This window comes from Pelmatolapia mariae, linkage group LG6 (genome assembly GCF_036321145.2).
Source record: "Pelmatolapia mariae isolate MD_Pm_ZW linkage group LG6, Pm_UMD_F_2, whole genome shotgun sequence".
Classification (NCBI taxonomy): Eukaryota; Metazoa; Chordata; class Actinopteri; order Cichliformes; family Cichlidae; genus Pelmatolapia; species Pelmatolapia mariae.
Window position 1 is genome coordinate 24,618,526 of NC_086232.1, and position 101,819 is coordinate 24,720,344.

The window sequence follows — 101,819 nt, forward strand, 5'->3', positions numbered from 1 at the left end:
TAAACAAATGCCCGTAAAACCTCAATGACTCAAGCTAATAAACAGTGGGCCAAAATTTCTCCACAATGATATGAGGGACTGATTAAATCATATAGAAAACCATTACTTCCAGTTATTGCTGCTAAAAGTGATTCTTTAGTTTTTCACAGGACTGCATATTTGTATGTGCTTGTCATCCTTAAAGATTAGACTCTCTTTAGTTCAGGTATTTTCAAAAGAAATTTAACACTGTTTTATGTGATTACTCCTCTTGATAATTAAATCACTTATACAAAAAAATACGGGTCCTTATTAATATCAATTTGAGGCTAGACTGGGTAAATAAAGTAGATAACTTCCGACGTTACAGTATTTTTTGACATAAAATTCCCTCATTGTGTTTTTGCTATATGGTTGTGTGCAACCCACCCACCCCTTACTGTAGTGTTCCGGTCACAAGTGACCAGTCAGTTTTAAGAACTCTTAAATTAACATAAACATTTTTCAACAAGAAATTCAGTTCAGTGGGTGGGTCAGTGGGTCGTTCAGTGGTCATTCACTTGGCCATTCAGTGGGTTGTTCAATAGGTCGTAAAAGTGGGTCTTTCATTTGGTCATTCAGGGGGTCAGAGGCCAAAGGGGCGTGAGGGGTGGATTCCCATTAATTTCCTAAAAAACTCAAAATTCAACGAAAGAGGTGCTCATCACTTTTAGATGTTCAAGTGCATAGTGTGGAGGATGCCACAAGGCCTCGAGGCAATCGGATGTAAAAGACAATAGTTATGAGTTTTTACATTTGTAAATCGGTCAGATTTGACCCGAACACGGCAGGAAGGTTTTAAATAGTCTATCTCTAATTAGCCTTCTTGCTACTTTTAGATAAACTTTGGACTATAAAACTATGAATCATGTCACTCAAGCACTGAACACAATAGTTTAGACTTTTTTAATAATTAAATAAACAAACATATTCCTTCCGAAACAAGTCTTGTCCTAAGTCTTCTGAGCATGCGCAGTGCTAAAACGGAACTGTCCGTCTGTTTCCCTGGGTTACCATCAACAACTTCGCTAGCCCACAGTATCTTCAGTATGCTAGCGTGGCTTTAGGGTCTCGTGTATCATTATACATCGGCATAAAAATATGTATAGAATAGGTGATTAAGCTTGAAGAGCAGCACGGGAGGTTAATAACGTGTTTAGAGGCTAATTAGCTCGAGCGAATGAACCCCAGCTAGCATTTTAGGGAGCTGTTTACAGCTTTAGGATGACCGAGCAGGAGTACGGGACTCTTGCTTATTCAAAAAGTCCGAAAACATCTAAAAGAACAACATTTCAGGTAAACAAAATAAGAAATGAGCGGCTCAGTTAAACCTGATTATTAAAGGAGAATCATGTTAACCTGAAATTATGTCGCTTTAGGATGAACTCCAGGCTGCTGTCTCTGCCAGGGCGAGCAAAGCTAAGACAGATCAGTACTCCTACTCTGACGACTTCGAAGAAGATGAAGATGGTATAACGAAAAAGCGTTATTATATCTAAAAAGGACTTTAAGTGAATGGAGTAGGTCATTTGTGACAGAGGGATAGTAGCGAAGGTTAAAGGGAAGGCTTAAAAGATGGAAGTAAGACCTGCTGTGATGCATGGTTTAGAGACCGTTATACTGACAAATAGACAGGAAGTGGAGCTGGGGGTGGCAGAGCTGGAGATGTTGGGATTTTCAATGGGAGCGACTGAGATTGACAGCTTGGGTTAGGCTGTCAGGAGACAAAGCTAGAGAGAAGGTTGAGATGGTTTGAAGACATGCACAGGAGGGATAGTGAATACACTGGATAAAGGATGCTGCAAGGAGAGCTCCCTAGATGTAAGTGAAGGAGGACATGTAGAGGGTTGGTGTGACAGAAAGGGATGCTAGGGGTAGGGTGGGAGGGAAGAAGATGATTGATAAAAAAAAACCAAAGAGTTTGTTGACAGTTTATCTTTTTGTTTTTCAGATTTTTTAAACAGACTCCTTAAATTAAGAAAAAAGAAGACAGATCCTCTCAAAGCTGGGAAGAATAAAGCCAAAATCATTAACAACTTTGACCTCTCAGATGATGAAGACAAACACAGGAGGACAAAGAAGGTTTCATTCCTGAAAACACAAAGAATCAGCTCTCCCTCCAACGGCACCACTGCGTCAGAGTCACAAGAAAAAAACGAGCCCATAGACTCACACACGGCTGCACGTGATAGTTCTAATGGGTCAGCATCTTCACAACGCTCCACAGATGACGCACAGTTTAAAAATGCTCGTGTGGATTCAGCTGATCCTCAGATCACAAGAGAAAGCTCAAGTAAATCTCTGTCATACCAAACATCAGACGATACTCTCCTGGACATGCCTTTACCGTTACCATCTGACAGCAGCGTGGTGGAAACTCCAGGGCCAGAGCAAAAGAGCAGCTCTGCTGCTGAAGAAAGCTCACAGACTTCACAGTTATCAACATGTGACCTGAACCACACAGCTTCAGCAGGTCTGTTCAGTTTAATACACAATACTGCTATCAGGAATCAGTGCAGATTTTACATTTAGACTTACACCTGTCACTATTCAGATAGTGTTTCAGAGAGGGAGCCACCAAGACCCAAACCCCGGCAAAGGACCCTCGGATTGAGCTTTCACACTTCAGAGAAGCCAGCTGAAGACTTTCAGGATCTCAGCAGGCCTCAGACTTCTTCTGTATCAATTCCTCTCTCAACTGATACATCTGGCACCATAGCTGTAAGGAGCTGCAGTCCAGCTGTGCTTTGTTAATCAGTGTTTTAAGCTGCAAACTAAAATGAAACTTTTCATAATCAGGGGATGTTTGTGATGTTGTTTCATCATAGTGGACAGAAGGAGACCACACAGTTTCACCCTCTTCAAATAAGAGTGCACGGTCTGCACTCCTCACAAAGTCCACTGTTGATTCTGGATCGAAAGGTAATGATCATAAAAAAAATCTTCAGAACCTTTTTTTCTTTTTATTCAGGAAATTTTAAAAAAAGGGCAACTACAGATAATATGGTGTGACGTTAGCAAATCGTAAGGAAGACGAGAATAAAAATACTTTTATATTTATAGGTATTGGAGTTTGTATGCAATTATTGATTAGTTATGCACTGACTTGTGCAGCATAATTTAACACAAAAAATATTCATTAAAATCTGGACTTTAGAAAAATGTGTTGTTTAAATATTTATTTATTTTTTTAAAACCTACTGTGGGAGAAAAATCAATAAATCCTCATTATAATAATCATTAAAAAGTCAAAAGAAAATAACCAATATTTTTGCTGTCTAATTAATGCTCTTAATATTTGTTTTATTGTTTTAGATGGCTTTATTTCTGATGACAGCAAAGAGCAGGAGAGGAACTACTCCACATCATTTGAAGAATTTACTGTAAGACATATTCTGCACTGTGTAACTCCGCTGTGAAGTTTAGTTTTTTTTTTTTAATGAATCACAGCTTATTCTGAGGAGAGCTCCAGCTTCAGTTTGTGTGGGTTTTCAGTCACTCGGCTGATGGTAGTCTTAAGCGCTTGAGGCAACAGGACTGTTTTGTAGGTTTGTGAAGATGTTACACATGTCATCCAAGAGGCTTCTTATGTTCTAAAAACTGATGGAGAATTCTTTGTATTTAACCTATAGCGAGGTCGTCCTCTTGGAGGTGGTCCTGAGAGTTGTTGACCCACCTTGTAATCATTAAAGGTCACATGAGGGTCTGAAGGTATGAATCAAGGCATGCGTCATTACGCTGCATTCCAGACACATAAGCCTAACACATAGAAGAAGCCTTGTGGATGAGAGGTCAAACATCTTCATGAACCAAAATCAAGTCCAGTTGCTTCCATTTCAAGAGTCTAAGAGCTCAGTCTGTGCATTGTTGTCTTCCAGGGATGCTCAGGAGATCCCTCAGCTCATCTCTCTCATGTCTCTGAGGAATCTGTTGAAGCAAGGTTGGTAATCAAGCTGCAGTAGCAGAGCTCTATGTGTGAAGCAGACCTGATCACTTAGCTGGCCTTTCTGTTGTTGTTTTGTTTAAATTAGGACTTTGAGTTCTCACTCTAAGACCACTCCAAGATCTCAGAGTGCATGCTCCAGGAAAGTGGAGTCCAAGTATTTGGGGTCTCTCAAAGTTCTGGACCGTAAAGTCTCTTTACAAGAGTCTCAGCCACAAGAAGCAGATTCCCTCCGAGCTGCCATTTATCAGGTCGGTGTGGTACTGAGGGTGTTGTCTTTTCTATTTTTTTTTACATTGTCAGCCATGCAGTGGAGAAAAGCACTGTGACGCACCCTTATTTCTACAGTTAAAAGTCTGTGTATGAAAGACAATGAAAACCTTACTCAGCACTGCTCCGAGGAACCATGCAGCTAAATATAGAGTAGTAGTAGTTTTACTAATCTAAATTAAAAGAGTGTTTCATAATCGTGTGAGTTGTTGGGAGAAAACAATGTACTGCACATTGAACATTTAGATTTGAATGAATGTGTGTTAAGAGGGCCTCAGAGTATCAAAAGCACATTCTCAGTCCAGTAAAATCCACCCTCACTTTTACAAGGAATGGCTCAAAAAGAAGAAGGAAAAGTCGAGGGAGAACATGCAACTGAAGAAGAAAGAGGCCATGTTGAAAGAAAAAAAGGAAAAGGTGAGTCATCTGTGTTTTAGACAAACTACAGAGCACCTTACAAGCTTCAAAGATTACATGGATGCTCTTCAATGTTTTTCAAAAAACAAACAGGAAGAGGAGGCTAAAAAAGAAGATGCTGTTGCGTTCTATGAGGCTTGGAAGAAAAAGAAGGCAGAAAGCCTCAAATCTAAGGCCAAAGAGAAGGAAGCTGTGATTAGAAAAGAAGAAAAAGCAGCTGAGGAGAAAGAAGAAAAAAGGCAGACTGCTCAACAGGTAAAAGCATATATCACTCTGACACCTATAATGAGATTGCTTGTGTGTATCCGTGAGGTTAATTTGGTATTTTAATAACAATTAAAGGTGTTTGAGAAATGGAAACGTGAGCATGATCATCTGCTAAAAGAGAATTACAGAAAACAAAAGGAGGCTGAAAATAAATTGAAGCTTAAAAAACAAGAACAGGAGGAGGCAAGAAAAAGGGACAGCAGGTCTGCCTTTTCTAACTGGTGAGTGGAAATCATTCATTATTAATTTGTCCCATTTATTTAAAGGTGATGAAAAGAGATATCTCTTTTTTTAAGGCACTGAGAATTCATTTTTTGCAGAATGGTCTGAACAGATCCAAAAGATGACTGAGCTTTGCTTTTAGTGGTGGTAATACATAGATTTAAATGTGCATATATGTTTAATAAAATTTGTAACAGCTGTGGTGCCGGGTTGAAAAATATCGCCCACTAGATGGCAGTCAAAACTCAGATTTTCATCCACTGTTTATTTCTCAAAAAACCCCACAAAAAACCTCACAGAAAAGTCATGTATACTGATTTTTTAATCCTCTTTTTTAACATGATTAAGGTGTGAAAAGAAGAAAGAAGTTATCGATGACAAACTCACGTCAGAGCGCACAGAAATCAAAAATAAAGCGGAGGAGGAGAAATACATGAAGGAAGAAAGAGATAAAATGGCTTTAGAGATGTATGAAAACTGGCTGGTAAGTAGAATTATTAACCATTATTATCAGCATCTGAGGTGCTGCTCGCCACATGCTTTTTTGTTCATGAGACAGATGGTCTCTCGCTTAGCAGTCACGACCAGGCTCCAGTGTGAACTCTTCTTTTGTGACTTCTTAGATGGTACTGACAGATTTCACTGCTCAGGAGGGGAAAATCTGAACGTTCGACCAACTGTTTCAGCATATCTTTAATGAATATTTAGTGAATTGCTTCTGATTTAATGCTTTTACCTCATTCTGTTTCTGAGAATTTTTTCTGAAAGTTTTTAAAATAAAAAAAGTGTGATAGCTTAATAAGATCAGAACCTTACGTTATATAGATGATAGATTAAATCAGCATCTAAATATATTTTTTTTGTTTGTGTAACTTTTTGGCCAAATGAGCCTGCATTGTACACATAAAGCTCAAATTAAATATGTACAGTACTGTGCAAAATTGTTGATCCATCCCTCATTTGTTTATATTTTGCTTCCAAGGAGCCAGTCTTGGTGTTGAGTGATAGTTCTCCAGGCTCTCTGAAGGTCTGCTGGACATTTTTGAACTCAATTTTAGAGGATTTCTTTGTTTTTTCTTGTGGATCACCATGCAGTAATAAAAGTATTCGTATGAAATATTGACTTTCAAGCTTGTTGGTATTGCACCAGCTATGGCTCAAGACTTTTGCCCAGTATTGTATATCCAGCCTTACTCCCTCTTTGATTAATCATTTCCTGACCTCGGAGTTTTATGTTGTGTTGCCTTGGATGTGCGTGACTCGTAGCGCAGTAACTCTCTCCATTTCATAGAGCTTTTACAGCAAGACCACAGTTATGAAATTGTACACGTGTCTTGAGATCATAATGGGTGTGATCTTTGACTCAGAGCTTTGTTTTGTCTGCCTGAAGTCCATCTTCCCCCTCGATGTTCAGACTAATTTATAGAGACGAGATCACATCATCCCTGTCACTACCTGTTACATATATAATTGATTTGAACTTTTATTAAGTTAAATATGAGGTTCACACCACTGTCCCACGGTCTTCTTAATTTCTGGTTGTATAAGGCGTTGTTATCAGGTGTACAAATCTAGTATTTTTGAATATACTGTAGGTGTGAGCAGTCCTTGTCCTTGTGGCTGGTGTCACAGATTTTCTTGTTGTTCTTTAGGCAAGAAAAGATCTAGAGCAGAAGAGACGCAGAGAAGAGAGACGGATACGAGAGATACTCGGAGACAGTCCACCTCCACCATGGAGCCCCCCAAATAAAACCATACCGTTTCGAAGATGATGAATAAAATGTAACATAACATCCGTGTAATGTCTGTTGGTGCTATGTTACATGTTTTTGCAAATGTAAGTTTTGTAATGTATGTTGTCCCCTGAGAGCTACTTTCATATGATTTTGTATTAGACAGCAGATCTAGTGTGTGTTTATATTTTTATATGTTTTCTAACTCAGATGTTTGCAAAATTGGAAACAATTGTGGCACAGAATAATTTTGTGATATGTCAAGGAAAAATTCATGTATTTAATTTTTTTAAATTGTATTTGATTATTTTTATAAATATGTTTATGCTTTAGCATGTAATAATAATAATAATAATAATGAATGTATTTAAAGGCCCTTTACAGGCACTCAAGGACATGTTACACCCAATTAAATATCATAGTATGATTGAAATAACAGTTGAAAAACAACTTAGAATTAAAAGTTAAAATAACATTTTCAATAAAACAGTAGACAATTAGGGCTTAACATGAGAATGTGCAGTAAAGCAGTTAACATTGGTTGTTGTTGTTGATTTTTTTGCTGATTCGCTTTTAATGTTTATTTTTGTCTTCAGGTTAAGAAGAACTCACAAACCTGCAAATGATTATTTTTTTGTATTGTAAGGGCATTTCAGTAATTACTTAATAATTCCTCACCCACAGTTATGTTTATAAGTATTTGGAGGAAGACAGGTTTTTGTATTTTGCCTCTGTACACCACCACAGTAGATTTTGAGGTGCAGACTTCCTGTTTTAATTCTGGGGGTTTAACTAAATATTTAATAATTGTTTTACACAGGCTCCTATTTTCACAGCTCAAATGGAATTAGAGAATTAACTGACGAGCAGTTTCCAGGAGAGGCCGGTACCCCTGTTATTTGATAAGTAGATAAAAGATTGAGAGTTTATTTCAACTGTTGAACTTCTATTTGGTGTCTGTCAGTGTAAATCTGGCCATCGTTAGGCAGAAAACAAAAATAAATCAGAGCGATCAGAATACTGTAGGAGCAGCCCAGCAACACTAAATCCATCTACTGTTCACTTAAACGTCATCAGAAATGATCTGAGTGAAAGGGTGGCTGTCAAGAAGCCATTCTTAACGTACTGAAACAGGGAGAAAATGCTGAGGCATTTGAAATGTTTGGAGGAGGTCAGAAGAGAGGTACAACAGTGAATGGTAAATGGCCTGTATTTGTTTAGTGCTTTACTTAGTCCCTATGGACCCCAAAGCGCTTTACAGTACATTAAGTCATCCACCCATTCACACACTGGTGATGGCAAGCTACATTGTAGCCACAGCTGCCCTGGGGCGCACTGACAGAGGCGAGGCTGCCGGACACTGGCGCCACCAGGCCCTCTGACCACCACCAGTAGGCAACGGGTGAAGTGTCTTGTCCAAGGACACAACGACCGAGACTGTTGGAGCCGTGGCTCGAACCGGCAACCTTCCGATTACAAGATGAACTGCCAACTCTTGAGCCACGATTCCCCCATTGGAGCTCTCCAGTCATCTATATATCTCTGTGTTGTATCCTCGCCGATGTTTCAAATAAAGAGGATCTGTGACATTAGTGCGGGACATGTAGGAGGCCCAAAATGCAGAGTCATCGCTCAGATGTGCCCAGAGATCACGGTGACTGTTGTCGAGGTCAATGGGTCCCGTTAATTCTCATTCATGAAACCATTATCTAAAAAGCTGATCTGAGGATAGTAGGACAGGATTAATTGTTAGAGATCTGGTAAACCTTTAACTAGCAGCAGTTGGTCATAGACTGTATTGATATGCTCACCTTTGAGATTCAAATGCAGCATCTCAGAAATGCTTCAAGCTTCATTCGTTTATTTGACAGAATTCTAAACATGGTTTAAAAAACAACTTTAAATTGGTTGTTTTCTTGGCATGGAGTTGGCTTTTAACTGTAGTTCACAAATTTTCAACAGGGTTGAGGTTAGGGGTTTGATATTCCAGCAGTTCTTCATGGCAGGCTTGATTCTTAGTGGTCTCTGGGTTGTTGCTGAACATCCTAACCAATTTCATCTCATATAGAGGGTGACAGTTTGGGTCTTCGTCCAAACCTTGGCAAAGTGGTGACACATTTGAATAATTTGTACAATTGTTTGAACTAATGACCCTGGAATCTGCAGTTGTTTAGAAGTGGCTCTAAGAGACCTGTTGTGGAAGTTTTCCATTAAATAAAGCCTGCAGACGAGCGGTGAGCGGTAGCTAACATTCTTTAATCAAAACACAAAGAACAGACAAACCCAGCTGGTGGAGAGCCTGCATGATCAAATTTGGGATCAAGTTCTGGATGGCCACGGATTTGGAGACAAAATATGTCTCCAATGCATCTTACTTGGGAAAGGACCCCTTGGGGTGAGAGGCTGGCAGAGAACGTGGTCATGAAACTGATGGAGCTGTTTTTGACTTTCTGAATCTCTCCTGGTTGGGGGTTGGGGGAGGGTGTGTTTGCACGACAAAAGCAGGAGAACAATGGAGCTGAAGGCCTCTCAGCGGGGTGCTAGGAGGTGTTAGGTTCAGGGGAATTTACGCAAATTTGCGCAGGGGCAGACGGTCAGCAGAGTCTCCCTGAGTCTAACATGGCTCTCAGTTAAATACCTTCTCCAGGAACAAAAGGCAGTACACAGCTGTTTCACACCTTAAGGTTCACACTCCCTTGCTACCTCACAGATTCCTCGAAGAGACAAAAGACTCTTCCTGTGGAGTTGTCTGCTTCCCCCAACTTCCTTACTAGACCCCCACCATTTGGCTTACTGTATGAGTGTGAGACATGTTAAAATTCAGTGGCACCAAGGCATTATACAATAAAATAATGTGATTAATATATAAGTAAAAGAAATTCCTATACAGACCTTCCTGACTATGAAGCTATGATTCTCCCTTTTAGATCTCCACTGAGTTCCTTGGAGCTTTGCATTGTTCTGAGAATTGGTCAGTCGAATAAGTACTGTCTTAAGTCATGAAAGATGGATACTATACAATTATTTCATCTCGGAAAAAGAACAACTACCATGACATTCATGTCCATGATGATTGTAAACTTGTAACCACAACTCTAACGGTGTAAAATGCTTTTACTTTGAAGGTATGACGCCGGAAGTCTGACCAGTAAATAAATAGTGGTTTCTCCGAAGAAGCGCTTCACTTTAGGTTGAGGTCCAGGTAAGGAAAGTTGTTGCAGAGATTTCATTGGTGTGATTATCCGTCGAGCTCTGGTCTGCTTTCATTTATCGCGTGTAACGGAACCGTGGCTGTGGGTTTGACGCCGGGACAGGACACATTTAGCGGAAGAGCTAACACAGTCTGCGCATTACTGAAGTTCAGAGACTGTCGAGCTGGCAGAGGTAACGAACCGTTAGCTAACCCGCTGACTGCAAACACTCACCCACTCATTCACTCACTCACTCATTCTCGTGTTTAGTTCTCCCTGTTTGAAGGAACAGAACTTAAAGTAGCTTCATCGTTCTCCTGTCGATGTGCCACATCAACGCGGGGCAGCTAACGCGAACTAAGTGAAAGGCATCACCGATAAAGGGCTCATTTTTCATCTCTGCTTGACGTGGCTGAGCTGCAATAAAAGGCTCTTTATATTCCACCAGGCTACAACGGTGCACCTGGCAACTATTACCGCGGCACCACCGAGGAGGTGAAGTACTCCCGCAGGAGGATTTTAGACAGAAAATCTAATTATTTGGGAGGAGCCACTCCCCTCTGTGTGTAACAGGGAATCAGCTTACCTGGCTTCCACTTGCAAAGTTGAGGCATCAGCAAAGCAATTATTTTCCTGTGGTGGAACTAGTCATTACTGTAATTTTCTGTTATTTTGATAGTTGGATGGTAGCGTTTTACTTGCTTCTTATTTACTAATATTCCAGTCATCATCTGCAGAGAAACTGGATCTATAACGTTTAAACTATTAGAAATATGTTTGAGATGCTGTTAAAATGGTTTGTCCTCGACTATTTGAGCCACAGTTTTTTCATATACATACCGACTTTCATGATAGCAAATTCATTTTTAAAAAAAGATTGTTGACAAAGATTGTATTGTTATGAAGCTGAAATTATGAGTGAGATAATTGATTACTACTTACTCTTCAAATCCTTATAAATTGTTTTTTTTAAGTGATTTGGAGCAGAAGCTGTCCAGGACTCCTTGGGACCCCCTCCTCTTATTTTCTTATCTGGCAAACCCACTGATAAGCTGTTGGCAGGCTCTGAAATGTGTACAAATAAGGCTTGCTTGATGGGTACTTTATCTCTTTATTTGCAGGGAAGTGCGTTCACTTGATAACTTTATAGCTCTGTGTTGTGTCCTCCCCAGATGTTTCAAATAAAGAGGATCTGTTGCATTGGTGCGGGTTACGTAGGAGGCCCAACATGCAGCGTCATCGCCCAGATGTGCCCGGAAATCACAGTGACTGTTGTGGACGTCAACGAGTCCCGAATCAAGGCCTGGAATTCTGACACTCTGCCCATTTATGAGGTAGCGTGCCATTATTTAAAAAAAACAAAAAACGTGGCGCTGAGGATAGTAGGACAGGATTAATTATTAGAGATCTGGTTAAACTTTAACCAGCAGGAGTAGGTCATAGGCTATTATCCTGATATGCGCAGCTTGAGATTCATATTCAGCATCTCAGAAAAGCAGTAAAGTGTTCAGATTCATTAAAGTGTTAAAGGAGTAGGTGTAGCCAGGCAACAGTTCCAGGCAAATGTTTTTGTAAAACATTGCTCCACCTCATGGACAAAATGAAACCTAAATTACTTCCAGACTGTGTTGCAATTTTTCTACGTCAACTCTGACCACAGTGTATTGCATCATCGTGAGTAGTTTAAGGGTAGTCGGTGGTCACTGTGAGCTCGTTTATTTTTCCTGCTGTCTTACTAACACGGCCTCTCACTTCCTCCCATTTCAGCCTGGACTGAAGGAGGTGGTTGAATCATGCAGAGGAAGAAATTTGTTTTTTTCCACAGACATAGACTCGGCTATCAGGGACGCAGACCTCGTCTTTATCTCTGTGAGTCCATCATTTGGCTCCACACACACACAGACACACACAGCCTTAGAGCCCGACTGATCCTGGATATTCGGTGGTTGAATATAAGTGAAAGATGTCTGTCAGTTTTCAGTTGTATTTAAAAGAGGAGATTGTGGCCTTATTATTTAACTTTTCAGCAACGTATGTAACATGCTATGCAGAACACGTTCTGCTCAGTTGTGATGTGTAACGGCTCTGTAATGACACAGTTTCTAATTTACTCCAATTTTCTCCTTTCTGCATTAAGTTTCTATCTTGTTCCAAATATATAGTTCAACACAGGCCGATAATGATCGACCAAAATTTCATTAGGGTTCTCCACCACACACCATTTTTGCTTGTTTGGTCCACTGACATAATTAAACTGCACCTCTCCTTGCACTCCTTCTCCAGGTGAACACCCCAACAAAGACGTACGGGATGGGGAAAGGTCGCGCGGCTGACCTGAAGTTCATCGAGGCGTGCGCCCGGCGCATTGTCGAGATGTCCGACGGCTACAAGATTGTCACGGAGAAGAGTACGGTGCCAGTGCGCGCTGCCGAGAGCATTAGACGGATATTTGACGCCAACACCAAACCCAGCCTCAACCTGCAAGTGCGTACCGTCACGTGAACAAAGCTCTCCGACCTTTGCTGAGCTGCTTGTTTCTAAAGTTGTGCTGCCGCTTCAGGTGCTGTCCAACCCAGAGTTCCTCGCAGAAGGAACGGCGGTGCGGGATCTGAAGGAGCCAGACCGTGTCCTGATTGGTGGAGATGAGACGGCTGAAGGTCAAAAGGCGATCAGAGCGTTGTGTGCTGTATATGAACACTGGGTCCCCAAGGAGCGCATCATCACCACAAACACGTGGTCATCTGAGCTCTCCAAGCTGGTGAGTGAACCTCTGGGTGAGGTCGACCACAGAGAACGGTTTCAGTAAATCTGGATTTATCAATGGTTTGCAAAACAAGGCCAGTTTTCTTGGAAAATATAAGTCATAATCTCTTATGATTAATATTTTTGATATTTAACAGTCAATAAAAAAATAAATTACCAGAACTACATAGATTAGATTAGTGTTTATTAATCTGTTTCCAAATAGCTGCTCTTTATTTAATCCGTATATTGAAGGGTATATAAAACATGGAAAAAAGGTCAAATAGATGAACTCTGCTTGTACAAAATAAACTGCGTAAATTATTAAGACATCAACTTTTACTTTGTGCTGTCAATTAATTTCTATAATCAGTTTTAATCAGCTAGTTGTTACTCATCTGTATATGAAAATCAGAAATGTGAAACGTCACATACAAGTTGGTGGAACCAGCGAATACGTTGTATTTACTTATTTATTTCATGTGTGTGAGACGATCCACTCCACCCTACCTTTCAGTCTTGTCTGTGAAGCGGTTCTTTTATGCAGGAAATTGAGAAGTGCTCTGGCTGAATGTTTCCATTCAGTAACATCTTTGCCCAGTGCCAGTGCTCTATAAAAGCTCTTAGAGTTAGTTGCTGGGCGTCTCTCCTGCCCTGAGTCACATTTGATTTCTGTGGCTTCTTGGTTTGCTTGTTGGACTAAATGTCCTCAAATACACCATCTCTTGACTCATGCATTCACTTGCACTACGGATCATATTGATTACACACACCACGGCTCAATTTCAGGTCTTTGTTTGTTCGTTTGATTAAAAAATATCCTTCTGTCATCACTGAGCGACCTGGTGTATGAGAAGTGTGTAAGTGATTATCACAGTACTTGTCCTTATCACAGAGCTAAACGAGTATTCCTGTGTCTGTGTGCAGGCAGCTAATGCATTCCTGGCACAGCGAATCAGCAGCATCAACAGTATCAGTGCTCTGTGTGAGGCCACTGGAGCCGACGTGGAGGAAGTGGCCAAGGCGATCGGCATGGACCAGAGAATAGGGAACAAGTTCCTTAAAGCCAGCGTAGGTGAGAGACAGTTTGTTTGTTTTCACATCCGCTGAACACGTACGAATGTTTCCCGTTCATCTCTTTGCTTTTTCTGATGCCTCGTACAGGTTTTGGTGGAAGCTGTTTCCAGAAGGATGTGCTGAATCTGGTGTATCTGTGCGAGGCCCTCAACCTGCCTGAGGTGGCTTCCTATTGGCAGCAGGTGAGAGCGACGCTCCTTTAGATGTGGAGGAGTAGTGGCTGAAGTCAGAACCCCTCCCGAATGACTGAACACTTCGCCTTAGGCTAAGGGAGAGCCCATCCACCCGTTGGAGAAGGGTGGATGGGCTGCTCCATTTTGTGGCAAAATCAATGCACAACATTTTGGACATAACGGTTTATCTCCAATTAAACAACTTGTACATCTGGTACTGAGTAGTGACAGTAGCGCTTATTTATTTATATTTTTTAAGGTGATCGACATGAATGAGTACCAAAGACGACGGTTTGCCTGCAGGATCATCGATTGTCTCTTCAACACTGTTACCGGCAAAAAGATCGCCCTGCTGGGCTTCTCTTTCAAAAAGGACACAGGTGACACGAGGTGGGTCTCCTCCTTTTATTTTGGCCATTTTTTTCCGTTTTGATTCACTTGAAATGGCTTTGTTAAACTTTTGTTAATCATAAACCTCAGTGTGTGAAAGGATAATGAAGAGCCCAAAGAGTTTGCTCTTTGTACATACAAAACCTGCAGAGTCACTGCTGATTGCTTTTATGTGCATCTGTGAACTGTAACCTCGATCGGAGCTGACATCAAGATGTTTGTGTGTGCACGTGTGTTGTGTAACTCCAGGGAGTCGTCCAGTATCTACATTTCTAAGTACCTGATGGATGAGGGCGCCAAGCTGTTCATCTATGACCCCAAAGTCCTTAAAGAGCAAATCATTCACGACCTCTCCCAGCCCAGCATCTCCGAGGACAACCCAGAGAGAGGTGTGCGTGCGCTTCAATACATTTGTGTGTTTACCAAGGTTACAGTTTCCAGTGCAGTACTGAAAAACTCATTGTGTACTTTATTTTTGTCAACACCCTGATTAACTTCATGTCTGTACGAGTGAACCAGGTGGTTTAGTGTAAATACACCTTTAGCTCACTTCAGTACCTGGCTGCAAACAGCTTAAATAAACATGACTGTAATGTGGTGATAAGTGAGCTATAGAGATGCTGCTCTGTGGGTGGTGTTACCTTTGTACAGGGCATTGCTAAGCAAACTGGTTACAGGCTCGAGCTTGACACTTGCAGACAGGAGTGGTAATGATGTTATAATCAAACGCTTTAAGATTAAAACTATTAAATGACTACTCCTTTTCTGATAATAAAATCTGATAGGACTTGAAAATAAACCAGAATTCCAGGATGTATTTAATAAGATTTATAAAACTGTAACTCTGACTGTGCTGTAATAGTTCAAATCTTCTGTTGGGGAGAATTTAACTCAACAAAGTATATCGTGTCCTTTACACCCACCCATGTTATCTTTGGGTGGGTGTAAAGGATATTTTCAAGAGAACCTAAGATAGGATAGGGACACACCATGTCAGAAGGGACTAAACTTCTTAAACATCGCCTGTTTTTTGCTCCATTCCTGCTCCATATTTTCATTCTTGAACTTTGGTACAATTCACATTTCAAAATGATCATTGTTTGGCTTTTACTGGGCCTTGGTGCAGAAAGTGTTTTAGTCTTTCCTCTCTTCTGATTGGCTGTCCCTCACAAACAGAAGGTGTGAAGAGCAGGCGGGCGTGGCAGCTGTAGCAGAGAGAACCACATTAGATATTGCTTCTCTGTCACTGAGATCTCAGTAACTTTCAGTTGCTTTATCAGTAACTAAAGTAGCAGTCGCTAACACCAATTTGTTTTGACTGTTCTTCATTTTTAGTGTCTGAGTTGGTGACTGTGACATCAGACCCTTATGAGGCTTGCCAGAGCGCTCATGCATTGGTCATCTGCACAGAGTGGGACATGTTTAAGGTCCCAGTTACATTTTACTACTACTTTTATTTTTTAAATGCTTCATATTTGAGGAATATGTGAGAAAACATTTTAATAGTCATATCTGCTTAATCCCACCACAGGAACTGGACTACGATAAGATTTACAAGAACATGCTGAAGCCGGCTTTCATGTTTGATGGCCGCAGAGTGCTGGACCACCTTCACCCTCATCTCCAGAGCCTCGGCTTCCAGGTAAGATTTACAAAAAAAAGAAGTTCCAAACCCTCCATCATGTAAAATTCCAAATCTGTGTGAACAAAGAAAGTACTTAAGTTTTTTTTTTTTTTTTCCTGTCTGCAGATCGAGACCATTGGTAAAAAGGTGACACCGGCACGAATCCCCTACACTCCAGCAGCTGCTGGTCCTCGAATCACTGCCAGCGACGTTCCCACCAGCAAAGCAAAAGTCTGAAACTCATTTCTTCATCACTCAACATGCAGCAGATTCCTCCTAGCCTTTTTTCCCCCTGTAGCTGGTGAAACAATCCAGATCCTTCTCCCTCAGATGCTGTATCATGCCTGATGAACAGTGTGTGGGGGAGATTGGATGAGAGCTGCTGATCCTTGAATCCAAAATTTGTGAATGATTGTTTTTTGTTTTTGATTGAAGCATTCCTTATGTGGTTAGTTTTATACATTTCACATGTCAGGTACACCTGTTGTTGGACTCTTTTCTGATGAACACTATCAGCCTGAGTGCTATATTTACTGTACAATCAACTATTGTTCTAAATCACAAATTTTATACTTTTTTTTTTTTGAAAGTATTTTTATAAATCTACTGTATGTTAGTCTGTCCTCAATATCTGTGGCTGTTTACTCAAAAGGGCCAATGCAATAAAGCAAGTAAATTCATTTTTCTGTTATTTTGTCTGTTTCAAAAGTAAGGAAAAAAAAAAAGTAAGAAATGACAAAGCGCAAAAAATGTGACCTTTAAGACTTTTATTTCTATAAATATCAATGTACATTTGAACTGATCGGTGTGCAACACAAACATCTTTCTTGTCCAGCTGTGACATTTAAACTGTTTTACTCTAGAAAAAGTGCACTTTCTTCCAAATTGGCTGTTCAGCAAATACACGGGTATCAAAAAAATCTTTTGCCACCCGTTTACCTGCTGGGAGGCTAATTGCCCTTGCTTTGTACCTTTCTTACACACTGTACAGGATGGATGGTGCTTCTTGTATCACAAGACTTCATTAAATCAGTTCTAAAGCAGACATGAAGGTGATCATGAACAGAGCCCACTGTTAAAGGTCAGTAGCTTTTTTTAAATCCAAAGTTCACTGAGACGAGGGATGGGATTTAGGAATCCCCAAGGAGCGGAAGCAAATTACAGCCTCTGCTCCTGACAGCTGGGCGAGTTGGTGGACACTCGGGTTATCCGACGTGTCCGTTTGTTCTTTGATCGTCTCTTTAAAATGCAGCCCTCTGGCTTTTTCTCAGGGAACACAGAGCAGCAGTTAGAGTATGGTCCCTGTACTTACAAGTCTGTTATTGTCACTTCTGTAGCTTTATTTAATGCCTCCCACAAACATTGTACTAATTTAAGCAGGTTTCCTGTGCTGCACTTTAAATCGGTGCATTACGTTACAGACGGACGAAGCGTATTTTGTCACTGCGTACAGCTGAACGCACACAGCAGGCTCCTCATTCTGCTGCTTCTGCTTTCCTCTTCTTCAGTAGATTCTTTAAGAAGAATTCGCCTGTGAAGAAAAAAAAGAAGAAGAAATGCACTGAATTCATCCATCCTCTGCTTCTTGTCCCGTTCACAGGAGCAGCAGTCTAAGCGGAGATCCCAAACCTACTTTCCCTGCCCACTTATCCCAGTTCTTCCATGGGGGACCCTGAAGCATTCCCAATTCACCTGAGAGAGATAACCTCTTCAGGCTACTGTGGGGTCTGCCCCAGGTCCTCCTCTAAATAGGACATACCTAAAATACCTCATTTAGGAGGAGGAGGAGTAGCAGCTCCACACCGATTCCCTTCTGAATGACTGAGCTCTACATTCCTGTCTCTGAGGGGGAGCCCACCCGCCCTTCAGAAGAAGCTCATTTCCACCACTTGAATTGATCTAATTTTTATTGAGTGATTTGGCCCGAGTTTTACTGCTGAATTTGTCTGAAAATGCAAAGCCAGTCCACACAAATGGTTTTTAGGCTCTTATGTGACCTTTGTCAAATTCTTCGATTTTCCTTTAGTCTCGACGTTTAATAACATATGATTTCTCTTCTTAACTGAAACAAATTAACTGTCTCTCTTTTGTTTTTGTAATCATATAATTATGCTTATAGTTGATATAATCCCTGATCACAGTGTTTTGTTTTTATTTTTTATCTCTGACCTAATATCTCCACGTTTATTTGACTGTTTTTGGCTTAGTTGGCTTTGGACAGTCATGAGGATGATTTGTGCACTTCATTAGGCACTCTTTTCCCCACCTGATCATCTCTTTAAAAAAAAAAAAAAAAATTGCAATGTTTATTTGACAAAGTCTATAATATGTTTCCAGAGGTGCAAAGTTGAAAATATGTAACTAAAATGATTTCATATAGAGATTTAATATTCTTTGCACACTGGCTGGACATGTTGAATAATAATATAACCAAAAAATACTAATAAACATTTATTAACATCACTTCTCACCTGCTTTGTAGGAGGATCGCACCAGTGGTCCGCTGGCTGTGTAGGTGAAGCCCATATCACTGCCAACTTTCTCCCAGTGGGCAAACCTCTCTGGAGTGACATATTCCTCCACCTAAATCCCAAACACACACACACACAGAGTCAGAGTGAATGTGTCTGTAGCCAGCAGCACAGCAGTAGGAGTGTTTACCTTTAGGTGGCGTTTGGTCGGCTGCATGTACTGCCCGAGTGTTAGACAGTCCACTTCTGCCTCTCGCAACTCTGTAATGACATCCTGTCAGAAAACTGTAGAGTTTGTCTGATTTTTTATCATGTGTGTGTGCGTGAGACAGCGGACTACACACCCGTCATAGTGTTGATGATCTGTTGGTCAGTCTCTCCGAGCCCCAGCATGATGGAGGTCTTGGTGAGCACCGTCGGTTTGACCTTTTTAGCGTGCTTCAGGACGCTCAGAGACTGATCAAAGTTTGCTCTGGGATCACGTACATGCCTGTAAATACATGACAAACATCACTGTGCATCTGAGAAATGTCTCTGCTGCACCACCTGCTGGTCAACACGTGTTACTGCAGCGTAACGACCTTGCATATTTTTATTAACTTTAACAATACTTCACACGAGCCTGCTTTATAATGTGTGTTTATGACCATGAATTTAAGCTTTCTAATGGCAGAACCAGAAATTAGATGCTCAGATTTTGACTCTGAGGACTTACAGTCTATTAAAAATGCCTCAGTACCTTTGTAGCTCGCGCACTGTTTCCACATTGTGGGCGTACACGTCTAATCCCGACAGGGCGATCTTTTCCACCGCTGCCAGGTCTCCACGGAAATCAGGAGTCAGGCATTCAACCAGGATCTGAGGATTTCTAGCAGGAAGGATCAAAGTTGCTTTTACAAAGACATTCAGATAATGTAATAAATCCAAAAGGGGCGGAGTCGTGTTTACCTTTCTTTCAGGTTAGTAACCGTCTTAGCAAAGTGCTCTGCTCCACCATCAGCAATATCTGCACAAAAATACAGAGAGAAGAAAAAAACGTTTTATCAGAAGAGATAATATTTTGAAAATGCCTTGAATTTTATCTTTAATTTGTGGACATTTTTGTATTTGTAAACTGAAAGTTAAAACCAGAACAGTCTGATTTCTTTACAGCTTTATGTTATTAAATTCTACAAATGTGCCTTTATTGCAATGCAGTTGATCGTCACTCATGTAATTCTTGCTGATGCACAACAGCAAGAGACTCATGCAGATACAGTCAGGTAACAAACTAGTACCGTCTCTGTCGACCGAGGTGAGGACCACGTAATCCAGTCCCCAGGCGGCGATGGCTTTGGCTGTGTTGTACGGCTCGTCAGGGTCAAGAGGCGGCGGCTGACGTGCCGTCTTTACTGAGCAAAACCTGCACCCACGGGTGCACGTGTCTCCCATCAGCTACACACACACACACACACACACACACATTATCTTGCTAAAATAGAACAAAGAATCCAGACAAATACAAAACACTGATACGGCAGCGCCAGTTCATAAAAGAACAGATTAGTGCTGGGCGATATGACGATATATATCGTGTGGACGATAGAAAAGTGTCTATCGTGCCATTTGTCTTCTATCGTTTATATCGTACTAACCCAAATTTTATAAATTATTACATGAAATATATAATTAACCCTTTACAACCGGTCGGAGCAGGTACACTCCGTTTTACCTAACTATTTTTAAATCCCTGTAAAACTGGAACCACATAAGGTAGTGCAATAATTTTTTTTTGCATGTGAAACCGGAGTTGTACTTACATCTTATTCCATTAGCTTGTCCAAAGTCACGGTTTCCTTCCACATATAACTTTGCAAAAATTGCATAAGAAGCACTTGCAGCAACAAAAACACAATATTCCAAACTTGCAGCAACAAAAACACAATATTCCAGAAACAGGCTTTGCCGATGTTCATAAGACTTCCTACGTTGGCATATACAGTTAAGCCCATAATTATTCATACCCCTGACGAATTTTGACTTAAAGTTACTTTTGTTCAACCAGCAAGCTCTTTTTTGACCAGAAATGACACAGGTGTCTCCCAAAAGATAATAAGACGATGTACAAGAGGCATCATTGTGAAAAAAAATATTTCTCAGGTTTCATTTATATTTTAGCAAAAAGTATCATGTCCAGAATTATTCATACCCTTCTCAATAATCAATAGAAAAAAGCCTTTATTGGCTATTACAGCAATCAAACGCTTCCTATAATTGCAGACCAGCTTTCTGCATGTCTCCACAGGCATTTTTGCCCATTCATCTTTAGCAATGAGCTCCAAATCTTTCAGGTTGGAGGGTCTTCTTGCCATCACCCTGATCTTTAGCTCCCTCCACAGATTCTCAATTGGATTCAAGTCAGGACTCTGGCTAGGCCACTGCAAAACGTTAATGTTGTTGTCTGCTAACCATTTCTTCACCACGTTTGCTGTATGTTTTGGGTTATTGTCGTGCTAAAATGTCCACTGGTTCCCAAGGCCAAGTTTTTCTGCAGACTGCCTGATGTTGTTGTTGAGAATCTTAATGTATTGCTCTTTTTTCATGGTGCTGTTTACTGTGATTAGGTTCCATGGTCCATTGGCTAAAAAAACACCCCCAAAGCATTAGGTTCCCACCACCATGTTTGACAGTGGGGATGGTGTTCTGTGGGTTGAAGGCTTCTCCATTTTTATGCCAAATGATCACAATGATGCCAACATCATTGTGACCAAATAATTCAATTTTTGTTTCATCTGACCATAACACTGAAGACCAGAAACCTTCATCTTTGTCCAGATGAGCATTTGCAAAGGCCAAATGAGCTTTTGCATGCCTTAGAAGTGCCTGGAGAAGTGGCGTTTTCCTTGGTCTGCATCCGTGGAACCCAACAGTGTCCGTTGGACTGTCTGGCTTGAGACATTGCCACCAGCAGAGCCCAGATTCACCAGAATGGCCTTGGTGGTGATCCTTGGATTCTTTTTCACCTCTCTCACTATCCTCCTGGCCAGCACAGGTTTCACTTTTGGCTTCCGACAACGTCCTCTGAGATTTTCCACAGTGCGGAACATCTTGTATTTTTTAATAATACTTTGCACTGTAGCCACTGGAACTTGAAAACATTTGGATATGGCCTTGTAGCCCATTCCTCACTTGTGAGCAGCCACAATGCACAGCCGCAGGTCCTCACTGAGTTCCTTTGTCTTAGCCATGACTGTCCACAGACCACCTGCAGAGAGCTGCTATTTTTCACCTGTTGAGTTGATCAAAACAGCTATTTCCAATTAATCAGGGTAATTAGGATGCTTTAGAACAGCTTTGACTATTTGGAATGGTATGGAACTTTTCCCAGAGACTGTGACAGTTTGTAAAGGGTATGAATAATTCTGGACATGATACTTTTTGCTCAAATGTAAATAAAAGCTGAGAAATGTTTTTTTTCCACAATGATGCGTCTTGTACATCATCTTATTATCTTTTGTGAGACGCCTGTGTCATTTCCAGTCAAAAAATAACTTGCTAGTTGGATAAAAGTAAATTTAAGTCAAAATTTGCCAGGGGTATGAATAATTTTGGGCTTAACTGTACGTCAGCGCGAACTATCGCACGTCCGGCATTACCTGCCCGAACCCGGAAGTGACGTCATTTTCGCGAAAGGGCCTTATAAGCCTATGTTGGTGTTTTTAAAAGACATGTTTGACTTTATGTTTTTCTGTATCGTTTCTGGGATGCTTAGAACTCAAATTACACTGTTGGAAATAGTTTATTTTGATGCATTATAATATTTATTTTCATTTTTCCTGTAGTATATAAAAATTAGTGTATCTCAAAAATAAAACTATGAAGACACTCAAAATAAATTTCTCGTGGTTGGAAACTTTTGTATTTACAGTTTTGAGGGATACACCTCTTAAATTTTTTTAACTAGAAATATATGTAAAAAACAAAAAAACGATTTTCAATTTTTTTGTAGTTTATTGCACTACAAGTTTTTGCAATTTATGTAGTTACTATGGACTTAATGCATACATATTATTAAAATTTGGGCTATAACGGTTGTATTGATATATGGAAACTTGAAATACTCCCACAAATGGCACTACAGCATGTAAAAACATAAAGATAAGCTCTGGCGGACTTGGTTCTATGGTAGGTCTTAAAGGGTTAAATAGCCTGTGGCAAATATATTAGTGTTGTCTTCTCACTATACATGCTCTTAACTTTATGCAAGTAAATAATATGGTATAAAAAAATTATATTTTTCGCAAAGAAACTCCGTCTCGTGGTTTGCTGCTGTACGTGCACCCGGATTTGCGACATACTTTACAGTAACTCAAAACAAAGACTGCACCCTCGGCACTCGCTGTTTACAGACTGCGTACTTTCCAGATGACCACAGGTCAGGTCGTATATCGTGATATATATCGTTATCGTGATATAAAATAATTCATATCGTGATAAATATTTTTTCCATATCGCCCAGCACTAGAACAGATGGTGAATATTACACATCTATGTCCAATCAATCAATACGAGACTGACCTCTGTACTTACTGCAAGCATTAGTTTAGTCAGACAGTTAAACACAAACTACAGCTTAAAGTGCTTCTTTTCCCTCTTCAAAAACTGGAAGTAAATTCAGAGAGCAGCAGAGACTGACCATGATGGTGGCTGTGGCTGTGGCGTACTCTCCTCCTCCCCAGCATTCCCCGATGTTCGGACACCTGGCCTCCTCACACACCTGAGATAACAGACAGATTATTTATAAATCACAACAACAGTAATCTCAAGACGCTTTATATTGTAAGGTAAAGACCCAACAATATTAGAAAGAACTCCAAAACCAGATGACCCCCTATGAGATAGGACTTTGTGACAGTGGAAAGGCAAAAAAAAAACCCCCACAAAAAACACTTCAACAGGAAGAAACCTCCAGCAGAACCAGGCTCAGGAAGGGGCAGCCATCTGCTGTGATTGGCTAGGGGTAGGATTAATAATAACTAATGATTAAATGCAAAGAGGTGTATAAAGACACAGAGAGTGGAAAGGTGAGTGAATTTGAATGTTTTAAGTCTAATCTTAAAAAGTAGAAAGGGTGTCTGCCTCCCAAATCCAAACTGGGAGCTGTAAGCTTTGGAATTTTTTTGAGCTATCCTACTGCATCTAAACTGTTTTCATTGGCTGTTTAATGTTTTGGCTGCTGTTACACGGGAATTTCAAAATTTCTTTCTGATCTTATTAAACATTTTTCAGCCTTTCTGTTGAAGGTTGAATAGTCAAAAACGTAGCATGTACAGTTCAGTGAGACAGCGTGGGAGTTCAGTGAGCTGAGAAACTGCAATATTTTGATAAGTGCGTCAGTGCTACAGCAGTGTGAAGGCGAATCAGCAGAGACCTTCAAAGATCACATTAGTTGCACCTCAAACATTTCTTTAACAGCAGCCAAAATGCAGCTGGGGCTGCCTAACAACTTACAGACGTAAAACTTACTGTGTGAAGGTTGAGATCTCTCAGTGTATTCTTCAGCCTGTTGTAATTCTTTCCAATGGGGATCTCAGTCTTCAACCATGGAGGAAGCCGCAGCCTGACAGGAACAACAGCAGAGACAGCTCGGTGTCTAACAGTGCTCTCATCTCTAAGTATCTGTGTCTAAGTACTGCTAAAAACGTTTACTGATAATAAAGAAACCTGGTAGGTCAGAGGCTGCAGTGTGGAGAAGAGCTCATTGAGAATTAGGCTACGTTCACACTGCAGGTGAAAGCGCATCAAATCAGACTTTTTTGACCCTATGCGACCCATATCCGATCATGGTATGACAGTGTGAACAGCACAAATCCGATATTTTCAAATCCGATCTGGGTCACTTTCGTATGTGGTACTGAATCCGATACATATCTGTTGTTTCAGAAAGCGACTGCTGTTTGAATGATCATGTCGCATTAAATCCGTCTTTTACGTCACTGACACAAGACAGACTCCAATTATCAGCGCCGGAGAAGCGCCCGAGAAGACATCGCGAACGCTTCCTGGCCATCCAGTGTAGATGTTAGTGAAACTGTTGGGAAGACAACATTGGAGAAATGTGAACATTTTATTTGTACTGTATAATCTGCAGATTCTGACAGAAATCTGCAACTATCCTTTGAAGCACCGCTCCTCTCTAAAACAGCAATAAGGATAATTATTAGGCCGTATGTAAATAACAAAATAACTTTACAAGTTAAAGCAAAATTGGGAAACGTAAAGTCCGAAACAAGTCTTTATATTAAGGGCCATCAGTCAAACAGTACTGTTGGGTCTGGGTCTAAACAGAGCGCGTTGTGTGTGACGTCTTCTTTTGCGCATGCGGGCCGCTTTGAGGTTTCACACTAGAGCGCGTTTGCTGTCACATTTTATTTGTAGTGTGAACAAGCAGTCAAAAAAATCGGATATGATAAAAAAAAAAAAAATCGGAATTGAGCATTAAGACCTGCAGTGTGAACGTAGCCTTAGTGGCAGGCTCTCAGGTCTGCCTGTTGCCCCTACATTTAATAACTTTGTCCTCATCTGTATTTTGAGCTCTATGATGAAAAATCCTGCATGCATTTAGATGTGTTTTGCTACTAAACAGTTGTTTTCTTAAATCCATCTCAACCTCACTTGCTTCTTTTGTGACTGGCTGCAGGGCGCTAACCAAGCGCCCGTCACTTTGTGCATGTGTCGACTTCGCCTTTAATGCTCATTATGGTGTTGAACTGTTCTCTATAGCATGTGTCTGCACTTTTATGTTAGAGCCGAGCAAGCCAACAGCTCATTATCCAACAAACACTTTTATATTTCCTCTGACATCCATTTTTCCATTTTAATGTTTAATGTAAACATTTTGACTAGCTTTACTGAAGCTTTAACAGCATTGCTTATAGCAGTGTTTGTAATGAAGTTTTGGACTCAGAGACTCAGCTTCTGTTTGTGTGCATTAACAGAACAAAATAAACGTGCAGATGCTGATTTCTATACTAAATGATAGTCGACCTGTAGAATAATCCAACAGCTGCTTCAAGTGAAATGCAGTCTGTTTATTTTTGTCAGGGATCATGAGTTTAAAACTCAGACATGCCAGCATCTTAACATGGACTCAAACCTCCCCGGGCCCTGAAGCCTCACCTCTCTCCCTTCTGTCTCTTCAGGGTGCCTTTGTACTCAGCCCACTTGCTTTTTTCAGATAATTCTCCTGAAATAAAGTCTTGCAGGTCAGGCCCGTCGTCTCTGAGCAGCCCCTTCTTTCTGTCACTTCTCTCCGGGGAGGATCTGGTTGATAAGCAGCTGGTGTAAACCTGCAGAGCAACACTGACGATTAGTTCAGGGGCTTCTCTGTGTTTCTACACACGGCAATTCACACTGACAAGGTGGTCACGACTCCGGCTACTAAACCACATATTCGCTTAGACACATACAACCTGTCAGTGGCCTCCTGACAGACCCAGCTGGGAGGCCCGCAGTCAGGTTTTTTCGCCGGCTGGAGCCGTTAATAGACTATCCGAGTCAAAGTTTGTTAGACTGAGTTGTGAATTTAACTACTCACGTGTGGGATGCATCTGGGACTCAGCCACAGGTGGTTTGTGGAGAAACGACCCGCTACGCAACAACTTTGCTTGAGTAGCGCCATGACTTTGGCTAGCAGGCGGTTAACGTTGGGATAGCACCTCGGCGAATGACTGCTTTGGTCTGGTGCTTCACGTGAAGCGGACAGAATTGGAAAGTATTCTAAAAGAAATGAGCTAAAATTTCAACGTAGGTGATTTTTTTTAAGAACTTAATGGGTTTATAGATATATTTTAAAATGAGGACTAGACGAGCTGGAACATAACATTATGGCAGCATTAACAAATTTCTAAAACAAAATAAGGCAATAGATGGACTAAAAGATGGGCATTAATGATGATAATTTGGAAGGGACTTACATGAAAACATGTTTAAATACTATTTAACAAACTGAATCAGATTCAAATTGAGTGACAATGCTCAATATTATACAATACTTAAGTAAGCGAAATCGTCCATCAGTTATAATCTTGAAATTCCTTTGCAGCGAAGTGACAGTGAACGCGTCTCTGGGAGTGCCGAATGCAGTCTGTACGATGCCACTCGAATGCAGCAAAGCTAAATAAAATGTTTGAAAAGTTTGCAGTAAAAAAAGAACAACAACAAAAAACGCTGCTCCTTAATTTTTGGAATTTTTTCGGTGGTTTGCGACACTTCTGTCCAAATATTTACATCCAAACTATGCGCTCCTCGATCGTCTGGTAATGCCTGCTGGTGGCACGTACAATTGCGTGGTGACGTCGTCCTTTCCTCCTTTCCTCTGCTACCGGCGAGGTGAGGATAACCGAAAAATTGTTGCCTTGCTTTCATCTAACTACATCTATGTCTCTTAAACCTATATTTCGCTCGATTTTGAGCCATCACACTGAGAATATGTTACACTTCTCACCATAATCTGTATTTGTAGCCTACTTTAGCTCTGTTCGGATATATGATGTTAGTTTTAAGCAGGTTTGATGCTTGAGGCCTGGCGCTCTGTACCCGCTGAGGCCCGCAGCGGATTTAACAATGCTCATATTAAACATGGCGTTTGCGCAGCTCCAGGTGTTATTTAACATCTTCTAACGTTTTTACTGTATCGGTATCTCATGAAAGGAGCTGGTCGGCTATTACAGGCTGTCTAATGCTTACTTCTGTTAGCATTGTAGCTAAAGCTTGGTGACACCAGTGTGGTGTGGCTGTATCTCACAGTCCGAACTTTAGTAAACAGTCATTGTGGAGCTGTTACTATCACAGATACAAAGGCCCACACGCTTTAGCCTGAATCTCAGAGCCTGACAAACTTTTCAGAGTTGAAAACAGGCATTTTGTCTCTTTACAGAATGAAGACCATTCTCAGCAGCCAAACTGTCGACCTCCCCGACAATGGTAAGGGGAAAATCAGTTTTCCACACAGATGTATTTATGTCCTGTCTGTAGAGTAGCTTCTAATCTTTCTTTTTTATATTTGTGCTTGTTGTGCGGCAGTCGAGGTGAGGCTGAAGGGCCGAACTGTGACTGTCAAAGGCCCCCGTGGCAAGCTCACCAGGGAGTTCAACCACATCAACCTGGAGCTCAGCCTGCTGGGCAAGAAACAGAAGAAGGTATGAAAGAGCCAGAATAATGCACAGTTACTTAAAGTGAAGTTAGCAGCCCCAGCCTGTGATGGCAGGAGGGTATCACACATGTTTGGCATTAAGGATGTGTGATTTTAGAGTGTATAAGTTTTCAGATTTAAACAGTAGTGCTTTAATTACCCAGTGATCACTGGTTAATTAGAGTTCTTTTGGTTGAGGTTGAATATGTAAAATTAACAACTGCATCATTTAGAACAGTGCTTTAAGAACTGGTCGGGTCTCCAAACTACTCTGCTCAGTGCAAAGTTTGTAGATAAAGGGCTTAAAATGTCAATTTATTGTCTTAAAATGGGAATAATCCTAAAAGCCAGTTATGTGCTTTGCCTAAAAGTGCCATAAGTGGTTTGCAGAATGAGTGTTTGTACAGGGCTGTTTATATGACAGTTGAAAAAAGGTTTAATGCATACAAGGCTGGTGTCAACAGTGCTAAGAACAAGTTGTAGAAAAAGTCTTTAATTTTAGAGGGAAACTATTGAAATATCTGACTGGCTGTGACTGAGATGATATCAGCGTTTGAAACCATCCAACTGTTTTCTTCAATTGATCCAATCCAGGTTGAGCCTTTCCCAGCTGTGATAGGGTGAGAGGCAGGGTACATGAACAGGTTTTCAGTCTATTGCAGAGCTAACACAGAGAGACAGACAGCTGTTAATGCTTACATTCACGCCTATGGCACACTTTGTTATTAATGTAACATGCATATATTTGACAGCAGCACTGTTGCCACACAGCATGATCCTGAGTTCAGTTTCACCATCAGGCTGGGGTCTTTCTGTGTGGAGTTTGCGTGTTCTCCCCGTGTTTGTGTGGGTTCCCCCCAGGTACTCCGGCTTCCTCCCACAGTCCAAAGACATGCAATTAGTGGGGATAGGTTAATTGATCAATCTAAATTGCCCATAGTTGTGAATGTGAGCGCGAATGGTTGTCTGTCTCTGTGTGTTAGCCCTGCAACAGACTGGCTACCTGTCCAGGGTGTACTCTGCCTCTCGCCCTATGACAGCTGGGATAGCCTCCAGTGCCCCCCGCGACCCTGAAAAGGAGAAGCGGATGGATGGCATATATTTGAAGTGTGGGACGAAACCAGGGTACTCTGAAAGAGGGGCGATCGTGGCTCAAGAGTTGGCAGTTTGTCTTGTAATCAGAAGGTTGCTGGTTCGAGCCCCGACAGTCTCGGTCGTTGTGTCCTTGGGCAAGACACTTCACCCGTTGCCTACTGGTGGTGGTCAGAGGGCCCGGTGGCACCAGTGTCCGGCAGAATCGCCTCTGTCTGGGCACTACAATGTAGCTTGCCATCACCAGTGTGTGAATGTGTGTGAATGGGTGGATGACTGAATGTAGTGTAAAGCGCTTTGGGGTCCTTGGGGACTAAGTAAAGCACTATACAAATACAGGCCATTTACCAAAGAACAAATATATTCAAGGGGAGAACGTACAAACTCCACACTGAAAGACCCTGGCCGACCAGTGGATTTAAACCCAGGACCTTCTTACTGGGCTAAGCACCACACCTCAGTGCTGCCCCTCGTTTAAAACCATAAATCCTATAGAATTTGTCCAATAGTGTGTGTGGTTTGCACTTGCTGTGTATATATATACTAAGGAAACCCTGCAGTGGCACAAAAGCATGAGCAGCACTGAGTGACATTAATGCACTTGGACGACAGAGCAAGCAGGTTAAAGGCTGTTTAACCCTTTATTGACCGGCCTTTCAAATTTACCTGTAAAGTGGGCCCATGGTCAATAAAGGGTTAATGTCCGACTACATTGGTTTTTGGTGTTCTGACATGTGCTCCTGTCAGATTTGAGGCTGTTAGCCAGGGTGTAGTTAGTGTATCGCAACAGGTAAACAGCAGTTACAGTGGCGGTCTGCAAGGCCAGTATTTCGCCGCACACGTGGGCTGATTGCTTTAACACCTGTTTCATGGAAGTGATTTGAGCTGCTGTGCTTTTTTTCCTCAGCTTCGTGTGGATAAATGGTGGGGAAACAGGAAGGAGCTGGCCACAGTCCGCACCATCTGCAGCCACGTCCAGAATATGATCAAGGGAGTCACTTTGGTGAGAGCTCAGATCTGCTTGTTTCAGTCGGCCCAGTTATAAACCCTGTGCACGCTTCTGGCTGACCCTGCCTATTGTTTAAGCATCAATTCTGTTTGCTTTGTCAGTCCAACTCAGTGCCTCTCATGCTTTTGTGCAACTGCAGGGTTTCCGGTACAAAATGCGTTCCGTGTACGCCCATTTCCCCATCAACGTGGTCATCCAGGAGAGCGGCACCCTGGTCGAGATCAGGAACTTCTTGGGAGAGAAGTACATTCGCCGTGTCCGAATGAGGGCTGGTGAGTCTGTCTCACATCATGGAAATGTTTATGAGAATGGCACGTGTGAAGTCCAGAAATAGTCAAAGTTTCTGAGGTGTGGCGTAAATGACTTTGTCAGGAGAAGTTGGAAATTATGGATAACTTCATATTGGGTCTGCGATTAGACACAAATACTTGTGACACATTAAAAGTTGAAATTATTTTGTACAGATTAATTGGTGTAGTGCGTCTCTGAGAAGGGATTTAGAATTGGCAGAGAGTGAGGCACGTGTAGACTTGGTGATGTAATGTCTGAAGCTGGATATTTATTATTTGGTGGAACTGTCATCTCATTGGAGGGCCACTTTAGTGTTCAAGTAGTACAGAAAAAAACAAACAAGAAAACACTGACAAATATTTCTGAAAATGTTTTGGTTTTATAAAAACCAAAACATTTCTAATATTGTATAAAAAGACTAAACGTTTGTCCTTTCTCTTTTTCAGGTGTGCTGTGTTCAGTCTCAGCCTCACAGAAGGACGAGCTGGTCCTGGAGGGTAACGACATTGAGCTGGTGTCCAACTCTGGTATGTCTGCCTGCTGTGTCTTCTTTAGGTTTTCTACACAATAGGATGAAATGATAACATTATGTCAAGCTCCACCAGCAGATGAGGAGTTTTTCATTATTTCAGTCGCACCCTTCCTGAAACTGATTCAGTGTCACCTTGATGCTCGGTGTAGATAAGAATGAATAAAACATCAGAGGATGTTTGTCACTGACCTTATGGTCGGAAAACTGGACTCTGTGGACGTTTGTTGCACATCATCTGAAGACAGTTGGACTTCAGTGGAGCTGTTAATCCAGTTAAATCCAGTTGTTATGTAGAGCCCCTCACCTTCTTCCATTCAATGAGAATAGATGACTATCCCTCTGAACTATCAGTTCATCACACTTATCTGCTGATCAAGTTTCCCCTCACCTAAAGTCCTACTGTTCTCCTTACTGAGGTGCAGTGAGGGTTTTATTGATAAGTGTTGTGATGGACATGATTGTCTGACAGACGTGAAGTTCAGGTTCTGAAATGAAATTATGGAACGAGGATAAACTCAAATTACTCTGAGAAGAACAGCCTCTCTGATCTCACCAGAGTTTTTAGACTATTGTAAGTTTGAGTTTCTCCTTGATTTGATTTTTCACCTTCACTCCTGTACATTAAGGACTGAGCACGGTCTCGTGTTTGCACGTCTACTTTGATGAACAAAAACACCATCACTTCACCTCAGTGGAGATTTTTTTGCTAGGTGTAACATTCTCCAGATTCTGTATTTTTAGAGTTTTTGTCCCTATTAGTCGTTTTTTTGTTTTGTTTTTTGGCTCAAATTTTTTGAAGACAAAGCTTTGTTATAAGCAATGAGGATAAATATCATATTGATGTCAAACAAACGCCAAAAACTGTCACCTGACCATAATCCACTCAAGGCTGTACATAATTTCTGAAAATGAGTTTAAAATCAAAATGCTCCTGCAGGTGGATTTTCCTGTAAATCCCTGATGGAGCTGTGAGATGCGAGTGTGAGATGCCTTTAGACCTTTTTAACTACCTTTTGATTCACATGCTACAATCCAAACAGCTAGACCTGCATGTATAAAAAGAAGGGTCTGTATGAGACCGGTGCCTCAGGGAGATATCAGGCTTTTCTGGACTTGTATCCAGATTCTTGGTAAACGCGTTAGTGCTAAAATTTGAACTTGATGGAGCCAAATCCACAGCAAACAGCGTGCCACATAGTCCTTCCTGAATCTTGTGTAATCCTGTTGTGACGTGCTACTTACCACCCCAACTTCTCTGTTGCAGCTGCTCTGATCCAGCAGGCCACAACCGTCAAAAATAAGGATATCAGGAAGTTCTTGGACGGCATTTACGTGTCTGAGAAGGGAACAGTCTTGGAACCGGAACAGTAAAAGTTACACCTACACTCTTGGAGGTTAGACATCACCATCCTCCTGTCCTGCATGCTCTGCTGGTTTTTCTTCCTTTTAATGGTTTCATTCTTTCAGATCTTTTTACACAGTGTGCTGCTGCTCCACTTTATTTAAACTTATTTGTTGGGGCTCATGTATGCAGTTACATTATTTTCCATTAATAAGTTCTCCTTATAAGAAGTTGCCTTTATGTGTGACTCAATCTGCAAAAATCTGACTGGGCTTTTAAGTTTATTGGCAGTTTCAGATCATTAACAGTTTCATAAAAGCTGTAACTGATATGAACTGTTTTCCAGCCCCATGTGGTGTTTGTGTGGATGCTTTTGGCATCACTGTCTGCATGAATGTGCACCACAGGGTGCGTCTGTGCTCCTAAAGCTCCCCATTATTTTTCAAGTAAACTCTTCATTAATCCTCACACTCAGTTGATCAGTCCTCACACTCGGCTCCTCTGTTTGTTTCCAGCAGCCCTGATCCAGCAGACCACCACAGTCGGAAAGAAGGACATCAGGAAGTTCCTGAATGGCACAGTGGATTTCCACTGTGGTGGAGCCCATCAACATCTAAAATCGCTATTAAGACCAATAAAGCTAAAGTGTTTTCCAGTTAATCCAGTCTCTGCCTCCCTTCCTTAATGGTTTTTGAGATTAGTTCAGTAAAATCTTGATATTGTTATAAATTGCACACGAATGAGAGTCACTGGTGTAGTTCTACCCATCATCAGAAGTTTAGCATTTGAAGGTTTTGTTTAGTTTCACTTTGTGTTCAGTGGATTTCCTTGTTTTAGTTTAGCTTCACTGTTTGAGTTCTGTTTCAGAAGAAAGATTTAAGAAATTCAGGATGAATATTAATATTCAAACAGTGCTTGTTAGAGTTTGTCTCACCAAGCAGGTTTTGAATACTAAAACTAAAGATATCATCGTAATCACCGATGAACTTCAGGGCTGTGAGTGGGCTGGATCAGGGTGAGATACAAAGTACATCATGGACAGAACGCTGGGAATCATGCTCAGCGACGGTGTTAAACACTGCAGTGTGTAACACAGTATTTACTTATACAAGTATAGCTGTTTTTGTTAAATTTCTACTAAATTCATGTTCAGTTTTTCCTTGTAGTTCATTATAATAACAATAAAACTGATGGATCAGGTTCACTGAAGAGCTTATGAAAATACTGAGATTTCTTGAGGACCAAAGTGATTCACAGACAGTTTCCAGTACATCCACTGGTTTGTTGCCAGAATGGCAAGTTTTAATTTTGAACATGTAAATGAACACAGGCTACTAAAAGCAAAAGATATAACCCTAAAACTTGTAAAAAATTTCACATTTGTTACCTCGATTTTTACTTCTTGTTCTTAGCACAGCATTTCAGACACCTCACAGCGCTGATACTTCAGTCTAACACAGACTGAGGTGGTTTGCTGTGTGAGGCGTTTGTCTGACCTCAGGAACATCTTCAGGAGGACCAGGAATCAAACCGACAACCTGTTCTAAAACCAGAGGAACTCAAATACAACCTCACCTGAAGGTTTTCATAAACTCACCATGTTTGGTTTGTGTGAAAGTCTCAAGTTTAAATGCAAGAGGAGCAGAAAAAAGATTGAACCTTCATTCCTCACCTATAAATTATTTGGGTTATACAACGTGGATTAAATACACCCAGATCGCTTATTTATATAATATTTTTTTAAAGAACAAACAACGCGGAAGCAACAAAGTGGATTTGCTGGGGGAAAAATGGAGTGAAGCAGTTTGAGTGGAGTTTTCCTCCGGGAGATTAGTTTTATTTTTTTTAATGTGTATTTGCATTTTTAATTAAAATCTGTAGGTTATTCAGGTTTTAAACAATATTCTAACAGTGCAGACACTACAGTTTCTTTTTATTTCGTATTAATTACTCAAACCATATGTATATTGGTCATTTTTTGAGTTCAATTTTAGTTAATACACTGGCTGCCTGTCCGTCAGAGGATAGACTTTAAAGTTCTGATGCTGGTTTATAAAGCTCTGAATGGTTTAGGACCAAAATACATCAGTGACCTCCTGACCCAGTATGAACCTTCCAGATCCCTCAGGTCATCTGGATCCGGTTTTTTATCAGTTCCCAGAGTCAGAACCAAACACGGAGAAGCTGCATTCAGCTTTTATGCTCCATATATCTGGAACAAACTCCCAGAAAGCCTCAGATCAGCTGAAACACTCAGTTTATTTAAATCCAGGTTGAAGACTCACCTATTCTGAGCTGCTTTTGAATAAAGCACCAAATCCACACTTTTAAGCTTAAATTTCAAAACTTACATTTTAACTACTGACTTTATCTACTGTTCTGATTTTATCTACTGTTTTGATTTTTGATTTTAAATACTGTTTTGTTTGTTTGTTTGTTTGTTTGCTTGTCTTAATCAATTTTAAATCGTGCTTTTTATTTGTTTTTGTTTTTAATGTCTCTGTAAAGCACTTTGAATCACCTTGTTGTTGAATTGTGCTATATAAATAAACTTGCTTTGCCTTGCCTTAATATATTTATTTATTTTACTTTCAATTCTACAATTATGGATATGAAAGTTGAGCATTACACTAATAAAGTGAATTATGTACACATATCTGTGTATTGTTTTCCACATTATTTCAGAGTATTATCAAATCAGTGATACACCTCATTGCTTTCAGTGATAAAAGCGCGCAGATTTTACCGGAAATTCTTCACAATAAGAAATTAATGCAAAAAAAATAAATAAAAAATCTGTTAATTTATACCACGACAAAAAAAGTGGTTATTTATTTTTCGAAACTTTTTTTCATTTATTTATCTTGACATATCTGTAAACATTTAGGTTTTCTTTAGTCAAATAAAAAAACGTACTCGTGGTGACGCGGTGACGCACGCCAACCAGCTGCCGGAGCGTCATTTCCAGGCGACCGCGGACTCTTGCTTCGCGCCAAGCAGTTGAAGCTTTTTCTTACTTTTTTTTGATAACAGACCAACACAGCGAGAAAGCGCGTTCATAATGGTACGTGACATATTTCAGCTGCTTTTTCACTCAAACTGGAGCCTGTGTGCATAAACACAGCGGGTAAATATGGAGGAAATGATGCTGTTGTGTGGTTAAACCTCGCTGCTGCTACTGATGATGATGATGATGAAGCGCAGTTAGCTCCTGCTAAAGAGGATAAACTTCAATCCTTTGGTTCAGATGAAGCTTTGAGCAGCAGGTGAAGAAGGTGAAATCTGTGAAGTGTAAGAGCGTTCAGTTTGTAGTTTGTGTAGCTGTACGGTCTGCTGTGGAAGCACACTGACTAACATGCAGAGGGGGTGACAGTTTAAAGGAAAACCATAAAGCAATGGGTGTAGAAGGACACACAGGTGCAGATGCTTCCTCACAGCTGCACTGCAGGCTACAGTGAAGCAGCAACATCTGTCGCATGTGTGAAAAGACTGAGCTGACTTTGAATACGTTTGTTTTTGTTTGGGTGCCAATAAGGTGATTTTAATTCACTTAAATAAAACTAAAGATAAAAATTGTTTTGTTTTGTTTTTAAAAAAAAGCAAAATTAACTGACGTAAAATCAAAAGTTGACTTGTGGTGTAAACTCATAAAACCTAGCATAAGGAAATGTCCTTATGCTAAGATATTCACTGGGAGTGACAGGCTGAGGGAACATTCATAGGACATGCAGAGGGTTGGTGTGACAGATGGTGGTTATGTCCACTAATGGTAGCAGCAGAGTGAAGAGGATGGCTCCTCAATTAGGGAAAATATAGGGAGGAACTAGTGGGTATGAATATATTATCAAGACAAGCCAGTCGGTTTTAATTTATGTATCTGAGTAAGCATAATAAAATGGATTTAAGTAAAATAAGTTATTGGGGAACCAAAATAACTACAAATAGGTATAAAATAAGTGAGCTAGTCTACAGATAAGATTAGTAAATAATTAAAATAATAAAAGATTTCCACTTTGGGGGTGAAATAGTTTTGTTGCAGAGAAATAATCTGCAGGAAGTGAAACCTCAAAATAGCAAAGGGTCCCTGAAACCTGTCCACTTTACAGCAGGAACAAAACGTCTGGCTCAGATTGGACACATGATTGGACCCATGACATCTGTCATATTGGTCATTTATGTTGGAATGCATTTTTGACAGTTGAGACTTTAAAAGAATCGACTCTGTTTAATGTCTTAAACCGCATGAGTTGCAGCCTAGTGCACAATGTATTTGAATGTGTACTAAGGATGGATTTATCCTGCCATTTGCATTCATAGCTCCTACTCCCAGGCACTTTGACTGCAGTATGAGTCCAGGGCTGTCAGGATGTTGTATAGTTTTGATAAAAGTGATTTTTATTTTGTTATTTTAGTCTAAAAGCCAGACGACTGTCCTATTGCTGTTCAGTAGGGAGCAGAGGTTACCAAGGAAAGAGAGAAAATGGAAAACATCTAACCTAAAAATAAGTAAAGAAGCAACAAAGTCAGACGCATTAAAGTCAGATGATAAGTTGGAAAAAATTGCAAATACACAATTTTTATAGAGAATCTATTAACTAAGCCTTGAAATGGCACCTAAACTGTCACCAAATCATAAGCATGCACGGAGGAAAAAAACATCTTTTCAATAGAAATCATCTGTTTTTCCTTTTACGTAATTCTGTAATTCTTACATTTTGTACTCTTCTGTGTGTGCAGGACATCAGGCGGTTCTTTGCACCGACGTCGGCTAAGCCTGCGGTGCAGAAACCTGCCCCGAACGGAAATGACAAACAGGAGAAGAAGAAGAAGAATTCCTCGTCAACGGACGAGGAGGTGAAAAAGAAGAAGAAAGAGGCCAACAAGGTGAGGAGCTGCCCCCTCTCCTTGTCTCCTTTCTCTGTTCCTCCTCATCCTGTTTATCCGGCTTTATTGTGGTTTCATGTTCTGTAGGTCAAAAGCAAAAAAACTGAGGAGCAACGCAAGGATGGGGAGAAAAAACGAAAGAAGCACGCAGTCATAGCCTCAGGTAGGCATTTCCTCCACAGTGATGTCTCGGTATCACAGCATTGTTATTTTTCTGAAGGTTTTTAAAGGATTTGTTAAAATACATTATTTTAATGTAGTTTATTGCTGTTTTGGGGTTTGATGAGATGTGTGCAGGGACTCCGAGACATGCAGCATCCCCAGGCTCTTCTGTGCAAACAATTTAGGCTCATATTTTCATCTAAAGATGAATGGAAATAGACTGTAGATTTAGATGAGGACAGAATTATTAGCCCCCTATGAAAGTTGAATTTTCACCCCCTCAGACGCAGAAGAACTAGCAGGATCAAAATGTTGTAGTTTTCAACAGTCTCACATGTTCTCCTGACCAATCACAGCTCTTTCTTCCTCAGCTAATCTCTCAAGCTCCTCCAGATTTGATGGATTTTAGTTTACCCCACAGATTTTCAATAAGTCGGAGTTTTGTGCATGTCAGTCAGTAATGTGGATTTAGTTCCTCGCCAGGATTCACGTGTGTTTTGAGTCGTTGTTGTGTTGGAAGACAAAGCGATGAACCAGACCCAGTTTTGCTGCTGACTGTTTGAGGTTTTCTTTCAAAATCTTCACATACCCATCTTTCTTCATGATTCCTTCCACCTTGAGTTTTTCTTGGAGCCTTGCAGCTCGTTTCTGTGCAGGGTTCTAGTGATGCGTTGTGTTTGTGCTCAGACTCAGATGAGGAGGAGCCAGTAAGGAAGTCGAAATCCCCCAAAGAGAAAGCGAAGACGAACAAAAAAGATCCCGTGCAGTACGTCTCTGAAACAGGTGATGTTTCATATATGCTCTTACCTCAGCATTAAAGGGAAAATGTCCTTTTTTTTTATAAACGCGTGATAGGAGGCCTCTCTGTTCTGCTTGTAGACTCGGACAGTGACAACTTCCAGTCCTTGAAGAAGACTTCCAAATCCAAGCAGAACGGCGCCGCAAAAACAGCAAAAGCGGACGCCGCGAGCTCTCGTCTGGAAGCCAAACAGTCAGGGAAGTCTCCTGTCAAGTCATCCTCCACCCAGGGAAAAACCACACCAAAATCTCCTCCTGTGCCTTCGACCCCAAAGTCAGCTCCGCCCCCTCAGCCCAAACAAACCCCCACATCAGTACTCGATTACTTTGGCAACGCGAGTGTTCAGCGCTCGGACAAGAAGCTGGTAGCCAGCACCAAACGAAAGGCTGTGAGTACTGAGGCATTACTTCTCTGTGTGTGTGTTTCCTTGTTTTTTTTACTCATCCTCTCATGACTCAGTAACGATCCTTTGTAAAAACTCCTCAGCCGACTCTCGCAGACGACCTGATAAGCGATGAGGAAATCGCCAGGCAGCTGCAGATGGAAGAGGACATGGAGGTAGGCTGATCAGCTGCTGCTGGTTTATTTGACTTTGAATTAGAGCTGCTCAGTAAATTGACAGATGGCTGTGACCCGTAGTTCATTACAGCTCTTCTGCTGTTCTCATGTTTTTGCTGCTTCACTCTCAGCTGGAAAAACAGGTCCACGAGGATGAGGAGTTTGCCAGAACGCTGGCCATGCTGGATGAAGAGCCAAAAGCGAAGAAGGTAAAGGCTGCAGGCATTAAAAAGGCTCGTGCACTTAAATTCTCAAGTTTATTTCAAGTCTTGTTTCTTTTGTCTTCCCAACCATCCAGGCTCGCAAAGGCTCTGATGAAAAACAAGTCTTGACCACGAGCCCCAAAAAGAAAGCCACAGACGCTGCCGCCCCTGGGAGCAGCTCGAAGACCAGCGTGTCTGAAGATGTGGTTAGTCCGTCTCCCAAAAAGACCACGGCTCCTGTAAAAGCCAGCTCCAAACTGGCCATGATGAAGAAAAAGGATGATGACAAGAACGAAGGGGTAAAGAGCAAAACCCCTACTAAGATGAAAATTTCTCCCAAAAAGGAGCCCCACGCTTCATCCATCTCAGAGAAGACGTTCACCCCCAAAACTGGAACCACGCCCACCGCACTTAAGACTTCTCCCAAGAAACCGGAGGTGAGCCACGCAGACGACCTATCAGATCAGAGGAAGAAAAAACCTGAGCATATAGATAAAAATATCCACTTCAAACAATTTAAAACCCAGATTATTTTCCTCTGTCTCAGAGCACGAGCACAAGCCCTGACGACCAAGAGAAGAAGAAGGCCAACTCTTCAGCTTACAGGAACTTCCTGAACAGAGATGGGCCGCGAGCTCTGGGCTCAAAGGAAATCCCGAAGGTAACCTGTGCTCACTGTAGACACCTTTGTTCAGCTGGCCAGCAAGCTTGCACTGCCTTTGCTTTACTGCCTGTGTGGTTTGTGTTTTCCAGGGAGCAGAAAACTGTTTGGAGGGCTGCGTGTTTGTCCTGACCGGCGTCCTCGAGTCCATGGAGAGAGAAGATGCCAAATCTCTCATCGAGCGCTACGGAGGCAAGGTGACGGGCAACGTCAGCAAGAAGACCACCTACCTGATTCAGGGCCGAGACAGCGGTGCATCGAAGCTGGAGAAGGTGGTTAACGTGGCATTCTTTGGAAACCAGACTGTCTGACAGATCTCTTTGGACATGAATGCATCACCATATTAAAGGATATCTGCTCTCTTTGACATCAATCAGAAGCTGGAATAGAAAAAACTGTTTAAAGCCTGAGCTTTTATCTCACAGGGATTAGCTGTTCCAGCACCGATCATGTGTGTTATGAGTACTTTATCAATACATATGATACAAAATAAGGAAATGCAATAAGAAAATTAAGATAGACTTTAAGGATAAACAGTTTGAGCTCCAGATAAGAAAAAATGGCAGAAAATGATAACAAAAATCACTCAATTTTTCTTTATTATCCTCTATTTTTCCCACACACACGTGAAACATTTTGCTTTATAGTTTTGTTTTTTGCGTTTCTCAGGCGGAGAGCTTCGGCACCCAGATCCTCGACGAAGACGGTCTGTTGGAGCTGATCAGAACCAAACCAGGAAAGAAGTCCAAGTATGAGATCGCTGCGGAAGCTGAGGTCAGTATTGAAATTATCCTGTAATGTACGATTTAATCTTTTGTAAATCAGTTAAACTAAAAAAGTATGTATATATATATATATATATGTGTGTGTGTGTGTGTATATGTGTGTGTGTGTGTGTGTATGTATATATATGTATATATGTATAAACTTATCTTGTGTCACAGCTGCTCATTTCTGCTCCCGGATTAAACGCTTTACATTAAAAGATGAATTTTACCCATTTCCGCTGGGTTTCTATACCGTCTGCTTTTGTCACATAGAGCAAAACCACAAAGACCAAGACGCCTCCAAACCAGGCTTCAAAGAGCACCCCCAAGGCCCAGAAAATCTCTCCCTCTAAGGGTAATTCCAGGTCACCTCACACCCCGAGCCCTTCAAAGACGGGCCAGGCACAAGGCCACGGTACCAAGACCAGAGACGGAGGGACTCCACCCGGGAGAGGCTCGGGTCAAACTGCGCGAAGGGAGCTGGGCCTGTCCTCTTCTTCTTCTGTCCCAGAACAATCATCTCCATCACCCACAGAGGAGGGTGGCAGCCTGCTGTGGGTGGACAAGTACCGTCCACGCTCCCTGAAGACTGTGATTGGCCAGCAGGGGGACCAGAGCTGTGCAAACAAGCTGCTGCGCTGGCTGCAGAACTGGTACAAAAACCACGGCAGCGGCAGCGGCAAACCAGCAGGTAGCAGAAGACTGAATGTGATTTGTTTTTGGTTGATTTCAGCTTTTTAAACCCGTCTGTGCTGAAGACTGCGTGTGTTCTTTTCTGCTTTCTTCTATGCAGCGGCTCGGTTTGGTAAGTTTGGAGGGAAAGATGATGGCTCAGGATTCAAAGCCGCTCTGCTCTCCGGACCACCAGGGGTGGGGAAGACCACCACGGCTGCCCTGGTCTGCGAGGTCAGCGTGAAAACACACACAGATTTATTGTGAGCAGTCTGTGTGCGTATTCGGCACGCCGCTCTAATCTCAGCCTCGTGTTCACTGCGTCTGTGTCGTCCTGCAGGAGCTGGGCTTCAGTTACGTGGAGATGAACGCCAGCTGCACTCGCAGCAAAAACAGCCTGAAGGAGGTCGTCGCCGAGTCGCTGAACAACACCAGCATAGAGAACTTCTACAAAGGTCACTCCTGTTTTCAGCTGCCTTTATACAAGTGATTAAAAACGACACGCAGTCTGTGCACAGGCCGGCTGTCTCTTAATAAAACAGCAAAGGTAAACAGATGTGATTGTTGTTCTCGTACAGCAGTGACTTCTCCATTAAAGTAGATAAGAGCTCACTTATTCCACTTTTTCTTAAACAGCAACTCTGGCTGTGCTTTTACAATATTTATGAAGTGCATGCTGGACAAACGTTTTAATAAATTGGCATAACATACAAACGATTAATCAGTGACACTTAAACCTTCTTCTTCTTCTTGCTTCTTGGTGTTTTGCAGGCACGTCGCAGACAGTGAGCAGTAAACACGTGCTGATCATGGACGAGGTCGACGGCATGGCTGGTAACGAGGACCGCGGAGGAATTCAGGTAAATGAAGGCATTTCTTTTACAGACTGTAGAGATCTTAACTTTTATAATTTAAAAGTTTTAGATTAGGGAAATGTGGAAAATAAGCACTCACAGGTTTCAGCGCTGGTTAATGGTCGATGTTGGACTGAGCAACTGCAACAGAAAATAGATCCTCAGACTTCTTCAGCTGACCTTTAGATCACATGCTTATTGGTTTATTTCTGTTGTTTCTTCGATATTGATGTATTTCTGCTCCTGTAGGAAATGATCGGCCTTATTAAAAATTCAAAGATCCCCATCATCTGCATGTGCAACGATCGGAACCACCAGAAGATTAGATCTTTGGCCAACTACTGCTTCGATCTGCGCTTCCAGAGACCGCGAGTGGAACAAATCAAGGTACTCACACATACGTCTGATAATTACACGTGCATGTGTGATACAACATCAAAGCCCTGTATATAGCTTTCAGTATAGATGGTGCCTTTCCAGATGTGCAAACACTAATCAGAGCTTTGCATGACGAGCTTTAATGCACTGGGGCCCGAGGGCCTGAAGATTTTCGGCATTGTCCTTGTGCACAGAGGTTTCTCCAGATTATCAGAATCTTTTGACGAGATTAACTGTAGATGATAATATGCGCAAACTCTTTACAATTTTGCATCGAGGAACATTATTCTGAAATTGTTCTGCAGTTTTCTGCAGATTGGTGAGCCTCTGCCTGTCTTTACTGCTGAGAACCTTTTTCTCTGTAAGATTTATTTTTTAAACTCTGTCATGACACTGACCTGTTGCCTGTTAATCCAATTAGTTGCTAATTGTTCGTCCACAAGTTTCTTTTTAGTACCACTTACTTTTGAGCCTTTTGTTACTGCCATCAAATTCAAAATGAGCTTAGTTTAAACATTTGAGATGTTTTCTGTGTTTAATCGTGTTTTCTTTTATTGTTGATTTTATTAGTGAGATTTTTAAATCGTTTCCTCCTTCTTTTATCTATATGTAATCCAGTGTCTCAGCTTCTTTTGGAGTTGGGTTTGTGCTAAGTGACAGACTGATAAACGCTAGAATTTCAGTCACCCAGAGAAACCACAGTAAACAGCATCTATGACAAACGCACTTTCTTCTTCATTTCTCAGGGAGCCATGATGTCCATTGCTTTCAAGGAGGGAATCAGGATCCCGCCACCAGCTCTTAACGAAATCATTTTAGCCTCCAATCAGGATGTTCGACAGGTAAAGAAATCAAAGCGTAAACTCATAACGAGGCTGAGATGGTTGTGTCCTGTGGTTACCTCCTTACCACTGTGGCTGTTTTCGCTCCAGGTGATCCACAATCTCAGCATGTGGTCAGCCAAGGACAAGGTGATGACGTACGACCAGTGCAAGTCCGACGCAGCCAGCGCACGCAAGGACATGAAGCTCGGGCCGTTCGACGTCTGCAGGAAGGTGTTTGCCTCGGGGGAGGAGACGGCCCGCATGAGCCTCATCGACAAGTCGGACCTCTTTTTCCACGACTACTCGCTGGCGCCGCTGTTCATCCAGGAGAACTACCTGCACGTGCGCCCAGCTGCTGCAGGGTGAGAGAGGCCACCTGCTTCATCCCATGCGTAAAATTGACCAAGATGTCAAACTTTTATTTTAAATTTGCTCGTTTCCTTTGGGGTTTTTTTGGCAGTGGCAATCTGAAGTCCCACCTGGTGTTGCTCAGTAAGACGGCTGACTCCATCTGTGACGGCGATCTGGTGGACAGACGGATCCGCTCAGGACAAAACTGGTCACTGCTACCCACCCAGGTAACACACACACACACAAAATTGCATTGCTAGATTTTCTTTTAATCATAGTGAAAGCAGCAGCTAGCTTATCATGAGAGCGTGGACAGAAAGCCGCTCAGTGAGCCTTGAACGTTGATAAAAGGCTCCCTGTGGGATGCATACACAGGTGCTTCTCTGTATTCTCATAAACATGCTGAAAGGCTCTAATTAAAGCCCCTGATTATACTTCTTGTGTTTGTGTGTGTCTGTGTGCATATTTGCAGGCCATTTATGCTAGTGTGTTACCAGGCGAGCTCATGAGAGGCTACATGAATCAATTCCCGATCTTCCCCAGCTGGCTCGGCAAGAACTCCTCGACCAATAAACACTCGCGCATCGTGCAGGAGCTGTCCTCGCACATGGGTTTAAAGTCAGTGTTTTTTCTTTATCATCTTAAAATGATGCTTTTAACACATCGCTGAGCTCAAACTGCTGTTGCAACACTGAATTATTTTATCTGCTTGGCTCTTTTCAGGACACTGAGCAGCAAACAGGCGGTCAACCTGGATTACCTGCACTACCTGCGACAGGCGATACTAAATCCACTCCAGAAGCACGGAGCGGAGGGCGCTGCCGAAGCTGTGCAGCTGCTGGACGACTATCAGCTTATCAAGGAGGACGTGGACAGCATCATGGAGATCAGCGTCTGGGGAGGACAGCCCGACCCCTACTCCAAACTGGACTCCAAGGTGAGGAGGCGGCAACATTTAACTGTTTTGGTTTTTGTATTTTAAGTTTTACAACTTTTCCTACTGATAATGACCTCTACTACTGAGGCTCTCCTATAGAAATATCCACTGAAACATTTGTCAAGACAAAGAGCTTCCAGAACTTTTTCTATAATACACATTTGTTATGTAGAAAAGCTGAGACGTCCTGTTGAAATCGCACTTCTTTTCCTCATATTAAATGGTTTTTAAATGGATTAAATGGTTCCCTGGTCTAGTCCAATGTAGATCAAATTATGTATGTTGCCTATGATGTAAAATGAGTTTGATGTCCCTGCATTAAAGGTAGTTTTTGTAAAATTCTCAAACATTCTTTAACTAAAAGCAATTCCATACACCCACTAGTAAAATGCTGCCCCCTGGTGGTGGTAAAAATGTTGTTAAAAATCTACAGAAGGGAATTACAAAAAGTACCTTTAAAACCAAAATTATGACGTGAATGATCTCAAATTGCTTCGTCAATTTCTGCGACTCATTAGAACAGAACTGGACGTCTTTAAGTCCCAACAACCAGTGAGTTTTGACACGTGTCGTTGTCACCTTACAGGTAAAGGCCGCCTTTACACGGGCATACAATAAAGAGGTCCATCTAACACCATACTCCCTGCAAGTGGTGAAGAAAGGCCGCCGTGGTGGGGGAGGGGACTTTGAGGGAGGGGAGGAAATAAACCAGGAAGATCCGGAGTCTGAAGACGAAGGAGAGGGGCTCAAAGCCGACGCTATGATTAAAGTGAGTGCATTCAAGCTCTGGGATCATTATAAGTGTTAAGTTCACCTTTCTGTATATTTCTCACACATGCATTCCTGTTCTTCCCTGCAGCAGAAGAAGGCCAAACCCACCAAGGAGTCAAAAAAGGAGAAGAAGGAGGATTCTGGAAAGGGCAAAGGCAAGGGCAAAGGCAAGGCTAAGAAATGACCCGAGGAAGAAAACTAGCCGCCCTGGTCTGGACTGATGATGTTCTCTGCACTTGTATCTATCCAAAGTAGTAAAACTGGTCCCTTTAAACACTTGAATACAGACTGAGGAGCGTCGCACCTGTTTTTTAACTCCAAATCTCGCCATACTGAACAAATGATGTGCGTAATCTTCTCGCTCCACCACCATCATGTCTGTACATCTCTGTAGGAACGTGTCTCATCAGGAGTGTCGTTTACTCCTTCTGATAATGCGACTTTGGCTGGAGGACTGTTTCTTTTTCTACAACTACAGTACAGAAATGCTTTTGCTTTTGCTCTGCAGTCAGCACAGTTTCTCTTTTTCCTGTACATTGCAATTTTGTAAAAAAAAAAAATCCAAACAAAAATACACGAGTATTAATAGAGAAATGTGTTGCCTAGTGACTTATTTGAACTTTAACAAATAACTTTAACTGCTCTGTGGCTTTTTCTGTGGGACATGCCTGAAATAACTCAGCTGGCTCCTTTCGATGTGGAGGAGCAGCGGTGCTGTTCCAAATCCCTCTCAGAGGACTCCCTGCCCTCTCTCTAAGGGAGAGCCCAGCCACCCTTCAAAGAAAACTAATTTCTGCCGCTTGTATCCACACCCTTGTTCTTTCAGTTACTACCCAGAGCTGGTCTACACTTCAGGGTAGGAGTGTAGACCAGCATCCACATCACTGTGGGCTGGTGCAGATGCTGTACCGCTCTCTTGCCAATTTGTCTATATTTGTATATAGTTGAAAAATGTTAAATATTCTGGGGATCCAACAAGAGGGCTTATCTCATGCACCACCATCCCGACGATAGCCGAGCAAACTTACATTAAATTGACTCAACAGAAAAAGCGTCCAACTGTGGACAGACTCAGCTGTGAGCAACTGCAGATTGTGGTGACTAAATGGTTGCCCTTTTGATCGGATCTGCCACAGCGTGAGAGGCGGGATACACCCTGGACAGCTCACCAGTCTGTCGCAGGGGGAATCACCAGTTAACCTTACCCCACTAACTGCATGTCTTTGGACTGTGGCCCAAGTTCTATACAACATCTGCCTCGCAGAGCCCTGAACAAGAATTAGATGGATGATAATTGAAAGAAAATCTGAAGTAACCTCAGACAGTAACCCAGAGGAGAGGTGAAATTTGAATAATGATGAGCGCAAACGTCTTCCACTCTCCTCGGTGTATCGTTGTACTGCAGTGACTGATTATAATTTGAAAGAGACACAAAGACATCTCAGTGTTTCAGCTTGAGCTCTGGAAATGAGCTCGTTGCATACTTTTGATACCAATGATGATAAAATAGAATTTCTTAATAATAAAAAAAACTGACATTTTTATTGAAAATACATTTTGTTAGAAACATGAATACAGAACATTTACTGACCCCTCCCCCAAACTAACTGGACTACCATATTTAAAATGAGAAACAAATGGGAAATTTGGACATCTTTATATATTTATGCACACACACACACACACACCCACACACCCCCTCTGGTTGATGTCTGTTGTACTTTTATTGGGTTTCATCGGGTTCGTAGGTCTGCATGTATTTTGAACAGTCGGAGATCTCTTTCACCTGACTGGCACTCAGACTCTCAGAACACATGGGACACGATGTCTCCCTCTCCAGCAACCTGGAACAAAGTTCAGTTTACACGTGAACATTTAAAATTTCTATTAATTACACTAGTTAATTACACTGCCTCTCTTTAGTGAGAAAGAATACAGCCAGGGGACTTATAACATTATTTAGCACAAAGACATGGTGAAGTGGTTAAATGGGTTTTTCCTGTTTGTGTGCAAAGATAAAAAGTTGTTATAAAAGGGGCGTTGAAAACTGAATTTCTATCACATAAACTAGAATAACAAAGTGACCATTCAATGGTTTTACGTGCTGTTCTGCAAATGCGATGTAGATGCCAACAACAGCTCGAGCTCATTTAATTTGGGGGAGAATCAGGTGAAGATCAAGGAACTCGGTAAAAACTTTATATTACCCACCATTTGTTATGGATCGTCTTAAATTTCAATTTGTTAGATCGTAACATAAACAATTTAAAAACACACTTTAGATTTTTATGATTTTTTACGCATCAAAACTGGAAATACAACGCCGAGTCTGTCCCGTATGAATCAGACTGTTAAACATCAATGAAATGCTGACAGTGTAGATGGCTTCACTCTCAGGAGGTGAGACCAGTTTTGACATGAAACACACTCTAATGTTTAAAATAAGAGAAGCTTCCTCTTAAAGTGAACACAAAGATTACTGATAAAGGTGGAAAAGTATTCAGCGCTCCAATAAAAATATAACTTTTGTCTTTTGGCAAAATAACAAAAAACAAACTTGACTCCGTCATGTTCAAAAATAGTCAACAGGGAAACCAGTTCACCCACTGCTGGTGAACTGCTCACTATGTCATGCCTGGTTTTATGGTTTTAGATGCGAGTGTGCCACTTACAGGATGAACTGTGAGTACAGTGCAGGGAATTCACAATGAGGACAGATGGACCAGTCCTCTTTCAGCATGTGACGACCCTGAGGAAGAAGCAGATGGATCGAGAATCAGATGAAGAGTATACAGGTCTGTCTTGGTAAAGAGCATCACAGTGTGTGAGCGAGCCGTCCTGTGTACCGTGGCGATGCAGTAGGGCAGGTTGTTTTTGCAGGAAATGCACAGCAGTTCGTTCTGCGGCAGCTGGAAGCCACAGAAGGGACACGGAGTAGTTTCCTCCTCCAGCTCCGACTTATCCGGGCGACTAAGGTGCAGATGGGAATTAAAATGAGGAGTCAGGGGCAGAATGGGCAAGAGGAGATGATAAAGCAGAGGATGGATGAAGAGTGTAAGGATCACACGGACTCACCGAACCATCGCCTCAATCTTCTTCCTGTACTTTGGGTCGATGTCATTTCGATACTCCGGTCTCATCAACATGGCAGCGAAGCTGAAGGCCGAGTTCTTCAATCCGGCGCGGTGACATTCGATTACTGCTGACGTCAGAATGGGAACAACATCTACCCACACGCAAACACACACACCGATGAGTTTGTGGCTTTTCACCAGCGTTTAGGTTTTATCAGCCATGATGTGAATCAGACTGACGAGTTGACTCACGTGCAGGAAACTTGCTGATGTTGTTGCTGACGCGGATGAGCATCCGTGCCCCCTTTAAATGGTCTCCTCTCTTTACATGAATCTAAATGTAACAACAACAATGAGAAGCAGGAGTCAAAAAGGTGCTTGTGTGAGCTCTGACGATATCAGGAGCACTTTGTTTGAAACTTATCCACATCTGCAATGTTGATAACTGCAGGCTAATATGTTGAGCACAATTTGTTACCTTAAAAAGACTACTGAAATACAGTACACTGTAGGTGACAGTAATAGAACATACAGAATGTAATTCTTATACTTTGGAAATAGCAGGATCGTGCTGAAAAGGTCAAACCATAGTTTTAAGAGTCAAACAGTCCAGGACCCTTTGATGGACCCACAGAGGTAAGAAATAAGCCTGTATTTGTAGTTTTATATGTAAACAACACAGTCGACCCTGTCGATAATGGCCAGCCTTCGACTCCGCCTCCATCTGGAACAACTACTAAAATCTTTTAATTAGGACATGCTCAAAATCCTTTTATCCTAACCCTCCCACCCTTTAAGGCAGACAGCTGCCCCTCCCTGAGCCTGGTTATGGTTTCTTCCTGTTAAAAGGGAGTTTTTAATTCCCACTCTCACCAAATGCTTACTCAAAGGACATCGTCTGATTATTGGGGTTTACTCTGTATTACAGTAAAGTCTTTCATTTCCTGTTGTTTTTCTATCCTCAGCTTTAAATTTACAATTGTCCAAAAAGACAAAAATTGCAGACCATCCGCGCAGCTGCATGACGTGTGCTCTACTCACCTTGACCAGTAAGTAGGAGTGGAGGATCATCAGATTGGTGGCCATCTCAGCAGGGATCTTAATCTTCTGAGCCTGCAGCTCTGTGTACATGCTGAACAGCACGTCGTGGGCATTACGGTAGTTCCCTTTGGGAACACACAAACGATTGGAAGTAAGCATGTTTTATTGTGCTGTTGCTGCCCACACATAAATATGTTTGTGTGAATCTGTTTGCACCTGCACACTGCTCTTCTCTGGCGATGATGATGGCAGTGCGAGCTGCCTCCCTGTACTGCTGCAGGGCCATATACAGCCGGAACAGGTACTTTGCATCCTGGGAGGAAAAGAGAAACATGAACTAATAGATTTAAAAAGTTTCCCTCTCAAATTTACTCAGGGCTCTATTTGCATAAAACAGTAATAGCTGCAGAATTCCTTTCAACTATCTGGTTTAAGTTGTGTCTTTGCCAGACTGGTGACCCATCTATCAGAGGCTTCCTGTGACAGCTGGGACAGCTCTAACTTCCCTGGGACCCACTTCTTCTTTTTCTTCATATTCTTCTTTCAGCAGCTCCCTTTACAAGTCATCACAGCAGATCATCTGTGTCCCTCTCACCCAATCCCTAACGTAATCATCCGCCACACCAACCCTCCGCATATCCCCATTCACGACATGCATGAGCCATCTTCTGTGGTCTCTGTCATTTTCTCCTGCCTGGGAGCTCAATTTTCAACATCCTTTGTCCGGTATATCCACTCTTCCTCCTCTGCACACATCCAAACCATCTCAGCCTTGTCTCTAACTCTCTGATACACTAATTTCCAGTATATCATTTCTAATCTAGTCCATCCTGGTCACTCCCAATAAACATGACACATGGTTTAGGAAATGGACAGTGGATAATTTAAAGCAAGAAATACTGACACATAAAAATCTTGCAAAGCTAAACTAAACTAAAAATTTAACAAACAGAAATGAGAGAATAAATAGCAAAAACTTGCCCACTTTCTCTTAACAATGGCTCATGTGCAAATTTTCTCTGATATATCAGCAAGCTTAGAAAATCCTGCAGATACACAGTCAGCCACATTTGTTACCAGATGTACCAGTTTGGGGGGGGGGGGGGGGACACAGGTAAACATCAGGTATTTATTCATTTATTTAGAGTTTAACACTCAAAAATATTATCTGCTGACATACTAGCTCCCCAGTAACTGTCATGAGACATTATGCAAGTGATGGTCCATCCTGACTGCAGGAAAAAAAATAACACCTTTCTACAGCAGAGACTCACCTATTTTAACCATCAGGCATAAGAAAACTGCCTCAAGTGCTTAGAGTTTAAACTGACTAAGAAAACTGAGGCACAATTTACAGGCAAACTGCAGTTTTTCTAGTTTTCTCCAGATAAACAATGTCTCAGAAACACAGTTTAAAACAAGAAAGCCTCAGCAGTATTGAAAATCTTCTTCTTCAGTCCTTCAAAGTAATGCTTACTACAGACAATCTGTCAAACAAACTCCCGGCTGCTCTCTAATCACAGATCTGCTGTCCCATTACCTCTTGAAACACAACATTTGTGAAGAAAGTCTAAATCTTCTGGGTCCTTTTTAATATTACATCAAAACCCAGAAAACTCACGACTACAGCTGCTCACTGAAGGCGCTACAAAGAATATATTCACAGGGAGAAAAGGAAGTAAAAATACTGCAGAACAATAATTTAATAATCAGAATATGCTTGCTGAGTTCAACCTGAAACAAAAGGCTCTAGTGATCCAGTTACCTTGGGCATGCCGTCACTTTCCCCCATCAGGTAATCTATCAGCTGATTGGTCAAAGAGCTGTCCTTGGCCTGACCAACCTGGAATACACACACATCAATAAAAGAAATGTCGCACACACACACACACACACACACACACACACACACACACACACACACACACTCTTTAGCTCACAGCTCTCACCGTCTCAATTGCCATCTCGATCGCCAGGTTGTCTTCGGTGTTAGGGCACAAGAGGAAGTGCTTCAGCGCCTGACAGTTGTCCAGAAAGAAAAGAGCCGTTTGAATAGCAGGAGTCATAAAACTAAACATGACTGATGAGTGAATTCATTGCTCTTACTCTGCTGTACTGTCCACACTTCTGGAAGAATTTGCCAGCCTGCAGGTGTTTCTTCTCTCCCTCAAAGTAAAGAGCGATGCTCTGATAGTCCTCCTGTGTCGCCTCAGAGCCTGATGAACACAAAACCCACCAGCCATGAAACAACAGTGAAAACTATGCATAATTAAACAGAATAACACAAAGAGAAAACAGCTCAGGCCTCGAGCAAACACTGCAAAAGGGAAACACATTTCCAGAAACAGGCTGACCGATGATGTCTGCGTAGACCTCCATCTGTCCGTGCTGCTGCGCCAGCTGGAAGGCTTCGTCATTGCAGTGGGATAAAACCAGGAAGTGGATGGCTGAGCCATAGTCGTTCAATCGCAGAAAGAACCTGGGGTGCACACAAACAGACAAATGGAAAAAAATAAATAAATCACCAAGCAGAAACAAACAGAGCTGACAGAAAATTAATGAGCACCAACCCTAACAGGAATGAATCCTTAAAGTCTTTAAACATCAAGTACACTGAACCACAGCTACTCCCAGCTTCTACTGTGATCCTCCTAACTGTCATCCATCACCTGTTAATAACAGTTACAGGCCTAAAAGACATTCAATTCTCTAAATCTATAGTAATAATAGTCATTGGTTGCAGCTTTGTGAATGTGAATGTATCAGGCACCAGTTATGCAACCTTCAGTCTCAAGAGGTCACTAATAAAATAACACGGTCCTGCCAATGTTTTTGTACACTCAGTGCCTTTAATTTGTTAAAGCTGTAAAAGCTGTCCCTTTTACAGTAAATGTTAAAAAAGTGAGAGTTATTTGTTGGATTTTAAGGTCAGTAAAACCCTACCTGGCAACCATCTTCGCTCCATCGATGCTCTGCATCTCTCTGACGATGCGAACAGCTTCTTCTGGATTGTTCAGGTGGTCCAGGAGCACGCGGATTACGTTGTCCCAGTCCTTCGCGCTCTCGTAGGCTCGTGCCGCATCCTTGTATCTGTGCACACAGTTCTCAGGACGTCAGGTTCCCTTTCAGCGATCCACACATCACAGCCACAGGTACACAAACTAACAACCTACTTGCCATCCGCCTCCTTGGCCTTTGCATACTGCAAGTGAATCTTGGGAGAAGAGACGTTTGGAAGCAGCTCTCCCACCTTTGTCCTGAGAAAGAAGCAAAACAAAGTAAAATCCAACCAAGATGATGAGAAACGTGCAGATTGGATATGTTAGTCAGGGTTTGTTCATATTTGACTCACCAGTTTTTGCAGCGAATGTAGACAGAGGCCGCTTTGTCATAATACTGTCCTTTTTCATAAAGCTGAGCAGCTTCAGAGTATTGCTGTGATAAAGAAAAAACACACACAGATGAAGATATGAACAAGACACACCACCTCTGATCTGTAAATGCAGTCGTCTCCATTTTTCAAAGTCTGACAAACAAAGTAAGACAGACTTTGACTAAAATATACACAGCATATGTTGTGTATATTTCTGCTTATAAAATTGGTAGAGACGCAGCTGAGACTCACCCCAACAAGGCAGTTACTCACACTCAATTTTTGCTCCAGTTTGTCAAATCTCCCCTGGACTCGCAATAAGGACAGGGATTATTATATTTTTAAATTCCCACAGATGTCCCTTATCCGTGGAGCCTGAGGTTTTTTTATTTTGGTCACATGGTTTTCAAGCTGTAACTGACTAAATTTAGGGATCCTTTTTTAGGTGGAAATGGCTGCCAAAAATGTGGGGCTGACTCTACCTTCATGCTCTCCAGTATGGCCCCACATTCCTTCTTGAGAACTCTGCTCGGGTGCTGGATAGCCTGAGCGGCTCCTCTCCTGATGTCACCCATCCTGATGGACATCCTGGCCACACCTGCCTGGCACGCCTCATCGTGCTCCTGGAACTTCCCAGAGAGGGGGAAAATTAGAAAAATGGCTACAAACACAAAACTGCTTTATTTCCTTCACCTCTGACTAGAACCTTCAACTGCCATCTTGTGCAACAAATAGAAAGAATATAATCTGTAATCTATAACTTGTGCTTGATGTACAGCGACCCTCCAACCTGCCTTCAAGTGTCCCCTTTGTAAATACAGGGAGAAAGTGCGCAGGAGATAAGACTCTAGGTGACATTTTCAGCTATGAAACACTTAAAAAATAACACCAAGTCACAAACATCACTTAAAAGGAAAAAACTGAATCGTCAACATGAGATTTCTCTTACTTTGCTGTTGTGGGCCATGCCTTTTTCATAGTGTGCCAATGCAGTAACATAATCTCCACTACAAACAGAGAGAGTGAGACATTTAATGAGAGTGTGGGCAAATCAGGTCTGTACTAAACCTGTGCCATGTGTGTAAACACTTACACAAATTCCAGATGAACAGCATATTCTTTGGATATAAAGGGAATCTGATCCTCTGCTAGCCTCTTGGCTAACATGAGAGCACTGTCCCAGTGCAGCAAGTCTCTTCTCATCTAATACACACAAAGACACAGACACAGTACTACATTAACCATATTATTGTTACAGATATTCTGCATGCAGTAAAATCTCATGATTGTAACGAACATCTTAACATTTTACTGCATGTGACACCATAAAAAAATGCAAGGAGTCAATTTTCAGTCTCTTAAATGTTTACACAGACGCAAACACACCTCCAGAGCAGCGACTGGGGAACTCGAGGACAGATAAAGGTCTTGGGCCCGGTTGTAGTCCTCCAGAAACATGGCCAAATGTCCTGCCAGTAAATTCATTTCCTCTGTACCCTGGAAAGAGAGAATTACATAAATACTATGAGAAAATGAGAGAGGAAACGAGTGGACCAGTCTAAAATTAGAACAGACAAAGGCGATGTCTGTCAGGAAGAATCTGTGACACACGAATTATGTTTATGTTTATTTAAAAGGGACAATGAATATTAATTAACATGACAGCATAGCTTTATCAAGTAAATATGCCAGATTTAGCTGTACAGGCTACTTTACATCTGTGGTCCTTGGCAGGTTGATGGCATCATAAATTAATCAACACAACTAAACATACAGAGGGATGTGAGCATAATTAAAAAAACAGAAACAAATGTAAAATAAACACATACCCAAATAGCATATTAAAATTCTAATGCTAAAATCATTTTATGAAAACACATTAGAATCGAGGACTTTCAGTGAGACTATGTCTAATCAGGAAAACGTGTGTGTATACCTGGATGCTCTGCAGAGACAGCACCATGCCGACATTGCCACTCATGCGGTACACCTGGATGGCCAGCTCAACCTCCATGTGGATCAAGCAGGCTTTGCCCAACTCTGCCCAGTCTGCATTTGTGCCTGCAGACTTGCACAGAGCCCAGGCTTCGTGGAACCTGGACAGGAAGATTATGTTATTTATAAGTCCTTTACGGTTCTTCTCGCATCCATCAAAGTCGTCATCGGCTGCCTTAAAATTGCAATTTTGTAAGTTAACAAACTGCTTATCTTGAGTGAAAATGTAAAAGCGGGTAAGAAAAGTAAATCAGTGAAAAGGGATGAGTGGCTTTTTCAGATGCTTTCTTTTATATCAAAATGAAGTTTGATAAAAATGTTTCAAATTAATAACAGTAATAACTTTAATCTCTTCCTTCATAACATTCTTTCAAAGCAGCACAAAGCAAAACTGACTGCAGACAGGACATATTCATTCCTTACATTAAATGTGAACCAACAGCGATATCACTTTAAGGCCTTTTCCACCTGGAGCACACACAGTTCAGTGTTTCCAGCATCGCTGACCTTTTGAGCATGAGAGCCTGGGCGAGCTGCCTGCTGAGCTCTGCCGATGAGTCTGTCGCCGTGCGCTTCAGGAATGAGTGTGTGCTCAACTCCACTTCGCTGATTTTACCACTCGCCGTTTGACAGGTCAGCTCGCCATTGTAAAAGAGCAGAGGCTTCTGGGAAAAGGGGAGCGCAGTGCTCCCTACTAACACCACCTGTGGGCCTGAGCAGAGTCACAGAGAGAGGAAATACACTTAAAAATATCACCTGTAGTAGATTTGAATGCATGTGGGCACTGATGTGATCTTCTTATTACTGCCCTGTGATGTGGTGCCATCCCCCTACCATAGATGGTGGTTTTATGCAGGGCGTAGGTGTAGACTTTGTCATCATCATAGGCTACAAACACCCCTCTGTCTGCATGCCAGTTGTCCCAGAGCACTCCTGTGATGGTGGGTGAGAAGTTGGGGAGCTCAAAGCAGGACTCTGTTGCCTGCATTGAACACACACACACACACACGCACACACACACACACACACACACACACACGTATGTTACTGTAATTCTAAAGAAGTTATGCCCCCAAATTAATGCTGAAAGACTGCACTTCAATTGCCTATTACTACCACAAAGTGTTACACACAGTGACATTCATCTTGGTGAAATATTTAGTTATAAAGTTTCACTACAATATGCTCCGGTACTTTATATGCTTTTTTATTTAGGTGAACATTAATACTTTTAAAAATCACTGACGTTTGCAGGGGAGAGCAGGAAGCCGCTGTTCTTGTTATCGATGAACACCAGTCGAGTGCCAATAACGTCAGGGAAAACTTTCCTCACACCAACTGAATGGCTGTAGCTGTTCACTGTCTCCCAGTCCTCCACCAGGACAGACACCACACTTCCAGACTGAGAAAAACAAAAATTCAAGTGATGTTAGCAAGTGACAAAAAACCAAACAAACGAAACAAAACACTGAGGGGGAAAGGAGGGATTGTGAAAACAGGACAAATATGACTGACAAGAAAAACACAATAAACTAAAGATAAAAAAAATATATATTTAATAACTGACAGTGTTATACTGATGTCCCCTCATATAACTATGACATGTAGATTTTGTAAAAAGGGGATTTTTTTTCTCTGATCGCACTCACATCAGTGCCATAGTAGAGGAAATCAGCAGTGAGGGCGTGGCAAAGGATGCGGCCTTTTCTGTCATCATCTGGAAAAAGCTTCATCTGCTTCTTCTCGTCCTGATCTTTGCCTTCAATCTAAAAACACAACACATATACGGAGGCCTGTAGTTTATTCTTGAGATAAAACAAAAAACGATGAAACCTGCTCGGTGATCAGTCACCAGATGGCTCACCACATGGAGCTGGACTTTCCCCTCAAACAGTGCAGCTGCGTAGTCAGAGTTAAGACACATGCTGGCTATTGTCCCTAAATACTCGATGTCCTTCAGCTTATTAAAACCTGAGACAAACAGAGACATTTCAGGGACGTAGAAGGGCAGAGATTCACTCTTGGAAACCTGACTCAGTGGACACACAAACACACACATAGACACACCTGGTTCCTGGTCTACCAGGGCGTAAAACCAGGCTCTGTTGTTCATCCCCACAGCCACATGGTACGGTCCCACTGCAATGAATGTGGGCTCTACTTCCACTTCTATCGTTACTGGACTCTCCTGAAAACACAGCAACAGATTCTCATATTACATATTTAAAGAAATCCTTCCTCTGTTTAAGGGCTGCTGTGAGCCTGTATGAGTCTGCTAATCCCTCGACTCTATTAACAAAACCTGGTTTTTAATCCAAGTTGTTTGAGTTTGTTGTTTTTTGCTGATTTTCTTGTTTTATTTCACATCTTGTTGCCAGCAGTAAGCCACCTCAGAAAGTACTCTCCTATCTCTGCCGTTTTTTGTTTTTTCAGAATAATAACTGATGATAATTATAAGAGAATGTGTGTTTGTGTGTGTCCTTACCTCCTCCACCTGGTTGCAGACAGTGACCTCCAGCAAGGAGGTGAGGTAGGCCAGCCGGGTGCCATAGCTGTCGCCAAGAATGGGCAGCTTTGTCAGGAAGACATGGAGCGTCCCTCTCTGTGTGGAAAGTGCCAACAGCTGGCCGTCATCTGTCCAGCTCAGCTGATCCAGACCTGTAGGAGGAGACACAGCAGGATCCGCAGTGATTGAAGAATGTAAGATGGCCTATCTGGATGGCGAAAAAAAAACAAACTAAAATCCCCCCAAAACAAAAACAACAGCCTCACCTTTATTCTCATCATCCAGCTGAATTATACTGCTGATATCTTTGCGATCTGACAGCTCGTGGATTTTTATGCTGGAGCAGAAGCACAGGGTTAGATTTTTCCCATTTACAAATAATAAAAAAAAAACAAAAAAACTGAAATGGCAGCCCAGCTGCTTTATTGAAAGCCTGTGTGCATCCTCGCTTGATGCTGGTGAGATGGCCACACTATTGAGTCCATCTTTACAGCTATAAGTGTGACACAGCTCATTCTCTGTCTCTCCGAATTTTTGTGGGGCAAAAACCCCCAACAAAGTACACATTTTTTTTAACATCACACGAAGATTCTGAAGAGTGGCGGTGTTTTGCGTACCTGTTGTCCCCACAAGACGCAGCCTTGTTCAGTGCTGTGGAGATGGCCACACTGTTGAGACAGTCTTTATGGTTGTGAGCCTGATAGAGCTCATATCCTATCTCCCTGATGTGTGTGGAGATGACCACAAAGTATCCATGGGAGAAACCAATGAGTATATACCCATCACCATACCTACACAGTGCAACAAAGATGGTGAGAGAACACGTTTTACTGCAAATAACTCAAGTGTGATTACCAAAGCTTGTTGTGTGTGTGAACAGATGCAATACCAGCGGTAGGACACAATGTTTCCATAGCGGCGCTCGAAGGCTAGCTCTATTGGGTTTCCAGGGTCGTTGATGTTGAAAAGCATCAGTATCTTCTTGTCCACAGAAACACTCACCTGAAGGGTGGAATAACGTGCACTTTTTCCATGACACATTTCAGACATCCTAAACCTTTTATCACCTTCATAAGAAAAATTGATTTTAACTTTTCTGCAAATCCCAGATCAGCTGTCATGTTCAAACAGACCTTCTTAAAATTCATCTCCAGTACAGGTTCAATTTGAAACTAGCAGAAAACAGACTCACTGTGCTCTCTCCTTGAGCTGACCTTTCATCCGTCTTCATCACCGAGAAGTAAATTTCAGCAGGCTCACCACGAACTGTTGTCTGGCAAAAGATCAGAAAGTACACTCGGTCCTTAAGGCTTGCTGTGACTGATTTTTAGTCCAGTTCAGATTTAATTTGGCGTACTTCAGCCTTTTCTCCCTGTTTCCTGAATAGCTACTTAACATCCACCCTTCCATTGAATCCATTTCTGATGTGGCTTTAACAAACAGGTCTGTTAATAGTTCTTTGGGAATCACCTTGTTGGTGCAAAAATACTATTATGTATTATTGTGCATTACGTACTATTACATTATGCTTGTCACACTGTGTTATGTTTGGCATTTTTCACAGATTCAACCAAAGAAATTATGTGTTTTTGTCACAGGCGTATAGTAACAAAATGCGTAAAGATACAACTTAAAATTGCCTGCTTGCTAAGCTGTCTGTTATGTAAAGAATCAACACTGGTTCACACTTTGAGCTAGCCTTCTTTATGCTTGAATGATCCCTTGATCAAATGGCTTAGCAAACAAAGCACAGACTGAAGTGAAAATGAGTGAAAAAGCAGCAAATGTCCAAAGAAAAACTCTGAAAGACCTTCAGAAAAACTGGAAAACAATTCTTAAAGAAAATTATAAGACATGAGGGCTGGTTTAAGATTTTTGCACACTACTGTATTTGACTACCTGTCTGATGGTGTCTCCCTCATGATTGCTGATACTCAGCGTGTTGTCGTCACTCCCCAGAGCCAGCAGATTCTGGGAGCTCCAACAGCCACAGGTAATCTTCTTGCTATGTTTGCCTATCAAGTTCAGAGAGAAGGAGGCAGAGAATCAGTATTATGGAACAGACTAAAGACCATTAAACCATCCAAGATTATATATACAGTTGTGTTGTGTGTTACCCAGCACAGGGATCTTGCGTGAGGTCTGCTGATTGTAGATCAACAGGTTTCCTTTGACTGTTCCGACTGCTAACAGCGGGCTAGTCTTTGACCACAAGATGAAAGACATCTGATCTCTGTTTGAAACCATCAACAATGAGAACACAAAACGTTTAGCTTTACTTATTTCAAGATTAGTGTTCTATTGAAACAGGGAAAAAAAACATATTTGCAGTGAAATTATGCAATGACTAACACTTGCATTACTTATTCAGCAATTAACTGTAGTAGAATGATGGGGTTTTATTTTCTCCCTCTGAAATGGTCGTACCTCATACCGCTGTCTATCTGGGATGTTTTACTGACACTGGCATCCCAGAGAAAGATGGAGCTGGATTTTGCAGCTATCACTGCCAGAATGTCCCCATCCTTATCCCAGTCCATCCCCACACAGCGTCTTACAGAGAAAGAGGAGAAAGGAAGTTATTAAGAAAACCTGAACATTCAGTGGTAATCAGCTAAATAATTGATTTTCTCACACTTACCCTGGAAGGTTGATTTCAGTCCACTTGTGTCCATGTCGATCAAATATTTTCACTGTGTTGTCCTGTCTGTGTGATTGAAAATACAGCTCAGTCGAAGACAAATAGCAGACTGTTACACAGCCTTCTCAGAGCTATTTTGTTAATCAAAATGGCATACTCACCCTGCAACAGCGATATAATTACCAAGGCTTTTCTGCCACTTGTACAGCAGGTTAGATCCCGCCCAGGCTTTTTCAGCAAGCACAAAAACACTCTGTGGATTTAAAGATGTCCTTATAGGTTTGTTTTTTCCCACTCTACCAATTTTATAGGTCAAAATGAAGAGCATTATAACACAGCCAGAAAAGGGAGTCGCTCATCATCTTCTATAAGACTGAAGTAGCGTTGTCAAATCCAAGAAAATGTATCCAAGTTAAAATTTTCAGGGTACCTGGTAACTGATTGTTTCCCCAAATAAATCTGTTTTATTGATTAGTATCACTTCACATTTCTCACCTATTTCTCCACACCCCACAGTCTTGAAAGCCACTTACCTATGGGGAGGATGAATTTTTGGAGAGGTTCAAAGTCTCTCTCTGGCATAAGTTTTAGCAATTCAGTTAATTTATTTTTTCATGTTAGCGCCCCAACCTTAGAGACATACAGTACTAAATTGATGGAGTGCCACTTCAACGTACAGTTTCATCTTATTTGCTTCTAAATACATATTAAAGCATCATCTAGAAAGCTCCTTAATCAAACTATATCAAAACATGTGCCAGATAGCTAGGTGTACAACATACCCATGCACTGGTTGCAACAAAATACACCCGCAGAAGTTACTTATAAAACAGAAAAGTGACAACTAACTTATTTTAACTTAGCCTAAACTCATATCTGCGTTATCAATACAAAGATTAGCTCAGCAACCTAAAATATTTTAGCAAAAACGCACAAAAAACGCTGTTTAAACAGACGGGTGACAAAGGAGAAAGGTGCTATGGGTAATATTATTTTAGTTGTGAGTATAGAGCTTTTTGTTATTATTACTGTGACTATGTTTGCCAAAACAGCCTGTTTTTTTGATTATTGGATAATACACAACGCAACACACATTTTTAGCGGACTTTGGTCGACGTTCAGTCTGTCTTCAGCTAACACTTGGCTAACGCTTGGTTTCTAGGAGGTGAATAAACGCAGTTAGCATCCAGCTAACTGAAGCGCGTGCGTGTGGAACGAATGGAATGAGTGAACGAAAATAAAAGTAATTTATTGGTACAAACCTTCATCGCGATGCTGTTTAGTCGTTAAATATTGGAAAGGACAGGTATTCACTTCTCAAAGCATCTCAGACTTACAGATATGTGTATGTATTACCCACAATCCTTCACTCTGAAGCGTCTGCGGTTTGGCGCTGTCATGGCAACAGTCAGCAGCCAATGAAGTTCTGTACAGATTAGAGCGATCAACAGGTTTCAAACAAACACTGTAAAAAGAAGATGTAAAAGATAAAGAGGAGGTCTCATATTTAACAGTGGGTGTTGTTTAATATGGATTTGTTCTATATTTAATACACAGAATAAAACACAGATTACTAAATAATGGACACCGAAGAAAGCCGAAGGAACTGAAATATGTCTCTTCGCATGTGAATTTAACCTTTGGCAGCCAATAATTTTAATGCTCTGGGCATTATCTCGGAACAGATATGTACTGGTTGCCCTTTATATTATAGCATGCGAGAAACGGTGTGGATGCACTAAAATAAGAGGGAATAATTTAAGGCTTTACAGGAAAAGACAAATAATTATATTTTAAGAAATGTTATATAGTGAGTAAGTCATTTTAAGTAGTGTTTAAGGTGTTCAGGCATTTTTGCATGAAAGGACACACAAATTATACTATAAGTTATTTTAAATAGGGGATTATTTGTGGAAGTTCTCCTGTTCACAATGTAAATACGCTGTACGTCTTGATGCATGCTCAATCATCAAGGTAAGTAAATCTCCAAAAGTTGATTCTGTTCATCTGGACGTAGCATATTTAAGTAGCGTGAATACGCTGTACTTTTAGGGGCATGACAATTTTATATTGATATGCATCATGGATGTTCCACTATATAATTGTCTTCTTATATTACATGTACAAATAAGATGAGGACTGTTCTTGCTTTCCTACCTGCCCATGTGATCTTGTAATGATGAAGTCCAAGCAATAAGTTTGTTAGTCCGGGCTCGACAAGTGAGTGGGTGTTACAGTTAAAAGTGGAATGAAAATTACAGAAGTTAAATGTTCCCCCTTATCTCTTGTGAAGGATCTCCTTCGCAATCAAGAATCATTGTCCAGATTCAAAATGATTTCAAAGTTTGTCGAACCAATGGACAAAGCTAAATCACCCAACATAAAGTCTCTCTGTATTTCATTTGCTCTGGGAATATAATTAATACATTATTTAAAAACAGGCTAGAAAGTGAGCATTGCAAATAGCATGAGAGAGAAAACAATTCATTTCAGTTCTGACAGGATTTTCCAATCAACTGCAATAAATGGCATGAAAAATTGTTATTATCCATCCATCCTTCTTCTTCTTCTGCTTATCCGGGCCGGATCGTAGGGGCAGTAGCCTAAACAGAGAAGCCCAGACCTCCCTCTCCCCAACCACCTTCTCCAGCTTATATGGGGGAACACCAAGGCGTTCCATCCCTTTATGCAACACACAGTTCCTTCGAAACATCACAAAACATCGAATACAAATTAAAGTCTCAGATCTATAAAGCAGGTTAAGCAAAATTTGCACTTCTGTGCTTGTAAGCACAAACTTGCTTCAGCCATCATAAATCCACTGACTTGGATCTCTAGAGTAAAAACTTCTTCATAGCTGGATTAACCAAACAGTAAACAGTACTGATTCTTAGGTGAGGATATTCACAGCATAACTGTTTAATACAGACTTGCAGCTTTAAAAAGAAAATGTAAGTAACGCCACAAATTAATACCACTGGCCAGTTTTCACCTTTTCCAAGCAGCATTATTGTTACAAGTATCAAGCCCACCTGAAGTTAACTGAAATCATGCTTTCACCACAGATCCAGCAGGTGGCAGCTTTTCATAGTTTTTCTTTAAAGAACATCTCTTTCTACTCTCCAGGCATGCCTATCTGCATATCTTTGTCCCATTTCATTTCTGCTGTCCTCTGGGTGTTCACTGATGTCCTTTTCGGAAGTTAACCAATTTCAGTGCTTTTCTCAGTGCTTTACAGAATGACCCACCCGATATAAATTAGGAGAAACTTCTGCCTCCCTTGTGTTACCTCATTTTGTCCATAGGCAGAAAGAAAATGTTGATGACCTTCTGATGATCCGTGTACAACCCAGGCAGAGAGCTGGGATGAAATGCCAGCTGTGTGACACAAATATTCCTCTCTGTGCTCTGGCATGCCGAAGCAGAATACACCCTGCTGACTCAGATCTCATTAAGATGCACTGAAGGGAGCAGCTGTATGATTTTCAAGCAAAATGGTAAAATTAGAGCAGAGAGAGATGAAAAAAAGAACTGATGAAAAATGAATGAAAGTGTTTTTGCCAACGAGACAATGCGAGCAGAGCTTTTTTGCAGGATGCGGTGCGTTAATAGAAAGAAAAAAGGAACTGCTGCACTTTACAAAATATAAAGAAAGCAGGTCTATATGACATAGTGAAAGCTGACAGATAATCACTGAAAATGACTTCCTTTATTATGTGAACTATTTCAGCTTTCCATCGCTGCAGCTGCGGAAGAAATGAGATTCTCATAGTATTTTTTTTCTGCTCCTTCCTCCTTATTCTCTCACAAAAAAAATCCCAAATGAATATGTTTCTGCCCTCCAGGAATCATGCAAGTTTTATGTAGGTGTTACAAGTTGTCCTGAAAAGATACTTTGAAATATCTTTATGTTCTTTTTCAGGTTTTTTTTTCTCTTCTTTTAAAAAAATCTGATCCTGGAGGTTTTTGTCAATCCTGTGGTATTATTTTATTTCTCCATACTTTCTAGGCATTCAGTGTCTAGCAGAGCACAGGAGCCTTGCAGGAGAGCAGTTCCTTAAATATTCTGTTTTTGGCAGGTTAATTGGTACTGAACCTCGGGCTACCCCTGCAGGACAATCCTATTTTTCAGAAGAGGCAACATTCGTTTCTCTTTTGCTGTAATATGCATTTATTAATACTGATAAAAGATAAAAGGCATTATTACGGCACTACATGCAATCATGCTACATACAATCTTGCAATCTTGAAACTGAGAATCAGTCCTAGACTATACAGTGAGCCCTTATCAAGACCACACAACCAGAATACAGAGCAATCCAAACACAACACATGCAAGATGGAGTCACCCTGTGTGTGTGTTGGATACTAGGAGGCAGTTTTGGCAGTAGACAGATCCACGTCAGTAACCACTGAGATCCTCCTAAGGAGCTTTTTATTTTAGTGCATCTCATAATCTTCAGCTGATGATTTTTGTCGCCCCAGTGATCACGGATATGAAAACAGTCAAATTTCAGGAGTGTTTTAAAAGCTCCAAACGCGACAACTGTGACAAAACTGTCACAGTGACGTTGACTTGTAAACATCGATGATGAATTTTTAGTCTGCAAATCAATATTCTGATAGTGTTAACACGACAAAGTGCACTCATACACTTTCTTTCTCAAAGCTGCGATTAAAACATAGGCAAAACAAACACGTGTAAAAATTTACACATCGAGTTTGCCGCAAAGTGATGACAGCGTTTGTGGATGAGGGATTGCACGAGTGCCAGCACCGTGATGACACCATCAGTAATGAACGCACCTTTTCCCATTTGTTTTCCCCAAAATGACGAGGAAATGAGGTTGAAAATTTGCTCTTAATTCACAGTATGTTATTTCCTTCTGTTTGTTCCAGCTCTTTATTGAAGCCATATAGTGTTTTTACTGGGCGCCACATAAAGGATTTTATACACACTCACACCAGTCAGACTCCACAAACTTTAGGGTCTTTACTAGAATTAAAAATACAGTTTTGTGGGTCTCACAAGCGCTTGACTGCACAGCATATCTGCTTTATTCTGCTGCTGCGTTGATGCAGATGTTGACAGACGCAAGTGTTTACCGGTTATTTCCAAGTGTAGGATGCAGAATGAAGCAGACCACTTTGTGTCTCCCTCTTGCTGCTGTCAGGGGAAATAGACTCAGGTGCAGTAAGGCGGCAAGACAAGGTCACCAGCATCATCTCTGAACGCCACCGGGAGTCATTTGTCAGAAGCACTTATGATTTAAAGCTTCCTCTGCAATAAATATCAGAGTGAATCACTTGGCTACTGGTCACTGTCCTGAGGCTAAAATATCTATAAACTGCCCCCATTCCTCCTCCCTGCACACTTGTTCCACTCTGCTTCGAACAGCTGTGGCGTCTCTGGTTTGGTGTTTAGCTTTTACATTTGAGGAGCTGCACTTAAAACTAATGAGGATCCATATTAACCTCCAGGCACATGAAAATACATTCAGAATTGCACTTCAGCAGCCAAAAACCTGCACAGAAACCTTTGAACTGCAAAGGGCCTTGGCTGGAGTCGCACCGATGGGGGTGCTGTTAGAGATAAGAGCCAAATTTACACCACAGTGGCATTTACTGTGAATGTGACAAACGCAAACTGCCAGCTACAACATCTGTAGCATAAACATGATTAGCTGTTGCTGTTAAAACGCCTCTGTCGAGCAGGGAAAAAGCCACGGGAAGTGGTAAATCACATCTTGACTTTAATGTATAAAAGACCAATGATAGCTACAGCAGCATATATTGTACATACATAATGTATTTTGTAAAAGACGAGCAGCTGTGCAGTTTCCCACCGACCGCTTTTATTACATCGCTTCATCATCTGAATTCATGTTACAAAAAACAAAACACAATAACACCCAGCATATTCAGTGGGAAGTGTATAATATAGACACCGTAATGCAGTAAGACTACATTCAGACTTTATATTTATTTATGTACATAATATACAGTTATAGTTAGATTTGGAATGTGTTTTATGTTATTTTTAACCTCTTGCTGAAATCACACGACACAGTGGAGATGACACACTTCTTCTGCTGTGATCTGAAGAGAATTACTCTAAATAAACACCAGGCAGGTTTGAAGAAGCAAGCGAGGGTGGGGGAGAAAATAGAATAATGCAGCAGTGCATTAGGCTTGAATAAACATCAGCTCGGCTGTGGGGAATTGCGAGCCTTCGCTTCTCCGCTTTTTAGATGTCAAGCTGGCAAATTTGGGCGGCTTTTCAGTCTTCACCGGCTCCTGGGGCGCTTGGCTTTCAGCTGTGTGGTTAAGTGTGTCTTTGTGTGCGTGTGATATGCCCGTGTGTGTTTGTAAAGTGCATCCTGGGGGCTACATTAGCCCTACATCTGTCAGTTCAGAGAGGAAGCCTGTTTTGCCTCTCACTGTCAGGAGTTTCCTTGCTCTGCACTGGACAGACAGACAGACAGACACACACACACACAACATGACCAACAGGAAACAGACAGGAAATGCACAATTAAGGATGCAGCATGAAATCTTTGTGCCGTGTGCCGGTAGGGAATCTGCTGTCAGAACCTTTCCATGCATTCCCTACGTTTCCTGACCCACAGAGTTTGTTCCACAGCATTCGTCTGCCCCTCATCTCTTATGTTTTGTCTGCAGTACCATCGAATCCAATAACGCTTTGAACTCGACATCAAACAAAATATCGGCACCGGCTGAATCAACGTTATTAAATTCATGGTCTCATTATATGGTCTGTTGTTCATTTTTCTGGGCCTGAAATTGGGTTCTAAAGCGAAGCGGTGCAAGCAAACGTGTGTGTGTGTACGTGCGGTGATGAAGTGGGAAAACGGGGATGAAGAGAAAGCAGCAGGGAATTGAAGATGTGGTGAGGGGAAGAGGGGGAAGATTCTCATTTGAGATAAAAATATACTCCTTGCAATTTCTGAGCACCCAACACACACACAGACACACACAGACACACAGGAAATGAAGAAACGTCTACAGCGGAGGGAAAAAATACGGTAGCTGAACAGACCCTGCCTGTAAATAGCTGACCCTGTGGTCTGGAGGAAATTGAAAACAAAATTTTCCTGCAGGGATCAACAAAGGATCACAGTGTTATCACCATTATCATCTCTCACACACACACACACACACACACACACACACACACACACACACACACACACACACACACACACACACTTCAAACCCAAATATCCTGCTTAATGGACCTAGAGTTGTGCAAAAATGGCAGTTAAAAACAAACAACGAAGTAAAAAGTTGGACAATCTTCTGGCGCAGAAAAAAAAAATTAAAACGCTGAGATAAACTTCATACCACAGCATTGCAGAGGCTTCAGATGTGAGCTGATGCAACATGGAAGACATACGCGCAGAAATATTTGATGAAGCATGAAATGTTTTTGCATGAAAATTGTAGTTCCTCACAGAATCGCTGTTCGTGAGGGTGTGCTGATTATGTCAAAAGTCTTTCTTTCATCTGTCGGTGGGTAACGGTGGGAAAAACCAAGGGGAAGAAGAGCACTTGCCAACTGCAGCATAAAAATAATAGGGACTATCTTAAAATAGCATCAGTACACAGCATCAGATACTGTTTGGAGAAACGAAGAGCGTAACGTGATGAGGCAGTTTTGACAATCTCGCTCTGTCTTCCACCTTTTTGCTCAGCACAAATGGGAGCTGAAAGCAGCCGTGTAGATTTACACGCGCACGTACGGTATGTGTGGGACAGCTGTTCTGTCGAGCTCGGATAAACACTGCAGATTTCCTCTCTGCCATGTGTATTTCTGGCAGTTCACTTCTGTGGCACAAAGTATCGGGACGTGAGAACTTTATCAGAGAGCTACTGACATGTACCTGAACCCTAATCTGCCTAAAATCTGAAGGATTAGTCGGCATTACGCAGAGTAAAATGTGTCTTTGCTGAAGAGTGTTTGCAAACAGTTTCCTGGTGTGGCCGGAAAGACCTCTCGGTGTCCCCAGCAGTGTCGGCGGTGGCAAAGAGGAGGGTCTGCGAGCCATATGATGAACAGTCTGCCATCTACTATGTGAGGTTGTGTTTTCACAGTCTGACAGCCACCACGCACGCGCCTGCCCTGCCCAGACACAGAGGTGCTACCTGCAAAGACAACAGGGAAAACATAAGGAACACAGTCACAGCTGTGGATTGTTTATATAACTGAAAATTATTATTAAACTACTGACTTGTGGAAGCATTGTTTCATGATTTTGAAAATGTTGAATGTAAAGACTGCAAATTTGGATACATATGGGATACGGCTATATTTTTAAATGGTCTGCAGCTCACTTGAGCAATTATTTAATTTCATTTTAGTCTTTTGGGTGAACAAATTTATTGATTTTGGCTCAATAAAAATATCAGTTTCGAGTACAAATGCTGTAAATAAATCTACAGCATAATATCTGCCCCGTGCCCGAGGGTAGTGATCCAAAATAATGGGAAATAGACTGATTCTTATACAGCAATCTACTTACTCAAAGAGCACTTTTTTTTTAACAAGTGCTTTTTATCTAACATTCACACACACAATCACACTCCAATCAATGCATCGGCACTTTGGGTTCTGATTGTAGGGGTCAGTATTTTGCTCAAGGATATTTTGGCATGCAGGCTGGAGCAGCCTGCAATCCAACCACCAACCTTCGAACTTTACCACCCAAAACATGAGTCAATACCAGAAAAAAACAAAGAACAAACTAGAAACATGACTCTATGGGAATGATAATATCCTGTTGGACTTAAAAGTTCATAATCACCTTGTTAACATATAGATGGATAACACACACGTGCTGATACACAGGCGTGCACTCTCTTGACCACTACGCCAAATTTACTAATGAAGACTACTTGAGATAATTTAAAGCTTGAGAAAAAAAAAAGCTGAACAGAATTGAAATGACTTTGTTGGCTGCTTTAAGGTTAAGACTCAGCCTTGCAACTCCAAGGCCAAATTAGGTGTGGTATTCTCCACAGTCTGGATCTATTAGGTGGTGATAGATGATCTCAGTGGCAGCCAATTTCAGCTTTACTATCAAACCTCATCCAGAGCTTACTTTTAAGATGCTTCAGCTGCAGTCTCTGCTGCCTCTGCAAGCCTCTTTGCAACCTACAGTGTCCCTATCGTGCTATTTGTGACTTGACTTGTGTGTACAGCTGTGCTCAGAAGTTTACGTACACTCATGGCCACGATAATTTTGGGCTATTTCGTTATTTCTTTCTGTTCTTGTTCCAGGGTGCAATGATTGTATAGCATACATCTTTAATGACTTTAAAAAACACTCAGGCCAGTGATGTGTGTACGTAAACCTTTGACCAGAACTTTAAATGCACAGAATAGGAGGGAGGTCCCAGAATAGAGTGATACTGCCAAACAAAAACTGACTGCAGATGGAAATAACCTATCATAGTTATTTGGATTAAACGGGTCCTGAAAGTGAACTGAAGGAAATGGGTTATTATGTGACTGCAGGGAATGCACACTGTTGATATCAACACTGAGCCCAGCAGGGAGCAGAAAGTGACGATGATAACCGAGTGGTGGAGGTGGTGTTTTAAAGAGCATCAGTAAGAGGTGACAGCACAGTTTCAGGGGAACACAGTGAAGCTGTAAGTGCAGCAGCAGACAGGAGTCGACCACCTGAACCAGCTGACAGGTTTTTATGCCGAAATGCCAAGGTAATTTCTTCTAATATCATTTTAAACAAACGGACTCATTTCCTCATGATTTATAATAATAAAAAAGAGGAACAAAGAGAAGGCATCAGTGTTTATGTTTGACATCACTGTTACTGCACAGACAAACCATGCTGAGCCTCCTTTTAGCACCTATATTACCCGATTTGGCATTATTGAGACTGACAGATTTGTGCCAAAGCCAAGAGTGGAAGTAATGCCACTAGGATGGCACTGACAATACACCAACTGATTTGTTTGTTTAAGTCTCTGACAGTAGATACAGGATATATTTAATGGTCTCAGCATTTCTCCACTCATCTGAGTTTGTCCTCGTCCCTCCCTGCCAGTTTGAGCAGTTCAATGCATTCTGCTTCCTTCCTCCCACACCTCTCTTGTTCTCAGCATGGTGCCTGTCTCTAAAATGGCAGATTTTAACAGAAAAATCTGCCAACCAAAGTTGGAAATCCTCTGAGGCTACGTGGGAGACGGGGTATAAACTGAAGAGTGGCAGAGACTCCTGAAAACCGCTGAATGAGATCACTCAACTTTGAAACGTCCCCTCTACCTCCAGCGGCAAGGACAATATTAGCAGGAGGAAAACACACATTTACATAACAATGAAAACATGCCAAGATACATCGGAGAGGAGCTGAAGGAAGGTCAAACTGTGACTGAGTGTTTATACATCTCATCTACTGATTGTACATTTGTGATTTACTACATGTTTTTTACTGAACTGCAATCAGTGTGTGTGTGTTCATACAGGGCATCCAGAGAGTATTCACAGCGCTTCACTTGGTTCACATTTTGTCATGCTTTCAGCCTTATTCCAAACTGAATTAAATTCATTTTTCAAATTCCAAAAAAAATCACATGTACAGAAGTATTCACAGCCTTTGCAATGACACTCCAAACTGAGCTCAGGTGCATCCTGTTTCCACTGGTCATCGGTCAGATGCTTCTACAGCATGACTGGAGTCCACTTTTGGGAAATTCGGTTGATTGGACATGATTTGGAAATGCACACACCTGTCTATAAAAGGTCAAATAGTTGACAGTGTCAGAGCACAGACCAGGCTAATGGTCCATGGACCTCTGAGACAGGAACATGACAAAATATGGAACAAGTGAAGTGTTGTGAATACACAACATGCAGTGAATGAGCTTAAAGAGACACACAGATTTGCTGCGCTGTGCACGTGTCTGCATACAGTACCTGTTTCCACTCGTTTGTCTGAGGGTCGTAAGCTTCCACAGTATTGAGATACACCTGGCCGTCATACCCGCCCACAGCGTACAGACGATCACCAAGGAGACAAACACCTACGGCATCTCTGCTGATGCTCATGGGAGCCACAGCTGTCCACACATCTGTCTGAGGGTCATACCTGCACACAGGAGTTCACACTGTAGTTCAGTGGTTTGTAGTTGGCGTTAGATGATGTTCATTAGCTCAGCTTAGCATGAATACTGGAAGTAAAGGAAAACAGGCTATTCAAAAATAAATACCTAATTTTCACCCATCACTTTGTGCCATCTCATTTGTTTAATTTCACACAACAGAAATGACAGGATCTTGCTTCAGTCATTTACATGCTGTGACCATTTCTTAGCAAAACAGCTGGACACAGTAACTTCACAGTCATTTCATCACTGTATGACACTAACACACCTTTACAGAGATCTCTGCTCACCAGCCAAATCTGGAATAAAGTGTGGGTAGGTCGACAAACAAGTCAATAAAATAGTGACGTTATTCTCACCAAAATCACAAACTGTGTTCTTACAGCAGCTACATGTACCTAATTAAATGTATGTGTAGGATTTAATCAGCTGTAGATCTGCTGGCCTGTATTTTTTCAAACTTTGGACGTAACCAGGAAAACTATTTTCCTTGTTTTGCAACATGTGTGCAAAGCTAAGCAGATAAAAAATGACTTCAACTAAATACTTCACAGGGAATTTTTCAACCTATCAAATAAGCCCATTTTTCAAGGTGCTCAACTATTCCTGCGAAATACAATATATACAGAATTTTCCTGGCCCCCCGGCAGTAAAACCACTAATGACACAATCATTAGCAGACATCCCATCTTCCCACACAGGGCCAGTTTATTATACACATTTAGAAAAAAAATAATGCAGAACTAATGTTAATGTAAAAATAACGTAAAAATGATTATACATTATACATTATATATACATATATATATATATATATACATATATATATATATATATATATATATATATATATATATATATATATATATATATATATATATATATATATATATATATACATATATATAAACAATACTGGCTACATGTAGAGTATAAATGTCCAAATCCTGTGTTCTAAAGTTATCACTTTCACAAAATTTTCAGAAAGCTTGACCTTTGACCTTGAGGTTTAGGCCACTGAAATTTGAAATCATACAAGCTTTTTAGTAGCTGCACCTATGGTATCAATTTCAAACTTCTACGTCCCCTTGTTCTTGAGTCATCACGTTCATAAATGTGCCCATGCCGCATCACCCTGTCGGGTAGTAGGCCATCAGCCTTTTAGGATAAGGGATAATAATAATAATAATAATAATAATAATAATAATGATAATAAATAATAAAACACATCCTCCAAAATATCCAATAATTAGAAACAGCACGTTTTTACGATTTCACAACCAAAACTGTTAAAAACAATCAAACACTGTGGTAGAAAACTCAAGAACACAAATCTTTGTTGTGATTTCTTTATCACACTTGCTTTCTCACTACCAAAGCAACAGTGTGGTGCACTGTCCTGTTCATTTGTTCATGTAAGCAGCTGCATCTTTGTCCTTGAACAGAGATTCAAATGTCATTTCTTACAGATGCGCTGACAGTAGTCTTACACTCAATTATAATACACACAATACTAAATCAAGGTCACACCCTGCTCCCATTTAGTATTTTCATTAGCAAGATTAATGAGTAATAATTCTGCACATTGCAATGAGGATTCAAAAGACACTAAAATCTTTCCATTAATTTTACAAACGCTGCCACTGTATGAAAGACACATTATAAGCACCACAATACTTTAGCATATTTCAAATAAAACACTCTGTGCGATTCCTCTCGGATGTCCTTAAATCAAGCAAACACATTCATAAATGTGGACTCACCTTTCCACACAATCACTTAACCGAGATGCCAGGGATGACGCCGGAGCATCGTGGCCTCCGATGGCGTACAGGAACCCGTGCCACGTGGCCACGCCCACACCTCCACGCCTTTTAGCCATAGGGGCACAACCACTCCACCTAAAAATGAAGAATACAGTCAGACAAAAAGGAGAGGGAAACATATTGTTTGAAAATTACTTTTTTTTTTTTTAAAGAACCAGAGCCTCTTTCCAGTCCTTCCAGTAGACCTTAATCAAAGTACATGACAAGCTTTTTTCAGTGTTGTCTGTTCTAACATCCTGTGAGGGTTACTAGTCTCCTTTGATCTGTGGGTAAATAACCTAACAGGAAGAGGCGCTTCACTAGAGGAACACGTAGACAGGAAACAAAATAGGAGACAGCAATTAGTTGCTGACAGATGAAGCCCCCGGTCTCTGACCTGTTGGTGTGGGGGTCGAAACACTCCACCGAACGCAGGCAGGATGAGCCGTCACGACCTCCTACTGCATACAATCTGAGGAAGAGGGAAGATGGTGTTATCCCTCTGAACATTTCTGGACTCTGGAAGTCCCTTTTCAATTTAGTGACACTGAAGCAGATGGTACAAGGTGGAAGACAGGCATATGTGTGTGTCTGTGTGTATAGCTTGTGAAGGCTTTTTTGAGGGCAAAATGAGGTGGGAAAAATCAATCAGCCATCACTCTTGGTGCAACACAACCCTGAGCAGTCAGTCTCTGTGTGTGTCCTTGCGTGTGTGTGTGCATGGATGTGAAGTTGGGACAGTAAAGAAAAAAATGAAACGGGGCCAGTCAAGCAAGTAATGAGTTCCATCAGGCAAAGCGCTCTGAGAGTACACAACACATACAGTACATGACACACTCACCAAAGCACACAGCCATGCTCACACACACTAACACACACACACACACACAAAACTGCTGGGCAAGGTTAGCCGTTGCTTCTGTATTAATTAGCATCTATAACGCATTTCACTGTCTCTGAGGCCCTGAATAATAAAAACAACATGCAATATTTGGTTCTAATAACTTCCAATTCTTTGGCCAGCGAGGCGCTAAAAGCCCTAAAGCCTTATTAAATCCAGCTATTTAAATAAATGTTCGTCTGTGTGTGCATGTGTGTATGTGAATGAATATTGTTATGCTTTCCATTACTGTCTCACGTGCCGGTGAGTCTTACACAAGAAGGTGGGAAGCGACAGTATTATAAACTTAACACTTTTATCTTCCAAACAAAGAGCGAGATTGTGAAGGTTTCAGGTCTCACGTTTCTCAAATGACAAAATATTTACATAATCTTCTCTTTATGCCACACATGTCAAGTCACATCTTGCATAAAATTATTTTTTATTTGATTTTTGAGAGAAATATGAGCAGCTGGTAACGCTGGCTTCAAGCTTAGCTGGCAGATACTTTGCTTAAAGTCATTCAAATAAATATAGAATATCACATTTTAATCCTGTCCCCCGGCGCCTGCACTATGATTTACTTGTAGTATCTTGTCTGTATTGGTACTATTTAACTTTGAAATATGTAATTTAACACTGCACTTTGAGCATCTTAGTTTATTTTTTAATATTTACATTTATATTTCAATTGAGGCTGCATTCTGCTATTTCCAAATGTCCACAGCAACATATCAGGGGCAACAATTAGGGCCCTCTTTGACGGACAGGTGTCCCTACACGGTCAATGACTGCCTCCTTGGCTTCACCTGAAATGGCCCTTTACACTGCGTTTGTGATGTTGATGCCTTTTGGACCCCTTTAACCCTGGAGAACCCATGGGGTCAAATTTGACCCCATGGTTTCCCTAGAAAGCCAATGGGGTTGGCTCTGACCCCATTGGTTCTCCAGGGTTAAGCTTGAATTAACTAACAAATTATATGGTTCGCTATGTGTAACAGATGCAAAATGTTAATTCCAAAAACAAAACGTCTACACTCAATAACAAACGGCCAAAGCTGTGTTTTGTGCTACAATAGATGCGCTAATACTGAATGCACTTAATATAACTTAGAACAAGCAAATCTGAGTAAATTTTACTTGAGGGGAACTGTGAGATCACTTACTTGCCATTGAGAACAGCTACTCCCACTGTGCTTCTAGGTGTAACCATGCTTGCAACAAAGCTCCACTGGCGTCCTTGAGGGTCCCACCTGACAGACACAGTGTAATTTCTCAATCCTGCTCAAGGCACAGCATAAAAACCTGTATCTCTAAGATCTCAGTCACACAGGCTAGAGACCGGTCAGCAATTCCCTGGCAACCTCCAGTCACTAGGGAAAAATGTGTGAGTGGGGCTTTAGCAATCATTTCAAAGCAGCTGCCATCAAACTCAAACAACCCTCACTAACGGCTCAGGAAACGTCCATTTTTTCCTCGTGAGCAGTGGTTGCCAGATGGTTGCAAGCCAATGTGACCTAGGCCTTACCAATAATGAAATATATAATGTTTAAGAAGGCAATCAAAATATCTGTCAACAGTAAAATGTCATTTTAAAGAGAGACAGACGTTTCTCCACAGAAAAGCAGTATAAAAAAGCAGTTTAAAAAACAAACAAAAAAAGGGATATGAACAGAGATGTCAGTATTGCAAAACCTGGTCATATAAACCCAAGTTTACCCACATGGCTAACTACCAGACAAAGTAAGTACTATTTAATAATTTGGATGAACTGACCCTTTAAGCTGGGTTGATATCACAGACAAAAAACAGCAGTGTGAAGTTATTTTGCACCTTTCCACTGTACTGAGGTAACTCCAGCCATCGTGTCCTCCTACTGCATACATGGGTCCCTCTAGAACAGCCACACCTGCAGAAGATAAACACACGTACTATTAAATCATGAAAACTTCTCAAAACCAAATCAGCCAGGATACGCAAATAAAGCATCACACTCTTAGGACAAGAGGTGTTAGTTTTTATGTGTGTTCAACACACCCAGGGCATTAGGCGTGTAGAGATAGCAGCATGTTGACACCTCTGTACTTCAGGGATTTATCTGCCTAAACATCTGTGCTGCCAGATGTGTTTGAAAACCCGCCACGGTTCACACACTTGCACACTTTCGTAAACACAATAAAACAGCACAGCACGCCTTATCAAATGTTGTTATAGTAATAGCAGGACACTGCTGCGAGTGGGGAGACACCCTTCAAATGAGAAACATGGGCTCAAACCAGCCTGCTGAAGTGTTCTTGAGCCGTGGCACCAAATCTGCTGATCCGCTGCAGTTCAGTTGCTCTTTTTTGTCACTTTATTGCGTTAGGAAGCAAGTGTAAGGACAACGTTTTAAGGATTGAATAAAATTTCATAACCAAATTTTTTTCCTTCAAAACTTTACTTTTATATCACAGTGCTTAATATCTTTGGGACACGGTTTATCCACAACGGAGCAGGGTGTGTCTGTAAGGTGCATCTAAGCTTCTGTTTTGATCAAAATTTGTAAGGTAAAGTCCAGTTTATAGAACAGCACAAAGTGAAGACATGCAGAAGTGTACCGACTGCAACTAAATTTGAAATAAAGTATAAATACAGCCCAAAAAGGACACCTACCTTCTTGACTCAAAATTCAAAATCTAAATCAAAAATAAAAGAAAATATAAGTTGGCAAACTGCCCTCACCTAGGCCATGCCTGTGTGTGGACATGGGGGGCATGACGCTCCAGGTTTTGCTGTGTGGGTTGTAACACTCCACAGTGTTGAGTGTCTTGAGTCCGTCTCGCCCTCCAACTACGTAGAGACGCCCGTCGAGGACTGCTACACCAAACTGTAGTCTCCGTCCACTCATGGTGGCAACCTGCCTCCAGGTGTCTCGACGTAAACAATACTGCTCAATAGTCGTGGCACCTGAAAAAAAAAAAAAAAAGTAGAAAAGAAAAAAAAAGAAGAAGAAGAAGAAGCACGTGCTTTTAATTCTGAAACCCTCTAAACTGTACTTTTTCACACTTTGTCCTTTTATGCATTAAAAAAACAGTTCAAACTTGCACCTTCTTGATAATGCCTTCTCACAGTTGTAGGATAGTGTTAAACCTGTTGACACTGATGCTCAATATTTCATTTAAAGGTAGAACTAAAGGAGCTGCTCATTAATGTGGAATCTGTTAAGGTGAACCTAATATGCTCGTCCTTACTTCCTGTAGAACCGATTCGGTTCTAGTTGTGGATTCCTCACACTACACATGCGGTCAGCAAATGTACAAGTAATTCCTTTAAGCAAAAAAACCTTCAGATTACCCTAAACAGCCTGTTTAGTGAAGGAATACCCTTAATATGGTAATGTCAGCCATATAGCTGTGGCTGTGAGCAGAGATGCCCCATCTATTGAAATCTCTTCTGTTTGTAATGGGCATCCAATCAGAACAAAGCTTTTCTAAAAGGGAAGTTACCGACTCTCAGTTTGTAGCATTTGTCACAGTTTAACTGTAAGCTCAGTCCTCCTCTACCACAGCATCATGTGTGTCTGGATGTGAGATGCTGTTGTACCTTTAGTAGCATCCATGCCACCCACAGCGAACATGGCCCCTACGGTGGCCTTGCGAGGCCGAGTGCGGGGGCTCTGAAGCAGGGGCCGACGCTGGGGTAAAAGGTGATACTTCATCCCCTCCATCAGGAGGCGTTGGCACTCTACACTTTCCCGGAGGAGAGGGTTGCTCTCAAGGTCCGCTAGGAACTACAGACACATGCAAAAAAGAAATGAGAAAAAAAAAGCAAAGGCATCAACATGCAGAATCATGTGACAGCTGCAGCTGGAATATATGGAGGGCACACGCATGTGCTACATCAGTATGGGTGTAGGGACATGTTGGCTGCGATGTTATCGCTGATTGAGGAGGTTCAAGAGCCGAAAGAAGGCTGCTCTCTCTCATTGAGAGATTAGATGAGATCAGACCAACAACCATTAATGCGCTCTCGCACACGAGACCACGCACACACTGATCATCTGACACACTAGAGAACTAATCTGCCCTCAACATCTCATCAGCTCTCCACACCCTATAACCTCATCTACAATCACACACACACACGTGCGCAAAGTCACAGACACAGACACACACACACAAATACCCAGGGGCTGCAGCAATCCACAGCCTGTTCCTGAAAACACATCCTGAGGAAACTGCTGCCTGTGAGAGGCATGGTAGTGAGAATCAAGTTTTCCCTGAAGCGTGGGGGGGAATACATGATTTACATTTAGATAGGTATGTGTTTGTGTGTGTGTGTATGAATTTCGAAGTCATTTTAGGTTATCAGACTTTGAGAATGCCCGCATCTCTGTTTTTTTCCCGCATGTTCAGACACAGCCACTTAGATTCAATCACAGAGAGCAGGTATAATGGAAGAACTAGAAGATAAATAAAAAAGAAAATGAAAGAGATTATTATTTTTACCCTCTCATTTATTTTCTGTGTTCTCCTCCATAATTCCCACCAACACAAATAACATTCAGCTCAAATAATTCAACTTGGTCACTGAATATAAAATCAATTTCCCCCCCGCCAGACGTGGAGAGCGTAAAGCAGGCATGGTAAATGGATAAGCAGCTTACACAACAGGGTGAACCCACACTTCTACTGCGTACAATCACTGAGGGACAAATTACGGTGAACCCTATTTGCGCATTCATTCATGTGCATGTGTGTGTTAAAAAAACGGACAGATCGAAAAAAAAAAATAGTGTTGGTCCTCTCCGGTGGTATTTATACATCTCTCTGTGAAGGACTGAATGTGGAGGATGAGATAAGACAGCTTGCTGCAGGCGTCCCACCTTGTCCTCTCCGTCCTCTCTTTACCTCACAGTGGGCAGAGAGAAACTTGTGTTATCTTCTCTGTTTCAGCTCACGCTTGAGAGAGAGAGGGGCAGCATGGGCTCTGTCTTCTTCTAAAAAAATAGGCACACTCTCATACACACATCTTCCAGCTATGCACATTTTTTATTCCTTATGCGTGTCCCTGTTGCTGGATGTGCTCTTGCTCTAGCTGTCCTCTCCATCTTGACTTTTTGTGAACACCATACCGCTGTACAAATTCCCACAAAACACACATTACAAACAATACTGCTATGCAAATAATTTAATATGCAATTTTAATCATTTCAGATTTAATGTTGTCCTTTGAGGCAGTTCACAAGTTTTAGGCCTGACTGTAATATCTCAGGAACTATTGGGTGGACAGCCATGACATTTTTTCCACATACAGTCATGGTATCCACAGTCTCTTTCATTTTAGTGCCATCATTTTAACTGTATATTTACTTTTTCCAATACTTGTACCATATCTTGTATTTAGCACTAAAAAAATACAAGAAATGAACTCATTCAGTGCTAAAAAAAAATGCTGGCATCCTCACGTATTAAAGTGAAAATCTAAGTGGTAAGTAAACATTATACCTGTGAAATAAACTAGCATATTAGCACTGTCGTATTAGATTTACAACATCTGTTTTTTTTAGCATCATGTTGTTGGAAGGCGGGCTTTTAAATATATAATACATCGTGATTCAGGTTTGCAGTAATCCATATTCTTATAAACATATTAAGAGCCAAGGCACACCATGATAAATATATCATCTTTTCACTAGTGCTCTGACCTTGTAGTGTTGTTAAAAATAAAAAAACAAAACAAGGGAAAGTGTTTTACTGAATTTCCATGACAGAAAAATAAAATCTCATTTTAATCCTTCTCCCTGGTCTACACTGCCAATTTTGCTTCCTGAGATATCACATAGAGAAATTAGATTTATATTTTTTTTCTCCAGATTACAAGCAGCAAGCTGTGGGAGGAGACTTTGCACTATTTTTGGTAGGCTGCATTGGTTTTTGCCATTACTTTACTATTACTGAAATAAACTGGCTGTGGCTGTGTTCATTAATTTACTCAGCTGTTGTCAGATCATCTGAAGAGCTTGCAGTCTCATTTTTTCTATAATCGTGGCTTCACAGTAAGGTGCTGGGGTCATTGTGGCTCAGGATATAGAGCAGGTCATCTACCAATCAGAAGGCTAGTAGTTCAATCACAGTCGTACACTGGACAAGATACTGAACCCTGAGTCACTCCTGACACATTCGTCAGGGTGTGAATGTTACAGAGAAGAATTACAGAAAGAAAGTTATGCTTTGCTGGCAGCACTGTACAAACTAATAAGAATTAAAACCCAACAAAGAAGTCAAATAGGCTAGCAAACGGTCATATCCAGAGCAAACTAATCTTGGTTCACTAATCTGACCCAAAGAATAGGACTAACAGTTCTTATGAAAACGCTAAAGTGCCTGGAATATGTTAATTTATCACCATGAGGATAATTTGGGTGATCATCATGTGCAAGTTTTATTAAATTCTGACAAATAGTGTAGAAGGATGACCAATTCTTGTGAACTGTGTCCAAGTGGCTGCACATCAGATGACTTAAAGTCAGCTTTATATATTAACCACAATTATTAATATGAACTTTAAACTTAAAACACATGGAGTCTGCATGAGGCAGCTATTTTCTGCAACTTTCAAGACAAAACAAGAGAATGAGTGTCAGTTTAATCAGTAACTATCATTGATGATGCAAGAGTGATATTTTTTATATTGTCATATTGTAATCATTTGTATGCTGATAAAAATCATACCCTTATTAGGTCTGATAAGATTCTGTGTGCACTTGTGTACCATGAGATGAGAGGAAGCAGCCTCGACGTTATCATTTCCATTATAGCTTTAGGAACTAGACTGTTCTGTTTCTTAAAGTGCAAGATTTCACACCTTTAAATGTTCTTCTGAGACATGACCTCTTGCAAGATCCTGTTCTTATCATTTAGCGAGACGCTTACTTCTGCTTTTCTGCATACCTCATACACACAGTTTAAGTTCATTGAAAGGTCATTTGTCTATGTATAGTATAGCTGGAAACACACACACACACACGCACCTACATAAACACACACACACACACACAGAATACGGACGCTGATGTTGTTCAGATATGCCTGCTTAAGAATGTCACGTGTATTTGTAATTGCATATTCTTGTATGTGACAATAAAAAGGGCTGTAGCGAAGGAATCAGTTGAAGTGAGCTGAGTTCAGGTGAAGGAATCTTTTCCTCAACTTTGGCTGACTTCCCTCGCGAGCCACAAACACGGAGAGCGCCTTCTTGCCTTGTTTTGTTGTGCAGTTGAGTGTCTTGTGTTCCAGCGGGGTTTGTGCCTAGATAAACCCAACAGATGAAGACACCCACGTAGGCCTCAGCTGCCAACATGCTCCATCAGACCTGCTTGTCGGTTGTCATCCTGCCTAAAAGCGCTAAATTTCCACTGGTCACAGATATTGTACAAGCTGTCATACAGCTGTTTGGTGTGCACCGTCAGGCTGATGCACTTCTGAGGAGATTAGATGAAGAATATATATGTGAATGTGTATGAGTGGGAACAGGGATCAGGAATTAAAACATTTAATCTGGTGAATTGACATCCTCTTGATGAATAATAACATGGTGGCCTAGATAGAGAGCTGACTAATTGGCTGATGAATATTGATCGGTTGTCTGTGTGAGGTTTATGTTTCACTCTATTGGCATTTCACAGCTCGTAAGGATCCTGAATGCTGGCTTATTTGTCAGTTTGTCATGGTGGCGGTGGGGGAGGAGCTGTCACACATGATACACTGTTAAAGGTAAAAATCAACCCTTCGCTCTGTGCCTCTTTTGCTTTCAGTCTCTCTGCTCTGTTGCCACTCTGCTGCTTTACCCCTCTGCCATCCATCTTCTTCCCTGATTACATGTTACAGCTACTTGTGATTTCAGCTGACCGGGACGAAGCCATATATCTGAGCTGTTCGTGCTATAAAGTGCCAAAGAACAAAAACAGGGCGATGTATAGATGCCGACAGAGATAATGGAAAGACCTGGGGGAGAACTGAGGGAAATTGTTGATAAGGGAGATGAAGAGAACAGATAATTTAGCTGCAGTTACGAGAGATATCACAGTTAATTAAGGTTTTAGAAAGTGTGTGTCTGATTATGTGTGTAGCCAAAGCCCTGGGCAGTAAGTGAAGTTCTGCTTAGCATAAAAACTTCTGAGCATTACAGTATAAGTCAGATACCTGTCACACATACTAGACAGAACATAGAGCTATGACACACCTGACAGAGTAATGGTTATGGTCCCCAGCTGTCTGAAGAGGACAGTGAGACAGAGAGACAGGTTATAACCAAGAGGCCCGAGAGGAGAGAAAAAAAGGACGAGTTAAATTTGGCCAGCACACCGTCAGGGGGGAGACAGATGCACACTCCTACCGTGTACTTTGCTGTTACACATATGAGGACATAAGCATCTTTGACATCTCCCAAAATAAAATCAATAAAATATTCATGCAGTTCTAGCTTTGAAAAGCAAAGACTAATGCAGCACGCTGAGTGAAATGGTCAACAACACAATATAAACACAATATAAAAACAATGTGCTCTTTGTTAGCTAACAGCGATCAATATATTTTTATTCTAAGAAACCCATGAAGCGCCGCACATCGAGACATGTCGTGTTCACGGCTAAATCTGGTTGACCAGTTGTTAGCCTTTAAAGAGACACGTCTAATTGTCTGTGTATGTCTAAATTTGATTCGAAAGCAAAATTTATTAGGCCACTTATTTTTTTAACTATAAAATTCATGTTTACCCATTGAGCAATTAGTTTTTGGTTTGAGATTTAAAAGGTCTAAATTTTGTTAGGAAATGCTTGTGATCAGACAGTAACACATATAATCAAAGTACACAGAGCAGCATTATCCGATGTTTACGCCTTTGATAAGCTTATGCAATGTTACGTTTATTCCCTTTCAGAGCTGCCAGGTCTACTTATTAATGCAACTCTGATAATTAATTGAATTTTCACCAGGATCTCTGTATTGTGCATCTGTTTGTTAAATCTTACCATTTTAATTTTCTTGGTAACCAGTGACATTTAGCTCTTTGACGCTCTCACCTGTGGTTGCAGCAGCGGGAGTCTGATATGAGCCAGCAGCCGGGGTAGGTGGCGTTGTCGAGTGGAAGCGTCATGACGGACCCAGGTTAGCAAAGACGTAACCACGGTTTCCTCATCCGGCACGTTAATGTCATCAGATGTGAGGAGCCTTTCCATCTCCTCCACTGGTAGTAGGAGGAACTCCTGGCCTCCAACCACCTCCAGAAAGTGCTCCTGGGGGTGCAAAGAAGGTTAGAGTAAAACTGAAGGATGGATGAGATGGACTGGAAGAGAAAGACAGAAGTTGGGGGAGGGGGTTAGAATAGATGAATAATGCATTGCAAAAAAAAAAAAAGAAGAACAGCAGAGAGGATTTGAGAGGAGAGAGAAAAGGGATTAAGGGTTTGAAGAATACAAGTGGAGGGAGGAAAAAAGAGGAGGAAATTACAGCTTGAGAAAGGTCAGATAAAAATGGAGAGGAAAAGCTGCAAAAGGGGATCTGGATGAGAAAATATGAGATCTATTGAGTCACAAGATGGGAAGAGATGATGTGACAAAAATTAATGAGTGTAATCGGTTAATCTGACAGTTATTTGCTAAATGAACTGATTAATTGCTTAGTCTATTTGCAGCTCCTTAAATTGCAGATTTCCCTGCGTGTTTTTGTCAAACAGTCCAACAAGCTACAGCTGATCACAATCTTGTGAAAGCTTACTTCTCATTAGATGTAAAAAAATAACTCAACATATTTCTACCATCTGTAAAATTAAATGAAAAAAAAACATAGAATAAAATGTGACCTGAATAAAAAGGTAGGAATGTAAGCAGTGTGGAAGTCATTCTTGTTTAGCTCTTACACAAAGACTGCAATAATCCTGTAAGCTTTGTGAGTCTGAACGTGTTTGAGAGTGAATTACAGACACTGACAGTCACACCCAAAGAAAGCCACCTTTATGACATAATTACCCGAGATTAAACCTTAACAATAATCCACTTACAGAGAACTGGAGAGAAAAAGAGAGGAACAGTGCTACCGACAGAGACAGACACGCAGAGTGACGCTTGATGAAAAATGAGGCATGTAAAAAAAAAACACACGAAAAAACAAGAGAACAAGAAAAAGAAAAAGAATAATCAAGTCGATGAAGGAGCTATTTCACCGTCACCATAGCAACTCTGTGCTGAAAAACAGCCATTGTGGCAATAATGATGTGTGGTGCTGTGTGAATGAGGAGCCAATTTGTTACCAAGAATAAGATGAAGGCTGGGGGTGACTGGAGTCTTACTGAATAAAGCTGTACTGAGGTTAAAGGTGAAAGAATCCTCTTAATTGTTTTTACATGTCACTGTTAAAGAGTTGCAGTCTACCTAGATCTGCAACATCATTTCCAGCGCTGCGTTTCCCAAAGCAGTCTTTTCATTCATTTTCGTGTGGTGATTCTACAAGCAGGGGAGGTATACAAAGATGTGAACTGGCTTTGTACCCACCATGGTGTAGGCGTGAGCAGCCCGCTGCAGGTCATGGCAGCCCTGAGCATCAGCATAGGAGCGGATGCCGAGACAGTTGGAGGGGTGGAGCTGCTTCATGAGGAAGGAACAGCAAGCCTGAACTACAGATGACAGCTGCAGCAGGCAGGAGGCTGACAACAGAGACTCAATGGTGTCTTCCCTCAACTCAAGACGGCCTGGACGACATGAAGGGAGGAGCAGAGGAGGAAGATGGTGACGAAAGAGAATTTAAAACGTCATAAAAAATAGAAATAATGAGCCTTAATGTTATTTAAGAGATCTGCAGTACTGTGTTCATCTTTTTAAACAGAGAATAATGATTAAATATTTAGTTAACATAGAAAATGTAAAGGCAGCTAGAAAAGACTTCCTGGAGATCTTAGCCATTAATAGATGTTGAGCTCACAGTAATGTTGGTGCTTGTTTGCACAATTTAGATCTTGCACAGTACTGTACATACACTCAGGACCTGATCTGTTAATCCTAGCATGTCTTCATACTCTCTGTAATGGAGTATACAACGGACTAACCACACAGTTTACTTTTGCATTTTGCATGTATATTTTGTATACTGCATTTATGCATTTATATTTGTTTATATTGATGCTGGAGCAAAATTTCTTGATGGTGATGAGATGATGATCATTTCCACCCCCCAAAAGGAGGATAAGCCACAGGTCATTGCTGAAAAGACTGGCTACTCAGAGTACTGAGAGGAAAGGTGTGGAAGGAAGAGGTGCACAAGCAACAGTCGATTGAAGAACTTTGGACAGCTTCACAAGGAGTGGACTGAAGCTAGTGCCAGTGCATCAGGATGCACCGCACACTGAAGTCTTGAGAAGACTGCAGCAACTGTCTGCAGCATTTCTAATGTGAAGGCACCACAGCCCTCTACGAGGAGGTTTTAGAGCACTTCAAGCATCCATCTGCTGACAGGCTTTATGGAGATGCTGTTTACCTTTTCTTGCAGGACTCAGAATCTGCCAACAGTGACGAAACTACTACCAAACTATGAAGAATGTACACACAGTGTTCAGATCATCTTCATCTAGACAACAGGTTGTGTGTACTGAACTAAAGATAATGAATATTTACTGGAAGTGAAATATTCTAAGAATACTGGGTGTTATAAGATCTATCATCAAAAATAAAAGCAGAGTACTGCAGTGCCACAGTAATTCTAAATAGAGAATTTGGTGCATTTGTTGACAATTTAATGTTTTTTTAAAATTCCAAAATCATGAAAAAAAGAAGTGGCCATGTATCAGTAATGAGTAACGTGAACATAGAGTTAAGTGATAAAAGCTGTTGTCAATGCCCATCCGCTAATGGCACAGCAGCATATTTGCAAATCTCTTTAAGATGCTTTTGCCTCTGCAAGCCACTTTGCAACCTGCTTCCACTCCAGCTCCTCCTTCTTATGGTATGTAACTGAACTGATGGCATGCATGCTGTCACTGATGTCTGTTCTGTTCTATGCTGTAGGTTTGTCTTGCTGCTATTCAGTGCATGCACATGAAAGAGAACCACACAACCAAGCACTATTTACTACAGAGAAGAAAAAAACAATAATTCCTTCTTAAAGATAATCCTGTTTTTCTAAAAAGAAAGGGAAATTGACCACTATATACCTGTGTATGCATACTGCACCAGGACCCACAATGCATCAGGGTCTACACCCTCCATCTTCACCTCGTCCTGCTTGGCTTCCCGCACATCACTGGTGAACATTGCAGCAAAGTAGTCAGACACAGATGAGAGGACAAGCCTGTGAGGAGAGAGTGTCAGGGATCAGTCACAGAAGACGGATGGCTGTAATGGAGCAACAGAAAAAGTTCACTTTGACCTCGCTGACAGGATTGGGTCAGAACACAGATCAGAAAAGGGAAAGACGAGGCACAACAAAACCATCTGAAGAATGGAACAGGAGGAGAAACCTTAAGGAATAAAAATAAATAAAGCTTGTTGCATTGTCAAACAGCATATGCCTTTGGTTAAAAACAATCCCCTGAACTTTCTGAAACTTCCAATCTGACATTAACATACAGCCACAGTAAAAGCCTAAATATCCCAATCGACTGATTTGTCTCTTTTAACCTCTTTACGTTAAATGTTAAAGTCTACAGGAATAAGGAAACTGGTCAGACTTCAGCACCAGGGGAGATTTCTGGAGCAGTTAGGAATGTAAAGGTCTCATTATATATTCTCCTTTTTAATATGAAGGTCGCTGAAAGACCTTTATATTAGAGATGGAAAAAAATGAGTTAGAAACCAGTGTGTGCAGAAAATGGTAAAGAAAAAAAGTAATTATTTCACCAGTAGAGATTAAAAAAGACACCTAGTGTCCCCTGACCTTTAGTGTAAAGATGCAAAAATCCATTCTAAAAACATACTTTATCAACCATCCATTTAAAAAACAAATGATGCAGAGCCTGAGATCTTTAAAGAAACATAAATGCTATTTCAACAACATTCAGCCAGATTTCTGTCTAAGAAAGAAGAGACTGCGGCTACAACTTTTCAAAGAAATACACAGGCACAGTTTCTAGACTTCCTTCAGTGTGGTACAGCACAGTCTTTGTCAGTAATAAGACTGTAAAACCTAACTCATGATGATTCAGACCTCTGGCTTGGAAGATTCTCTCATGATCCATTCTTAATGACTTGCCACACAATCCTTCTATCGTACTGCCAGATCCAGTCAAAAGTGAAGCCCTCCTCTGCAATGCTATCCAGTGTCCTCAGTCGGGTCTTGCTTGACACCCCTCATTTATATAGTATACATTAATTCAAGATGTAACTTTACTCTTTGAATAAGATATGTCTTTAATTTACCCACTGCTAGTTTCTTAATCTTTTTGCACACACTCATACCCCTTGGTTAAAAAAAGGAGAACAGAAACATGAGCAGATCTAGTCATGACATAAAGGAAGAAGAAAGAAGACAGAAAGAAAAGAAGGGGGAATTTGATTATAATAAGACAAGGTTAATGTAAAATTTAGTGGCAGGAAAGTCTGAGGAAGAAGTTTGCTAGTGTAATGGAAAGAAAGTGAGATGAAGGACAGAGAGAAATTATCTTAAGGTCACTTGTAAGAAGACAGTTAATTAATTCCATTCTGCAACAATCCATTAACCTTTCGTGCCACTGTAAAGTTACACACAGGCACACAAACATCTAGGCATTACAACAGCACTCGTTGGTGAATATTTACTTCCTGCTAGAGATGCCTTTGCACATGAAACCTCCAAGGAAGGATGCAAAATGCCATTGACATACATTTTTGATATCTGATCTAAATGTATCTGAGTAAAAGGCTCCCGAGTAAACTTTTTGAGGTGCAGCAACTAGTCAATTTAACTGATTAACGTAAAAATAATTCGGAACGTTTGTTCAAGCAAAGTCCCAAACATGACCTGAATGATGACATAAACGTCTGACTCATATTAACATGTTAAACTGGCTTTGTTTGTGGCTACTTGAACATGAGTGTGTGCATGCACTGAATGTGTATAATCTCATTACTGAGTGTGACACTGGGACCTTGACAGATAGCCTGAAGCAGAGCAGAGCTGTGTGAGCGTGTGTGCAAGTGCGTGTGTGTTTATTGTGCAGACAAAGATGTCAAAAATACACTACAGTCAGCAGGAAGTCGTTCTGCCAGTATTCTAGTCAGGTATCTTTTTTTTCCCCCAATCCCTCTCTCCCTGGTGCACACACACAAACACGTTCGCTTAATTTTTCATGGGTCTCTGTCTGACTAGCTGTGAGCGACACAGGCTGTATACAGCACTGGGTTATTTGCACACAAACACAAATGCACTGCGCTGAAGACAGAGACAAGACAGGCAGTGTGTCAACGTGTAATGGAAAGAGCAGAGAGAAGACAAAATGCCAGAGTGGAGAGAGCAGGAAACAGACGAGTTGGACTCAGGAAAGGAGGGCAAGCGCTGGAAACTGAACAGTGTGTCTGTTTGTGTTTCAGTGTGGATGTGCTGCTCGGTATAGAGACACAGTAGTGGAAAAACAGAGAGGGGAAAAATAACAAGCAGGTCGTGAGAAAGACTTGCTTGGATACTGCAACTTTTTTCTACACCAACTGAAATACAGAGTTAGAAGAGAAGGACCTTTAACTGGTAGCTTTGCTGCCAGTCCAGGGATTTCCTATATAAATCCATTTTGGGGCTTTTTACCTGAAGCAGTTTTGTTAATTGGGTCTTCATTAGCTCATGTGTATTGGTTGTATATTTTATCAGATGGTAGGAAAAGCACAGATTTCTTCCATATATTGCTGTAATTGATTTTAAAGTATGTGCACTACCTATGGTTACCCCTCAAAACTCCATTCTCAGCCAAAGCCTTGAAATTTAGTACAGACTTTAGTACAGAGAATAAATCCAAATGCTACGTATGGTTTGAACCATCAGATTTACTACACACATTCACATCACACTTGGGTTAAGCTGTAAAAACATATCAGTCTATTACATTTTCAGCTATAGCAACAACACACTACAATACTCTGAGCAGGACCCATTGTGAACTGTCACATCCTCTGCAGAGCAAACAGACCTGGGTGGTTCATATAAGAAAAAAGCTCCTGGAAGTGGCTGTGCATTGCCCTTTAACAGAGGGGTTGAGGTTAACCAGATGTACACTGGCAAAATCCACCAGTTAGTTTTCCTCATCAAAGTCTTTATTCTTGTAAAACCAACCTTATAAACCCTCTGTTAAAGTTCAGCTCATAGCTGTTTCTATTGGCTTTCCTAAAGGCCCCTACAGTCTATTCTCCCCCACAGTGTATCAGCAAAACTGAAGACTCTTGGTCTTGCAGTAATGGAAACAATGAACCGCAGCGCACCTACCTATCAGTCGATATACAGTGATGGTAAAAAACAAAAACAAAAAAAAAGGTAATGGTATACTTACTAAAAATCGGTGAAGGCAGCGCTTAGAGAAGTAGGTACAAAAATAGATTTGCAACATAATGTGCTGCCCCAGAGACTAAAAGGTACAACTGTGCTCAACATATTTATGCATTCACAGAGTTTTGGGTTGGGTTGGGTTTTCCTCAAAGTGCACTGTTTGCAACAAACTCCGCAAGAGATAAGCAGCTACACGCAGTACAAGTAGCCTACTCAGCGTGTACGCTGCATTTGTCTGTTTACATGTAAGATAAAGAGAGAGAGAGAGAGAGGGAGTGTATATTTTAGTCCCAGAAAAGCACTTTTATCCTACACATATAACAAAATCAATCCCTAACAAAACAACCACTTTCAAACAAAGATGTCGTACTCCTACCGCTTGGCACACACACACACACACACACACACATTTGAGACAAACGAACACTCAAATACTTCAGACGCCAACACACTCTTTCACATGCAGCATTAAGATTCTCCTACAGCAGGGTCTTTTGTTTGTCACCATCTGTGCCTGGAGGACTAAATCAAATGAGGCAGAAGAGGAAGGCGAGAAAGAGAGAAAAGAAGCCTTTCTGCTGGTGGAGGGCCACTTTTCTGTCTCATCCCTGCAGATGGACCCTGCTGCTTCGCCAGTGGCCATATGCCCAGGGAGTAACACCGACGGTGCAGTGGAGTGTTGGGGGGGGGGGGGGCTATAAGAGGTATGTGACTGATGCATGGTTCAAACAGACTCTGGTACATATGGTACAGAGGTACTATAAAAATAAATCCTAGGAGCACGACTGTGGTTCTGCTGTTTGTGAGAGATTCTTTCCAAACATCCTGCGTGTGCAGTATATGTGTCATCGTGCCCGTGTGTTCATGCGTGAGTGTAGGTGCACGTGTTCAGATGTTGTGGTGCATGTGTCAGCACTTCATTCGGGAGTTAATTATAACGCTGCTGCATGTATGTGATAGTAGAATCACTATTTCCAGCTGCTGTATTGTTTTTGCCTTGTGAGTCTGTGTGTGCGTGTCCTGGAGAAACAAACTGAAGTGGGATCAAAATTAGTTCTGAGCACCTTGGCAGGTGTTCATGTCTGTCTGTTGACAAATTGTGTCAGCGCAATCTGCTTATTAAGCAGATGACACATCGATCCCCCCTTTTTTTGGCCGAGGCTCTTGTCTCTCTCTCTTTATTTTTTTTAAACGCTGTTTCTTTCCAACTGTTTTTTGTACTGACACGAGTCCAAAAAAACTATTCAGGCTATCACTCTCGTCCTCTACAGCTTTATATTAGCACTATTATTTAAGCTAAGCTACTATAGAGTGACTGTGCCAGCCCTTAGGCTCATGATGTCCTGGACACTGTCAGGGCTTTTGAAAATATTTACTGTCTTTACAGCTCAGATTTTGGCATGAAGATTATTCTCGGGATCATGACTTTTTGGTGGTAAAATAATTCAAACCAAGAAGAGTTATATTAATAACTAAACACTTTTAGGTTGGTGTCATTTGATGCACTCTCTTGGCTGAAGTTTTGTCTGTTTTCAGTGTCTTCTTCATATATATGATGGCACTTGTATCTTCAGGTGCTGTGCTTTACTGACCGACTTTCAATGTATTTTTTTTTATCACGAGAATTCTCACCATCTGCCCTTAATCTTTTAAAAGAGATAGACTGGGATGATTTATTTATATTAGCATACATATTGATATACTATATTTTTCGGACCATAAGGCGCACCGGATTATAAAACGCACTGTCGATGAATGGGTCTGTTTTTATACATAAGGCGCACCAGATTATAAGGCGCATTAAGTGAAACCAAACAGTCAGATAAGTCAAACTTTACTCAACTCATTCTTCTTGCTTCCTCCACTTCCGTACCATTGATTCATTAATGTTGAATTCTCTCGCAGCTGCTCTATTCCCATGTTGTTGCAGTATATTAATGACTAACCTCATCTTGTGGATGGATTATCTCCGTTGTTCTCCTGACTGAAGTTTGGTCTGTTTACAGCATCCTGCCATGCGATTGCATTTGTCAAAAACCATCGGGAACCCTTACGTTAAATTAGTTAGCGGTTCATCCTCCAGCTTCACTGTGTTATGCTTTGTATTATGCTAACATAGCTGTGTCGCTAGCGATCACATAGCACAGCATTATATACCAGCTAGCCCAACTTCAGTAACCCTATAAACGTCACTACTGTTTAGTTTTCTGTCTTCATTTATGTTGGAAGTGATAGCAGAGCTGTACATTTTAATTTTTTCAGAAATCTCTCAGTAAGAACATGGTATATCATATTTAGGTAACTAGTGAAACTAGCGAGCTAACTTCCTGCTAACTTCTAACTCCGTTAAATTTAATAAATTCTGTTTTCATGGATACCTGGATGTTAAACGTAGTTGTTAAACCTGGTAAAGCAGCAACGCTGATCATTTTATTAAAGTTGAAAGAATATAGACAGTTTTTAACTCTCAATGTGCTGCAGTGTTCGTTTGACTTTGGGACCTGAAGCGGACGGAGTTTTAGACCCAGATTACTCCGAGTTCGCGAGGCTCCTGACTACGGTAGCCGTAATGCTCCGACAATCCATTAAGCGGTGCGGCTTCGTAGCTTACAAAAGTTGTACTACATTTTTTGACAGATTTTTGAGCGCCGTGTACCAAATAAAATCAGTTCGAGGTCAGTAAGCACAACCAGAATTCATACATAAGGCGCACCGGATTATAAGGCGCACTGACGATTTTTGAGAAAATTAAAGGATTTTAAGTGCGCCTTATAGTGCGGAAAGTACGGTAATACAGGGGTCTCAAACTCGCAACCCAGGGGCCACTTGCAGCCCACGTCACCCCTACGTGTATGTTGACATGAAGAAATATAAAGCAATCTGGCCCCTGAAGTTACTTTTTTTGCTAGGGAGGATATGTTTGTTGTTGAGTTCAATGTTAAAATAAGTTCTTTAAGAAGCAAAAAATTATTTAATATGAAGGCAACATGAGCAGAGAGTACAAACATGTTGAGGGATTAGCTCTGTTAGTTCAGCGATTCATGTGTAAAGAAAACAATTTTCACTAGCAGTCAAAAACTAATGTGTACAGTTATGTCTGCATTTTTATGTTGTTAAATATGAACAAAATTATAGCAGAAGTGATGCCACGTGTCTGGCTAAAAAGAGAGTACCAATTTGTTTATTTGGTAGTTCAATGAAGGCTTCAGTTAGTTAAGAATGGGGGGGGGGGGGGGGGGGGGGGTAAAATTGTGTTCATGTTTGCAGTTTAGTCTTTTTATACAATATTAGAAATTTTAAAAAACAAACAAAACACTACATTTTCGCAAATATTTGTGGGTGTTTTCTTGTTTGTTTGTTTGTTTGTACTACTTGAGCACTAAAGTGGCCCTCCACTGAGATGACAGTGCCAACAGTGCAAGTTTGAGACCGCTGATATAATAAAAACACAATGATAGCAAGCCATGAAGTGGCAGAACATTACATTTCATCTAGCCTAAAGCTGCGTCCACACAGGGAGAGATTCACAGCGATGTGGCAAGCAGAAACCATAGAAAGTGAAAAAACTACACTGAAGTTGGTTATGTTGGCTCACAGAAAATCTGGCGTGGTGTGCATGTTTAAATATAGGCTCCAGTGCCGTTCCATTGGTTTATCTAGTTTATCTGTTCGTTTCCAACAAAAAAATCTAACCAAATCCCAGTACTATCATGCTACTGAAAGGATTAAATAAATTAGGATATCAATTTATATCACTAACGCATCCACTATCTTTGTAATGCCATTATCTTTAAAGGTAACAGTGGAGGGATCAAGTGTAACACAAAACACACATTCAAGTAGTGAAATATTCCTTTACACTGTATAGTAATCAGTTAATTAAAAGGTTAAGCAGAGTCTTAACTTGAAAGGTTTGTTGTTCCCAGTGTGGTGGTAAGGAGGCCAGGCCAAAAGGGTGGAGTTTTATAATGGGCACGAAATCAAACTGTCAGCTTCACAGCCATACACAACGACTGAATGGCTCCCTGTGTGTGCAGCTTAACTTCAATGCTATTTGGGTTTTCATCTTCCTTTACACCCACTGTTATAGAAGACTTTTATGTGTTTTTACAAATATTTCAGCTGGAGCACTGATAAAATACTCGCTTTCCTCAAGTTGAAATAATTTGGACAGTTTTTAAAACCTTTGAGTTCCCTCAGTTTTTTATTTTTGGGAACTAAGGGAACTATTTGAGCATGATGACTTATTACAGACTTCAGAAGCAGTCAACACTCCCTAAAGAGATCCACATACAAAGACAGGCGTGGGCTGACTATTACTACTAAGTGCTCTTTTTATAATATAATCATTTACTGTAATAATGTAGTAATGACAGTGGGCTACTCATTGATCAGATTTGATTTGATTTACTTTTGTAAGGATTTTGAACTTCTGTTACAGAAGGCTCTGGGAAATCATTATCATTATTAATCATAAACAAAACTAACAAATGTTTACAAAGGTTACACTTTATATCCCAAAAGGCTGATTGTGTTCATCTGGACGTAGCGTTTTCAGTGGAAGAAATGTTTCGTCACTCATCCAAGTGACTTTTCCCCAACCTTATAAACAGTACAATTACACAATGACTGAAACTAGCCCACTGAATGAACAATGGGCTGTGAGGTCAGTTCCTTGATCACTTACACTTTATAATACAGCCTGTGACTAAGGGCACTATTGGAATTTCCATATATTTTATTTGAAATTACAATGTAATTATATTTAAATACACATACTTAAAGGTAGCTACACTAGAATAAGGTAAGTCAGTTTTTTTGCTTTACAGGAAACTAATAAATAATTATACTGTATCTAAATTTAAGTACTAGTGTACAATTTCACTGTCATTTTGCAGAAAAACAAACAATATTTAAACAAATTAGACTTTTCAGGGCGTGGGTCATTTTACAGAGTGGATTAATCTTGGCTTTTTGCATCTTTATGTAATATTCATTATGTTGATGTGGATGATCGATATTCTATTATTCAATTATTCTTGTATTTTACCATTATAAATGTGATAAGGGTCGTTCTTCCCTTCTATATTAAAAATAAATAACTAATAATAATAAATACCATCAAAATTTGCAGGCTTATCTGACCTTGATGATGGAAACAAAGTCTAACTTCAATTTTGTTTTTTCACAACCATTATTAGATACAACTTTCAAAATGAGTGTCGTTTCCTGTAAAATACCTAGAAGTCATGTACTACCTAAAATTACTTATACATTACTTAAATTAAAAATTAACTCATAGTATAATTATTTATTGTAGTATATCTACTTTAAGTATTTGTAAGTAAATACAATTACACTGTAATTTCAAATACAGTACACTAAAAATCCATTCAATTACAGTGGAATTACGCTCTTAATTGCAAACCGCATTATAAAGTGTTACCGAATGTAGTAGTAATGACAATAACCATTAGCATCACAGCCTTTGCTGTCCGTGTATTAGAATTTTAGTGCTCCTTTGCTCCTACCTGTGAGCAGGTATTCGCCTCTCACCAGCCACCAGTATGACATCACAAAGCTGTCTAGTCCGCAGGTAGCCCTCCATCTTGCGGAAGGTGACATCAGCATGGGACAGAGCGGTAAACATGCACTCCTCTGGACACGCGCACTGCTCCATTGACACACATGAGGACAGCGTGGCACTACTGTTAGACGTCCTGCGCCCACACAATGGCACACAGACAAGGACAAACATTCAACAAACACACACGGACAAAGACAGAAAGAGAAAGAGACAGAAACTTTCAGTGGATTTATTGGTGAACAAAGAGACAGATGTGTGAAGAGAGCTACACCAGCTGTTCTGAGTCATCTAATGTACCCTCTTTGTATCATTCCCTCACACGTATTCGCTCTCTTCTTCACTTTTCAACAAGGTTACTGTATGTCGCCAGAAGCAGACAAAAGATCTTTAATGGTTCAATTACTAGGAGTAAATGGTCAGATAAATTTAGCCCTCTTTAAAGAAAATCTGCCAATTAAATAGCTATGGGAGCTAAGCCCATAGGATATGCAGTAATTTACTCTGCTCCCTAATGGCAACCAGTTTCCTTGCATCTATACCAACAACAGGAGGCAGAGCAGGGTTTAGGACCAGGAAGGCTTCGACTTTACTGTTGAGTTTATCTGTGCATGCGTGTTTGTCAGAGATGAGCTACCCTGTGAATTATCAGCCATCATGGCTCCCAAACCAGCATTTAATTTATGTGAGCCAGTGCTGTACTTCCATTTTTAATTTAACAGCAGAAGAGGCAGGACTGGCCCTGCAGCACAAAGACATAAAAAATAAACTGATACTCCAAGGATAATATGAATTCAACTCCACAGTCAGGAGAGAACTCACACTCTTTTAGTGAAGTGTGTGTGTGTGTGTGCTCAAAGCTCAAGCTGTTTCAAGTCAAACTGTCTTAAATTGCAATTTTTCACTTGCATGTTCTACCAGGAATGAATAAAGAGAAAGCTAGGAAGAGATACACCGACATAAATTGTGGAAAAGGTGTTACAAAATGTGACTTTTGTACAAAACAATTTAGAGATTGGATTATTTACTCAGAAATCATTGTCATGTATTGGTGTAGCATGTCCTCTTTTTAACTATCACTTGGCATTTGAAGTTGCTATACATATTTTCCGATCCATATTTTTTTATACATGTTTGCACTTTTGTTGTAAATTTCTGTTATTCTCTTTCTACTATATGAAATTTGACTAATTCTGACATTCATTAAATACAATAAATATCGACAGACATTTCCTCAGAATTTCTTCGTGAGATGAAAATGTTTTACAGCACTGACATTAAATATGGGATTCATTAGCTCAAAAGAATGTGTAGTTAAAAATTGTTTGTTTTTTTTAGTACTGGGGAATTACCACCTGACCATGAATTTTTACATGGTTATTTGTGTTCACTGTTTTAGATTTTCCATCCTACACCTTTTACTGTTTTGTGTTGAGTCCCAAAAGTCTTATCTGTTTTCCTCAGACATAGCAGGCAGCTGTTTTGAGCACGGCAACCTCCAAAGGTCCTGTATACAACATAGACTGTATATTAAAAAGATGGATGCATCCTTTTCTTTCTGTTTATGGGTATACACATTTTCCTTTGAGATGTTTTTCTACAGACAAAATCTGCATCTTAATTAAAACTGTATTTTTGGTCCCCCACCCAACTCAGAAAGGGCATTTTAGGCAGTGACTAAGCATGTATACATAATTGATGCATGCACAATACAGGAAAAGAGACCGTTTTACTGTTACTTTATGAACTTCCCTCTTATTTTTAGCCTTTTAATAAACAGAAATGTAGACTGAGTAAATGAAAACAAAATCAATACTCATACTAAAAAAAAAAAAGAGAGAGATTTATTACAAATTTTATGACTTTTCTTTGGCTCTTTTGGGGTGGAAAAAAAATCCTTTGCTCAGGAAAACTAATATCAGAGTGATGCAGCTTGCTTGCGCTCCCTAGCAAGCCTGGCAACGGCACAAGACCAGGCATGTTTGAGAGTGAGAGCGTGTTAGCTCCCCGATGACGGTTTAGTAACTAAAAAGAGAAGAAAGCTACTTCGACAACCTCCAACAAAAGCAGCACACTTTGCTTGCTTGCTTCTTGCTAAAGGTGGAAACAACAAATGTGCTTCACCGCTTGAGGCATCATCGAGTACAACCAGACTACAAAGGCTCGGCTGGAGGAGGATGTGCTAGCAACAGCTGATGTGCAAGCCCAAGTAAACACATCAGCTGTTGCTAGCATTAACAGGAAAAGCAAACAGTGGATGGAAATGGTGCAACAGAAGCGCTTTAAGTAGCTGGTTAAATAGCTCGACCCAAGATACAACATCCCAGAAAGAAACTACATTTCAGTTTAAACTGTATTATGTGACAATACTGTGCAGACTCCTGAAAACTTCCAAGGTTAAGTATTAAGCCAGCAGCTTTTGCCTTTTAGAGTTGCCAGCAGCAACTCTAATGCTGTTGCTGCTGGCATCTTGTCATAAATATAATTATTGCAAATTTCCTTGAAATAGTGTGATAGAAATTTGAGGATATATCACCCACCCCTAGCTAGTCCTAGTTAAAAAACAAAGAAACAAAAAACTTAAGGATTCAAAACAATAGTCTACAAACTGGAGTGTTACTTCAGAGTGGCTACAGCCATCCCCAATATACTGTCTATTGCCTGCTCAGCATCAAACCTAATAACCTGCTACTGCATATAATGAGGCTGTTGCAAATATTCTTAATGTGATTATAATTGAATATAAAAATAAATTAGGAAATTTGTGTGTGAAAATGAAATCTGTTGTGGAAAATAAAATCAGCATTACCACTTTTTGTCTCCCGAGTGACACAGAAAGCAAAGCTGGCTTTCCACCTTTAGATACAACGCTGCTGAGGGGTTAACGGCGCATCCAGGAGAGTGAGAGCAGGGAATGATTTATCCTACCTTAATTAGGGAACATAAGTGGACAGATGTGAGCTGAACAACTGAGGGTCAATGTTGTTAAGTTCTAACATTCATCTAGTTGTCATTTTCTTCCTTAAAAAAAAAAAAAAAAAAAGTTATTTTGTTTTAGCAACTTTTCTCCATTCTCCAGCTGCTTCCATTTTCACACCGGACACTCTTCCTGATGCAATCCCCATGGGATCTGATTCTCCTCTCGAAATCAGGATCTTTTGCTTGTTAGGCGAATGTGTGAACCACTCCATATGGAGCCAGGCTGTTTCTATGTCTAACACTTTGTAATAACGGTGAGCTAACAACATATATAAGCCAGCTTAATAGTTAGTGCTTGTGTCTATAAAAATGTCTTAAAAATACAAAACTCTCAGATGCTCAAGCCCGACAAGGATCTAGAGAGACTGGAGATGTAACACAAGATTTAATGGCTCGACTCTGTTTGGGTTTTTGATAGCCCTAACATAATGAACCATTTTTCTAGCTAAAGACCCTTTATTTATCAATAACCGACAGATTTACATTTATGTGGACAGAAAAGCGACCTCTTAAGCGGAGGTCCGCACCTGCTTGATGTTAGAGCAGGCATAACAAGGTCACCGTTTCAAACCAAGTTAATGCAAGCTTAGGTCTTACGAGATAAGAACTCATTTGTGACTTTAATGAACAAACTCTCACTCTGTTTTAAAAAAAAAAAAAGTGCACCTGGTGTGTTTATGCACACATTTAGTGTAATCACGTGATACAGCAAGGCTCATCTCTGCCTATGTGCATTCTCTCTCTGTCCTGTTCCAACTTTCATATCTCCAACTAATCTCATTACTCACTCTCTTCATTCCACCTCATCCCAACATTCATCTTTGCCTCAATTTTCTCCCTCTTCCCTATCCTGTTCCAACCCTCCAAGGAGGCTTTTTGGCTGGCTTTCCTGCTCTCTAGCATGTGCATGTGTGTGTGTGTGGATTTGTGTCTGTAGACGAATGGTGTGGCTAAATACTGCCAGAGGAGACGGCTTTGAAGTAGGGGAACGCTGCCTTCCAGTCCCCTTAACTGAGCCTGGCAACCACTCAATATGGACAGAGAGAGAAAGGAGGAAGAGAGAGTGTGTGTCTAGGGCAAATCAACACCATGAAGCCAGATTTTTTAAACCCCCGCACCAGGCAAGGGCACTCACCCAACTGTCATTGGGTGTCTCTCTCCCAGCCTCTTTAATACGCTCACTTCCCAACACATTAGCAAGGGAAAAAAAGAAGGGGTGGAGGGGGAGGGCAATGAGTGGCCAGGGGTGGGCAGAGATGAATGTGGGACAGGAGGAGAAAAAGGGTAAGTAAGGGAGGTACACCAGGATTAAACGAGGGAAAGCTGGGTGGGGTGTGAAAGTGAAAAGGAGAGGAGGAGATGAGTGGAGCCGAGCAGCGCCTTCAGTCGCTCTGGGATTCTGTGCGCGTCCCTTCCCATGATCCCATTTGGGATTCTGCCACCCGTGTTTTGGAGTATCACACTGTACACAGGAGCTCTCTGAGGATGAATCGCACAGAGAAACACACAAACAAACCCCCACACACCACAAAACAAACATGCTGAAAAGCTACACATGTATGCAGCATACACTAATGTCTGGGTTGGTATGGCAACAATAATGTGTGCAAGGACATGGCTTCGTCCGTATACGTTTCCATTCAGACTCATGCAGTAAAAATTTTCTCTGCCCGTGTTAACGAGGCGTGTGCGTGTGTGCGTGCTTGTGTTACTATTAGGCAGAAGTAATTTGCCGTGTAAGCGCCGCCGGACTCCCATCATCACTGAAGATACGACATTAAGCCTTGCATAACAATAGGTATTTTTAAGACCTCAGTTTTCTCCTTCACAAGCAGAAACATACACATTTGCGGTGAAAACAAGTTCATGAAGAGACAACAAAGATGAATCGGTTTTTAAAAAATAGGTATATCAACTTTGGCTCTGATGAAAGCTGTGTGTGCACACATGTGCGTGCATTGTTTCCAATGAACCTTTTATATTTTCTGATGTGTATGGGGAGTACGACAGAAGGCTACCAGACGCATTTTGCCTGTATAGCAAACACACCTAAAGAAGCTGCCTAAACATTGCCCGTATTTTACAACTGCATCACAATAATATAAGTGTGGTTAGGACATCCTAATTACCCTGTTTTCCTATCTCCAAGGCAACTATTAATTAAATGGCTTTTTCACACCACTACAGCTGGATGGCCACACAGATGCAACACACTTCTTTCCGCATGTGAACACAAGCATGCAGAACCCTCAGGATTAAGAATAAAAGCCTTGGACTCTGATGCTGAAAACAAAACAATACAAATGTCAAGTGCAGTATGCAGCAACATGCAGAGCTCAGCCCTGGAGTCATATTGTAAATGACTCTGAAAATCCCATATGCACAAGAGTGAATTTCTGTTTGTGTTTGCATGCATCGTCTAATAACAGAGCCTGACTGGTGAAGCCTCATTAGTTGGTTGGAGGGAGAAATCAGTGCACCACACCCAAATGTACTCAGCCCTCACCTTCTCTATCCATTTTTCCATCTGTCTGCATGTTGGGAGTGGTGAGAGCATGCTGTCTGAACAGCCTTCTTATTCTATTAACTCATCAGGGGGGGAATTCAGCTTCCACAGAGCCTGTGTGCGCCAGAGATCAAAAGGAGGTGAACAATAAAGAAAATAAATTCACATTTTCTATTTAATTGTATTTATTCTTTTTGAGCTATTGTACTTGTTTAAGCCATTTCATTTGTCCTTAATGTTTGGCCTACTACAACACATTATTGATCCCAAAATAAATGAAAGTAGATCCCATCTTAACAACGCACTACACTGCAAACAGCCCAACTAGAAGAATTACAGCTCGCCAAATGCTCTTCTGATAAGTTGAAGCTAACACCGAGGAGTTCTCCACTTGTTCAAACTTTTCAGAGAAGTGTGCGTCTTTCACACAACTAAGTGCAGAAATTCTGCTCACAACTTTCACCTGAAAAGTCAGAAAACTGCCAACAGCATCCCCCTACTACTACCTGCAAGAGCTGGAGTCTGTTTCCGGGTGGTTGTTGTTCTCCTCGTTGCATGCTGCTGCCGCCACCGCTGCTGTCGCCGCCGCCGCCGCCTCCTCCTCAACCCCGGGGGGCTCGGGCACCAGCTGGGGTGCAGGGGCCTCCCCGGGGGGCTCCATGCTCGTCACGGGGCGAGAGCGACGTTGAGGCGGCGGGGAGACCCAGGACAGCGCTGCGGAGGAGCTTCGGCACTCTGGCTGGCTGAACGAGCGGGGACAGGAGCTCCCCGTCGCTCCAGCTGCCGCTCCTCCCGGACCGCCCCGGCTCCCAGCCGGATCAGCAAACTTTCTGCTGCTGCCGCTGCCGTTGCACAGGTTAGACCCAGCGCTGCCACTGGCCACCAGACCGCCGTGACTCCCCGCGCTGGGGTTTACGCTATTTGAATTCGAGTTGCTAGAGCCGCTAACTGAGGGTCCGTCTCCGGAGCTGCCGCCCGCTCTCCTGCCGGGGAAGTAGTCTCCTAGCGGCGGGGAGTGAGGCGGAGGGACCGCGGGGTGACCGAACCACCTCCATCGGATCCTCAGGATCTGCTTCACATCGAACTCCTTCCGCGAGGAAGAGCCCGAGCCGCTACTCGACATTCCAGGGCTCGACACGAGGAAATGGCGGGGGAGATCCCGTGCCGCTCTGCCGTTAAAACTGTACACTGCACTGCACGCGCGTCTCTCCTGGCAACCGCACGCCCGGTAACCGCGACTGAAGGAGTGAGCTGAATATAGCGGAGTATATAGACACACAAAGAGAGAGAGTGGGAGAGAGGAGGAGGAGATCTACTCTTAAGAGCCAGAGCATTTCAAGTAACCACAAACATCTGCCACAAGGACACGTTCATGTCACAGCTCTGCCAAATGACACAGAGCTGAAAGAGAGTGGACCATCACCATCACCGTCTTTTTCCCCGTCATTACTCAACAGGCCAGACAATCAGTCGATATTAATTAATAGGAGATGGAAGCCAGCAGACAGGCAGTTTGTTGTGCGCGCTGAGGTCGATTAGTCGATCAAAATGAAAATAACGACCAACTAGGGCTGCTGCTAACTGTTTTCAGGATCGATAAAGTAATTTCTGGTTCTATCGATTAATTCCAGAGCACTCTGGAAAATGTAAGAAGTCCGTGAAAAATGTGAAATTGCTTGTTTACTAAAAGGATGCAACCTTCAAAGCTGAAAAAAAGAAAAACTGCTGTTTCACTTGGTGCCTGAGGCTGCCTCCTAAAGTCAGTCCCCACGGGCCGCCATGTTAAAATGTCTAACGGTACAGCCTTAAAATGCATGTTTACAGCCTGCTGCAAAATACAGCGTTGGCAGAGTGAACATTTTGTTGCTGCTCTTTAATACTACTTCAAAAAAATGCAACTTAAAACTTTTTTAGCTTTAAAAAGTATTAATGGGGGTATCTGACTTAACTCACTTTGCACTTTTATTAAAAAAAAACACAGGAGAGGCAATACTGTCAAACTGTTGCAGTTTTGCTT

The 101,819-nt window shown here is 41.3% G+C and overlaps 7 protein-coding genes across 11 annotated transcripts; 4 read left to right on the forward strand and 3 right to left on the reverse strand.

Moving 5' to 3' along the window:
• The first annotated feature begins 1,038 nt into the window (after positions 1–1,038).
• map9 (microtubule-associated protein 9) lies at positions 1,039–7,386 on the forward strand. 2 transcript variants are annotated; one of them, XM_063475299.1, is made up of 13 exons: positions 1,039–1,314; positions 1,398–1,488; positions 1,970–2,491; positions 2,573–2,739; positions 2,847–2,940; positions 3,334–3,401; positions 3,897–3,958; positions 4,050–4,212; positions 4,562–4,648; positions 4,742–4,903; positions 4,991–5,136; positions 5,486–5,621; positions 6,790–7,386. In XM_063475299.1, the coding sequence occupies exons 1-13, from the start codon at positions 1,243–1,245 to the stop codon at positions 6,907–6,909; spliced, it is 1,890 nt and encodes a 629-aa protein (XP_063331369.1). In that variant the 5' UTR covers positions 1,039–1,242; the 3' UTR covers positions 6,910–7,386. The 2 variants fall into 2 exon arrangements, with proteins under 2 accessions (XP_063331369.1, XP_063331370.1); XM_063475300.1 differs by lacking the exons at positions 1,039–1,314; positions 1,398–1,488 and adding an exon at positions 1,504–1,839.
• A 2,617-nt stretch (positions 7,387–10,003) lies between these two features.
• On the forward strand, positions 10,004–16,734 carry ugdh (UDP-glucose 6-dehydrogenase). 3 transcript variants are annotated; one of them, XM_063475302.1, is made up of 12 exons: positions 10,004–10,072; positions 11,234–11,395; positions 11,829–11,930; positions 12,345–12,545; positions 12,622–12,819; positions 13,731–13,878; positions 13,968–14,062; positions 14,313–14,443; positions 14,693–14,832; positions 15,779–15,870; positions 15,975–16,085; positions 16,194–16,734. In XM_063475302.1, exons 2-12 carry the CDS (start codon positions 11,234–11,236, stop codon positions 16,302–16,304), a joined length of 1,491 nt encoding a protein of 496 aa, XP_063331372.1. In that variant the 5' UTR covers positions 10,004–10,072; the 3' UTR covers positions 16,305–16,734. The 3 variants fall into 3 exon arrangements, with proteins under 3 accessions (XP_063331372.1, XP_063331371.1, XP_063331373.1); XM_063475301.1 differs by having other exon boundaries at positions 10,028–10,254; XM_063475303.1 differs by lacking the exon at positions 10,004–10,072 and adding an exon at positions 10,314–10,556.
• Positions 16,735–16,825: 91 nt separating this feature from the next.
• Positions 16,826–26,253, reverse strand: lias (lipoic acid synthetase). The gene is made up of 11 exons (XM_063476309.1): positions 26,115–26,253; positions 25,697–25,866; positions 24,044–24,137; positions 23,214–23,294; positions 19,816–19,972; positions 19,487–19,544; positions 19,278–19,406; positions 18,883–19,028; positions 18,729–18,799; positions 18,539–18,650; positions 16,826–17,598 (listed from the first exon to the last, which is right to left on the reverse strand). Exons 1-11 carry the CDS (start codon positions 26,196–26,198, stop codon positions 17,543–17,545), a joined length of 1,158 nt encoding a protein of 385 aa, XP_063332379.1. The 5' UTR covers positions 26,199–26,253; the 3' UTR covers positions 16,826–17,542.
• A 1,121-nt stretch (positions 26,254–27,374) lies between these two features.
• Positions 27,375–32,636, forward strand: rpl9 (ribosomal protein L9). 2 transcript variants are annotated; one of them, XM_063476310.1, is made up of 7 exons: positions 27,375–27,502; positions 27,602–27,717; positions 29,710–29,805; positions 29,951–30,083; positions 30,549–30,629; positions 31,899–32,028; positions 32,492–32,636. In XM_063476310.1, the coding sequence occupies exons 1-6, from the start codon at positions 27,457–27,459 to the stop codon at positions 32,003–32,005; spliced, it is 579 nt and encodes a 192-aa protein (XP_063332380.1). In that variant the 5' UTR covers positions 27,375–27,456; the 3' UTR covers positions 32,006–32,028; positions 32,492–32,636. The 2 variants fall into 2 exon arrangements, with proteins under 2 accessions (XP_063332380.1, XP_063332381.1); XM_063476311.1 differs by having other exon boundaries at positions 32,495–32,636.
• A 2,306-nt stretch (positions 32,637–34,942) lies between these two features.
• rfc1 (replication factor C (activator 1) 1) lies at positions 34,943–45,396 on the forward strand. Its single transcript, XM_063475305.1, has 23 exons — positions 34,943–35,040; positions 36,714–36,860; positions 36,948–37,023; positions 37,710–37,805; positions 37,902–38,209; positions 38,308–38,379; positions 38,511–38,588; positions 38,678–39,019; positions 39,130–39,243; positions 39,336–39,515; positions 39,913–40,017; positions 40,284–40,701; positions 40,804–40,916; positions 41,023–41,137; positions 41,454–41,542; positions 41,786–41,923; positions 42,661–42,756; positions 42,847–43,100; positions 43,199–43,316; positions 43,562–43,707; positions 43,813–44,026; positions 44,613–44,795; positions 44,886–45,396. Exons 1-23 carry the CDS (start codon positions 35,038–35,040, stop codon positions 44,979–44,981), a joined length of 3,501 nt encoding a protein of 1,166 aa, XP_063331375.1. The 5' UTR covers positions 34,943–35,037; the 3' UTR covers positions 44,982–45,396.
• A 938-nt stretch (positions 45,397–46,334) lies between these two features.
• wdr19 (WD repeat domain 19) lies at positions 46,335–60,795 on the reverse strand. The gene is made up of 36 exons (XM_063476312.1): positions 60,690–60,795; positions 59,589–59,680; positions 59,428–59,493; positions 59,214–59,339; positions 58,904–59,019; positions 58,686–58,801; positions 57,979–58,059; positions 57,676–57,788; positions 57,404–57,577; positions 57,053–57,123; positions 56,766–56,938; positions 56,348–56,468; positions 56,145–56,251; positions 55,930–56,046; positions 55,527–55,682; positions 55,115–55,262; positions 54,788–54,992; positions 54,222–54,381; positions 53,672–53,782; positions 53,379–53,488; positions 53,235–53,292; positions 52,768–52,914; positions 52,265–52,347; positions 52,086–52,169; positions 51,856–52,002; positions 51,267–51,391; positions 51,019–51,128; positions 50,862–50,930; positions 50,678–50,755; positions 49,129–49,225; positions 48,913–49,037; positions 48,124–48,205; positions 47,873–48,023; positions 47,644–47,767; positions 47,470–47,546; positions 46,335–46,641 (listed from the first exon to the last, which is right to left on the reverse strand). The coding sequence occupies exons 1-36, from the start codon at positions 60,693–60,695 to the stop codon at positions 46,521–46,523; spliced, it is 4,047 nt and encodes a 1,348-aa protein (XP_063332382.1). The 5' UTR covers positions 60,696–60,795; the 3' UTR covers positions 46,335–46,520.
• A 4,365-nt stretch (positions 60,796–65,160) lies between these two features.
• klhl5 (kelch-like family member 5) lies at positions 65,161–101,143 on the reverse strand. The gene is made up of 13 exons (XM_063476313.1): positions 100,309–101,143; positions 94,265–94,453; positions 85,441–85,577; positions 83,789–83,985; positions 82,322–82,534; positions 76,843–77,029; positions 75,982–76,206; positions 75,094–75,169; positions 74,427–74,513; positions 72,778–72,852; positions 72,339–72,476; positions 70,388–70,559; positions 65,161–67,593 (listed from the first exon to the last, which is right to left on the reverse strand). Exons 1-13 carry the CDS (start codon positions 100,923–100,925, stop codon positions 67,537–67,539), a joined length of 2,370 nt encoding a protein of 789 aa, XP_063332383.1. The 5' UTR covers positions 100,926–101,143; the 3' UTR covers positions 65,161–67,536.
• Between the last annotated feature and the right edge of the window lie 676 nt (positions 101,144–101,819).

Excerpts from the sequence above, each read along its gene's own strand:
- map9 (XM_063475299.1), top strand. The coding sequence starts at position 1,243 with ATGACCGAGCAGGAGTACGGGACTCTTGCTTATTCAAAAAGTCCGAAA. Across the intron at positions 2,492-2,572 it reads GAACCACACAGCTTCAGCAG|ATAGTGTTTCAGAGAGGGAG; the intron begins GTCTGTTCAGTT and ends GTCACTATTCAG. Across the intron at positions 3,959-4,049 it reads GAGGAATCTGTTGAAGCAAG|GACTTTGAGTTCTCACTCTA; the intron begins GTTGGTAATCAA and ends TGTTTAAATTAG.
- ugdh (XM_063475302.1), top strand. The coding sequence starts at position 11,234 with ATGTTTCAAATAAAGAGGATCTGTTGCATTGGTGCGGGTTACGTAGGA. Across the intron at positions 12,820-13,730 it reads CATCTGAGCTCTCCAAGCTG|GCAGCTAATGCATTCCTGGC; the intron begins GTGAGTGAACCT and ends GTCTGTGTGCAG. Across the intron at positions 16,086-16,193 it reads TCCAGAGCCTCGGCTTCCAG|ATCGAGACCATTGGTAAAAA; the intron begins GTAAGATTTACA and ends TCCTGTCTGCAG.
- lias (XM_063476309.1), bottom strand. The coding sequence starts at position 26,198 with ATGGCGCTACTCAAGCAAAGTTGTTGCGTAGCGGGTCGTTTCTCCACA. Across the intron at positions 24,138-25,696 it reads AAGAGACAGAAGGGAGAGAG|GCTGCGGCTTCCTCCATGGT; the intron begins GTGAGGCTTCAG and ends TGTTCCTGTCAG. Across the intron at positions 19,407-19,486 it reads GTTACTAACCTGAAAGAAAG|AAATCCTCAGATCCTGGTTG; the intron begins GTAAACACGACT and ends CCTTCCTGCTAG.
- rpl9 (XM_063476310.1), top strand. The coding sequence starts at position 27,457 with ATGAAGACCATTCTCAGCAGCCAAACTGTCGACCTCCCCGACAATG. Across the intron at positions 30,084-30,548 it reads CCGTGTCCGAATGAGGGCTG|GTGTGCTGTGTTCAGTCTCA; the intron begins GTGAGTCTGTCT and ends TCTCTTTTTCAG. Across the intron at positions 30,630-31,898 it reads TGAGCTGGTGTCCAACTCTG|CTGCTCTGATCCAGCAGGCC; the intron begins GTATGTCTGCCT and ends TCTCTGTTGCAG.
- rfc1 (XM_063475305.1), top strand. Across the intron at positions 41,543-41,785 it reads AGGACCGCGGAGGAATTCAG|GAAATGATCGGCCTTATTAA; the intron begins GTAAATGAAGGC and ends CTGCTCCTGTAG. Across the intron at positions 43,101-43,198 it reads GTGCGCCCAGCTGCTGCAGG|TGGCAATCTGAAGTCCCACC; the intron begins GTGAGAGAGGCC and ends TTTTTTTGGCAG.
- wdr19 (XM_063476312.1), bottom strand. Across the intron at positions 59,340-59,427 it reads ACTGAAATCAACCTTCCAGG|ACGCTGTGTGGGGATGGACT; the intron begins GTAAGTGTGAGA and ends TTTCTCTGTAAG. Across the intron at positions 47,547-47,643 it reads TGCCCTACTGCATCGCCACG|GGTCGTCACATGCTGAAAGA; the intron begins GTACACAGGACG and ends CTTCTTCCTCAG.
- klhl5 (XM_063476313.1), bottom strand. The coding sequence starts at position 100,925 with ATGTCGAGTAGCGGCTCGGGCTCTTCCTCGCGGAAGGAGTTCGATGTG. Across the intron at positions 94,454-100,308 it reads ACAGACTCCAGCTCTTGCAG|GACGTCTAACAGTAGTGCCA; the intron begins GTAGTAGTAGGG and ends GTGTGGGCGCAG. Across the intron at positions 76,207-76,842 it reads TGGCATGGATGCTACTAAAG|GTGCCACGACTATTGAGCAG; the intron begins GTACAACAGCAT and ends TTTTTTTTTCAG.